General features: G+C 45.2%; 1 protein-coding gene and 1 long non-coding RNA gene across 2 annotated transcripts; one reads left to right on the plus strand and one right to left on the minus strand.

Moving 5' to 3' along the window:
* Nucleotides 1-2480: 2480 nt before the first annotated feature.
* On the minus strand, nt 2481-6019 carry cdkn2aipnl (CDKN2A interacting protein N-terminal like). The gene is made up of 3 exons (XM_056285132.1): nt 5576-6019; nt 4985-5087; nt 2481-3534 (listed from the first exon to the last, which is right to left on the minus strand). Exons 1-3 carry the CDS (start codon nt 5785-5787, stop codon nt 3526-3528), a joined length of 324 nt encoding a protein of 107 aa, XP_056141107.1. The 5' UTR covers nt 5788-6019; the 3' UTR covers nt 2481-3525.
* Nucleotides 6020-34930: 28911 nt separating this feature from the next.
* On the plus strand, nt 34931-81273 carry LOC130116862 (uncharacterized). The gene is made up of 3 exons (XR_008810607.1): nt 34931-35462; nt 72565-72628; nt 81186-81273. It is a non-coding gene; the product is annotated as an uncharacterized LOC130116862 (long non-coding RNA).
* The last annotated feature ends 22821 nt before the right edge of the window (nt 81274-104094 follow it).

A 104094-nucleotide genomic window follows, 5' to 3' on the forward strand; every position in this document is an offset into this window, starting at 1 on the left:
TCTGTGTGGGTTTCCTCCGGGGGCTCCAGTTTCCTCCCACAGTCCAAAGACATGTAGGTCAAGTGAATCAGCCGTACTAAATTGTTCCTAGGTGTATATGTGTGTGTGTGTGTGTGTGGGCCCTGTGATGGTCTGGCAGTCTGTCCAGGGTGTCTCCCCGCCTGCTGACCAGTGACTGCTGGGATAGGCTCCAGCATCCCGACGACCCTGAGAGCAGGATAAGCGGTTTGGATAATGGATGGATGGACACTTGATGGTGGTCACATCTACATCAGCTGCTCCACATCACTGAAAGTCACCTTAAATGTTTTTTTACCTGAATAAGAAAATTGTATATTTAGGAATGATCAAAAACACTATGCTTGATGGAGATTTGTATTTTTTTTTTTTTTAGTGATGGACATTTACAGCCAAAAGCTGTGGCCCGGTGGGTAGCGCTGTTGCCTCACATTAAGAAGGTCCTGGGGTTCGAACCCCGAGGTCCTCCATTCTTGGAGGTCATCCCAGGTCATCCTCTGAGTGGAGTTTGCATGTTCTCCCTGTGTCTGCGGTGGGTTTTCTCCGGGTGCTCCAGTTTCTCCCACCATCAAAAAGACATGCATGTTAGGGTTAATACTCCCGTCTGTGCCCCTGACCGAGGCACGGCAAGACGAAGTGGAGTTGGTCCCCGGGCGCTGCACAGCAGCTGCCCACTGCTCCTAGCTACACAGCTAGGATGGGTTAAATGCAGAGAGAAATTTCCCCCACGGGGATTAATAAAGTAGTAAAAAACAAAACGACCAGAAAAGGAAAGAGTGATGCTTACATGTTGCGTTACTGAAATAATATTTGACAAGGAAAACCAAATATCCACTGGGGACTGGTATTAAAATACAAATTAACTGGTATAAATAATAAATTGTGTAATAACTCCAACAAAGCTGTGTGTACTGCTGAGGCCAATGTGCCGCTTGCTTTGCTTAGGAACCCTGTCATCTGCCCATCCCAAACATTCATGCAGCAAATATACTGACAGCGTAAAGCCAGCACAAGGAGTTTGGGGCTTTTGTTAACTTTGCATGCTCTTCTGGATTTGAATGGCATTGTTTTGTGGAAAAACAGCTTAATTTTTATGCAAGCATTGCCTCTTGTTGCAACAATCTACATCCACCCTCTGGTAGCTGGTGCATTTCTTTTGAAGAGACGAGATTTGGCTTGTTTGGACTACTACCCTGTTACTTGCTCTTAGCACTTATTGCGTTCACTCATTTAAAAAAAAATCTCTTTCTTGCGCTTTTACTTTAGCACTGGTTTTGCTCTTAGATGCTTGTTTAGAGAGAAGATGCACTTATGACCTCTGATGACTAGTAGTTCTCCTGATTTCCTACATTCAATGCACTTATTGTAAGTCGCTTTGGATAAAAGTGTCGTCTAAATGACTGTAATGTAATGTAATGTTTTATTTGGAGTTGTGTTTTGGAAAAACAGCTTTTTGCAAGATACACAGCCATGAGGTAATGTGTCTCTAATGGTGGCTACGCATCCCGTGTGTGTGCTGTACAACATCATTCTGTGGGCAATCCAACCTGGAGACAAATATTTGAAGTCTCTTAGAGCGATATCTAATTTTTTCACTTTAAGCGTCTCATTTCCTTATGTCAGTCAAAAAGACGCATCAGCTATGAACTGATGATCAGTGGAAAACTCATCATAGCAGATTTAAGGACAGAAATTAAAAACAACAGTAGGCTTGAACATGGCCCGAGGAGTAGAGGTGACGAAGGTGTACGAGTTTAAATACTTGGGAGTGCGGAAGAGAGGTGAAGATGAGAGTGCAGGTAGGGTGGAGAAGAGAGTCCGGAGTGATTTGCGACAGAAGGGTGCCAGCAAGAGTTAAAGGGAAGGTTTACAAGATGGCTGTGAGACCAGCTATGTTATATGGTTTGAAGACAGTGGCACTGACAAAAAGACAGGAGGCGGAGCTGGAGGTGGCAGAGTGGAAGATGCTAAGATTTCCATTGGGAGTGACGAAGAAGGACAGGATTAGGAACAATTATATTAGAGGGACAGCTCAGGTTGGATGGTTTGGAGACAAAGCAAGAGAGGCAAGATTGAGATGGCTTGGACATGTGTGGAGGAGAGATGCTGGGTATATTGGGAGAAGGATGCTGAATATGGAGCTGCCAGGGAAGAGGAAAAGAGGAAGGCCAAAGAGGAGGTTTATGGATGTGGTGAGGGAAGACATGCAGTTGGCTGGTGTGACAGAGGAGGATGCAGAGGAAGGGAAGAAATGGAAAAGGATGATCTGCTGTGGCGCCCCCTAACGGGAGCAGCCAAAAGTAGCAGTAGTAGTAGGCTTGAACAGCAATTTAGCAGCGGGTGTTTTGGGTCAATATAGCCAACTTGTTGTAACATGCTTCAGTAATATAACGCATCAAGGAACCTGTGCTTCATCTAAGCGTTAAAATTGTATGGAAAACCACGCAACACATAACTCGTTCTAGGCCGAGTGTAATTTGAAATCATGCACTATACAAATGACTTGATATTTGTGTGGCAACCTAATTAACAGCAAATGGCAAATTGACAGACAAAATGACAACTCTAAAATGCTTCACCTAAGTAACAAGATGTATATCTAGAGGTAAGCAAGGAGGCAAGCACCTGCATAAGCAGAACAAAAAGAAACAGGATATGCACCCCATTCTAACCTGATGCAGCTTCAGTCTTTGGACATTTAAAACAGTTATGAATAAAAAAAGTCTTACTGTACAAAAATATCTTGAAAAAAAATCTGCATCAACAACCAAGAAATATGCACCGGTAGACTTCAATCAATCAATTTATTGAACGCGTTAAAAAAACATAAGCAGGTAAGGTATGTGTCCTGATCACTGCACTAGTGCCTCCTCTGGTCAGTCGGGGCACCTGTTTTTGGGGCGGAGGGTGAACTGGGGGCAATAGTGTGATCCTTCCACGTGCTATGTCCCCCTGGCAAAACTCCTCACCGTCAGGTGAAAAGAAGCAGCTGGCGACTTCACATGTATCGGAGGAGGCATGTGGTAGTCTGCAGCCCTCCCCGGATCAGCAGAGGCGGTGAAACAGTGATCGGGACGGCTTGGATGAGTGGGGTAATTGGCCAAGTACAATAAGGGAGAAAAGGGGGAAAAATTCCAAAAAAAATAACAAGCAATAGAAACAAATAAATTCATCAGCAACATTTAAGGGGCAAATAAAAAACCCAAATAATACCGATCATGTTCAAAAAGGGTAAGAAGTTGAGAACTTTTATACTGTTAGTGCACTGATAATAGAAAATCAAAGTTCAATTTACAGCTATCAGTGTCCATGATATCTAGCTCAGTCAACTCAAAACAAATCAACCCATTTGGACAACAAAACAAAAAAAAAGACTCATACATCGCAAGTTTAGCCATGGTACACAAGTTGATAAAATCCCCTGTCCTCAGTCTCCACCAACTTAAGTCATCAACACAAAAGAACCAGCGGAAAATCCAGACAGTTGATCCATTTGGCCTGGTCTCATCATCGACCCTGTAAACCAACAAAGGGAGACAGCAGAAATGCAATTACGTTCATGTTGATGTGCATGCATAAAGGCCTTTACACACCAGGGACGTGATGAAAAAACGAATCAAAAATGCCAAATACTTGCCTTAGTCCTACTGACAGAGATACGAATTTGCGACAGAAACCCAGCTTTCTGTCGCAAATTTGCGAGAGACGAGGGGGACTCAACCCAACTGGTTCAGGTACATCAGTGCAATGCGTGGGGGGATCTCCTCCTTTTCCCTTTCCCTTTGGGACCCCGGGGTGACCCCCACCCATAGCCAGTCCAACCCCCGCTGGGTGCACTTCCTCTGTTGCAGTGCACCGCGACCGGCTCTGGGTCAGCAAGGAAGGGTTACTTCTACCAACTCTACTACATCCAAAAGTAAAGTAAATAAGCTACTCACTATTCTGATAGTCTAGTTGTTCGGCAATGCTACTCCACACGTTGTCCTTGAGTTCATTGTCTTTATAATTTTTGTGTCCTTTTGTCATACAATACAAGGTGATGAGAAACACAAACAATCAACAGGTTCACCACTGTCATTAGATGTGATGTGACGTCCGTTCCGCACAATGTGATTGGTTGTGTTGATGCATGCTCAATAATCCACATAAGAAAATCAAAGAAGGTTGAATCAGTTCATCTGGATGCAATGTTTTTATTGACAGATATGTTTCATCACTCATCTAAGTGACCTCTAATAAACAATACAGTTGCATAACGATCGAAACCAACGACCAGTTTCATATGCAAATATGGGTGTGACCATTAACTGGAGTTTGAATGGCCATGTGTACTGTTCACAGAGAATTCGGGAATGTTTGCAATCACAGCATTGTTAGATGGCGACAGATGTACTCTTAGCTCCCCCCCCCCCCCCCGTTCAGGGATGGTCGTTCCCTCTTAACATAGATGGCAATCGATGGGAGTCAAAGAGGCCATCTATGGAACGACCATCCCTGAACCGAGGGGGGCTAAGAGTAAATCTGTCACCATTTTACAATCCTGTGATTGCAAATATTCCAAAATCCTCTGTGAACAGCACACATGGCCACTGAAACTGTAGTTAATGGTCACGCCCCCCAATTTGCATATGAAACTGATTGTTGGTTTCGGTCGTTATGCATCTGTATTGTTTATAAGGGCGAGGATACCTGCAGTCAGTTTAGACTGAAGATGTCACTTTAGATGAGTGATGAAACCTGTCAATAAACGTTGAGTCCAGATGAACTGATTCAACCTCCTTTGAACGTGATTGGTTGATTGTCGCTTTTTTAGCTTCATAATATTTGCGTCCTGTGTGAAAGTACTCATGGCAAAAACAACCGGTCTGTGCGAATTAACTACACGAAGAAAAAAGCCCCTGGTGGGTAAAGGCCATAAGAGGGGGGGGGGGGGAGTGAGAGAAAGTCTACAAGCCCAAAACATTACCTGTTGCTTTTTGACAATTTCGTCCCTGGTCATAAATACTGGTGCATCCACCTCGATCCCCTCGGCCATTTCCTTCACTTTCTCCAGCAGCTCGGCGCTGTACCTGAAAGGGCACGGAGTGAAAAGGCACGACACCAGCCAGCGTCCGTGATTTAATGACGTGAACTGCTCTCTATCATTACGGGATGTTAAAACATATAAACTGTGAAATGATTCAAAACATCTACCCCCACAAGTCTAATCTTATCCATCCATCCCTGCATTCTTGTGTTCATGCACCCTTGAACCCCTTATGTTCTGTTCAGGTCAAAACAGACACCGAACCCGTATTCGTAACTGATATGGAGATAAGATATATTGGGCGTTTGTCGATTAATCTGTTGTGTCGTTATGAAATCCAAAGGTGGCGTGGGAAGGCTTTAACCGGGGTAGTACATCCCCCATGCTAACAAGGGAACACAACACGAGGGTTACCCACAGCGTTGTAGGGATTTTTACATCCATTATGTTACATCAATTTTACTTATTATGTGCATGTTTTCCGTCCACTTGGGATTAAATGGATTTGATTGCCGAACACTGTTTGCTTACCGACAGCCCAGGAAGACGTTATTCGCCCAGACCATGGACAGAGCCAGCAGATGGTCCACGTCTGCCTCTTCGTAATCGTTCATGTTCCGCAGTAAGAACTCTCTCCGGCCCTCCCAGTGTTTGTCACTTTCTGAAACGCCGCGAAACCTTTCTACCTGGTCGGCCAACGCTCTGTTTTGCTGAATAAACTCCTGAACGTCCAGGGAAGCCATTTTCCCCCCCCCGCCGTTGTCGCGGTGCTCCAGTGATGTGCGATTCGTGGACGAGTCGTTCAAAACGAACGACTCCTTTTTCGCTGAGTCCGGAGTCACAACTCCTCGTCCCCATTTAACTCGTTCACTTTCTCGCCCCTCCCGCTAGCTGGTGCGTGAACTGCGAAGACGAGGCAAGACAATGTGTCACGACTGTATAACTCTTATCCATCCATCCATTATCCAAACCGCTTATTCTGCTCAGGGTCGCGGGGATGCTGGAGCCTGGCCCAGCAGTCATTGGGCGGCAGGCGGGGAGACACCCTGGACAGGCCGCGCACTGTACCTGCAGCGCTTATATTAACGGCATGTGTGGCATAGTATCAAGTTAGCTACTGTGTAAAGCTAGCCCTGTGAGAACAGCAGCCGCTCGGCGCTTGTTTCAACCCAGCACTCGCTCTCCCAGCCCGGAGCTGAAGGTCTAACCCAGGCTGCACGTACCACTCACCCACCCACAAGTTCCATGCCAGTCAGTAACCGTCCATATGACTTTTAATTTGTCCCTTTTTTTAGCAGTTCACTCGATTATGATTTGTTATTCAACGGTGTAATTTCAGATTAGCCGACTGTGTTGCTATAGATGCCGTGCTGAGATGGGACTGAAATGCGTTCGCGTCTTTTAAGCGCAATGAGGGACGTTTTTAATAAGCGGATAAACGGATATGGCGTTGTTCTTTTCTAGTCTACCGACCACCCCGAGCCTTTTACAGCGTACGCCGCACATTCACCTTCATACACTGATGGCGGAAGCTGCAATGCAAGGTGCCAACCTGCTCATCAGGATTAGTTCAATGTCTTGCTCAAGGACACTTCAACACGCTTCTCCACAGGACCCGGGGATCGAACCAGCGACCTTCCGATTACTATACGAGCACAATCGTTGGGCAAGGAGCGGCTGTAAAGCGCTGAATACCTTCTTTTTTTTAGCGTCACAACTCCAACGACATGACTCGTTTCACCATCAGTATTTGATCCGATAACATTTGGAAAGACTAGAAGAGCCGCACGATTAAATCATTTTATCCCATTCAAGTAAGGGTATGAGGACTAAAAAGGTAGTTGGACGTCTGACGCTGGTGAGCATGCTCCACAGGGCTCTGTGCGACTGACGAGTAGCCCGAACGAACACCCGACTCTCTTTAGTGAGTGACTCATACAAACTCGAGTCAGTAAAAACAGTCAAGTCTCCCATCACGACAGCCCTCCCGCTTGCCGACACAGGAAGTAAATCTACCCACCCCATCTAATCCGGAAGTGTACCTTCTTCCGCCGCTAGCCCTACCCAACAGCGCCGCGCCGCGATTGACTTGTGAACGACACAACGGCGCGCTGCTGTGGCGCCGCGGTGGATGCGTTACTGAGTGGACGAGTTGGTGGGTGTCTGAATGGTCTTGTTGACAGCTCCAGGGTGTAGTTTATTTTACTTTCGAGTTTGTCAGCATGCGAAGTGCTGTATTTTCAGGGTATTTTCTCCCCACCAAAGTGTACCTTTTTACTCTGAGCACAGGCCAGCCGTTGACTTCCTTGGGGCTATGAATATACTTCACAAGATACTGAAACTTATTATTTAGTGGAAGGATCACCAAAATGATGGTTATTTCTGGCTTAAAAAATCACATTGCTGTGACTATAAGCTTGTGCTGTTCTAAAGGTAATTGCTGTTTGGTTTCATTGAACACATTTCTGGTTGACTTTATGGACTTTTCTTTTTTTGGCGTTGGTTGAAGGACCCATCCGACCCCTTCTTGGCCGCACCCATAATGCAGATTCAGTGCAATGGGATGCATTTAAAGTTTACTGTATGTCATCATGTTATCACTGTGCAAATCCCATAGGCTGCATGACTTAAAGCCATATAAAAATGCCACGGGCAGCTCTTGGAGTGGAAGCTGCTTGTTTATCGCTGAAAACATATAACATTTGCCAAGAGAGGGTCAAATAGAGCTATCGCCGCAACTATTTGAGAGTGCACATAAGACAACTGTGTTTATCTACTGTGCGATTTGCCTCATCATCATCATCATCGGCAGTCAAGCGGGGTCGAGTATGACTGTCCTCCTTCTTGGTCCTTGTGGGTCTTTAGGTGGGCGAAGAGGCCGATCCTGGAGCCGCATATTTTGGTGCAGTGTGGGCAGGGGTGGGCGGTGGTAGTCGTGGGATTGGTTTGGGCCTTTTTGGTGGAAACTTCCTCCTTTCTGAGTCTGTGCTTGTCTTCTGCAGCCCGGTGGAGATCATTATTATATAGTGCAGCTCCTTCCCGGACAAGTTTTCTCCAGGTCGCCCTGTTGGTTGCTGTGTCCTCCCAGGTCTTAGGGTCTATGGGACATTTTTTGATGTTTGCTTGGATGTTATCCTTATACCTTTTCTTTTGACCACCCAGGGCACATTGTCCTGTGAGAAGCTGGGAGTATAGGACTTGTTTTGGAAGGTGCGAGTCAGGCATACGGATGACATGGCCAGTCCATCTGAGCTGGTGTTGGGCGATGGTGGCAGTGATAGCGGGAATGTTAGCCTCCTCCAGGACGCTGGTGTTGGTGCGTCTATCTTCCCAGGTGATCTTGAGGATTTTTCGGAGGCACCTCTGATGATGTGCCTCTAGTGCCTTCAAGTGCCTGCTGTGTGTGGTCCGGGATTCTGATCCATACAGTAGGGTGGGCAACACTACCGCTCTGTAGACCAGAATTTGCTATTTGCCTACATATAGGTACACATTTACCTACAGATGTTTCCATCTGTAGGTAAATAACTTTTCGATATAGGTAATGATCAGATCCTATAATTGATCAAACTGAAACAAATGGATAGTAACAAATAAATCATTACACACCGAGAACATTTAACTTAACTTAACATTGCTATTTTAGTGCCGAACTTAAAGGCATCTCAGGGCATCTGAGATGTAGTGCCTGGTGAGTCGTGCCACCTTGATTTCCCCCTTGCCAGTCCATGGATCCCACCCAACATCCAAAATATCCTTTTTCTTTTGCCAGAAGAAATAAAAGCTTGCTTCAGAGAGCAGGTAGTTTTGAAACGCTTCCAGAGCGCTCCCACACCTTGTCAGCTTCTCCTGTCATTTGAGCACAGGTTTTGATTGCTTTACAGATCTGCCAGGGAGAGAAACAGAGAGAAACCCTTTACTTCTAAACTTCAGTGAATGTGAGGAGCCTGATGCACACAGGCACACTTGCGGGCACATGCATACAAACGCAAACATGGTCGTGCACGCGTACACACACACACACACACACGCACAAAAACCTCTCCCCACTCACTCTCTCACCAATACATGTATACATACATGCAAATTTCTCCTGCTTCTCCCTCCCCAACTCACATCACATGCACACTCATGCAAGTCACTACTGCCTCTTTCACTCTCATCTACTCTTCTCTCTCTCTCTGGCATACACACATACACACATCTCATACACATGAGATAAGTCAGAAAAATGAACGGCTGGACAAACAGTTCTGCCGTCCTCTCTCTTGCTTTGCCTTGCCTGCACCGTAAAGGTTGTCAGGACTGCTACAGGCGAATGTCACACAGTTTGTGTCCACAGGGACGTTCACCAGAAACACATCCAGGGAGTTGAGCTTGCTAGATGGTGCTCAGTTAGCCTGGGATCATTTCCACTTTCCATTTATGTCATCTAATCAAATGAATTTTCCTTAAAAATAAATTTGCTTACTCAAGCTTGAAATTAATAATTGATATTGCAAGCCCCAGCTATCTGAAATGAGCTGCATTTTATATTCACATCCGAAAACTTACTGAACTTAGAGTAAACTGGCCGCAGTTCTTGAGGACTATCACATAGAATAGCATAATATATAGAGATACATATATCTCTCAATACCTTCCTATGTATGGATGCATGGATGCATCAATGCGTGTGTATGCATATGTGAGTTTGTGTATGTGTGTGTGTGTATGCATATGTCTGTCTGTCTTTCTGCTACCCTGTCTGACTGTATGTCTGCCATTCTGTCTGTCTGTCCGCCTGCCTGTCTGTCTGTCTATCTGCCTGCCTGCCTGTCTACCTGCCTGCCTGCCTGCCTGTCTACCTGCCTGCCTGCCTGTCTGTCTGCCTGCCTGCCAGCCTGTCTGCCTGCCTGTCTGTCTGCCAGCCTGCCAGCCTGTCTGTCTGTTTGTCTGTCTGTCTGTCTATCTATCTGTCTATCTGTATGCCTGCCTGTCTGTCTGTCTGTCTATCTATGCACACACAAACACACGCATATATATATATATATATATATATATATATATATTGATACATGTGTGCGTGTGTGTGTGAGTGTATCTGTGTGTGTGTGTGTGTGTGTGTGTGTGTGTGTGTGTGTGTGTGTGTGTGTGTGTGTGTGTGTGTGTGTGTGCGTGCGTGTAGTTAAGTCAAGTTCATTTGTGTAGACCTAAATCAAAGTTACTGACAAAGAGGGCTTTACATTCACATCACACCCACATTACACTCTGCAGAACAGACAAATAAAATAAACAACAATGTACGGGGTCCCCTATTCTTACACCCTCGATTCAGGTGAAGAAGAAGCTCCGCAGAAAAACGTTTTCAGAAGAAAAAAAACAACAACCAAGAGAGAAATGTCAGGAGGAGTATCGGAGGAGCATCAGAGGAGCATCAGAGGAGGCATCGCTCCTCCAGGACACGCAGACATACAAGAGGTACCGAGCAGGCAGAGAAGACGATGCAGTAACAGATTTACAAATGGAGAGCCGAAGAGAGCGTTATAACTGAGAAAGCTCTCATCCACTCAGAAGGACGTCAAGCGACCCCTTGAGACCCCGCCACAGAATGCCACAGCCCCCACGCCACCAACCGAGCGCCATGGAGATCCTGGAAGAAAGGAAAGTCTGCACGGATGAGTGCAACAACACATGAACCCTGAGAAAAGTAGCATAGGTAACCTCCTCCTTCCTCCCGGCGAGGGGGAGAACCTGCAGGTTGCGGATCGTACGCATGATTTTATTTGTTGTGATTAATTTATGCAGCCAAAGGGATATAAAATTCATAAATACCGACAATGAATAAGCACCTGGGCAGGATCTGGGATATGCATACATTTACATTTTTTATATTTCAGGCATTTTCAGCTAACGCTCTCATCCGGCGCTGATCTACAATTGAGCAATATGGAAATTATTTGCCACTCCCCGGTTATCAATGGAGCAAGCAGCCAGCTGCAGGGAATACTTCAGCAACAGCCCCCTTTTTGCCCCAAAGACAGGCCTTGTGACCATGCACTGATAACGTGTGGGGGGGAGAGGTGCCTGGATGGGAGGTGAAACGGAAACATGAAGGGGAACATAAACACATAAAACCTTCCTTGCTATAAATCCGAGCATATATATCAAGGAAGCATTGTTTGTACAGCGAGCGAGCAATCTGCAGGATCCCCCCCCCATCCCCCCCATCCCCCCCACCCTGCTGACTTTAGCTTCAAACCAGAAACGCACAAACAAACCTCTGTTTCCAGTCTCTGCACAGCCATAAAACACTGAGAGGTGGTGGTTGTTGGCTTTTTTTTTTGTTTTCTGGATAGAAAAGTAAAGAAGCATCATCTGATGGATGAATCAGAAATCTTGCATGCTGAAGCATCCTCTCAAGGTCCGTGTAGGAGAATTTATCCATGAACGCCAGTCACGGAAAGTCACGGAAATCACACACGTGGACCCCCCCCCCCCCCCGTGATCAGATAAGATGGACCTCGACGCTCGACCACCCGGTTCCGGTGTGCCCCTATTCTGCACGCGCCTCTGAGGCGCGAACCCGAGCGTTTCTGTCGGTTTAATCCTTGAAAGTTGGGCCGTCGTAAAATAAACCGCGGGGCGCAACGGCCTCTACTGTTTAAACATCTGAGATGGGTCAATTTCAAGGTGTCCACGTAGCCAAGAGCGTTGTGGTTATGTTTGTGCAAAACATCAGTGAGCGATTTCCAAAAATAATCCTTCAAAAGGAAAGGGAGAAGAAGAAAAAAAGAGAGCCTGGTCTCCTCTGTGAGTCTTAGCCTTCAAATTCTAGTGTTTTCCATAAGCTGAAGGCATAAAGGCAATGACTCATCCTGTGTGAAACTACCTAATTAAGAACCCAAGAACACTGTGTCCTCTGCTTTGGTTTGTGTGGGTGTCTGTGTGTTGGATATAGGGAAATCCTGGTGGCAGACAGATGTGTGTGTGTGTGTGCGTGTGTGTGTGTGTACGCGTGACCAGGCAAAGATGCACAAATGCATGGACTCGCACTCAGTGTCTGCATGTGTGCAGAAGCAAAGCACGCTCCCCTTCTCCGTACTCACATGCATACACACATGCAGGCAGGCAAGCATGCACACACAAACACTTGCATGAACACGCATTGACAGACACACACGGCATATGCACCCGTGTACACATTCCCACACATGAATATGCAGTAGGCATGCTAACACCTGCACAAGCATTACACAACAAACTTGTGCAGTGCCCACTTACATAAATACACACAGACGCACATGCACGCACACACACACACGACAACTATCACACCCAGACGCACACACTTGAACCTCCTCAAACTGTCCCAGAAGAAACACCAACAGAGCTCTTAAGTACTCTATACATTGGGCCGCTTCCAAGCCATACAAGTCGCCTCTTTATTGAGTGAACTAACGCATTAAGTTTATAGCCTTCCTCTCTCTCCCCCTCTCTCTCTCTTGCTCTCTCTCTTTCTCTCTCTCTTACTCTCTCTCACTCTCTTGCTCTCTCTCTTTCTCTCTCTCTTGCTCTCTCTCACTCTCTTGCTCTCTCTCTCTCTTCCTCTCTCTCGCTCTCCCCCTCTCTCTCTTGCTCTCTCGCTCTCTCTTGCTCTCTCTCACTCTCTCTCGCTCTCTTGCTCTCTCTCACTCTCTCTCGCTCTCTCGCTCTCCCTCTCTCTCTCGCTCTCTCTCTCTCTCATGCTCTCTCTCTCTCTCTCTCCCACTCACACAACCTGAAATACACACTGATGCTGAAATAATACACTGTGTCCCAGCGAGCCTTGGCAGACAGTCGCATTTTGATGAGTCACCGTAATGTATGCTGAGTCAGGAGAAAACTGTAATTGGTAGACCGAGACAACAGGTAGTGCTTTAAGCCAGGGTCTTGAGGAAGGTTAGGGTTGGGTGGGTGGGGGTGGGGGCAAAGGAATTGACCTCCACTGTCTCCAATGCCACCATCACCCTCTTTCGATGACAAGGTCAAAAACGAGGACAGACCTGCCACGGGCGGGATAAACGAAAACCAAAGATATCAGGTTGCTGACAAACCCGTAGAGAATTGTGGGAGGAGATGACAGCGGCTATTTGAAACACTTGGAATTAGCTCGAAAGCCCACGCACACAAACAAAATGACATAGCAAATATCATTTTTATGCAGCAAGGTGTGACCAGTGCTGTGGCCCGCCCATCATCTGCGTGACGTACTTTGAGCTCACCCACAGAGAAGTAAAGCTTGTTATGCGCAAACAGTCGCAGGTGTCACGTGGAAATGACAGCAGCAGCAGGTAAGTGGCCCCCTGGTGGATCAGCCAGTTATGCCAACAGAGTTGTGGACGCCTCCGACGTCTCCCACTAAGATCCCTGAACTGAGTTTGTTGGAGGCAACTTTGCAGATACCTCAAAACTCCTGGTTTGTTCGGAGTGGTTAAGGTCAAGCTGGTGATGCGAGAGGGCAGTCATTCCTTTGAACGGGAGGAAATGGAGGTGTCCACTAGTCCTCCGCCGCACCCCTCTCAGTGCGTGCGTGCCATCTCGATTTGGGCCTGATCGCAGCATCCTGGGTTCGAATCCTGGTCAAAGGACCACAGGTGCATATATTCTCCTGCTCTCTTCATCCTGCACATCCTGTGTTGCAAAAATAATAATAGCTGATAGGCAAAATAGTAAATCCCTGACTTTGTGCACATTATATGAAGTACACGTTGAGAGACACTTTCCTTGTGCAAGCACAAGCGCCTCACCTAAAGCCCTGCACACAAACGCTGTATGTGCCCTTTTCAGGGGTGTTTCAGTATCTCTCGGGTATCTATCCACTTGGCGGGACTAGAAACAACAGTTCACAGTATCTCCTGGTTTTACCAGTAGTGGGCTGTCAGGGCCATCAGCGACTTCTCTGCTTGCCCCCGTCAAAATAAAAATCATAAATTTGTTTTTCATAGTTAAACTGAAGTGGGCCTGAAACGTGTCTGAATTCCATTACTTGTTTTGTCCTGGAGTGGAGCAGGGATCTCCTATGTCATCTAAACGCATCACAACCCCTTGGACCTGCACTAGTGGTGTGGCTTGCCTTGAAGCCTGAAGCTGCAAACTGATTAAAACTTTGTGCGACCGTATCATTAGCCAATCAGATTTGGATTTGTAGTGCCAGAACGCCCCAAAGGGTCCTGCGATGAGTTGGCGCTAGCCCCCAGTGTCCTTATCAACTTTGAGCTTGAGCCTTTGGTGGATTGTGAGCAACCTAAGCGCAATGGCCACCGCATTCACAGCTACTGACAATCCTGTTGCCGATCTACTTCGTGCTTTTTGCAAATCTGGTGGGATTGTCGGAAACTTATTACATGTTCTCCCAAGCGGACTAAATTACTGGATGGATTTTGTGAGAGAAGGCTGCCACGAGTCTTTCATGTGAGGTAGGGTTGCCAACTTGAGATGGAAATAAGGAACAGGGGACATGGACGGGGCAGCGCGGGCATAACAAATACAATGTGCCTTACACTATACACACACACACACACACACACACACACACACACACACACACACACACACACACACGCATATATATATTTCATATATAATAAGGAACGATTCCTTATTTTAAGGAACAGTTGGCAACCCTACACGGTGAGGTGGAACTTCAACTGCAGGTTGGTGTGCACATTTTTCATACTGAGCTAAAGGCAGTGCACTGTTAATATTGTGGCTATACTTTATTGAAGTTGTGCAACAGTTTGGGGTTCTATTGACGGTGGCATCTCAGGAGGGGATCTGAAGGACTGAACCATGGTATGGACCGAGTTTCCCAACAACATAGGCCCCTTTTCTTTTTCTTTTTTTCTCTTTTCTTTTTTTTAAACTTAGTTTTTATTTCAATTCCAACAACTTATACAACCAGATTCACAATTTTGCCTGCTGTTTTTGTCTTTTCTTTAATTTTCCCCAATTTTTTCAGCTGTACCTATATGGTTTACAGATAATTTAACAAAAGCAAATTAAAGAACATAATAAAAAAGGGAGAAAAACCCTTTACTTAAGCTTGAAGTGTTAGTTGTTATGGCGGTATATTTAAAGACATGAATAATTAAAAGGAACAGAGGGGTTGGGGTCAGGGGTCAGGGAGGGTAGTTGTGTATGAATGTGTGTAGTGGTATGGGTGCGTGTATATGCATGAACAGATAAGGTGAATTGAGAAGATAGAGATGATACAGAATGTATACAAGGGTCTAGAACATGTCAGTGTCTCAGTATAGCCATGGCCGGGCTCCACCTTTTAATAAATATATCTTTCTGAAGTCTCAAAGAGTATGTTATTTGTTCCATCTGATATATTTCCCATACTTTCTCAGTCCATAAGTTGTATGTTGGGGGGTCAGATTTTAACCACTAATTGTGATGTATTCAATTGCTGCTGTTAGTAATATTTGTAAAAGATATTTTTTTGCTCTTCTGTCAATCCCTTGCGGCATTAATCCCAGTAACGCCTTCTTTGGATTTTTTGTGAAGTTTTGGTGAAATACTTCTTTAAGTTCCTCAAACACCTCGTCCCAAAATGTTCTTAATTTAGGGCATGTCCAAAATATGTGGGTATGGTGCCAATTTGTGTTCCACAGTTTCTCCAGCGTTTGTTTGAGTGTGTTGGGCCCATTTTAGCCACTATTTCTGGCATCTGAAAGAATCTCATAATTACCCTTCAGTTGAATTCCCTCCATGTGTTTGAATTGGTTACTAGATTTGCTTCAGTGCGTATTTCTTCCCACATGTCCTGTGGTATATCTGTGTTCATTCCAGTTTCCCATCTTCTTTTTATCTGCAGTGTATTATTCATAGTCAAGCCTAAAATATTTGGTAAACATAACATGTGACTTTCTTATCCCCGATCCCTGTTTGTCATTTTATCAAGAACTCTTCAACTGGAGTGGGCACCGATAGCCTAGCCCACTCTTTATGTTTTGTTAAAAAGCCCCTTAATTGTAAATCAAGGGACTTTAAGGGAGGGTACAAAATCCTTTATAAATCCGATACTAGTTAGTGCAGAAATTACTTTCGGCAGTCCAAATGACAGTTTTATTTTCCTCCAGGTTTTTAGTGTAACTCTAGTCCATTCACCCATTTAAGTTTCTTTTAAGGGGACATCTAGGAAAGGCAAGGTCAAATATTCTTTAATCCATTTTAATTTGAAGGTATAGTTCATATCCATAAAGTCCAATATCTCCATGCAACCATCACCTCTCGGGCCTGCTAAAATCTCAGTTTTTAAGTAATGGCACTTGTTTTTCCAAACAAAATTGATTAAAGTGTTATTTATTTCTTTATGGAGGGATTGTTGGATAAATAGAGAGAGGGTAGGGTAAACAAATCTAGAAATACCATCGGCTTTACTCAACAGAACCCTGCCTAACAAGGACAAATCTCTGTGAAGCCACACATTGAGTATGGTTTTTTGTTTTTTGTATTTTGGGTTTAAAGTTATTTTCCTGTCATTCATTAAGATTTTTAGAAATATGGATTCCAAGGTATTTAATACTTTTTTAATTGGTATATCACACATTAAAGTTTCCTCAGTGTTATGCAGACTTAAGATTTTACATTTTGATCTGCAGTGGTTAGTGCGGTCGTCTCACAACAAGAAGGTCCTCAGTTCCAACCCCAGTGTTGTCCAACCTTGGGGGTCGTCCCGGGTTGTCGTCCTCTGTGTGGAGTTTGCATGTTCTCCCCGTGTCTGGGTGGGTTTCCTCTGGGTGCTCCAGTTTCCTCCCACAGTCCAAAGACGTGTAGGTCAGGTGAGTCGGCCGTACTAAATTGTCCCTAGGTGTGTGTATGTGTGTGTGTGTGTGTGTGTGTGTGTGTGTGTGTGTGTGTGTGTGTGTGTGTGTGTGTGTGTGTGTGTGTGTGTGTGTGTGTGTGTGTGTGTGTGTGTTGGCCCTGTGATGGCCTGGTGGCCTGTCCAGGGTGTCTCCCCGCCTGCCGCCCAATGACTGCTGGGATAGGCTTCAGCATCCTCAGACCCTGAGAGCAGGCAGGATAAGTGGTTTTGATAATGGAATAGATGGATGGAGTTTTAAGCCTGATGCCAGAGAGAAGGGATTGCTTTCTCAATTGGATGTTTGCTTTTGTTTTGTTTTTGTTTTGTTCAAAGGACAGTGTCATCAGCTAGCTGAGTTATTCTGATATCTCTCTCAAAAATCCTTAAACCTTGAAAATCATGAGTGTAGAATATGCATTGAGAGCAATTCCCCAACCAGTGTTGGAAGTAACGCGTAACGCGTTGTAATGCGTTACTGAGTAACGCGTTACTGCAAGTCCGTTAATTTTGCGGTAACTAGTAGTGTAACTGATAACTTTTCAAATTCAATAACGCCGTTACAAGTACTGAAATTTAAATGGCTCGTTACTCCGTTACTTTATGTGAAAATAGCTGACAACTTCAGAGGATTATGGTTTATTATCATTCGACTTGGTGGGCGAGACCTTAATGTCAACACAGTAGCATTCTGGGAGGAAAATATCGCACGCAGTGAGCCCACACATTGCACACAATGGCTGATGATCGTTCAGGCGTGAGCTTTCTATCATGGAAATACCAGCATTAGTTTTCCCTCCTCGGGACAAAGGACAGAATATAGTGGTGATCTGTAATCTGTGTGCGGGAAGGAAAACTTTGTCCACAGCCAAGAATGGCAATTCTAATCTGCTGAAGAAACAAACACCCTTCTACCAGGCTAGTTGCCAAAGACCTCGGCGCAGCTAACACCAGTGACCCATGTGCAGCCCACGTTAGCTCGGCTGACCAAGGAGGAACCACCCCATCCGAACAGCCAAGGCTTGATTCTAAATCGCCCACTGCTCCACAGTCTGTAAGCCAGGCAGAACTAAACAGACTGGTTGCAAGGTATGTTGCTGAAGACATGCTTCCCTTATCAACAGTTGAGTCTGTTGCCTTCAGAGAACTAATTAGCAAAACACAGATGAGAAGAGTGGGGGGCGCCACCATGCAGAAAGACATTTAACAAATACCTGGACAACAAATATGCTAAAATGGAGGTCGAGCTCAAAAAGACATTTGAGGAATTAAAACATGTCTCTACCACAGCAGACATCTGGACTGCGCATAATAAAAGTTTTCTTGGCGTAACCACACATTGGATAAATCCACACAACATGCGACGAGGGACAGCAGCGCTGGCATGCAGAAGATTTAAGGGTGTATGTGTGGTTGATATGTGGCCTACAGGTATATGCTGTATGAGACACTTCTATGACAATCAACCTGCAATGCCTTTTAGCCATAAATAAATGCAACATATAGGCTAGACCGGGCGGTTAGCGCGGTTGCCTCAGAGCGAGAAGGTCCTGGGTTCGAGCCCCGGGGTAGTCCAACCTTGGTGGGTCGTCCCGGGTCGTCCTCTGTGTGGAGTTTGCATGTTCTCCCCGTGTCTGCATGGGTTCCCTCTGGGGGCTCCGGTTTCCTCCCACAGTCCAAAGACATGTAGGTCAGGTGAATCAGCCATACTAAATTGTCCCTAGGTCTGTGTGTGTGTGTGTGTGTGTGTGTGTGTGTGTGTGTGTGTGTGTGTGTGTGTGTGTGTGTGAGAGATGGCCTGGCAGCCTGTCCAGTGCGTCTCCCTGCCTGCTGCCAATGACTGCTGGAATAGGCTCCAGGATCCCCGTGGCCCTGAGAGCAGGATAAGCAGTTCAGATAATGGATGGATGGATGGATATAGGCTAGGCCTGCACTTCTTTTTTGTTGCATTGAATTAAAATACATTATGAAGTTATGTATCTACTACTTCCAGCTGCTCTTGTTAGGGGTCGCCACAGCGGATCATCCGTTTCCATCTCTTCCGGTCCTCTGCATCTTCCTCTGTCACACCCGCCACCTGCATGTCCTCTCTCACCACATCCATAAACCTCTTCTTTGGCCTTCCTCTTTTCCTCTTCCCTGGCAGCTCCATGTTCAGCAGCCTTCTCCCAATATACCCAGGATCTGTTCTCCACACATGTCCAAGCCATCTCAATCTTGCCTCTCTTGCTTTGTCTCCAAACCATCCAACCTGAGCTGTCCCTCTAATGTAATTGTTCCTAATCCTGTCCCTCTTCATCACTCCCAATGGAAATCTTAGCATCTTCAACTCTGCCACCTCCAACTCCGCCTCCTGTCTTTTCGTCAGTGCCACTGTAAGAATCAGAATACTTTATTCATCCCTGAGGGAAAAATGGGTTCTATTATAGACACTTACGCTCTAACAACTAAAAACTAACAAGATACAAGATAAGAAAATAGAAACAAGAAAAATAGAAACAAATAGAAGTAAAAGATAAAATAAGAAATAGAAATAAGAACAAAATATATCAACAAGCATGGTGCACATAACACCCTATCTATACTGCACTACCGCAGCACAAAACAAGCAGCACAAACAAAACCCAACAGGGCCAGTCCAATGACCATTAACTCCGAGTGTCTGATAGTCTGAGTCTGAGGGAGGAGTTTTAAAGTTTGGTGGCTGTGTGCTCTGTGGTGCTTTTTGGCAGAAGGAGTCTATTACTAAAAGTACCCCTGTGCCCAACCAGCACATCATGGAGTGGGTGGGAGACATTGTCCATGATGGCACATAATTTCAACAGCGTCTTCCCCTCAGAAATCGCCGCCAGAGAATCCAGTTCCACCCCCACAATGTCACCAGCCTTGCGGATCAGTTTCTTGAGCCTGTTTCCATCTGCTACCCTCAACCTGCTGCTCCAACACACCGCAGCTCTAGTTAAGGTCACTAATGATCTACTGCTGAGTGCAGACAGAGGTGACTGCTTGATTTTAGTTCTTTTGGACTTAAGTGCTGCCTTTGACATGGTTGATCACAACATCCTCCTACATTGCTTAGAGACTTGGGTTGTCATCAAGGCCTCGGCTCCTAATTTATTATGCTCTTACCTCACCAACAGAACGTATTCTGTTGTTCTGGGTAACTCTACCTCCTCGGTGGCTCAGTTGAGTTGTGGTGTCCCTCAAGGCTCAGTTCTTGGCCCCCTTCTCTTTTCTATATAGATGCTGCCCCTTGGCCAGGTCATTCAAAATCACGATGTGCTGTACCATTTTTATGCTGATGACACTCAGTTATATATGCCACTAAAACCCACAGATCCCAGAGCCTTATTAAATCTCACAACTTGTGTGTCTGACATTCTTGTGTAAGAAGCTGGTTGTTGTGAAGTGTCTAGTGTGTCGGTGTAGTGTTCTGTGCCTGTCACGTCTCACTCTCAACCTTCACCGCTGGCTATACTCCTTCCATCTTCTCAACACACTCTCCACATTTCCATCTCTATCTTTGATCGCCCTTACCTGCTGCACATCCTTCCCAGCTTGGTCCCTCTGTCTAGTCAATTGGTACAAGTCCGTTTCTCCTTCCTTAGTGTCTGACCTCTCATACACCTGACCATGCGCCTTTTCCTTTGCCGCCGCTCTCTTCGCTTTACGCAGCATCTCTTTGTACTCCTGTCTACTTTCTTCATCTCTCTCCCTATCCCACTTTTCTTTGCCAATCTCTTCCTCCGTACACATTGCTGTACTTCCTCGTTCCACCACGAAGTCTCCTTGTCTTCCTTCCTCTGTCCTGATGGCACACCAAATACCTTCCTAGCTGTCTCCCTCACTATTTCTGTAGTGCTTGCCGAGCCATCTGGTAACTCTTCACTACCACCCAATGCCTGTTTTAACTCCTCCCTATACTCCTCACAACAGTCTTAATTCGCTCTGCCGTCACTCTCTTCCTCTTCTTGGTCTCCAAAGTCATCCTAGATTTCACCATTCAATGCTGCCTTAGCTACGTTCTCCCCTGTCACCCACCACCTTGCAGTCTCCACTCCCTTTCAGATCTCGCCTTCTACAAAAGATATAGTCCACCTGTGTGCACTTTCCTCCACTCTTGTACGTATGTCACCCTGTGTTCCTCTCTGTTCTTGAAATATGTATTCACCACAGCCATTTTCATCCTTTTTGCAAAATTCACCACCATCTGTCCTTCCACATTTCATTTCTCTCCTTGACAGCATACCTACCCATCACCTCCTCATCACCTCTGTTTCCTTCACCAACATGCCCATGGAAGCCTGCTGCAATCACCATTCTCTCCCCCTTGGGTATACCCGCCACAGCTTCATCTAACTCACTCCAGAATTCTTCTTTCTCTTCCATCTCACACCCAACTTGCGGGGCATATTCACTGATAACATTAATCAGTACATCTCCAATTTCCAGCTTCATACTCATCACTCTGTCCGACACTGTCTTTACCTCCAGCACACTTTTGACATACTCTTCCTTCTGAATTACCCCTACCCCTACCCCCGTGCTTCTAAAATTGCATATATTTGTATTAAAATGAGTTTTAGATCAATTGCACAAAAAGTTATGTTAAGATCTACCTAAAATGACCACGAGCGGTCAAAATTATCACACGTGGTTTGCACGTCATGTCACTATTTATGACGTGTGTTGTTCCTGTCATTTCCTTCGCAACGTTCAGTTCTTTTTTTACATTTCATATTTTATAGGCCTTGTTACATTTGTTTGATTAGCAATATGTGTTTTCCATTTTGTTTTTGCATTATTTCCAACATGTCTGGGTACAGCCGCTGTTTCAGACACACTATGACTACCACCGAGGCGTTGCAGTATTTACAGGCATTGGACAGTGGCGATTTTAAATTGTTTGAAAAAAAGTATTGTGCTGATCACGGATATGTAGACTCACTAGCCCATTGGCTAACGGGTCAGACCCTTTAGTCAACTGCTTAATGTAGTCGCCCGTGGTGCGGAAGACCCAGGTTTGCGTCCCGGCTATGGTGGTTCCCGGCTGCCCCCTGAATTCGCTACAGTATTAAAGTTGTTAAAATGTTAATTTTGAGAGATGAGAGATACTTTATTGATCCCCATAGGAAAATTACACTCTGCATTTAACCCTACCTAGCTGTGTAGCTGGGAGCAGTGGGCAGCTGCTGTGCAGCACCCGGAGACTAACTCCAGTTCGTCTTGCCATGCCTCGGTCAAGGTCACAGAGAGGAGTACTAACCCTTTGCATAGCTAAATGTAAAAAAAAATGTATCTTTTTTAATATGATGTTTAATGATTGCTTTAAGGTGATTAAAAAACAATCAAAATTTAAAAACAATATTTGAAGATTGTCTGAGTCCATTTTCCCATATCAACAACGGAGCTGTTTGGTGGATGGCAGGCCACCCTCTGTCTGGCTGGCAGGTTTCTTCATTACCCTTCTAGCAGTGGCTGTTGGACAAACCAGTGTTTTCTCTGGTTTTGCGCACTGCTGCTTTCTCTCTTTGAGAACAGGGCGGATGTTTCTGACCCACTTGGGCACAGATCCGCCCATAAACACGCCCCTCATGGTACGCTGCCGAGGGTTTGTGTGAGCCACTCTCTGGGGAGGTTTCCCAACAGGCTGGTGTGGAGTCCTGGCAGCCTGGTTGGGTTTTGCCTCAGGATGGGTTTGTGGGTTGGGAGTGGAGCATGAAGCTTCACGTCTCCTCAACAGTATCCTCAGGCTGGTGGGGTTTCCTGATGTGTCAGAGGAATTGATTCCCAGGCGGCATTGTCCTCATGCTCTGGTTGTTCAAGTTTGTTTGGGTGAGGTGAGTTTTGTGTGTCGACTCTCACCAGTGTCAGCCATAAGGATGCATGGCTGTTTGAATACACTTCCACACAGGGGACGTTTTCTCTGCTCCAATCTGTCAGGCAAAACATACGGTGACTGGAGACACGTCTACCCAACAATGCAATGCGTTTGCTTTGAATATCTTTATGTGGTAAGTTTGACTTGAGTGAATATTTTCTTCGTATGACATCATATTTTTTTAAAACACGTGCTCTTGTAAAAATGTTTTTGTTTCTGTTTTTTTCTTTTTCAAAGTGCAGACAAATACTATGAACCAATGTTGGTCTCTACAGCAAATGAGTGACCAGCAAAATATTGACAACCAACAACATCTTACACCTTTTCTGCTTAAAAGTATTTCCCTTTTCCATTTTCTCTCTTGACTTTTAGTAGACGTAGTTTCTCTGGTGTACAAGTTTTCTTCAACAACTCTGACAAGCGTGCTGTACTTTTGACTGCTAGACAAGTGTGGTTTGCCTTGGAGTATCTGGTGTTTATTTGTACAAGGTGGTGTATGTGATGTCATAATGGTTTTGGGTTCTACTGACAGCGGCATCTCAGGAAGGGCTCTGAAGCACTGAACCATGGTGTTGACCCAGTTTCTCGACAACATGGCCCGTTGTTCTTTTAACATGTTGGGCACCTGCTGTTGATTTATTAAATTTCAGATAAAATGGTTTAAAATAGTCAAAGGTTAGACTGCTTGGCATCCTCCTCATCATATTCTTCATATGTCTTATAATTCCGTTATAATTCTGTTATCCTCTTTCAATGTTGTATTCTGTAAATTGTGTTTTATTCTGTACACACAACACACATTGCAAGTCTGTCCGTCTTGGGAGAGAGATCCCTCCTCTGTTGCTCTCCCTGAGGTTTCTTCCTATTTTTTCTCCCTGTTAAAGGTTTTTTTTAGGGGGAGCTGTTTCTTATCCGATGCGAGTGTCTAAGGACAGGATGTGTGTGTTGCTGTAAAGCCCCCTGAGGCAAATTTGTAATTTGTGATAATAGGCTATACAAATAAAATTGACTTGACTATCAGTTCAGAAGTACTTAGGTCCATAACTGAAGAATAATTGAGGAACTACGGCATTTAACACACACAGTACAGTTCAACATTCATAGCAAAGTTCAGCCGTACAAGTACTTTACAAGATGACTTTAAGCAGCAGTCATTTTTAGTATGCAGTTAAAATTCAATGACGGTCTCCAACTCATGAATTATTTGCCTTGTTTGTGGGTACTTCCAAGGGCAAACAAAACGATACAGCTGTACTAATTTATGAAGAGGTATGATTTGAGTTACTATCTGTGTTAAATCACTAAGGTGAAAACTAGAATGCACAGGAAGACAAAACAGGTAAATAAACACCTGTTGTTTTGAGCCACCTTGAAGTCATTAGTCATTTGCTAAGGGCCTCCATCCATCCGTGGAGCTATCGTGTGTGTGTGCGTGTGAGAAGTCCTTGCTCATACAGTCATAACTGCACGAACATTATCAGGCTGACAGGCCCAGTAGTATGACAGATTAGCAGCGGACAGATACACACACACACACACACACACACACACACACACACACACACACACACACACACACACACACGGACAGAAAACCAGTATTTTTCCTGCAATTATGAGACGTTTGCTCAGTGCGCAAGTCGATGAACGGGAAATATGGGGAGAAAAAAGTTAATATGCAGCGCTCAAGCTAAAATATCTACCTACTAAAAACGTTTTGCCTGTCAGTCTGTGGATGCACAGCCTCCAAGGCGGACCCTCACACGAATGCGACCAATTTGCTGACCTTACACACACACACACACACACACACACACACACACACACACACACACACACACACACACACACACACACACACACACACACACAGAGTGACACATGTCAAGTGATTTCTCTGCCTGCCTGCTCAGACACATCCAAATGAAGATTTACACCTCACTAAACAAATTCATCTAACTAATGTGTTGATTCCAGCGTAAATCAAATGCGATGGGCTCCTTCTGTGTCTGACGGTCATATATTCTGCATTCCCCGTCAGAAAAATATGCAGTTTTACATTCTCTGAAGTTGGAATTTCAAGTGGGAAAATCCATCCAGACTACAAAATGAAACCATGAGATAAATGTGAGGAGAGTAATCTGACATCGGGCGACATGACAGCATACGGGGTGAACAGTAAAGAGTGGTAGTTTTGAATTCCAAGTTTTTCAGTTTTACTCTCAACCTTGCAACTTCAGTGTGCTAAAACATGCAGAAAAGGGCTTAAAATAAACTTGCAATCTGACATACAGTGACCGTGTTGACATTTTATTCTGACTAAATAGCTGATGTCGACATAAATGTGTGTTTAATGGTGGTTGTTGTGTAGGGAAGAGCATTTTAATGTACTCCTCAGCATCTTATCAGTGTCCATGTCTCTCCCATTAATTGCTGACCTCTGACTTTGAATGGCGTTCAGCATGACCCGCTCAAGTGCTACCAGCCTCTCTTTGTGCCCATTAGGATTACAGAAGTGACCGTTCTTACTGTTAAACAGTTTGTCTACTTATATTTTGAAAGAAAAAAGCACAAAAAAAGGACTTCTGATTTAGTGCACTCACCAATAAGGGTGCTCCCCCAGAGAAATTATGCTGTCACACCTAAGTAACTGATGCCACTGAACTAAAAAAGGAAATATGAAGACATTTTATTTTTGCTGAATTCAAAACTAGGCCACATTAGTTACCATTTAAACTAACAACTGTTTGTTGTTGTTTTTTTGGGGTCCCCCCCCCCTTTTCTCCCAATTGTATCCGGCCAATTACCCCACTCTTCTGAGCCGTCCCAGTCGCTGCTCCACCTCCTCTGCCGATCCAGGGAGGGCTGCAGACTACCACATGCTTCCTCCGATACATGTGGGAGGATCCTCCTGCGTGAGAGGATCACGCTATTCCCCCCCCCCCAGTTCCCCCTTCCCCCTTAACAGGCGTCCCGACCAACCAGAGGAGGCGCTAGTGCAGCGACCAGGAGCCATACCCACATCTGGCGCCCCACCCACAGACATGGCAAATTGTGTCTGTAGGGACGCCTAACCAAGCCGGAGCTAACATGGGGATTCGAACTGCCGATTCCCGTGTTGGTAGGCAACGGAATAGACTGCTACGCTACCCGGATGCCCCAAACCAACTATCTGTGTCCGTCCTCCATGGTTAGGTAATACTGAATGCTTGCAAAACGTTCATCAGCTAAGTTGAAGACTTGTCAAACTCATGGATAATGTACAGTCTGGCTATTTGTTTTCCATCATACCTCAGTGTGAACTCCAGATTGAGATCCAGATTGAGAAAAAAAAGCCAGGGGGTGATATTAAAAACATGTTTGTGATAATGTGAGGCTGTTATAACAAAACAAAGGGAGCAGTAGACCCATCTGAATATGAAGCAGAGGTTGCAGATGCATATCTTTAGTAAATACAATGTGCATTGGGTCATGCAGGCAGTGAAACTGTTAGGTTGCCAGTTCATAGCTGTGAGATCTCAGCCATTGCTAAGGTTAAAAAAGAGAGTGAGACAAGTAGCAGGCATGCTGTGGACCTAAGCTCCCATCAGAGCAGGGATTTTTTTAAACATTTTAGGCATGGGACTCAAATGATAAATGTAGTCTCGTCACCCTGGGACCCAGACTAATTAAAATGAGTGCTCTTGACATGTAGGGTTCCACCAGCAATGGGTCTGCTAGCTATTTCAGCTACTAAATCCTCATCTATTGTAAAAGAAACTAGGGTACATACCCATCTATTAGCCTAATTGTAGCTGACATGGGTATTGGGGTCACTGTACTTTTTCCTCTTCAGATAGTAGTATCCCTATTCCCACCGATGGGGCTTCTCCATGGGCTCTGCAGGACTTCTCCATATTTACATATTGATCATTTTCCTGCGAGGCGGTAGATGGCCAGTCACTTACCTACATCAGTCAATGGTGTTCACAACTCCACTGAACAGCACACCAAAGTGTTTCTCACGGCCACTTAAAAGGAAAATAGGAAAGGTGTGAAGTAGGCTACTGCAGTTTGTAACTTTTCATTATATTAGGTATTTTAATGCTCTGGCTCTGTCAACTTGAAGTAACTTTCTTGATTTACATGCAAGCCAATGTCCTTTTTTGATACTTAACTATTGCTGGCATAGTTAAAACAGGTGATCCATGAATACGCTCTAGTGTTCGCCCATTTAAATGGTTAGGACTTTGTGAAAGACCACACCAAGGACACACAGATGCAGGCGGAGTGAACAAAATGAAAGGCTTTATTTCCCCTCCCAAAAAACACATGAAAACAGGGTTAATAAACCCAGTTCAGTGCAAAATCATGGCCATGTCAAGTTTGGAAAAGGACCCAACAATCACTCAGATCAAAATAAAGTACATCTTAAGACCATGCTGCACAGAAACAAAATGACCTCTTCACAGCAGGGGGACATGTATATATAGGGACTGGCAAAACCAAAAACACATACGGGGAAGGTAAAAGACAAATGCAACAAACCAAACAAATTAACTTTCAAACTTAATACAAATATTCACTGATATCTAAACACCAAATCTATCTAAATAAGAATTGAATTATAGAATCAAAACAACATTCACACACCTCTCACAGAAAGTTGAATCAGTTCATCTGGACACAACATTTATTTATTGAGAGAATAGGTGAGTGATGAAACCTATCAATAAATGATATGACCAGATGAACTGATTCAACATTGTGATTTTCTTACCTGGGTTATTGAGCATGCATTAAGACATTTTCACAGCCCTCTGCTGCCCAGAGGAATGGGTGCTTCCATTTTGCCCCTCCCTGCTTCCAGGTGCTGTGTTAATGGGGCTGAAGCCCGGTGGAAGCAGACATAATGGCAAGATAGGTGCCTCATGGGGAAAGAAAATGCATATGCAAAACATAGAATTAAGAATACTGTGGCGAGCTGGTGTGGAAGAAGGAGTTGAGAGGCAGAGGTCTCTTTTTAATGGCAACTCCCATGTCCCATACACCAAACAACCCTGGGGGTGCTCTTTTATGTGCACAAAAAATGGCTACCAAACAATGATTCAGTCAGTCAGTAAAATGGTCGTCTACTTCGTCCGAGTCAAACCCCAAAATAAACCACAATAACCAAAACATGAACAACAATTTGAACGTTAACGTTATCAGTCCCAGAATCCTTTGCTCTCCCCCAGTGCAGAACTGCCAACAGTCAGAGTGACCGCCCTCTCCAGTTGCTACATAGCCTGCACCTGAGGGGTCAGTTGTCCTCGACCCCATCCCCCAAATACATAGTCCCTCAAATATCCAGGGTACCATTGTCAGTGTGTGTCATAGGTCCTCCTCTGCTGTGCTCTGGAATTGGCCTGGGCCCGGCGGGTGCAGTCATGGACCACCTGCAGGCAGTCCCTCAGTCCTCAGAAGTAGTTCATCTCTTTTCTGCTGGCAATCCCAGGCGGGGCCCCGAACACCAAGTACTGCTGCAGTGGTAGCAGTACTTGGTGTGGGAGCGCTGGGTTGGTCCCCTCTGGGCAGTGCAGGAGTCACAGCAGTGCATGTCTAACTCCACATCTTGTTGAGAGCCAGGCCAGTAGAACCACCTCCTGAGGCAGTGGAGGGTCTTGGCGGTCCCATCGTCCCCTGCCCCCACCAAGCCATAGACCATCTGGAGAACCTGGGGATGGAACACACAGGGTATCAATAGCTGCATGAGGTCGATCCCTTGTCTGGGAGCTTTCCATCTCTGGTACGCCAACCCACCGTGGAGCTCGAAGCTGCCTAATTGAGAGTGGTAGGCCTTTACCTCAGGCCCTTGCACTGACACCTTTGTTCACTCGGGGTGCTGCCCTGTCTCCAGCCTGCCCCTCATCAGTGCCAGGGTCATGTCTGCCTCCTGCCTCAGTTGCTGCATGGTCAACGGGAACCAACTCTCCTTGTTGTTGGAGGTCTGGATGGCTGCCACCATCAGCATCATCTGGCCCCATTCCTCTTGCTGCTGGCAGTAGTGGCACTCCAACGCCGCACCGGGGATCTGTGCCTGCTGGTGGTTGCTTGGCAACTGGCTCATTGGTCTTTTGAACCTGTTCTTCCCCTGGCCGGACTGGAGTGCCACGGTCTTCGTGCCGAGGGTGATGATTGACCCCGACACGTTAACACGGGTTTCCCAGCAGGTAACCAGGTCCAGGCCGATGATGCACGGGTCTTGGATGTTGGCGAGCCAGAACTTGTGCGCCAGCTCCTGGTCTCCAGCCCGGACTTGCTGTGACGTCTTCTCTTCCATGCCAGCCTTTTCTCCTGTCACCGTCATAAGCTGGGTGTTGGTTGGTGACCATGCCATAGAGTGGGTCAGTGGTGCCCTGGAGGATGCCAGGGAAATGGTAGACCCCGTATCTACCAGGGCCCGGCAGGGTCGACCGTCGAGTTGGCAGTTCAGATACAGCCCTTTGGTGTGAACTAGGTGGCCAACCAGCATGCATCGGCCTTGAAGGGGGGCTGGAGGCTGGTCCCCTCACTAGGCCACTGTGCCGTCATTTCTCTGCCAGCCAGGTGACTCTGGCTTTCAGAACCAGTGCTGGGCAGTCACGGGCTATGTGACCAGGCTCATCACATCGGTAACAGTGGTAAGTCGGCTGGGGTGGATGTTGCCTAGATGTTGGAGGCCATCGCTGAGATTGCTGTGGTGGAAGCCGAATTTGGTAGACCTCTTCTACCTCCTCTTCATCATAGCTGGCCAACCAGATGTGCAGTCAGAGAGCAGGGGCCTTCTGCTGTGTAAGCCACGTGGAGAGTACCACCCGATAAACCGCAGAGAGCCTCGCTGAGGGATTGGGGCATGGCAAGGCGGACATGCTGGCGCAACCGCTCCGGCATGAGCCCCTGCAGGAAAGCGTGGAGGACGAGCTCCTCTTGGACAGCTGCGTTAAACTGCCAGTAACCATGTCAGGGATGCAGCTGCACACCTGCGGTGAAGGTGTGCAGGCTCTCTCCCTCTTGGTGGCAGCGGCTGGCTAGCTGCTCCCTGCTCTGGTCAGTTAAGGGTCACTGCCCGAATTGCCTCTCCAGTGCCATGATCAGGGCCTGGAGGTCCTCTTGCTCTGCTGGGGCTAGGTCGAGGAGCACCTGCAAAGCCTTTCCCTTCAATGCCAGAACCCGGTGTATGGTAGCCTCTTCGTTGCTCCATCCGCTGTGCCATGCTGCCAGTTGGAATTGCGAGAGGTATGGCTTCAGCTGCATCATACCATTGTACTTGGGCGGCTTGGCCGGTGTTCTATGCGCAGCCGCCCTCCCGGTCGCTAGGGGGTGGTCAGTGGCGACTAACAGCAGATGTTCCCCTGTATTGGCCTACCTGGCCTTTAGGGAGCAGTGGGTCTGCGGTGCACTGGAGCCATCAGGGTGGGCTGGAAAACTTCCATCTCTGGTGGGCTCCATCTTCTGCCACACCAAGTTTTCCAAGCGCCAATGGGTCTGCTCAATGTCATACTCCAATCTCTAGATCTCCCTCTCCATTCTTCAGCTCAATCCCACTTCTGACACTAATGCGACAAGCTGGCATAGAAGGAGTCGAAAAGCAGACATCTCTTTTTTTGGCAGCCCCTGTGTCTCATACACCACACGACCCCGGGTGTGCTCTTTTATTTACACACCAAAAATGGCTACTGAACAATGGTCTCCACCCCCCATGTCACTTCTGGAAACGTTACTCTCTTTTGAAATGGTCGTCTACTTAGTCGAACCCCCAAAAAAACAACACAACCACAATAACCAAAAAAATGAACACAACATTACAAAAACATAAATTTGAACATGAACGTTAACAGTCCCACAATCCTTTGCGCTCCCTCAGCACAGAACTGCCAACAGTCAGAGTGACCACCCTCTCCGATCGCTACAATACATTGTTTACTAAATGTGTTCCCTCCATATCACAAAACAATGTACTACACTACTGAAATTCTACCAATCAATAGTGCTGCAAAAAAACAAAAAAAAACAAAAAACAAACAAACCATGTTGTTATTATGAGTCAAATTTGAATGCTGACTGTGATATTATATTGAACTAAGAAAAATGAATGATGGTTTGGTGTGATACCTCACAGACTTCTTCAGGGATAGATGGTGAAGTGCATTGTGTTTTACTCCAGTGATGTGGCCAAACGTGGGAAAATAAGGCAGCTGAAATTGGTGTGGCCAGCAAACAGATATGGCAGGGCGAGCTCACTCGCCCTGCCATATCTGTTTGATCCTCTATGAGTCATAGAGTATTTACCAGCAGCATCAATACATGAAACCCAGGTTCAATTATATCTTTAATTAGCATGGCTGTGGGGTTTGAGCTGACGTAAGAACATTGGTACCTGTTTCATTTTGAGCACATCTCTGGGATTTATATTGCTCAGAGAAAATAAATAAATAAATAAAAATACATGAAAGCTGCCGTTACCACACATCGCCACAGGTGTTTGATAGTAAGTTAAGCAAATGCATGGAGCTACAGGATTGTAAGGGGAAACGGGCGTAACATTTCAGCTTTCCTGAGGCGTAATATAACTAGCCAAAATACCAGCAGGGGTCACTGAGTGGTACATCATGTTGGGAACACAAAACAGATCTAGATCTATGCACCAAATTCTATCAATTGAAGGCGTTACAAAATGACATGTGGGTAAATGTGTTGCATTTCTGCTACCTTTTTTAATGATAGAGGTCAGGATTAATCAAATTAACACAAAGCAGTTTTAAAAGAACATGTAGAATATATTGAACACGCAGTCCGTTCTTTGTATGAGGGACATCAAGTGAAATCCCTTTGCCTTGTCTTTTTTTTTGTTTTACTAAACTTTGCTGGTGGACTCATTGTTAATGGTAATACATTCATCTCTCCTGTGTGATGCGGCACGGTGGCTCAGTGGTTAGCGCTGTCGCCTCACAGAAAGAAAGTCCTGGGTTTGAACCCCAGGGTTGTCCAACCTTGGGGGTCATTCCAGGTCGTCCTCAGTGTAGAGTTTGCATGTTCTCCCCGTGTCTGAGGTGGGTTTCCTCCGGGTGCTCCGGTTTCCCCCACCATCAAAAAGACATGCATGTTAGGGTTAATACTCCTGTCTGTGCCCCTGACTGAGGCATGGCAAGATGAACTGGAGTTGGTCCCCGGGTGGCGCTGCACGGCGGCTGCCAACTGCTCTTAGCTACACAGCTAAGAGCAGGGTTAAATGCAAAGGAAGAATTGCCCCACAGGGATTAATAAATTAGCAAAAAAATAAAAAAAAGATGCTGGTCAAACTCTTTGCCAGCAGTTGTTTACATGAGGAATTCAATCACCTGCATTTCTAATTGAAGATGCTGCACGAGTTACTCGGTCTTACATGGTATGTAAAACACCTACTGATAAGTTGTTTTAGCCTTCCTGGGCAGTAGATGAGGGCAGGTTACTACAGAGAACAACACAACGACTATTAAACAATAATAGAATCCAAGCAAAGTACAGAGGGTCAGGTATTACCGCACAGGATCTGAACTGCCCTGATGTGGCAAACCCCAGTCGTCTTGAGATTCCCGACAGTTTGAAACGACCTGTAAGATTTATTGTTTGTTTGGAATCTGTTTTCCATAAATTCAAGATGGTCACCTCAGTGAGAAAACTGCATTAGCGCCAATTAAAGCAATGACAGTGAGGGTCACAGACGGTTTTTGTTTTCAACGTGGGTGTGTAAATTGGAGGTAGTGGGGGAGGGGAGGGGCTCAAAGATGGGGGTAGCAGGGGACACTTGTAAAAATGCTGCTGTTACACTTGAACAAGTGCCAGACAAATTCCCCCTCTATGTCCTTCACTGCCTCGTTTCACCTAGCCTCCTCTCTCTCTCTCTCTCTCTCTCTCTCTCTCTCTCTCTCTCTCTCTCTCTCTCTCTCTCTCTCTCTCTCTCTCTCTCTCTCTCTCTCTCTCTCTCTCTCTCTCTCTCTCTCTCTCTCTCTCTCTCTCTCGCTCTCTCTTTCGCCCACCACTTTCAGCGACTGACTGACACCTGATATAGCTGAAGGGAGCATTTGTGCCCCTTACACTGTGTGTATGCACATTTGTGCGCGTGTGTATGTGCATGGATGGTTGGGTGGAGGAGGCTAAAGAGAGTTACCTCATACCTGCATGTGTGTGAATAAGTGTGCCTGCGTATGAGGCTAGAAGTCCTTCCGTGCAGACTTGTGCATGTGCATGCATGCATGTTTGGTTGTCACTGCAAGCATCACTCCATTTATGTATTTATCTGAATCCACACCAAGCCTCCTGATTGAATGGTGAATTTGGGTTCTGCATTGTCCAGACATTTTCCAATAGTTAGAGTGGATTAATGTAAAAAAGAAAAAAAGAAAAAATGTTTTCAGTAGTACTCTGTAGTACTAAGTAAGCAAGTCCAGCATTCAGGATGATGCTGCGCTCCAGGAGGGGTGGGGATAGGGGATGTGGCAAGAAGATTGCTGGTTTGAACCCTAGGCCAGATAGATAAATGTGTGTGTGTGTGTGTGTGTGTGTGTGTGTGTGTGTGTGTGTGTGTGTGTGTGTGTGTGTTGGTCACATTCACCGTAAAGGTGCCTTTGAGCAAGGCACTAATTTCAGAGCCGGCAATAATTTCAGGGGAGCGTTGCCACAAATGACCTATTACTATTCACCGTTTATTGAATGAAAACTAAGGTTTGGGGCGGTTGCAGATGGGGCAGTGTACCTTAGTGGTCCTACTGAACTTCAGCCAGAGGCTTAAGAAAAGGGGGAAAGGGGATTTTGATGTATTATTAAACAATGAATGAGAAGAGCAGTTAAAAATACATTTTAGTGCACAAATGAGCAGGGACAGTTTACATTTTACACACTCCTCTTAATAAGAGTGAATCAATAATCATTCAAAAAAGAATGTTATAACTAATATTAATATGATAATAATCCATATAACCCTACATTTTGAGGATATATATATGTGTGTGTGTGTGTGTGTGTGTGTGTGTGTGTGATGGGAGGTGCACAAATGGACGGAAAGGAACTTATACGTGATGACAGAATACAGAATAATCATTGGTCATGTTTGCTGGGATAGACTCCAGCATCCCGCGACCCTGATCAGGATAAGCGGCTTGGATGATGGATGGATGGATGGATGGATGTGTATGTAAATAGTACCCATCTAATTTGTTCTTCACAGTTGCTCATGCATCAGGATCCTCGGTACTAAGTCGAGCTGCAGACCGAATCAAACTGTAAGCAAACATGGGGCAAAGTGTTTGGAGGTGCGAGATATCGAGACGGTCTGTTAGTTAATACCAACGGCTGATGTGCCCTTGAGCAAGGCACTTAACTCCCCCAACTGCTCCAGTGGGGCCACTCAGCGGCCACCAGTGCAGGCTGGGTATACTGGGCGGCTCCCAGGTGTGTGAGTGTGTAGCATGGGGGCGGTGGTGAAATAGAGCACACGTGCTCAGCGTACTACCCTGGGTTAATAAAGGTTAAAAAAAAGAAGAAAAAAAAGTGTCGCGTTAGATCATCTTCGAAGCGTCAATGCATACTGAAGGTTAAACTGGCAAATTAAATCAAAAGTCATACAACCTCAACGACCAAAGAAATCCGATTTTCAACAAGTACATTTCTTCTTCGACAAGTGACAGGTGGACGTTTCACTCCCGCCTCCCCGCCCTCCGTCCGCATCTCCCCTCCGAGGCGTAGTGATCTTGTATAAGCGCGACTCTCGGTAACAGGGAAATTGAAAGTACGCCATAAATATGGCGCCAAGAGTTTTCAAGCTAATGATATGAGAGGATTTTTTTTTGTCTTTTTTTTTTTTTTGCGAGGCTGCTCAGTCAGACCCGCCTGCCTGCTTGCTTGCCTGCCTGCCTGCCTGCGCGTTTTGTGCAGAGCAGATGTACACACGGTCCGGCAAAGGGGGGAGCAAGACAGCAAGTGAAGAGGGAGAGCTGTACCGTATGTGTTGTTTTGTTTTTTTTTTTGTTTTTTTGTTTGTTGTTTTGTTTTTTTGCGAGAGGGACGTTGCGAAACTAGCTTGCGATCTTTTATGACTCATCCTTTTTTTTAAATTTATTTAAATTAAGCATCCCCCCCTCCTCCTCCTCCTCCTGCCGGGAAAGGAAACAGCAGGTCGGAGATGGAGACCCGGCGATAGTGGACGGTCATCTGAAATACGACATGGTTTGTGGACATGAGCTCATACGCACCTCGCATCCTGCTCCGCTGTAACCGCCGCCGCTGGTAGCTTGCCGTCTGCACACACACACACACACACACGCACGCACGCACGCACGCACACACACACCACTTCTCCGACCATCGCTACTTTTGTAAAAGAAGCAAAAAAAACCAAAAACAACTATTGCACTCGTACGTCTTATTGCATATCTGACGCGCTTCTTAGCCCACACACACACACACACACACACACACACGCACACAACAACACACACTCGGAGGGAAGAGACAAGTCCTGTCACCAGCGTGGATAGAGGCAGGCAGGGTGGAGGGGGGGGGCTCGCCTGCTTTAGCAGTGCTAGTAGCAGCCGGGGGACTGTGGAAATTTGACTACTGCTAAAAACCCAACTGTAAATACATGTGGCTGGCTTCGAACGATGCCCTAATCGACCGGAGTCGCCAGCCGTCCAGCAACGAGGACGTTTCGCCACCCGAAGCGGACTGCGATTAAGGTAAATATAGGTGGGACGGGTTTGGGATTCTTGCATGCAAGAAGTACAGTTTGCGGCTAGCTATCGTTGCTAGCTAGCAGGGGAGTAGCTTGCACGCACTTTTGAAGCGGCTTGTCAGTCAGCCAGTGTGCTCCCCTAAGCCGGCGGAGGTGCCCTAGGTTAGGGCTGACTCGCTCCATGCGGGTCAGGGATCAAGAGATGAACCTTGTTCGGGTCCAGTCCTGTGGCTCTCGGTTGTACTGTATAACATATCGCGTTACTGTATGGGTTAAAACTTGTCGTTTTGTCGCACAAAACGCAAAGTGCAATGTGTTTTCCTGGAACGGTGTGTCGGTAGTGGAAGGCAACCGAAGCGCCCGTTGATATTTCTGTTACAGTAGGATTCATTTGCTCGGGGGTGGTTCACAAGTTTGCAAGTCGTATCGGCGCAGCCGAGAGGCAAAAGCGAGCAAAATGTTGCATACGCTCGTGAAAACACACGCGCACATACATACACACGCCGGCGCGCACGCACGCACATGCGCATGCATACTGTATGTTAACGGGATTTCATACGTTGGCGATGGCTGCGAAGTTGTACGTTAACAAGTTAGGCTTGTGCATTGGTCATGATCGCAATTCGGTCTGCCCCCCCCCTCCGCTTCTGTACGGTTGCTGGTGCGATATCACGCTGCCCAGAAACGGTTCTGCAGGGCTTTTTTTTTTTTTTAAGGCGCACGTGTATTCTGATTTCTCTCCCCGGTAAGGGGACGTAGTATGGGGGGAGGGACTGTTTTTTGGGAAAGCTGAGCACGAACACGCATCAAGGAATTGAAGCAAGTCTTCTTTGCCTCTCTCTCTCTCTCTCTCTCTCTCTCTCCTCTCTCTCTCTCTCTCTCTCTCTCTCCTCTCTCTCTCTCTCTCTCCTCTCTCTCTCTCTCCTCTCTCTCTCTCTCTCTCTCTCTCTCTCTCTCTCTCTCTCTCTCTCTCTCTCCTCTCTCTCTCTCTCTCTCTCTCTCTTCTCTCTCTCTTCTCTCTCTCTCTCTCTCTCTCTCTCTCTCTCTCTCTCTCTCTCTCTCTCTCTCTCTCTCTCTCTTCCTCTTCCTCTCTCTCGCTCTCTCTCGGTGTGGGAGGGGGCGTTGTTTACCTCCTGAAAGTGCTGCTCTCGGGGCGGGACTGTCTTATTCGGTGATGCGCATGGCTGCTGCATCTTCACCATAGCGTTACATCAAACGGGGGAAGAGGGGGGGAGAAAAAAACCCCCAAAACAAAAACTTGGCTTTCATGTACGGATGCTTTATATTTGGACAGATTTGTGTCGTTTCAGTGAGAGGGGTATTAATTGTGCTTAATTTGGGCAAACAGCCCCACGCTTTGCCTCTCATTTCATTTTTATCCATGTGCTACGGGCAGATCTTCTCCTTATAATTGCCTCAAGAAAGGGAATATTATTTCAGCAGATTACTGTTAATCATTAGCGGACTTGGCAATCAATCCTGATTTCTTGATAGTGCATATGCAACTGAACTGGCTCTGGTCTTGAATCAATTAAACCGGAATCGTCAGGGGACTTGTTAAATGTTCCCAGTTGTGACAGCTTCCCGCACTACTCCCTGGCAGGATCTCTCTCTCTTTACTTCTCCCCAACGGACACACACACACACATACATAAACTCCACCACATACTCCCTCACTCTCTCACTTGCCAGTCCCATCTCGCTCACTCAAACTCTTCCACGAGCACCCACACACATACACACACACACATGCACACACAGACACACCCACACAACCCTCCTCCCGCTGGGTATGAAACCGGAGATGAGTCATGGTGTGTGGGGGCATAACAGCTCTCTCTCCTTTTCTCCCTCTCTCTGTCTCTATCTCTCTGTACTTCCTTGTGTAGCGCTATCTTTTTTCACTCATTTTATTTTTCTCTCTTATGCTCCCTCCCCTCTCCTGTCTTAGCATTTCTCTCCCTCTTGCTGCAGGGTAGCCTCTCTCACCTGGAGACAGTTGTTTATGAAGCAAGCTGACAGTATTGAGACACATTTGACATCCATCCATCCATCCACATTCCCTACTCTGCATCCATCCTTCCATCTCATCTCTGTCTCACCTTCAGCTTGGCTGTCTGGTAATATCTTCTTCACTCTCTCCATTCTTGCCTTCTATCTTCTTCATCAAACCTCTTGCAGTTTTATTTATCTGTCCATCTAATCACCATCCCCTTCCTCCATCAGAGGTCTCCACTCTTCTCTACAGTCTTGAAAGTCATCGGTGGCTGCTACTGCGAGAAGCGTGTGATTTCTCTGTCACCTACTTAGGGACATGGCTCCGAGGAATACTACATTTCTGTGTTTTGTGCATGTTTTTTTTTTCTTTTTGTGCGTCTGCACCCATGAGTGTGATTTACCCTGTGTGGCAACATCATGTCCACGCAGTCATGTGAAACTGGCATGCAAACCGGAGACAGGTTTCGAGAGCACATGTGTACGTATGCACGTGTGCTTGTGTAGTTTATGTGAGCAAGTGGGTGGCGGTGTAGCATGCGCATGCATGATGTTTAGCGCTCGGGTCCTATTGGCTGGAAAAGGGGGTAAGGAGCCCACGTGGTGTGTAGTATTGCATTAGCAGCTCTATGGGGGGGGGGTTACTCATGAATGAACTGCTGCTATCGGCTGTACGTCACTCCATCCTCAGTTCCGATATATTAGGAACTGACACAAACACACACACAGCCGCACACACACATATACACGCGCACTCATCCAGGCACTTGCTAACTGCTGTGCACATGCATGCATAGTTAAATGGGGTTACAGGGCAAGTGTGTGTTTGTATATTATGTGTGTCGGAAGAGATGAATGGCCTCAAGCTGTGTGCGTGTGTGTGTGTATGTGTCTGTGTGCGCAGGCATGTATGTAGCCTAAATCTCGCTGCCTGGAGGCGTGTTGGCTGGCTGTCATGTTACCAGCCTCTGCTGCTCTTTGCCTTGCTTGCTAACTAACTAACCAGTATGCGAACCGCAAGGGCATTACTACTTCGGTTTCTGATTTTGTGTGTGGGTTTTTCTTTTCAAGTGCTTACTTCTTGTGTGTAATTCTGTATATGTTTACAAGTTTGTGTGTGTATCTATGTGCAGGCTTGAGTATATGCATTGGTTTTTTTTGTTGTTTTGTTTGATTGTGTTGGCTTATTTTTGTCTTTTTGTGTCACTGTGGTCACTCGTGGCCTGTTTGCAAGCACCTCGTTTTTCATATTAGTGCACGTTTTGTGATAAAGCCAGGTGGCATTGTGCACTAAGTGCGTGTTGGAAAACACTGGCACTGGTATGCTGCTGTAACTGCAGGCATGACATATAAGCTTGTGTGTGTCTGTGTGTGTGCATGTGTGCTCAGGCATGATTATGCATGTCCGTTTGCTGTGAGAGATTGACCCTGTAATGGCCTGAGATCCAAAGCGTATTAGTGGGGTTTGATAGACATGTTTGTGTGTGTGTGTGTGTGTGTGTGTGAATTCATGCTGTTCAGGGGGCAGCAAATGACGTCAGTCAAGTGAAGAGGGAATGTTTTTTTAGACGTTTATTTTTTTTGCTCAACGCCCTCATGGCTAACCCCTTGTTAGCGAAGCAATAATTGCAAAGAAAAACACACACGCACATGTGCGTGCACACACACAAAAACACACAACCCGCAAACATACACCTAAAAGGAGGAGGAAAAAAAAGATCTTGAACAGGAATGTGCTTCATTACTGCTCTGCAGCAACCGTCCCTCATGGAACAGCTAACAGCAATTGGCTTTCTGGTGCAGTAGATGGTTAGACATTTAAAATTAATGACCTGTCATGTTTTTATTTATTCTTTTTAAGCCATGGAGTAAACCTAAGTCGAAGTTGTTATTAGCAGTCGAATGTGAAATTGTTTTGGGCAATTCCCTCACAGCCTTTGTTTTTATTTGCTGTAACTTCGAGTCAAATTACTAGCCACGACAAATGTTGATGGACAATTTACATTTCGCCGTGAGACGGGAATATTGCGCGGTGTGACGCACGGCTTTGGAAAGTTTGAAGTTGGAAAGTTAACAGTAGCCTTGGTATGATGACAAAGCGGAGTAAAGGAAGCGAGACAGGCAAAAATTTCGACGACATTCCACACGGGCCGTAGACGGTATACCTACACTTCGCCGCCACCCACTAACAGAGGTTTCTTGGGTACACACTGCAAATGTACCATTGTCTGCTCCAAACTGAAACGTCAAAGAGCATCTGTGTGTCTGTGCACACAGTAAGTTTGCAACACACACACACTGCAAACTCATGAACAAGTTATACACAATATTCCTTTTGTGACTCATTTAAAACAATTGCAGCCATTGGAAGTGTCATTCACAGAAGTGGCTTGAAAGTTTTGTGTAGGTGGATCATTGCAGGGGTGTAAAAACCAGGTCCAGAAAGTCTATGTCCAAATCGTGTATTTGTTCCACCCATGTACAACACCAGCAGATCCTAGTCAACACCACTCGTCAACTAAGTAGGGGAAATTAGTTATTTGAAATCAACTGGTTTAGTAACATGGTGGAGCAAATACACGCTTCGGACGTTTACTTTCTGGACCTGGATTTTACATCTCTGGCATTGTCAAGCTGACCAGAGGCAGTGTGGTGCTTAGCCTTCAGAATAAAGGCATGTAAGTATGTAATTATTTGTAGACGTGTATTTTACCTAATCGCTCTAAATTCAATTATTTACACCAATAAGGTAATACACAAATAAAATGAAATACTTTGCCCCAATATTTGAGTGATATAAGATTTATACTTAGTGATAAAGAAAGGTGGTGCAGTGGTTAGCGCGGTCGCCTCACAGCAGGAAGGTTCTCTGTTCAAGCCCCGGGGTAGTCCAACCTTGGGGGTCATCCCGGGTTCTGTGTGGAGTTTGCATGTTCTCCCCGTGTCTGTGTGGTTTTCCTCAGGGGGCTCCAGTTTCCTCCCACAGTCCAAAGACATGTAGGTCAGGTGAGTCTGCTGTACTAAATTGTCCCTAGGTGTGAGTGTGTGTGTGTGTGTGTGTGTGTGTGTGTGTGTGTGTGTGTGTGTGTGTGTGTGTCTGTGTCGGCCCTGTGATGGCCTGGCGGCCTATCCAGAGTGTCTCCCTGCCTACCGCCCAATGACTGCTGGGATAGGCTCCAGCATCCCCGCGACCCCGAGAGCAGGATAAGTGGTTTGGATAATGGATGGATGGATGGATGGATGGAGTGATTAAGAACATTGAAGTCTGTCCTGTACTGCATTAGTACCACCAAATCAAGGTGTTGGAGAGCAGTCAATGTAGCCTGGGAACCAGACAAATTTGCAAATGCTAATTAGCCTGGTTCCTCTCAGTTAACTTTTTATTTCCAAGGGGCGTTATCAATGGGCACAGACCAAAATGCCTCTGGATGCTATTGGATAGACCTACAACCAGTCAGAGAAACGAAACAAGTGACGTAGCGCTTACACTTTTACGAAATTCTGCCAGAAGTACTGCAATCACATCTTTCTTATCAACAAAAGACTTAAGTGCAGTTGTTTATTCTTTTAGATAAAATATACTGTCCAATTTGTTTAATACTGCTGCGATAACGGATTCAACGGACTGTTCCACATTAGCGGCAGCCAACGATGCTCCTCTTTAGTTCAGCGTTATTTTTCCCCCCACCCGTGTTCCGGGAAGACCCGCCCCTACCCTGCCTCTGATTGGCTAACCCTATCCCTAATCCCACCCTAACTTTGACCAATCTAACCAATGGAGGCAACGAGTACTAGTCAATCAGAGGCCGAGTTCCTTGAATGTGGGTGAGAAAAAAAAAACTAGGTTGTACGTCTTCGTATCAAACCTGCCCCATATTAGATAAACGGCTGTGATTGGTCCGACCTGGGCCAGGTCAGCTGGACAGGAGGGTGGCCAGACATAAATGCCAGAGCAAATGTAAAACATGAGCTCGCAGATTCGTCTGGTTCCCAGGCTACAGTCAATATAAAATGACTAAAGGGAAAATGCCCAATTTGATATATGGAGAAGATGAATTCTGTAATACTTTCATGGTTACAGGGCAAGGGCATTTACTGCTGTGGGTCATTTTTTTCCCTCTAGTGAGTCATAATTCAAGATAGACTATCAGTTATAGCTCACGTTGTTTTGTACAGTAGCAGGTAACTGTTTTAAACAGGCACGGGCATGGACAGTTGGTGTCATACAGTTTGCAAGTCAAGTTACAACCTCACGCACCCTATAATACAAGTACGCATCTTATTATCCATGTACAACTACTTTATAATGCAAGTATGCACATTACACAGGTACAGCTAATGTGTAGAAATTGATTAAAGTGCTTTTATTTGAAACATCTGAATGTTAGTTTTCGACTGTTCTGTAGATTTTAATCGATAAACCAATAACCATGAAGGGGTTGTGTCAACAGTGTTTTTATATCAGTCTGTCTTTCTGTATACAGGGACAGGTCTGACCTGTCCCTCCTTCTGGCAGCAAAAACTACAAACAAGGTGTAACAGTCATTGTCACTTGTGTGCCATCAGCTCACTATTAAACAATTCCCATCCTTGTAAAAATGGCATCCTCAGATTAAGGCTAACACTTCAAACTAGATAGGAACACTGTTTGGACCGATGGTGGAATTGGTAGATTGCCTGTCCAACAGACACATCACCACATCGTCAGTTGTCTGTCCAACAGACACATCCCCACATCGTCATCACATTTCAATACTTTTTTCTTGTTTGAGAAAGATCGTGTTTGCTTCTGCACCAGTGTTCATCCTACTCAGTCAAAAATGTCAGCAGCGGTATATGGAGAGTGTCTCCAGCCGTGGTTGAGATGCCAGTTTGTATTATGTAACCCGACTCCATGGTCCAGATGGATGAAATAAGTATTCATTAATGGAGAAAAATCTTGGGTAAATCCATCATAATAGTGTTGTTTGAAAATGATTCTGGCTTTTGGTTCACCTCTCTGTATTGGCTCTAACTTCAGCTCAGGTTTCACCACTGAAGTTTCTGTTATTCGGTTATTTACCAAGACAAACTTTGGCACAAACCAGAAAGGAATTGGGAAAGAGATTGGCAGGCTGACAGATGCTCCCTGATCCCTTGTGGGAAAGTGTTACAAGGAAACGTGGGAGGATAGGAAGAGAAGGGTATGAAGGTTGGCAGACCTAGAGAGGACGGAGGGGTGTGTGTGTGTGCGTGCGTGTGTGGGTTTGTGTGTTAGGGATTGACTGTTTATCGGCCTAGCCGATTATCGGATCCGATATTTAGCATTTTTGCAATTATCGGAATCTTTTTTTTTTATCCGATTGCCAATAACTGAATTAATTTAAAAATGCGCTGCTTTGGCTCTGAAGCAGCCGCCTCTCTCTGTCTGTAGTCACCACTCAGTGGTGTCGAGCAGTGTTCCGCCAACAGCACTATCTGATTGGTTACACGTCATGAGTAATAGCCTACCAACACTGAAGGCTACTGTGCCACAGACGAACACATTTGCAGACTGGAGCAGCTCCGGTGAATGAGCGGAGCTGTGTTTCGAAGGTATTGCCGAAGTTGCAATAAACATCACAACCCTCTATGCTGAAGTTGTAAAAACCCCACAATCTTATGATCTGTTTCTATGATAACAGTCATGCCCAGTTTCCCAGTTAAACCACTGAAAATGCCCGAATAATGCACCTTGTTGCAGTGACATACAGTTAGCTATAATGAGATAATAGAGTTAATTTATGTAGTGATAGCTATATCTTGAGTAATGTTGGTGCCAGTTCAACTGGAACTTATTTTGGCTACCATTATTGTGAACATAACACTATTCGCCCATATGAGTTGGTGTTTTTAAATGTTAAAGGTAGTGGTCATAATAGTGTAAGCCAGTGTTGAGTCTCATAGAGCTAACTTGAATGCGATAGCGAAGTCGACAAGTTAATTTATTGTAAACGTAAGATAAGGGAGATGTGAAGTCTGAAGATATCGCAGATGCTTTGCTTCTTTTCCACAGTTGTTGGACAAGGCAACCCCGTTAAGGTTAGGTCTCTCTTTCAAGAGAGACTTGGTTTAAAAAGGAAACTATTCTGAGTACATTAACTGAGATGAGGTAACAAAGACAACAAGACTACTTCAAAACCTAGTTTAAGGCTGGATCGGGTTTGGTCAGTGTTCGAAATTGTGGCCAGTTTGTTACAGGGATAGTCAGTGGTAGTGTCTGTAATGTGAGTTCCTGGCAGAGGTGGAAAAAGTACAAAAATATTGTACTCAAGTAAAAGTACCAATACTTTGATGAAATATTACTCAAGTAGAAGTAAAAGTACTCATCTGAAAATGTACTCAAGTAAAAGTAAAAAGTAGTTCATTTGAAATGTACTTTAAGTAAAAGTTACTTAGTTACTTTCTTTGTGTGGGGTGTGAGGGTAGTAAAAATAGGACAAGGGGTCAGAAATCCATAACTATTTTGTTTTTAATTAAAGAACAAGTGTAACAAATGTAAGCGCAATAACAACAACTTCACAACAACTGAACTTCTTGTTCAGTTTAAGTAGCATCTTAAAGTTAGTTGAGCTCATCCATTTAGTGGTACAACATTAAACATGCTTACTCTCACGTTTTCTCTCTCTCACTCTCTCTCTCACACGCACACGCTCTCCCTCTCTCTCCCTCTCACCCTCTCTCTCTCTCACACACACAGGTAAAAAGTACCAAGTAATGCCCACATGATGACGCTCATAAGTGTTGCTACAAAGTCAAACTGACATAAAGGAGCAGCAATATTCCAGAGGAGACATGCTTGTGTGTGTGTGTGTGTGTGTGTGTGTGTGTGTGTGTGTGTGTGTGTGTGTGTGTGTGTGTGTGTGTGTGTGTGTGTGTGTGTGTGTGTGTGTTTGTTAACCGTCAGAGAATGAGAATGTGTTAATGCCATCTCCACAGCTGCAAGAGCGCTATAGAGGGCATGTGTGTGTAAGTGCGATAACAACAAAGAATACCTACACAAATGTAAGTGTAATTACAACAACATACATGTCAACACCAACAGCAACAGCTGTTATACTGCAAATCAAGGCTGCTAGTTTTGTGACACCCTGAATTACCTGTAACCTAGTCTACAAACTTCTTGTTCAGTTTAAGCAGCTGCTGATTTTCAAAGTTAATTGAGCTCATCCATTTAGTGGTAAAAAACATTAAACAGGCTTGTGCACGCCTACTTTCTCTCTGTCTCTCTCTCTCTCTCAGAGAGGTACAAACTACAAAGTAATGTCCACATGATGACGCGCACAAGTGTTACAAAATTAAAGGAACTAACATAAAAGAGCAGCAATATTCCAGAGAGGAATATTGCAAATCAAGGCCACTAGTTTTGTGACACCCTAAATCACCTATAACCTAGTCTACAAACTTCTTGTTCAGTTTAAGCAGCAGCTGATTTTCAAAGTTAGTTGAGCTCATCCTTGCTCGCTTTGCAGTGAACAGTAATCCAGCACAACTGAAAAGCCGTTCGCAGGCAGCTGAAGCAGGCAGGCCAGTGTTGAGTTTCAGAGAGAGTTTTTTTTAATTTGGAAAGGAGTTTAGCAGATCCATATCGTTTGGGATACAGGCTAGGTACCCTTCCAACTCCCCTGTACCTTCTGACCTTCTGGACTTCATTGAGGTGAAGAAATCATCTTCATCTGAGGAATGTTGTCCAACTTGCTCAACTTCCACCTCTGCCATCTGGTCAAGGTGTTCGTCTGACATGAGCCAGACCTGTCGAGTGACAAACAACACATTTCTGACAATTAAGACTTGATTAATTTACCAAGCGTGCACCATAATGCATAATGCCTTATAGCACTGACCACATTGTATTGAGTATAAAACAAAGTAGATCTCCAATACACTGTTGAAAAGCAGTTTATTATAAGATGCAATCATACCTGTTTCTATGACATCCGGCCTCTCTGTCCAGGTGGTCTTGAACTTCGGTAGAAGTATTGCTGCCGCAATCAGTTCTGGGTCCATCATCATCTCACCAAAACGCTTTTGGACACCATCCTGAATGGCTTTGATGAGTGGTAGACACATCTTGGATGAGGTCTCCTGCCTTTTGAGTTTTGCTTGTAGCTGACATATCACTGGAAGAAGCCACCCTAAGTGTGTGTTGGTCTCTGACTGAAGTATGTTCAAGGCCTTTACCAGAGGTTTCATCACCGAGCAGTAATCAGTCAGGAAAGCAATTTCTGCTTGAGTCAGCCTGGCATAAATAGAATACAAAGAATTGTCAGGAAATCAAGCAGGAAAAGTTAAGTTTCAAGTATGTAAACACACATTCACACTTTCATACTGTTGAAATGCAAATTAAAACTTACGTTTTCAATTTGAATTCTTCACAAATATTCCTGATTGCCTCCTCCCCTTTCTCTTGTATGATCCGTATGATTCTCTCCACAGCCATGAATGTTGAATTCCACCGCGTTTGATTTGGTCGGATGAGCTGGAGTCGGCAATGATCTTCCACAACTTCTGCTGCCATGTATGAACGACCCGTATTGTTCCACATGGCTTGACATTTCCCAAAGGCTGCACGCGATAGTCTCTTGTATGTGTCCATCTTCTTTTCTGCTATCTCAGCATCTGTTGTGGCAACTAAGTTGAGAAGATGGCATGCACACCTTTGGTGTGTAGGAAGTTGGTACTCCAGGCCATTATCTTGCTCCAGGATGCTGAATGTGTCCAGGTAGTTGGCTGTGGGCTCATCATCAATTGAATCTCTGTCCGACTCAGCATCTGATTCTGCATCCTCAGACTGGCTCTGTTCTCCGAAGACACTAAAAGCTTTAACGAAGTTTGAGCCACTATCTGTTGTGGTTCTCACCACTTTGCCCCTAATTCTATACTGACAGTGTATGTCGTCAAGTGCCCCTGCAAGGACATCAAAGGTGTGGGACCCTCTTAACCTCTTACATGCAAGCGCAGCTGATCTCCTCTCAAAGGTTTCTTCATCCACCCAATGACCCGTCACCCCAATAAAACTTTGCTGGTGTGCAGTCCAACAATCTGTAGTGGTGGCAACGTAGCTCACTTTACTGAGATGGGACATGACATTCTTCTTCATCTGAATGGCAGATGCCTCTAATCTAGGCCGGACAGTGGGCCTGGAAATGACCTTGCATTGTGGATTTAGCATTGTCAAAAGTTCTTTGAACGCAGGTTGTTCAACCAAACTAAATGTATGAAGGCCCTCACATATTAGCCTAATGATGATCTTGTCGATCTTGCCTTGTGGCACACGGCGGTTGCCTCCCACTGTCATGGCATCTTTTATATTTGTTTGTTTGCTTGGACTTGGTGGATTTGCTTGGTGGGTTTGCTTCCCTGGCTTTGCTCGGCTAAAAGCCAACTGTTTCGATGGATGTTTCCTCTGTGAAAAAACAGAAAAGGGTATTATCAGTAGAGGAATCAATGTGGTGCTTATTAAACACACTGAAATTAAAACTTTGATAAATAAAAGTTTTCTATTTCTTTAGTCATCACATTTTGTCTATTACATTGTATTAAGCACAATATGCCACAATCCAGAGGGCATTACAATGCTGCACCCTTCCCAACAAAATCAATGATTTGGATTTGAATGCTAAAATTGAGATTTCAAATCAACATCAAAAGCCAATGTGTTTCTATAGCCTACCAGTATTATGATACAGAGGAAGGAGACATATCAATGCACGTGTAATCATCATAGCTGCTTGCATGCACACAGAGCAACAATCGCCTACTAGTGATCTAATCCCTTGTCGTCGATATGAAGGAGTCAAAACAATCTTTTCTGGGTCTGCCTAGTAGGCGGGGAGCTACGAGGCCTTACCGTGCAGTCGTGCACCCTCCTTACAATCGAACGAAACCAACTTTTTTTGAAAGGTCTGACCATGCTGAACATGTTAACAAATGTTAACATTGAAAATTTTGGGTTGCACGTCATGTTTCAGGTACTCAATGCATTTCAATGTATTTCCCTCCATTGGCTCTCCACGAGCAAGGGGAAGGTGTGACATCTGTCTCTGCATGTTTAATCACATCTAGAGGACACAAGCTTTGGAAAATGTATGGTTTCAGTGGTATTATTGGCTTTCCATAATAGTAGAGACCAAAATTTAAAGTCTTTCTACTTGATTTGCCTTGTAAATCGAGTAGAAAGACTTTACATTTTGGCCTTTATTATTAAGAGAAAGCCAATAATACCACTAAAACCATACATTTATCACTAGATGTGATTAAACTTGCAAAGACAGATGTCACACTTTCCCCTTGCTCATGGAGAGTCATGTTCCTGTAATTGTAACGCATTTCCAATGGAGGGAAATACATTGAAATGCATTGAGTACCTGAAACATGAAATGCAACCCAACATTTTCAATGTTAACATTTGTTAACATGTTCAGCATGGTCAGACGGTAAGGCCCCTTAGCTCCCCGCCTATTGTGGAGGAGCGCTGAGTGCCCTGTAATGTTGGTTAGGCAAAGTGCCTCACACTACAACCCTCTCTGTTAACACAGTTGATACATTTGATTTGACTGTAAATTCAAAGACACAATCAAATTGAAACCCGTGGCAATTTCGACGGGGTAACACCGACTATTCATAGCAGCTAAATTTAACCAAGGCTAATTTCCCCGAGTCCACTCAAGACTACTAGCAACTAACAGCTAGCCTTTACACATTCAAGTACCAGGGGCTAGCTGTTATGCAAATTTAGCCAATGTCCTAAAGACTTAAACAGACTGCAAATATACATTACGCGTTTTGTATCTGTTTGAAGTACGATAAACATGCGGATTGTCGGCTGGAGCGAGTTCATTTGGTACTTAATGATGTGTCACGTTTGATTATGTTAGCATAGCAGCTAATTAGAATGTGCTGGCTAGCTGTGGGTTTCTTCTACTGTCAATGGTTGCAGGTGCTAGCATAAAAATGCCCACGAAATGGGGTGAGCCTGGGTTGGCTATTATTGTATTTTTAAATCACGTCAGGACACAGCGCTGTCGCTCGACACAACCTCTCCGTGGCATTCTTTATTTAGACTGACACAGCATCAAAGGCAGACCCGATCAAACAACCCAGAGCCTGCAGGCATCACCAATCGATCCCAGCACAATAGAACAGCACCAAATCAAATGCAGCACTGTCGATGTGTGCAGACATAACAGCTATATTAAATAAAACTACTAATGAGACAGCAGAAATACTTACCAAAACATGCTTCTGCAGATTTGAAGTGGAGTTGTTGAAAGCAGACAGGTACTTCACTGCTGGGAGGCACATCTTGCACTGCATGATGATGCTGTTGCCTTTCCTACGCTTGAACAAAAAGAAATCTTCCAAATGTGGCCAAGGATTTTTTTTCTGCATCTAGTTCTACAGACTTCGATGTTTCAGCTTGAGCTTCATCTATTATTTCTAGGTCCGGGTCTTCTGGACCGCGACCGCTGGCCGTGCCTGCTTTGTCGACCCCCATTCTAGCACTAGAAACTAAAAACTTCGCGCCCACTAACCTAGCTTGTCCGCGCGCGCCCTCTATGTTCACGCGCCAGTGCTAATCACATCATCATTTGTCACTGTTGGTTCTGGCCATTGGTTTACTGTCTATGGTTCTGGCGCGTATTTTTCCCCTGTAGGTTGAATTGTTATTTTTACTCAGTAACGGATAGGTTTTAAAAAGTAACTAAGTACAATACTTGAGTCAAAACGTACTCAAGTAAAATACAAAATACCGATTTTAAATTGTACTTAAAAAATACAAAATACACAAAAAAAGTATTCAATACAGTAACGTGAGTAAATGTATTTCGTTACTTTCCACCTCTGGTTCCTGGATATTGAATGTTCATCTGCCATGTTCTGCAGTGGTCCCAGTGATATTTGTTGTTAAAGTGTACTGAACTAGCACATCATATGACATGGTTAATCTATGTTCGGGTAAAAAGAAACGGTTTTAAATGCAGATGCAAAAACAATACACTCATATCAAGTCTTAGTCATGATATCGATATAAAATCGATATATTGACCAGCCCTACTGGCAACCTGTATCTGCAAATGATTTCGGTCTCAGATCAAAAAGTGATCTTGTGCTGTAAAATATCTGCTCACGAGCATGTCTGGCATGACGATGCCTTCGCCTGGCTACAGTCACTGCTGCCATGATCACTGGAAAGTCTGGACGTCAGTCACCACCAACTCTCTGAATATGCTAATAATTTTCACTCTAACTACGTGTGGCTATTAACGCTGGTGTTTGTGAATTGGACCTTTCTTTTGCAATGAGGCTCATTTGTATAAATACGTGCAAATGGCACCGAAGCGCCGAGACGCTATTTGCTTGGCAGTTAGGGGTACATTTCACCCTTTGTGGATCCTTTTGAAAATTACCCGGTTTCTTTTTGTCTTATTTGTGCAGGTGTAGCAGCTGCAAAAGCCGTGCAGTCCTTTTGTGAATTTGCCAGTGAGTGTTTTGTCAGAGCGATTGTTATTTGGGGTGCTTTAACCTGCACCGTCCATCATACCTCTCGGCGCTCGGCCGACCAATCATGTAACTTCAGTGACGTTGTTGGTCACCTGATCCAGCAGCCCAGTCGAGTCACACTGATCACTCAGTCACTCAGTCAGTCAGTCAGTCAGTCAGTCAGTCAGTCAGTCAGCCAGGGACAGTTGCATGTGAATGTCCAGCCAAAAAAATCACATGACTGCTAAGTGCATTGCCAGATTCTTATTTTTCTAAGGACCCAAAAGGCAGTAGCCCAATGAGAATCCAACAGGATCAACAGCCAAGTCTGTTTGGTTCTGGGAAAAGCATTGACACTTTAAAAAAAAAAAGAATCTTTACAAATGCAGTGTGAGATGGAGGGAAGAAAAATGGATTGATGGAGTGACAGGGAAGGAGGACAAGAAGAAGAGGGGGAGGAGGGAATGGAGGGAAAGAGAGAGGGAAGGACAGTAGAATGGAGAGAGGGGAGAGGCTGAGAGAGGGGTGCAGAAGACAGTATAGGAGAGGTGGAATGAAGAATGAAAGAAGACAGGAGGTGAAGGAGGGAGGGTAGGTGAGTAAACAGTGAAAGAAGCAGGGGTCAGTGGGAGTGACAGGCTCTCCCTCTTCCTCTCGATCTTCTCATCCATCCCCCCCCCCCTCACTCTCTCTCTCTCTCTCTCTCTCGCTTAGGGCCTAATGAACCCCTGATGGGAGAAGAGGCGAGAAGAGTGGATCAATCTTCCATCTATCTCTCTCTCTCTCTCGCTCTATATATTTCTCTGTTCCCCTGTCTACGTTCTTTCTTAATCCATCTTGCTCTTGCTCTCTCTCTTCCACCTGTTCTGCCTATCTTGCCTCCTTTTTCTTATTATCCCCCCCCCCCTCCTCTGGGTGTTTGGCACGGCCTCAGACTCCTTGGCTCTGGCTCACCTTCCTCATTGTTTGTCAGCAGATTTCGAGAGACGGAGCGAGAGGCTTAGCTAGAAAATTATTTGGACCTCAGCCTCATCTTTTTTTTTCATTCTTAATTTCTTCCCTCTCTCTCTCTCTCTCTCTCTCTCTCTCTCTCTCTCTCTGTCTCTCTCTCTCTCTCATCTCTCCTCTGTCGCTCCTTTTCATATAATGCAGCGACAGCAGCAGCATCAATAAATATTGTGTTAATGTCTTGCTGGCTGGAGCCAGCAAGGTGATAAAGGAAATCTATTTGATATCTGTGGCTCGTTTGTATGGCCTGACGCTTCTCTGGTTCTCTGGTCTGTGTATGTGTGTGGGGAGAGAGAGAAAGAGAGAGAGAGAGAGCACAGGTAGGCAGGCAATGCTGAGATCATGGACTTTCTTCCATACTCCCTGCTTTTATTCATTCTTTCTTTCTTATTTTCTTTCTACTGTCACTGTTACCTTCATTTCCTCCAATTTCGATGCATTCATTAATTGTCTAGGCTATGCGTCTTTATGCATGTTTAATAATCCAGGTAAGAAAGTCGAAGAAAGTTGAATCAGTTCATCTGGATACATCGTTTATTGACAGATACGTTAGATCGTTTATTCGTTAGATCCGTTAGATCCGTTTATTGACAGATATGGACGTGAGCATTAACTAGAGTCACAATGGCCATGTGTACTATTCACAGAGGATTTGGGAATGTTTGCAATCACAGCATTGTAAGATGGTGACAGATGTACTCTTAGCCCCCCCCCCCCCGGTTCAGGGATGGTCGTTTCCTCTCTTTTTTGAGCCATCTCAGGAAATATGACATTTCACCGACCACATTAACTCTTGTGGACAACCACATCAAGTTCACCAGGGAGGATGTGAAAAATGATAGGTTCGCCTTCTTAGACTGTGAAATTGCAATTGGTGATGGGGGACATGTGATTGTTGATGTTTACTGTAAACCTACACATACTAATCAGCACTTAAGGTTTGACTCTCATCACTTAGCCATTTTCCAGTCTTCTCAGAAATCTTCTCAGAAAACACAGCTGGTATGCAACCACATGCAACAGACCAGTTGGTATAGCAGGTAAAAAAAACCCTCCGCCTCGCCTATGTGACGCACCGCATCCATGCCTGGTTAATGGTTCTTATCGCGTGCACATAATTAAAGCGTCATCTTACCGGCCTGTCATGTCGGCATTTCGGACCGATGCCGATATTTCATTTTTCAGCTTTTGTCTGTCGATATCGATGACGTGCCGATATCGCCGTGCATCCCTGAACAACCTAACTTGAACCATTATTTCCCAATTAAGGTATTTCAGTATTATAGACATATGGACAATACGATGGGTGTATCCTAGAGCATATATCAACATATAGCTGAGACTCAAAGAAAGTTGAATCAGTTCATCTGGACTCAACATTTATTGACAGATATGTTTCATCACTCATCCGAGTGACCTCTTCAGTCTAAACTGACTGCAGGTATCCCCACCCTTATAAACAGTACAGTGGCATAACAACCGAAACCAACGATCAGTTTCATATGCAAATAGGCGTGACCATTGAAACTCTCGTTTTCAAAGCCCTTATTTGATCATTTCCTCTGTGCATTATGAGGAAGCAACCTCACTCTGGTAAAACACTGCTAGTGCTGTCTTTTCTCCAAACCCAGTTTGCACAGATCGTCTCGATTCGAAAACATTTTAAGTAGACCCCTGCAAAATCGTCTCTGTTCCCACTGACATCCAACACCTAACTGAGAGCAATGCAGAGCAGTTTTTGACGGATAATGCTTAACTGGTAAAAATATAAAGGGGAATTGGTGTCGTTTGGGGAAACTAAAACAGATCCGCATGTCCTGAGTGAATGGATGGCAATGTATTTTTTTTTATTACTGTTTTCTCCATACCGAGTTGCTTTTTAAGTTTACCATGATGATGTGACATGGAAGCTATAATAGACTTATTGGACTGCACTGGAAGTAAGGCTTGGAGAAAATAATAGCCACTTGTTGATTTGTTACCCGGTTCACAGCGAGGTGGGTGTGTATGTTTACAGTTAGAACAGCGTTTTTACCATTTTGTCCTTAAATCTTCCTCGTGATCATTAGTGTTACCTATTGAAACCATGCTGTTGCCCAGTTGACTGTGAACCTGCACTCAAAGAAAGCTAATTGCTCTGCAGAGTGCGTGACATGGAAGCCAATTAAAATGACTGAGACACAGGCTTTTGTGTGTGACAGGAAATGCAGGGTAGAGTTCTTCCATCAGGTCCCCCTGCGACGTCTTCAACGACCACCGCAGGGGGAGCGTGGGCTGATGGGAATGTTGATGGTGATTCACCATCAGTGAGTGACTCATCACTTTAAATCTAGATGAGTGTCTTCTGTGTCTATACCAGCCATATATATGCTGACATCCGTTGGGTCCTGCTAGGTCTGCGTCATGGTGGCACTGCCCACAGTTTCCGTTACGATGGCAAATAATTTTTTCACGATCATTGGTCCTCGTGACTTGACGAGTAAAATCATTTGACTCTGTTGTGTCTTCTGCCTATTGACCATTGTCAACTCAAATGGACACTACGGATTAAATGTTTTTATTATCTCTGGTATTCTGCAATAATGGAAGCCCTAATCCCATTCTTTTTATATTATAAGTTACTAACACCCGCGGGGAAACGTGTGTTCGCTGCAGCGGTGAGGGCTCCAAATTAGAGAATCCAAAAAAAAATTTTTTTTTCGGGGGGGCGGGGGGGGGTTGGGTTTCCCCCCTTTTCTCCTCAATTGTATCTGGCCAATTACCCCACTCTTCCGAGCTGTCCCGGTCGCTGCTCTACCCCCTCTGCCGATCCGGGGAGGGCTGCAGACTACCACATTCCTCCTCCGATACATGTGACGTCGCCAGCCACTTCCTTCCTCCTGACAGTGATGAGTTTCGCCAGGGGGACATAGCGTGGAAGGATCACACTATTCCCCTCAGGGCCCCCCCAAACAGGCGCCCCGACCAACCAGAGGAAGCGCTAGTGCAGCAACCGGGACACATACCCACATCCGGCTTCCCACCCGCAGACACAGCCAATTGTGTCTGTAGGTATGCCCGACCAAGCCGGAGAACCCCGTGTTGGTAGGCAACGGAATAGACCGCCACACCACCCGGACGCCTCGGAGAATCAAAACGAACACATTCAAAATGAAACAGAAGTTGCCAGCACTGTTACATCAGCACTTCCTTCACAATGACGATGGAACATAACAAAACCTAAGAGTTGAACCTGAGTCTTAAAATTACGGGCGATATCGTTTCATTTTGTGATATGTGGTTTTTGGCCACTCTGAACCCTACCTGCTTTCCCTACCGCTAAACAAACACCCCCCAAAAAAAAACAACCTTAAAAAACAAGGTTGAAAGCATGGTTGAATTTAAGATGGTGATGTTGTAATATCTGTTGGGGTTCTCTACACTCTCACTTAACTCTTCCATATCTGCTTGTTAGTCACAAGGGCTTCACTTCTTTTAATGCGGCGCTACCTGCCTTCTTTTATTAGCTGCAGCTGTGTTTGTCCTGCTCTGCTTACATCGCTTGGTCCGAAGGTCAGCCCAGCACTTACAGATGGTTTATCACCTTGTGGTAGCAAACGTACACAAGTGAGATAGGGTTAAGTTGCTCTTTGATAACCATTAATGGACCCACTTCCACCTGCGTGGAGATAAATTAGCTATGCTCTTGCTGTTGTTTTGATGGGACATCCATCCATCCATCCATTATCTGAACCACTTATCCTGCTCTCAGGGTTGCGGGGATGCTGGAGTCTATCCCAGCAGTCACTGGGTGGCAGGAAGGGAGACACCCTGGACAGGCCGCCAGGCCATCACAGGGCCAACACACACACACACACACACACACACACACACACACACACACACACACACACACACACACACACACACACACACACACATTCATACCAAGGGACAATTTAGTACGGACACTTCACCTGACCTACATGTCTTTGGACCGTGGGAGGAAACCCACGCAGACACGGGGAGAACATGCAAACTCCACACAGAGGACGACCCGGGATGACCCACCAAGGTTAGACTACCCCAGGGCTTGAACCCAGGACCTTCTTGCTGTGAGGCGACCGCACTAACCACTGCGCCACCGTGCTGCTTTTGATGTGACAACGTAGTCGTAATAGCAAAGCTCATCCTAAAGGACCATCGCAGCAGCAAATAAGAGAGGGAGGGAATTTGAGGAATTTTGCAAACGGTCACTGGTCTTTTTTGACTTCACTGGCGTAATTCACATTTTACAGAAACATGCCCCTCTCGTGGCAAGCGAACAAATAAAGACGCAAAAGCGTTTGTCTCCTATACTTAGCGGTTGTTAGTGTATTTTATCGAAACGTCCCAAGATGTGTGGCGCATTTGTGTACCTGTGCACGTGTGTGTGTGTGTGTGTGTGTGTGTGTGTGTGTGTGTGTGTGTTTCCATGTGAGAACTGATGTGCATGTTTGACTTTGCGGTTAGGTTTATGCCCCCCTACCCCCCCGCACTCACCTGTTAGTGTGACTATGATGAACTTGTGTGACGTGCCTGACGTGTGTTAAATGTTTTCACTTGCTGTGGGTACTTGTGTTTGCATGGATTTGAAGCGGAGGGAAAAATCTCTGTGTTCGGTAACATCACACACAATCAGAAAGACTCACACGCACACACACACACACACACACACACACACACACACACACACACACACACACACACACACACACACACACACACACACACACACACACACACACACACACCCGCTGACATTTAGATTCTTTCAGCTCATTCATAATAGTTGCAGTGTTTCTCTTTTGTGGCCTCCTTTCTCTCTCTCGCCCCCTCCCCCCCACTATGTCACTTTATGGGATTTTTTCCCCTCTTTTGCTTCACCTCCCCATCACCTGTGAGACTCTTTCATCTGCACTTCCATTACTCTTCCTCCTCCTCGTTTCTCCTCGTCTTTCTTCAACTCCGTTTTTAGAATAGGTGTGTGTGTGTGTGTGTGTGTGTGTGTGTGTGTGTGTGTGTGTGTGTGTGTCATGCATTGCATTGAAAAAGTGGCATGCATGTAGGAGACAATGACACACACAAACACACGCACACAGCCCTTCTTCCCTCTTTGTTATGGTATTCCCTGATAAAGCCTCCTATCTTCTTTCCTGCGTGTTTCTTTGCTCCTCTTAATCCTTCTTTCTACCCATCCATCCGTCCAGCCTTCCCAACCTCCACCTCCTTCACCCTTGTCTCGTCTCATTCTCTTCCCCTCATGCGGAGAGGAAGGAAAGGAGACAAACGAGTGTCAGTGAAATGGGAGAGAGAGACCAGGGGCTGTGGGGAAGGAGAGTGGAAAGGATGGTTATGGAAATGAAGAGATGAAGATAGCATTATTAAAAAGAGAAGGAAAATGAGAGAGAGAGAGAGAGAGAGAGAGAGAGAGAGAGAGAGAGAGAGGTTCATGGAGAGAAGGGATGAGGAGTGACCCGGGGAGATAGACGGCAAGATTGAGAGAGGAGAGTTGAAGATTGACAGACAGATGGAGGTGATGGTGAGAGGTGAGAACCATAGAGAGTGAAGCACCAGTTTGTCTGTTCAGGTTGTCGCTAGTGGCTTCTTCTATACCTTAAACTCGTGTTCTGGCAGTTCTTGCAAAAACCTATCTTGTTCAAACCATGGTCACAAACGCACAAACTGAAAACTCAAATGGACACAACACACCTTCACAAAGAGTACGCGGATTGATAGGTGGGCACAATGAGCATACACAAAGGCACAAAAACACAAACACACATGCACACACATACACACACACAGGCTGAGCGCCTCAGAGCGATGGGCTGTTATGAAGCAATTTATATGCAAGGAAGTCTATCAAGCTGACATGGCTCCTCAAGGAGCTCTCAGCTCTGCAACTGTGTTTGTGCGTGTGTATTTGTGTGTATTTGTGTGTGTGTGTGTGTGTGTGTGTGTGTGTGTGTGTGTGTGTGTGTGTGTGTGTGTGTGTGTGTATAGATTGACACAAAATAAGCCTGTTTACATCATTCTTGCACGCTTTATACTAGTACAGTATATAAAGAAACTGTGTGTGTGCGTGTGTGTGTGCGTGTGTGTGCGTGTGTGTGCGTGCGTGCGTGCGTGCACACTTCCAGATGCTTTAGCTTTCATCAGATGTCTGCTCATTCATGATGGATCTGTCTGGCCTGCTGGACCACAAGCTCGCATAGACGTTGTGTGTGTATGTGTATGTTTTGGTATGTGTGTGCATGTGATTTTTTTTTGTCAGTGTGCACGCACATGTGTATGTGTGTGTGTGTGTGTGTGTGTGTGTGTGTTTCATGTGCCAAGGAGCTATTTCAGCGGGGTCTTAATAATTGATGTCATCATGATAACCGTTGATGCATTGAGGTCTTAAGTGGCTTCAGTACACAGTCATCTAAGTGACTGGTCTGTGGAGAAACAGACAGACAGGCAGATAGGCAGACAGACAGATGGCAGACAAGCATATGGGTAGACTGAAAAACAGATGACAGGCATATAGGAATGCAGACAGATGGGCAGGTAGGTAGCTGAAAGCATCACAGACTCGTGGAGGACAGTCACATAGACAGTCACACTGTTAGACAGACAGACAGAGATGGCAAAAGCATGTAGTAGCCTGGTTGTACAACATACTATGGTGAAACACACAAACGTAGACAGATGGCAAGCAAATGGGCTAGACAGGCTGATGGACAGAGTAACAAATGGTAGGGAACCATGCATGCATGCATGCAGACAGTCTTGCAGGCAGGCGTACACTGTGTTTTGATCGCTTGCCTGAAAAATAAACAAGCCAATTTCGTGCCAAGTCCCAGCAAGCATTTTTGATTACACCAGCGCTGCTAGCAAGTTTGCTAGACACAATAGAAGACAGCTAACGTTAAATGTTTTTCTCTTTAACAAAACACTTACCAGACTCTCCAACCAGACTCTCCAGCTGTCTCGCTGACCTTCCGCTATACCGTCTCCCTGTTCAGTTTGTCCTGGTAGGCTGTTGATGTGGTGTCATACAATTTGGGCAAAGAGCACTTCGCCACGATTAGCTTGGCCTCCATCTTAACTGAAGAGATTTCTGTAAAGGGGGCGTGGCTTCTAGCCCCACTTGGAGGTGATTGGCTTTTGTCAGGCGAGTTGGAACATTTTTGAGCTCAAGCGAATGCTCATTTCACACATTTCGCATCTCTCGTAATTTCACCGCAATTAACTCCGCCCTTTCGTTGCCTGCCGTCGACATTTCATGTATTCACGTCGCTCATAAATTTTGCTTTGTGTTCGGGTAAAACGCACCTTTTAGAAGGTAGATGATTCAGAGAGGGAAAGGGAGATAGAAGGAGAGAAAATAGATGTCAGACTTGCTGACAGTCTGCCCTTTCCTCAGAGTTGGTCTGAGGAAAAATTGGTGTCATCATCATCAATGGTACCACCAGGGGTTAACTGCCTTGCTAGCTTTGAAATCCTCCAGAGTTCAACAGCCGACTCAGCATTTTGAACAAATAGCCCCCTCCTCCATCATAACAAGACTTGTTTCAACCCCCAGTAGCCGAGGGAAAATTGGTCCCAAACGCAGGTCTTTTCCTCTGCTTTATTGTATATTTTTAGACCTGTGCTTTTCAGGGAAAGTTGATAGAGCATGGAGGATATTTCCCAGAAACTCTGGGCCAGCAACCTGCAAGATAGCCACCACCGGTGTTAAGGGCCGTCCACACCAAGAACAATAACAATAAATATAACGATAGCTATATTGATGAATATAACGATAACTATAATGATAACTCTAATGATAACTATGTGAGCATCGCTACACGATGTGATGTTATGATAACGATCTGTAAATAATGGTGCCAAGCACACGCCGCACACTCCCGCTGTGTTGACAGCTTAGGAAAATGGATATTGTGGAATATTGATGGATAAACTGGACATGGATGAGCTGTTGTTACTGCTGTACGTTGCGTAGAGAAAGAAAACCAGAAGGGTATGGCTTCACGAAATTCCTCAAAGACGAGAGGCGTTAGGAGAATCCAACACTGTTACGAGAGTTGTCGTCTTTTGAAGACAAATTTTATTCGCACTTTCTTATGAGTCAACATCAGTTTGATGGTATTGCGGTGGTCGTCAGAGAGGATGTCATCAGTAAGGACCAGACGAACTTCAACAACACCGAAGACCGTTTGGCAGTATGTCTAAACACTTCCTTTTATCAAACAGGGGTGTGTTTTTTTTTTAAACTCAATGATGAGTCTCTCCACCATGTTGAATGTGACGCCATGTAAATTCGGATGGATTTTGATTGGCTGTCAGTCTTTTTATTGCTCATCAAATCACTCTGAAAGTGATCCCAATGATATTGTTCCTCGGTGTTGTCATTATAGTTATGGTGTGGAATGGTGATTTTTTTTTTCTTTGGCTTTTTGTTCTCATTTTTCTACCCAATTGTATCCACTCAATTACCCCACTCTTCCAAGCCTTCGCGGTCACTGCTCCACCCCCTCTGCCGATCCGGGGAGGGCTGCAGACTACCACATGCCTCCTCCAATACATGTGGAGTTGCCAGCCACTTCTTTTCACCTGAAAGTGAGGAGTTTCACCAGGGGGACATAGCACAGAGGAGGCTCACGCTATCCCCCCCAGTTTCCCCTCCCCCCCAAATGGGTGCCCTGACCGACCCGAGGAGTCACTAGTGCAGCGACCAGGACACATACCCACATCCAGCTTCCCACCCGCAGACATGACCAATTGTGTCTGTAGGCATGTCTGACCAAGCCGGAGGTAACACAGGGATTCGAACCGGCGATTCCCCGTGTTGGTAGGCAACAGAATAGACCGCCATGCTACCTGGACACCCTCGTGTGGAATATATTATTATGTAATATATTGTATTATCTCTGCATGCAGGAATAACACCTAGGTTGACGGTGTGTTGATGGGCAATGCCGCTTTACAATTTGATTGATTTGATAATATAATAATTTCATGCGTGTGTGTGTGTGTGTGTGTGTGTGTGTGTGTGTGTGTGTGTGTGTGTGTGTGGTTCCTGTGATGGCCTGGCAGCTTGTCCAGGGTGTCTCCCTGCCTGCTGCCCAATGACTGCTGGGATAGGCTGCAGCATCCCCGCGACCCTGACAGCAGGATAAGCAGATTGGATAATGGATGTATGGATGGATATTATATTAGCTATCATTTTTGTTGGTTATCCTATTCGGAAAAGTTAAAAAGTGAGTACAACAGGAGAGCAAGTGACGCTTCTTAAATTGCTAAGACATCATCGCTGATGCTGATTTGGTCAATGGATGGGCTGCTTTTGTGCTGCATCTGCTAAAACTTAGACGGCCTGAAACACTTTAGTGCTGTTTGCTGCATGGCATTTCCTGGGTTCCTTTGCAATTGGAAGCATCACCTTGACAACCTGTGACATTACCTTAAGGGCTTTATAATCATGGTTAAAGTAATCATTGTGATAACACAGTCTTGATTATAGTTATCAGTCATCAAGGTTCGAGGGGCAATGTTAAATCATGTTAAATTATTGACTAATTTCAACCATAGCACGCAGTCTTAAGTAATACAGTGATTCACTATTTGGGAAAAGCCAGTTTTCTACTGCTGATGAGCTCGGATTAACAGACTCTTGCTTCTTGTATTATTTCTGCAATGTTTTGTGTCGTTTGTACTTTTATGATTGTGTTGATGTATTCATCAATTTTGTCTCTGCAGTCAGAGCTCACACACTGTGTGTGCTGGGGGAGCGAAGCTCGACTGAATAATGTCATCTTCCAAGACTCTTAAAAATCTCCATTACAGACTTGTGAACTGTCCAGAGATTTGCCACCGTTCAACAAACTCTCTTGCCCCTTTCTTTCTTTTGTGTGTGTGGATGTTTTGCCCCCTTTTTCTCCCCAGTTGTACCCGTCCAATTACCCCACTCTTCCCAAGCCGTCCCAGTCACGGCTGCACCCCCTCTGCCGATCCGGGGAGGGCTGCAGACTACCACATGCCTCCTCCGATACATGTGGAGTCGCCAGCCGCTTCTTTTCACCTGACAGTGAGGAGTTTTGCCAGGGGGACGTAGTGTGTGGGAGGATCACGCTATTCCCCCCCAGTTCCTCGAACAGGCACCCCGACCGACTGGGGGAGGCGCTAGTGCAGCGACCAGGACACATACCCACATCCGGCTTACCCCTCGCAGACATGGCCAATTGTGTCTGTAGCCATGTCTGACCAAGCCAGAGGTAAAACGGGATTCGAACCGGGATCCCCTGTTGGTAGGCAACAGAATAGACCGCTACGCTGCCTGGACACCCCTGCCCCTTTCTTTTTAAATTCACAGTGCAGTGGCACATCCAGTCTATACTCGAATACATTCACTCTTAGGTTAGCTAAGACCTGTAGAGAACATTTGCTCATCATTAAGCCCTGGAAAGCACAAAGTTCGCTGCCAATCTTAATGTAATGCTGCACAGATGGTCATGTTTGTAACCTCGTGGACTAATTTATATTGATATGAGGCAACATTGCTGAAATATGTTTTCTTAGGGGTTTGATTGTAATTATAGTCCACTTCCTGTACTGCGTTCGCTGACTTCTGATTTCTTATCTTTATAAAATTTAACTTGCAATAAATGTCATTTTTAGATCGTATTCCGCAATAGGTAGATTAACATATTTTAAGCGGGGAGCGTGTGTGTCAAATGGATAACAACCGAGACTGAGCGAGGCCAAAATAATTCCCAACTGCTTTGCAGAAAGCCAGTCAAAAACGGCCCGTTTAGTGTCGCCTACAGCTAATAGTATTTCATTTTGCCAGAACTGAGTGCATGCTGCATTCAGAGCTGCAGAAATGGTGTTGGTGCTTTACGATGTGCGGCTGCCCGCCATTCATTTCCATTCATTTCCCAGGCCAGTGGGATCCACGAAGGGTATAGGAGGTGACAGCCCAGTCACATAGCTCTGTAATGTAATCCAGTTTGACTGCACAACTTCACACACCATGCCAACTTATCCTGTGTTACTGTGAGTGTGTGTGTGTGTGTGTGTGTGTGTGTGTGTGTGTGTGTGTGTGTGTGTGTGATCTCAGTTTTCTGTGTGTATGTTTGTGCATCTTTTTAATTCAGTAACTCAGTGTGTCCTTCTCTCTCTCTCTCTCTCTCTCTCTCTCTCTCTCTCTCTCTCTCTCTCTCTCTCTCTCTCTCTCTCTCTCTCTCTCTCTCTCTCTCTCTCTCTCTCTCTCTCTCTCTCCTCTCTCTCTCTCTCTCTCTCTCTCTCTCTCTCTCCTAGCCCCTGTTTTACCCAGGCTCTGGCTGTTTTTCCTTCAAATTCTCGACTCTGTCCGCCAGTCGTTTGGAACGTCACCTGATTTCCTTTGATTGATGAACCCCTCCCCCCCCGTTATCGATCTCTGTATCTCATTAATCCTCGCTTCTCTTCACTCCTTTAACTTCCTTCCTACCTCCTCTCTCCCTTCTTCACTTCCTCCCTCCCTCCTCCCTTTCTTTTTTCCAGTCCTCTCTCTTCCATTCTGCAGACTGCCTTTCCTAAATGTCAGAAAAGTCGAACAGTACCAAAACATATATTGTATATTACAACTTTTTTTAACATTTTGTAATATTATTGATATAATATTTCTATTATATTAGAATTAGTCTGCTTCGTTTAGGTTGACACTTTATTTGATTCATTTTTTTTTTCTTCATCTGGTTGCAGGTTTATTTATTTAGTTTGACAGCTGGCTGCCTCCAGCTTAAATGCTGCCGCACCATTAGTCGTGTGTGTGTGTGTGTGTGTGTGTGTGTGTGTGTGTGCGTGTGTGCGTGCGTGCGTGCGTGTGTTTGCGTGCGTGTGCGTGTGTGTGCGTGCACCATAGTGGAAGCTGATGGAGTGATAAACCATATTACTCACTGCAATACTGAATATAACAACATGTTCCATATATTTCATTTTTGATATACCAATGCAGTACTGTCAGCAAAATATAATTAATCAAAATGATATACCGTGGCATCATAAGTATACGCCAGTAGCAAATGAAATGAGACGATGTGATGCAACATGATATAGCATGATAGTACAACTACACAATACAACGCTATGTGGCCGGACAATAGAAAATGATGTAATCCGATACTATAGTAAGACAAATTGCAACCCAATACAATCCAGAAAGACAGTGATTGATGAGGATTTTGACAAGGTGTGTTAATTGGGCGTGGGCGTGCACCGCACATGCACGCACACAAATAAACGAGATGGGCACCGTTACTCTCTGTTTCTAGTTCTGAACGTTATTTGTATACGCCTAAGAGAGACCCAACACACACCTCATTAATGACTGGCCGTTTCAATTAAAGAAAAGAGTAAAATGAAAATTGAAGTTGAGGTAAAAACAAAAGGCAGTTTATGTGTTGGTATCCTGGTCTGCTGTTTTCTCTCTTCTCAAATGGGAACAGAATTCCTTCTCCATCTGGTAAAGCCATTTGCAAAAAGACCCTGCAGACAGACAGATCGTCACAGACTCTCTCTCTCTCTCTCTCTCTCTCTCTCTCTCTCTCTCTCTCTCTCTCTCTCTCTCTCTCTCTCTCTCTCTCTCTCTCTCTCTCTCTCTCTCACTCACTTTCAGGAAGTATCTCTATTCGGACTTGGGCTCGGGTTCAAGGGGCTGATTGAGACAGAGTTGAGCATGTGCATGTGTGTGTATGAGAGACACAAAGAGTGAGTGTTTCCATCCAAATGTATCACAAATCTTAAGCAAAATTGTGCAAAGTCGATCACAAGAATATGGGAATTACTATGTGTTTCCCTCAACTAGTGTTTTTCAAAAAGCGACCCGACAAGACATCAAAACAGCGGCGATAATGGTTGCTTAGCAACAACATCTCGACAACTTCCGGTAAACACTAAACTCAGAGGAGAGAATGCATCACTTTGAACTTGTGCCGGTAACTTGCCATTGGAGGAGCTGTCACAGGTTACCCGGCCAGATTCCCCCTGCCCGACTTAAGACGTAAAAGAAGCGCTGGCTGAGTCCATTGCACTCTGAGCTACTGTTTTTTTAATTTCAATTAACTCAAGGACAATTTAATTTTATTCTTTCCAATTGTATCGTCGTGTTTTCACTGTCCACCGTAACTGTGTCTGGTCGAGCATGTCATCACTTACCATTTGTCTTTAGCGAAACTTCAGCCTTTTTCAAGTGAGTGTAAAAAAAGTTTTGCGATATTCAGGCATGTTTTCAAAGTTCTGGTATTTCCATTCATGCTTTCTCTTGTGCAACTTCATATGTCGCATGAAAACACGTTGATGGAAGCACGCCTAGTGAGCAGAGGAGAGAGGCAGAGAGACTGAGAAAGTCACTCGGTGTGAAAATGGGGGGTGGAGGTAGTAAAGGACGGAGAGAGAGAGCGGTGCACCCGTTGAGTGTTTCTGGCCATTGCAGAGTTGACATATTGACACCTCTGCCTAGAGTGATGCTGTTGAGATAAAAAATCCTGCGATGTTTGGGAGATGCTGTGACATTTCCAATTACTGTCTTTCCATTCCTTTCAACAGGCCAGTGGCTCTTGCTAACATTTTTCAGAGGTTCGCCTAGCAATGTGATGTGTCAGTCCTGTAACTGTATCTTCATACATTTAATTCCCCCAGTATTTATATTATTATTCATTTTTTTCTCCCCAATTGTACCTGGCCAATCACCCTGCCTCTCCGAGCTGTCCCAGTCGCTACTGCACCTCCCCGCCGATCCGGGGAGGGCTGCAGACTACCACATGCCTCCTTCGATACATGTGGAGTCACCAGCCACTTCTTTTCACCTGACAGTGAGGAGTTTCGCCAGGGGGACGTAGTGCATGGGAGGATCACGTTATTCCCCCAGTTCCCCCTCCCCCCCTAAACAGGTGCCCGACCGACCAGAGGAGGGGCTAGTGCAGCGACCAGGACACATACCCCCAGCTGGCTTCCCACCCGCAGACACGGCCAATTGTGTCTGTAGGGACACCCAACCAAGCTGGAGGTAAAACGGGGATTCGAACCGGGATCCCCCTGTTGGTAGGCAACAGAATAGACCGCTATGCTACCCAGACGCCCCCCCCCCCCCCCTGTTGAAGTGTCATTGAGCCAGACGTTGGACCGCTTATCTTCTCATTCATTCTTACTCACTCCTGGACCATTTTCAGCTAAACACTTAAAATGTAATTAAACAAATTTTACATTGTGCACCACCGCAGGGGGATACTAGATTACAAAAAAAAAATCATCAGCCACCTCCCATTGTTCTACCAGCCAACAGTAATTCAAATGACACAGGACCTCTGAATGACTGAAAGTTATCAGCCACAGTGGCTTGTAGAGGAAACAAACCATCACTTGGCCACAAACCAACATGTCTGACAGCTGCACCACTTGGGATTGCTATAAAGAAATTTGCGGTTTATTGCAAGAGAAAAATCTGCAATGCAAAGTCAGACCCATTATATTTAGGCTGAGTTTGCTGGAAGTGCACAATCAAAACAAGTATAACCAGCATTTAGAAATAACATGGTTGCATTGTAATGAACATTATAATGAATGTAACATAATCACAGATCTAAAATGACAGCAAGATGACAACACTGTGTTACCTTCAGTTTCAGTTTCAGCATGTCAACTAAAACTTGGTGGAACCAAGATCTAAATGACTCTCAACCGCCACTGTAGCAAAAACAGTGGTGGGTGAAGACGGGGGGGGGGGGGGGACACTGACGGCTGCTGTCACACAGTGGGGAAATAAGTTTCTTGAGTTTCCCAGTAAACCACGCAACAGCTTGTTATATCGTCATCATTTAAATGGCAACCAAATGTAAGCCGCTAGCCACAAGCTAACCAGTTACTGCTATACCAGTATGACTGAGCTGAGGCCTAAATGTAAACCCCCCCACCCCCCCATAAAAATAAAATGCCAGATGGCTTAACAATGAAAGGAATTGAGACTTAGAAACATGAATTCATGGATCTTTCTAAAGCTGAGCTAGTGTTATTCCCCTGGTGAGACAATGCGAACTTTTTTTCTGACTGGCTCTTCCAGACTTATATCATAAAGTTAGTAAATGACAAGCTTAATCTCCCCCAATTAACTCCATATAGTGTTCTGGAAATGATCGTATCTCTTTCATAATGGGCTTGTACACTTTTTCCGAGCCTGTATTTCTCAAAAACGGGTTTTTCAGCCTGTATCTAAAGCTTGGACATTTGCAATAGAAATGAGATGCACTCCTGTCCACAATGTTATTACATCACATGTCTCATTCAACCTGTCTTAAATTAGACAAAGCAAGATGTGTAACTCGGTGTTATGAGATGCTATAACCAAATGTCAGCATCTTTTGGTAAGTAAGCGTTAGCAGTGTGAGTGTGGGAGGACTGGGCTGAAAATGTCTTTGCAAAACCATTTTTATTATAAGATTAAGGGATCTGTGCAATTAAAGATGTTTATAAAAACAGGTTTTAAATGCATTTGGGATTTACACCCATGGAGTGGCATAGTAAACTACCGCCAACTATCTATTATGTTAAAAAGCAGGGCAGTTGTGGTTTACAATCTTCTTTATGGACTAAGAGGAGTCCAAAACAAACGATATGAGCTTCTTAATACTCTAAACAATAATGGGAGAAGAGACTCTTATCCTCCGCCGCAAATCACAGTCCATACATGAAGAGCCCCTGAGTTAATGAAGTCTGCAGAAAAGACCCCAACTCTCCAAGGTGTGGACTAAATGTAAACCTGACGCTGTATTTCTGCCCGAAGCCTTTTAAAAAGTCTTGTTTCACTCATTCTGTAGACCGGTCGGTCAAAGTTTCTGAGCGTTTCTCCAAACATTTTAATTTGTCCTGCACTTAAGTGGCATATTTGGTTAACCCCTCCGCAAATCCCTTGTTGAAAAGGCTTGAAAAGACAACAGCACCGCTTGTTCAGACGTCTTACATAAAGAACACAGCCTTAAAACATGTTTTTTACATGACACATCTAAAGGAAAATGTGGATACAATTTTTTTTTCTGTCCACATTTTCCTTTAGGTGGCCAGGAAAAAATATTTTACTGGGCTGTACATAATATATATTAAACAAAAAAGGAAGGAAGAAAGAAAGAAAATCATGGTCAGACTAAGTGAAGCTTAAGTGGGTCGCCTGAGAGTTTAATAGGCGAGGGAAGCCCCAAGATGGATATAGACATGCGGAGTAAAAGACAGACTTTAAGATTTGCAGACAGACTCGCTCAGCAAGGGGAAGTCAATGATTTAGATAACTCCTCCTCCTCAAGGAAGGGAGAGAGAGAAAGAGACGGAGAGAAAGAGAGAGAGGAAGCCAGGTTTTAAAAAAAAGTAGAAATATGGAGCGACAGAGGAGTAAAAACAACAGAAAGAAAAGGAGGGAGTATAAGAAAGCAAAAGAGATGCGGAGAGAGTAAAAGGCGGAAAGATGGATGCGGGGGAGGTCAATGGCGTACTTAACCCTACCCCGTGGCCCCCTGCATCCCCCGTTATCATGAGACTGGAGAAATGAGAACGCGACACTGAGACAGTGTGGAAGTGAGAGAGGCAGAGTGAGCAAAGGAAGGGGGAAGGAGCAAAGTAGAGGGGAGGAGGAGGGGTGGGGGGCGAGAGATGGAAAGAGAACGGGTGAGAATGAGGAGACTGGTTAGAGAGGACGGGAGAGGAATGACCAGAGGGAGAAAAGTTGAGAATGTGAACGAGAGAATGAATCAGACACATGAATAGAGAGAGAGAATGTATGGTTACATAGTTACTTTTTAATAATATGGACCTATGTGACTGAATAAAGTAAGATTTGATTACCAAAACACACTTGAGTTTTTTAGTGAGCATAAAAGAGAGAGAGAGATAGAGCAAGAGGGAGGAAAGTATATCGTCGTCAGTGTAAATATCAATGTAGTTTAGTGTGTGCCGGGCAGGCGGCGAGGTCGGGGCTACAGGAAAAGCCCCGTATAAGAGCAAGCAGCCTGGTTTTATGGCCACATAAATCTCTGCTCCCCACGCTGAAGGCTCTAACAGGCTCAGTCCTCTGGCCGCTCGGCTCTCGGCCCCGGCTGGCAGGATGCTCCGTCTTAACTGCTTCTTGACCAACTGACTCTCTTAAGTCGCTCTTTCTGGTGGTGTCTTTTCTTTCCATCATTTTCTCTCTCCCACAATCTGAGAGTTACTTATTTTCCCCTCTCATTCCCTGGCTCTGTTAAACCAGGCTGTCCTCTCTGGCATATTTTCTTGTCTCGATCCGTCTCTCCCAAGAGAGATGATCGTTTTTTTTTTTTTTTGGTATTTGCTGACTGTCACCGCTCCATCTTCTCCTTCACCCTCTATTTGTCTCCGACCCCCTCTTTCTTGGACCCCTGCCCTGCGCATGTCTATGTCTGTCTGTCTGTCTGTCTGTCTGTCTGTCTGTCTGTCTGTCTGTCTGTCTCTCTCACTCACTCACTCACCGGTAGAAAATGGAGCAAGACCTCCGTATCTGTCTACCAAATCGACATCACATAAACAGTCCCCCGTTATCTCTCCTATTCCCTACTCTTTTCCAATTTCCCCTCTCTCCGCCTTATCTCTCGGCCGGAGATTCATACACCATGGTAAATTCATTTGTCAGAAGTAAAACAAAATGTATGTTTTGCTCTTTTCTGCTGTAAATTCTAATTTCTGTTTCAGTGGGGTAGATTTATGATCAGTTTTCAAAGATTTTTTTTTCTTTTCAAATTAAGCCATGCCACATTTGTCACACCGTGAAAAATGTTGCATTCTGGGTTATGCCTGCATTGTGATGGGGTCTTGTATGGATATGAATCATACATTTGAAGTAACCAGTCACCAAAAACACTTAATACTGTGTTAACAAATGACCATGAGTACATGCAAAAAGGGTGACTTAAATTGAAAGACACTTATTTTGCTGCCCGAAAAGAGACTTCAAACTTGGCTATTATTATTTTCAAGACATAAGACGGGTTTCCATTGCAGTTTTGTGTAAAATAGAAGCGATTTTGGACAAAACACAATTGCAAATGGTCTGTGGTTCTGTTGAGGGATGTGATGCGATTAAAGCTGGGTCTTCTCCTCTCGCAATATGGCGACGGATCTCCAAGACCTGATAAGTGTTTGCGCGGCGGTTTCGATTGCATGCGCCGCAATAGCCGTGATAGTGTTTAATCGAAGGCGACGAGGGCATGTTATGCGCACAATGACTGAAAGGCAAACCCTCTTATACCTGGCAGCAGCCGCATATCAGCGATTTATGGGAGGCCATTGTCTGCAATGATTTTACAGATGTTCTGTGGATCCAAAACTTCAGAATGACCTACTTAACATTTGATGAGTTATGCAACAAAGTAGGACCCCTCATGGTGGCTGCCATATCATGCCCGAGGGGATCGGTTCCAACCGAGAAGTGCATAGCCATCGCTCTTTATAAGGTGCCATGCCATATCCGACGGCCAATTATTCTGAAACCCCGATAGTTCAAAAAAATGTCCTGTTGGACCGAAGGCCCATTTGTCTGACAGCCCGCTATCCCGAAAGCGAAAGCCCACTGCTCTGAAAATACACACTGTCCTTTGCGAATCATTGATCTGAACTGGTCAGAGATAAATACTAGAAAGTAGACATTTCTGGTGAAGTAGAGATGAAATTCTCACAAGTCCTGTTAACGTTACTTCTCCTGTTCATGTGAATTAGTAGTAAATGGTATCTTCATATTTGCACATCAAAATACACTAAGATATTTAAGGGCAAAAAAAACTCCAGGGAGAGTGTGTTTTTCCGGAACAACGGACCCTCGGATCAGTGGTAATTAGTTTTGAACTACGGGCTGTCGGACAATTGGGCTTTTGGCCCAATGGGACATTTTCCAGGCTATTGGGATTTCGGAACAATGGGCAGTCCCCCTTTAGGTGTGGCCCTTGACTTAAATGCGAAAAACGTGTCTTCATTTCAATTTTGTGAAATATTGCTTTGTCAAGACGTCTGAAAAACCACCTCAACTCTTTTGTGATATTTTGAGTTTTTTCGAAATTCATTTGTTTCCATTACTTGTTTTTTAGTGGGCAATTTCATATTGCACATTAAGTAGGTTAATGGAAACCGGCCTGTAGTCCAGTGGAATAACAAAGGAAGACCCCAGAATTTCAAAAGTATTCGAGATGCAGAAAAAGAGGATTCATTTGCACAGTGCTGAGGTGCTATGGATGGCTGGAGGGCTGAAATGTTCATTTTTTTGTCAACACATTTCATTTTTCCGCTGTATAAATATATATAAATATAAAGTATACCCTTTTCTGCATCTCAAGAGCCTCTTGAGTATTTTTACCAGTGTGCAGGCGTCCTTTATAATTTACTTCTCATTTTTTTTAAACCAGCTATATCACCTCTTAATGGTGTACGTTGCTCGCTTTCATTTTTACCCTTCAGTCTTGCCTCAGTCCAATGGAAGGCCATTCATTTCAAATGGGAGAATACTCTACTGCAGCGTTATTGTGCTGCAGATTCTTGGAGTCACTATTCAAGCGCCACATGATTTGCTTTTATTTCACTCATGCATTGTTAATGCACCTGGGAACCATAGCAAATATTGTTTTGACATATTTTTTTACAAGCCCTCCATTTGTCAGGAAAACATTTCTTTAGCGAACCGAAACCACACTGAGTAGAGTACTGGTGGAATAAATGTACATGTTCAGTTTTTTGTTGCATGCAAAATCTGTAAAGGAATGCTGCTTGAAAAAGTTTTGAAAGGAAAGTGTGGCTGTCTTTGCAGCTGTGGTCCTATAACCAAGTGCCGAAGAACAATTTATGTAGTGATAAGGCAGGATTAATGCACTGCCAAAGCTCAAAAGGGGTAGTAGCACTGTAGTAGCACTGTGGCAAGGGAAGGCTCAAACAGTCAGAAGGAATAACACGTGGTGAGGGAAGCTTTCTGGTGAACCACGTTGGAATGATTATACAAACAGCTACTTTATTATACAGCCAATTTATTGTACAACCAAACAAGCCAGCTTGGCGCTCAACCAATAAGGGATAAGATAAGATGAGATAATTTACAATTACAATTTACAATTTCATTTAGCAGATGCTTTTATCCAAAGTGACGTACATCTGAGAGGTAATAGTCAGAATCTGAATACTTTATTGATCCCCGAGGGGAGATTGGGTACAATTTACTGCAACAATAACACAACACACGCAAGGATCTAGTCAGGCGGCGACAACGTAAGTAAGTGTAAAAAAACAAAAAAAACAAAAAACTAGGTTCAAGTCCGACAGGACATAGGTGTCAACAGGCAGTGCAAGATAAGATATACTTTTATTAATCCCCTTGGGGAAATTCATCCTCTGCATTTAACCAATCCTATTCGTGTGGCTAGGAGCAGTTGGCAGCTGCCGTGCAACGCCCGGGGGCTGCCGACTCCAGTCCTTCTTGCCATACCGGGGTCAGGGACACAGACAGGAAGGAGTATTAAAACCTAACATGCATGTCTTCGATGGTGGGGGGGAAACTGAACCACCCAGCAGAAACCCACGCAGACACAGGGAGAACATACAAACTCCACACAGAAAGGACCTGGAACGGTCCAGGGTTCAAACCCAGGACCTTCTTGGCACCAGTGCTAACCACTGGGCCACCGTGCTGCTCAAGGGCGGTCAACTGTCGTCGATAGATTTCCCTGCAGGTGCTGGAAAAAAAAGCAAGCACAAGCAACAATATAAACGCAGTCCCAACAGTCGGCAGGTCCATATATATTTGGGACCTCAAGTTACACCTGATTTATGGGTCTGTATCGAGGTGACCACGGGGCTCTGCTGTAGGCTACAGCAGGTAAGGGTCTCAGCTACAGCCCACAACATCGCCATCTAGTTTGCAGCGGTGCTATAACAGTCCCAAGAGTTGCGTCAACGTATTAGTATAGGCAAATTGCTATGCTGTAGGCACCTACAGCAGGGGGACCCCGGTTACCTTGACGTCTAACCATGAATCTGGCCTTATTCCGATATTTTGGATAATCATAGTGCTCTAAAATGGAAACAGCGATAGCGTGTAAAAATCCAGACGTGATAGTATTGCAAACAATAAATAACACAAAGGCAGAGCAGCTGGTGAACAAAAATGTTGGGCCAAGCTTCCCTGAAATTTTTCCCTCTCTTCCTCAGTTTCTATTCCTCCTATTCACTCACTCACACACACACACACACACACACACACACACACACACACACACACGGAATGAGAGCTGGAGGCTGGAAATCTTCCACAAAATCTTGGTGACTGATTGCGTTTCATGCCATGGCAACCTTCCACTGGAAATTTCGCATTCAAAGTTACCATTGAGGACATTTGTTTAGAATGTAAATCTCAAGGTAATAATTGTAATAAACCAACCACTTGACTTAAATATGCGCGCTTGCTGTTTTGCACTGTTGCACGGTGTCGCTCTTTTTGCCAACGGAGCACGTTCTCGTCTTATCTTCGTAACTGCTAACATCTTTCACGGTCATCTCATTGTGCGTTTCCTCCCTTCCCCCAACAGATGGAGAGCCAGAAAAAGAGGAGGAAATACTCCACGAGCAGCAACGACTCAGACACCACTGACAGTAAGTGTGACAGATGGAAGGATGGACAGAATGAGAGCAAAAGAGTGTGTGTAAGAGAAAGAGATGGCGGAAGATGGAGAGAAAGAGCAGGATGGGCACAGAGACGGGCAGACATTTAGGCTGGTAGACAGACTGAAAGCTCGACCTGCAGACAGAGAGGCAGAGGTACAGACAGGCAGTGAGACAGATATGCAGGCAGGTGGAAAGAGACTGGAAGAGTGGCATGTACCAGATGTTCAAAGCTGCATGAGTTTTGACTCTTCATGCCTAACTCATTACTGGTACTGCCAGTCGCTGCCTGCCACAGGGATGGTATCTAATAATAAACACCTCCCAGAGCCATGTCACAGCGTTATGCACGCAGTGTCGGTGTGCTGGCAAGCTAAAACGAATAATTCTTGGCCATGTGCCGTATAACAGCCAAGTGCAGGAATAACAAGTTTGTGCATCTCAACACTCCATTGTTTCCTATAATGATTACACTGGCCCTAGCTTTGTGAGCCAAGCATATCCAGAGAGTTGATCTCATGGGGTTGTGGTCTCTCTGTGATGTGGACCCAGACCTGGTGACATCAAAAAAGGTGAGCCTGGGGGATCACTTGTTCGAATTCCCATGTTACCTGTGGTTTGATCGGGTGTCCCTATAGACACAATTGGCCGTGTCTGCGGGTGGGAAACCGGATGTGGGTATGTGTCCTGGTCGCTGCACAAGCGCCTCTGGTTAGTCGGGGCGCCTGTTCAGAGGGGGAGGGGGAACTGGGGGGGAATAGCATGGTCCTCCCATGCGCTACGTCCCCCTGGCGAAACTCCTCACTGTCAGGTGAAAAGAAGCGGCTGGTGATTCCACATGTATCGGGAGAGGCATGTGGTAGTCTGCAGCCCTCACCGGATCGGTGGAGTAGTGACCAGGATGGCTCGGAAAAGCAGGGTAATGGGCTTGATACAATTGGGGGGAAAAGGGGGGGTAGACATGTCTCAACTACGTATCGTCCTGCATGGCTAAAGCTGGAAACGCACTAGAAGACTTTTAAAGTCCCGAGCCAGCTTTGTAAGGGCCTGACATCAAACATTGAGGATTACACTCATAACCAAGCACACCGGTCACAACTGCAGCAGTAGAGGTGCACACTTGCCCGTGAGCACACAGTTGTTCACATTCCAGCCATGAAAAATCAAACATGTTTGATGTAATCGTGACAGCTCCCACTGGTCGAAGGTTCGATCGTGCGGCGAGCGAGTTGAATCTTAAAACCCCCGTCTACATGATAACCTTTGCTGACTGTCTGTGGTGACCTACCCTATTTTGTGCAGACAGGTGCCGACTCTCCACGATCTTGGAAATCAGTTGTCACATCTAAATCAGGGTTATATTCTGCCTATAAATAATCTAGAATGTTCCTGGCTTAAAACTGGGTTGAAGCTAACGTCAAGTCAAGTCAATTTTATTTGTATAGCCCAATATCACAAATTACAAATTTGCCTCAAGGGGCTTTGCAGCAGCACAACATTCCGTCCTTAGACCCTCGCATCGGATAAGGAACCAGCCCCCTAAAAAAAAAAAAAAAAAAAACCTTTAACAGGGGTTTGTGTCTGCTACATGTACATAGAATGATCCAGGAGTCACTGAGAGTGAGTGAGCGAATTACATCGATCATCAGGAATCAGGAACAATTCTTTGTCATCTCATTCATGTACTTGCATACACAAAAGAGACGAAATTTCATTTCCCCCAGCCCACAGCAGTGCAACACAGAAGACAAAAACCACCAAAAACATACAAAAACAGAGAGAATAAAGCAAAAAACCCTCAGTCCATTCAGTAAATTTGCAACACAGTCCAAAAATTTCACTGTCTAGAGAACAACCGCCAGCCAGGATGACTGTTGGAACTGCCGGTCTGCATGGGCTAGCAGTTAGCTTAGCCTGCCCCACTTCCGCATCCTGTCAGATCACCCTTGGTGTTTCCTCTTAGGGTGCAGCGCCGAGCAGGGCCGTGGTCGCTGTGCCCACAGAACGCAGCAGACCAAGCTCTCCCAACCATCATAATTTATGGCACCCATGACAATAGTTAAATGGTTTGTGTTTCCAATGTGTGATTGGCGTTGGTGGCAGCAGAGAAACTGAATAGAGACTTAGTTGTTTGTTTGTTGGTATTTGTCGTGTGTCCCCTTACCTTGAATATTCCCCCTCAGTCTGTTACTCAGAGCCTAGCGCCGTTTGTGAATAAAAGTCCCATTAATGCATTTAGTTTGTATGCATTTCTAACACCTAAAGGGATATTACTTTATGTCTAACAGAGAAACAGGGATTATATACTTAATTTTAATTGAGTCGCTTACAGTCGAGTGACCCCCAAGCCAATTGGTCCTGTTCTGCTTTTGCCTGCATTGTAACTCACTCTGTGCATTTATGGATTCTGGGCATTTATTTGACTCTTATCCAAGCTATGTGTGTGTTTGCTTCTGCAAGCCTGACTTCATCTCCTGCAGGAGTCTGCCCTCTCAGCCTTCTCCTGTTTCACTAGCATCATTAAAATTACTAAAAGATTAGTAGACTGCCAACTATAAAAACAACAACCCTGATCACCCCTTGTTGACCACTTTTCATATTTCCTCAGCTGCACGTTAAGTTAAAAATACATTTGTTTTTTTTTTTTTTTTTTTTTTAATTTACTTCGTAAACTGTACTCTTTTCTGTTAAAGTTGTTTGGAAAGTTCTCAGATTTTTTGGGAAATTAAAAAAAAAATCCCAAACATCTACCAAGTAAAACCAAGTTTTTATATTTAGTTACAAGCAATGACTCAGACTTCTACTTGCAGTGACATTAAAAGTTTAATATTCGGTATCGGTAAAAAAAGAAAAAAGAAAAGTGGATCAGTGTTTCATTTCTACTTTGCCGGGAGCCTTTACCAGCCAACTCTGGCTTCCCCCTGCCCAGCATCTGTTCACTGGAGGCTATTGGGTTTCTAATTGAAGGATACCCATGATAATTTTGGCTGTGCTGGGCTTTTAATTAACACGTAACCACGATGCCAACCTCCAACTGTGGCGTGGTCCATTTGGTAAGCTGGCCCCTGCGGTGAGGCATAGCAGCTGTCTTATGTGGTGCATGTGCGTGCAACCTAAGCACACCTGCATGCACTCACACACACATTAACACACAACCACAAACGGGCGATGATTTGTCAGCACACACACAGACAGATGCATAGACACAAGTGAGCTGAAGAACATGAATGTAATTGCATATATGATTGTGCACACAGATGTACTGCACTCACAGGTATACAGCATAAACAGTCTTATAAATGAATTATGTATTCAGTCTTGTAGATACATATAACACAACACATATTACACACAAACCTGTACGTAGTCCAATTCCCTTTTGCGTGTCTTAGGCAAGGTACACATGCGCTCACACACACACACACACACACACACACACACACACACACACAGAGAGATTAGTACAGATACACACTCATTAACACACTCTGGCTTTCTCTCACTTACCATGGCCACCCTGCAGTGTGTGAGTTTGGGGACTTTCGACTAGCATTAAGAACAGCTTGGTGGAGGATTTATCTGAAGTCTTTTCACAAAACTCACTGACGGGTGTCAGTTCAGTCCAGATTTTATGGTGTTTGAATTTGAGTGTGTCTCCAGTTCCAAAGCCTGACATCAGTTCAGCCCCCAGGAAGTTATAGTTGCTCTTGCGTCATCAGCGAAATTAGCATAGTGGCAGTACTATTGTGGGTGCATTAGCAACATTTTGAGTGGGAGGTAAATGTCTCTCTCTCTCTCTCTCTCTTTTCTCTCTCTCTCTCTCTCTCTCTCTCTCTCTCTCTCTCTCTCTCTCTCTCTCTCTCTCTCTCTCTCTTTTCTCTCTCTCTCTCTCTCTCTCTCTCTCTCTCTTTTCTCTCTCTCTCTCTCTCTCTCTCTCTCTCTCTCTCTCTCTCTCTCTCTCTCTCTCTCTCTCTCTCTCTGTCTCACTCTACTCTCTCTCACGCCGCTCTCTCTCCCCACTGTCTCGCTCTCAATCCACTCTCTCTCTCACTCCTCTCTCCACTCTGTCTCACCCAACTCTGTCTCACTCCTCTCTCTCGCTCTCTCTCTCCGCTCTCACTCTTACCACTCTCTCTCTCTCTCTCTCTCTCTCTCTCTCTCTCTCTCTCTCTCTCTCTCTCTCTCTCTCTCTCGCACTCCACTCTCACTCCACTCTGTCTCTGTCTCTCCCTCACTCCAACACACTCACACTCTTACACTGTCTAACTCACTCACTTATTCAGTGTAAAATCCCCTCCTGCTGCCCGGTGACTGCTGGCATTGACTCCAGTGTAAAACATATAGTATTTCATTATTTTGATAACATTGTACTTTCAAGTACGCCGGTGAAATGTAATTTAACCGCAAATGTGACGTGGCGTTAATGACAGGTCCATCTGGGGCTCGGGGTATATAGGTAAAAATGAGCTTTCAGCTTTATCTGTTCTACGAGTTTTTTGGTGACAACAAAAACAACAAACAGACAGCATGGAATCATAACATTTACACAAAGACACGCACATACATACACACTCTTCACATCTTCATAGACCTACCTCATTAGTTTTGTGCACAATTACACACACACACACACACACACACACACACACAACCACAGACGCACACAAAATACTCACAGACACAGACTCACACAGAGCTACTGATTGAAGCAGTAGGTGGGGTATTGGCTGCAGTGTCTGCCTAATTGCCATTAAGTTGTGTACTAATGAGGTAGTAAAGGACCACAGTGGACTAAGTGCTTAACAAGATGATATTTATACTGTCATTACTTATTAAAGGCCTTTATAGATCATCATCAAGCCTAACCTCTATTGAAAGACCTGATCCTACTCTCAGCTCAGCATCTGTTACCAGAAAAATCTTTAAGCGGAGGTTTTTTTTTGGACACCATTTTAATTTTATGTCTTCTTAATAGGGCCCTACCAAATTCACGGCCGTGAAAATCGCGTCACGGACCGTGAAATCAGCCTCTTCCCGTGTAATTGACCATTTGCCGTGAAATGCAGTGAAATGCAGAATTTAAGTGCGCAACCAGTTTGAGAAAATACTGTGCTGACATGATTGACATTTTGGATGCGCGAATAAAAGCATTCACGTGTCTAAGACATTGATTGGTTAAATGAGCATCCGGGGTGGTCGCAATGATCATAGTTGTTACTAGCATAGTTTGAGTTAGCTGTCGCCAGCATGTTAGCTTAGGCCCTAACGTGCTGAAGATGTCGAAATCTAAAGCCTCAAAAAACACGACTGCAGACGACAGAGTAATTGAATTTGGAAAACATATTTTACACGCTGATGGCGGGAAATTATTTTGTACGAGTTGTAATATCTCCTTAGATCACAGTCGACGAGCAACGATTCAGCGTCACTTGGAAAGTGAAACTCATCTCCACAAAAAGAGGGCTGCCGAAAAAGAACCACAAGGTGGTTCGGAGACGAGTCAAACGAGAACATTACGCAAAGTAGATTTAAACAACCAGCGGCCGAATTCCTGAAAGCAGTGCGCATTTTTGACCCTGCACAAACACTTATTTTGACGGTGGATTTAAACTCACTCCGCACGGACATTCCTGGATTTGACAAAAACTGTAGGCTGGAATTGCCGAACTACAAACACATCGCACAAGAGGTGGACACAACTTTACTAGCGCTAGCTTTTTGGAAATCCTCCGAATCTAGGCTACCACACCTTGCTAAAGTAGCGTGGCGCTGTCTGTCAATCCCGACGAACTCTTTGGACGCGGAGAGGGCCGTGTCAAAACATGGACAAGTATTTTCATCGCAGAGACAGAGCATGAAGCCAAGCACCATCGCAGGATGCTCAATGCTTACATTAAACCACCAGTACGGTTATGCTGTGTACAGTAGGCTGGGCTATTCAGGCCCTGTGTGAATAAAAAGTGTAATTTAATAATTGCCGTGAAATGTCGCATTTTTCTTATAGATTCCGTGAAATCTGTGATTTTCGAGAAACTAGGTCCGTGAAATTGAGCGAAATGTACCGTGAATTTGGTAGGGCCCTACTTCTTAATGACCTAAAGGGTAATGCTATACTCGGTTTCAGCTTGTTTCTCCACTGTGCAATGGAAAAATGCCTGTTGGGTGGGTGGTTTTGGTGGGGGACTGGAGACAGGATTGCCATGAGACCAAATTTTGAGCTTTGATACAGTATTATTAAAAATGTAGATATTTGATACTGGCGGCACGGTGGCGAAGTGGTTAGCGCGGTGGCCTCCCAGCAAGAAGGTCCTGGGTTCGAGTCCCGGGTTAGTCCAACCTTGGGGGTTGCCCCGGGTCATCCTCTGTGTGGAGTTTGCATGTTCTTCCCGGGTGCTCCGCTTTCCTCCCTCAGTCCAAAGACGTAGGTCAGTTGAATCAGCCATACTAAATTGTGTGTATGCGTGTGTGCGTGTGTGTGCCCTTTGATGGACTGGCGGTCTGTCCAGGGTGTCTCCCCGCCTGCCACCCAGTGACTGCCGGGATAGGCTCCAGAATCCTGTGACCCCGATTGGGATAAGCTGCTTAGATAATGGATGGATATTTGAACCACTTTTGATACCATGGCAAAAAAAAGAACGCACCACAAAATTCCACAAGATATAAAAAACACTGAACAAGTTCCAATTATCTTGTCTCCAAAAAAAAAAGAAGAAAAAAAATAGTTCTATCCAATGGATAATCAAATAATGAAGCAGCAGCAGTAAGGGCAAACATGTAGTACCATTTATCAGTGAGAGAGACAGAGAGAGAGGGAGAGATCTTTGTCTCTTCTCATTTTGTCTGCTTATGCCTGTGTGTGTGTGTTTGTGTGAGAGAGAGAGAGAGCACACTCTGACCTTTGTCTTTCTATGTGATTTTGACAAACCAACTTTGTCTCTTGCTTGTAAACTGCAGAATAGTGGGGCTGGTGCCGTCTTAGCCAGTCCAATCTCAGGGTAGTGAAATTTTTACCAAGCAGTCAATTTAATGGCAGCCAGACTGAAGACTCACTGGATGCAGCAAAACCACCTTCCACTATCTGCCGTCTGTGGGCTTGTTATCTTGCCGATAGATACATGTGTGTATCAAAGGGAAATTTCACCGATGGTTTTGTGTACATGTAATCAGTACTGATAAGTAATGGAGTTGATTGAAGCAATTAAGTCCTCACCGTGTAGCATATTGACAGAGAAGTTGGTGTACACATACCAGAATGCATTGCATGTGAGCTTCGGTATCGTCCTTAAAATCCTCTGCACTAGTGTTGTGGGACGTCATCTCCACCATCGAGAGGATGAGGATGTGTTTTTAAATAACGTGTTGAGAGTAGATTAGAGTATTAGAAGCCGTGCTGGGTTGTAGTTTTTCCAGCCGCCAAGTGACATAATGATACGTCACTTGGCAGGCGGGGGAAAAAAATCCTTTTCACTGCCGCCCTAGAGAGACAGAGGTCAGGTTGGAAGTCTGTGAATTTTTCCCTCAAATACATACATGACAGGGCGGCACGATGGCACAGTGGTTAGCATGGTCGCCTCACAGCAAGAAGGTCCTGGGTTCGAGCCCCAGGGTTGTCCAAACTTGGGGGTCATCCTGGTTCGTCCTCTGTTTGGAGTTTGCATGTTCTCCCTGTGTCTGTGTGGGTTTCCTTCGGGTGCTCTGGTTTCCTCCCACAGTCCAAAGACATGCAGGTCAGGTGAATCGGCGGTACTAAATTGTCGCTATAAGTGTGAATGTGTGTGTGGACCCTGTGATGGCCTGGCGGCCTGTCTAGGGTGTCTCTCCGCCTGCCGCCCAGTGACTGCTAGAATAGGCTCCAGCATCCCCACCACCCTGAGAGCAGAATAAGCGGTTTGGATAATGGATGGATGGACATACATGACATGAACATTAGTCACTTTCAAAATAAGTGATCAAACCTTTGCCAGCTTTAAAGGTGAGGAAACAACCTTACCCAGCCCAGGTTATCAAAAGGTGTTGATAGCACTGAAAAAGGTTTTCTTCTATTATCCATCCAGCCATCCATTATCTGAACCGCTTATCCTGCTCTCAGGGTTGTGGGGATTCTGGAGCCTATTCCAGCAGTCACTGGCCGGCAGGCAGGGAGACACCCTGGACAGGCCGCCAGGCTATCTTATGTGGAACTTTTTTCAAGTTTAAAGATAATGCTGACAGTCAAAAGCAAATATTATGCAAGTTTTGTGGTGTTGGTGGTGGCAGCACCACAAAAATAACTTGCGCATAATACATGCGATGCATGCATAATAGCGATCGGTGAATTGTTTTATGCAAGTCAACTGCTCAGAAGATGTATTAAGGGTGTTCCGGCCCCACAGTGGAAAGTAAAAAAAAAAAGAAAAGAAAAAAAAGGACATTTGCTTTAATAAGATAACCTGAAATTAGTATTTTTTTTTCTTATGTTCTTTTTGCATCATCATTGCACATTACTGTTTACCGTAATTTTATTGTGTTGCCCTGATGATGATCATCTTTGGCGCATTGTTTCCTGCAGGTCAGGTGACGTCGTGGTCCAGATCGGCCAACAACACAGGGACCAGCAGCACCTGGGTCCTACACCAACACAAGAAACCATCGGAGGTAAGTTGCCATAGCAACTGGGAAGATCGGTTCAAACAAGTCTAACAGAACAGGCGGGGTTTTTTTTCTCCTCCCTTTAACCCAGTTTCTTTCAAAACTGCTATCGCTTATGAAAGTTAAAAAAAAAATCCCATGAATGGTTGGCTTCCAACTGATTCTTCAGGGGTACGTTTGTTGAAATTTTGCGTCGTCTACAATTTTGAGACATTATGTATAAAGAATATTAGAAGAAGAATTTTGATCCAAGACTTCTTAAGACATTAAACAATGATTTCTCAGATACTAAAGAGGCTTAGTTGGTGACGTGACCAATAAGATCATTTTTTTTGGTACTGTCCTTTGACGTTGGGGCTTCTCAGAGCGCACAACAATTATTGTGGGTTAATATAAAACTGTTTTGACCTTCCCTAAACCTGCAAGGGAGGACAAAGACACGGTGGAAGCTGTTTTTTTTGGGGGCGGGTACAACAAATTACTAACAAAGCATTTTGAAAGATGGTGGGGTTAGTGTGGCGCCACCAACACCTATGGTTATTGTGGTTTCATGCAGCATGTTACATTACTGCACCTCTTGGTCAGAGATGTAAATAACATAATCAAATAATGTTGCTGTCAAATGCTTTTGTGTGTATCAATACAGTGTTTCTGATACAATAATAGTATCAGAATGCTCGTGTGTGTTGATATTTTCTTACACCCTTAAAAGATAGCATGCAAGATTTTATTTGGTTTGGCTATTTATGGCTTATGATGAAGGAAAAAAGAGAAATTAGGGACCGTTGTAGTTTCACGGGACCCAGATACGTTGACTGAGTAACACATTATAGTCAACATAACCTATGTGTTTTTGGTAGACGCTTTTATCTGAAGACCCTTACTGTTCTGTGAGGGTAAACATTTTTCCCGGTGCTCTGCGTGGCATGGTGCCGTGGGCGAAACTGGGAAATTCATGTTATTTACATGCTCACTCACTCTTTCACTCTCAGTCACTCAGTCACTAACTCACTCACTCGTTCACTGACTTGCTCACTCACTGACTTGCTCACTGACTCACTCAATCACTGACTTTCTCACTCATTGACTTGCTCATTCACACTCACTCGCTCACTCACTCACTCACTCAGGAGATACTGTATATCGGTGGTGGGAAGACCCCACCAGTGTGCCATTGGACTTTATCGGTCTGCGCTTGTTATTATTGCTCAGGGCCTCAGTGATGAGAACAGCTCACCCGGGTTATGTTAATGCTCTGTGCATTGAACTACAAAGGGAGTGAAACTCATAACCCTGGGACTCTTAACCATTGAGTTTAAGCACAAGGAATGGGACCTTTAACGTTGGCAGTGATGGTGCCCTGCTCTACCCATTAAGCTAAACAGATTTGAAGGACCTACAGCATATGTGAGTCTTGGAACATTTCAAGCTCAGATCTGACAACGGTAGCTATAAATCAGCAGTTGAATGCTGCAAACCCTGGAGTCAGATGCAGCCTTGTAAGTCGCCACAGCTAAATCAATCCAACCCGGAGAGGGCACATATAGGCAGGCTTAAATACCAGGTTGGAGCAGCATGAGGCCTTGAGGACAGATCCCATGCGATGTGGAATGACTGCCTTTATGAATGACACCAGTACACAAACTGGTTGCAAAATGGTGGGATCTGTTAGTTGTGGCAGTGCGGTGTGGTCGTGACAGCTGCCTGCTAGTTACACATGAATCCCACTGCATCACTATCGTGGATTCACTTGGTGGGGCGGAGTGTCGACAGGTTTGTTGACATATATTAAACATTACATGACAATAAAAAGTGATGCTGTGGTTTTGTGGGAGTCACATGTTTAACAATAGATGTTTTCAGTTTTTGTACACTTACGTATGTAGAGGTATGTCTATCAGTAAGCTCCATCCATATCTTAATTTTGTTAGTTTGAACTTGAGTACATTAATTTAATTTTTTCCTCCTCGGGCGTCTGGGTGGTGTGGCGGTCTATTCCGTTGACTACCAACACAAGGATCGCCGGATCGAATCCTCGTGTTACCTCTGGCTTGGTTGGGCGTCCCTACAGACACAATTGGCCGTGTCTGCGGGTGGGAAGCCGGATGTGGGTATGTGTCCTGGTCGTTGCACTAGCGCCTACTCTGGTCAGTCGGGGCGCCTGTCTAGGGGGGAGGGGGAACTGGGGGGAATAGCACGATTCTCCCATGCACTACATCCCTCTGGCGAAACGCCTCACTATCAGGTGAAAAGAAGCGGCTGGCAATTCCACATGTATCGAAGGAGGCATGTGGTAGTCTGCAGCCCTCCCCGGGTCGGCAGAAGGGGTGGAGCAGCGACCGGGACAACTCGGAGGAGTGGGGTAATTGGCCAAGTATAATTGGGGAGAAAAAAGGAGAAAAAATCCAAAAAAAGAAAAAACAAAACTCCTCCTCGTTCCACAAAATGTGAATATTATATCCAAATTAAAGTCTTTCTTTTATCTGCTGTGATCTAATAATACCCTTTCACTCATTACTCTGCTCCAAGCAGTGCCAAAACTGAGACTATCAGAGAAAATACACAAAGTGATTGGCATACTCCAAACTTTTTTTTTTTTTTTTAATTTGAGGAGAGATGGTGTGCATACCTCTGAAGCACCCCCAAAGCACAAGTGCACAAGAGCATCAGTCAAGCCTCTCAAAATGAAGCTTCCTCTCTCTCAGTTCTGCCCAGTAAGCCACAGGCTGAAGGCAGGACCTGTCGGCAGTCATTCAGTAATTACCAACACTATGCCGCCGCCTGCACTGACCCGGGCCTCTGCTGAAAGCCCCGGGCCACCGTTTCCTTTCATCAATGGCTCCTCGTCGCTTCCTCTCTCACCGGTTTCACTCTTCTCTGTTAAAGGATTATTTTTCAAGTGTTTATACTCCTCAGTGGCCTACCACAATGAGTAAAAAGGGAAGATGGGCGAGAGAGAGCGAGAGTGAAAGGAGGTGGATGGTATCCAGCAAATGGTCTCACATGCAGTGCACATGTACAGTGTTGTTCCCCTGGCCCCCTGCGGAGCTCTTGTTAAGAAGCCGACCGATTCAAACCGAAACATAAAAGGTTTCGTCAGAGCATCCGCGCTGCACATCATTCAGTTTATTTTTTCATCGGGGAGGAAAACTGTTTGTGCACGTTACACAGGGAAGGGCAGTAAACAATGGCAGGGGCAGACCACTTCTGGGAATGAAACTCCTTAGCAGGGGGGACTTTTGGGAAACAGTAAAGTCATAGGATCACCTGGTATAGAGGCCTCAAAATACCATACTGGTAGGTTTTTTTTTTAACCCCCTTGCTACAGATTGCACAAATTTTACATTTCTACCGACCTTTTCCAAAGAATATTCCGAGGAATATTGTTTTAGATATATTTTCTATGCGTTTTTCCAACCTTCTGGGAGGCCATTGGTTCACATTCCTTTCAGTACAGACTGAAAATAAGATAACGTAGGGTGCAAAGTTACTTGAGGTTGGTAATCCATCACAGTGAAAACTGTCACCATTATTTGTTTGTCAGAGTTACATTATTGTTGCAGGATAATAGTCTTGATTGATTTGAGTAGTTGTCCCAACACGTTTAAAGACACCCGCACAACAAAAATGTGTGTCTCTGCCAGAAAATAGTCCCAGGAGAGGAAACTATTCGATGGGCAAAATTCAAACTGCTGGAGATTCAGAGTTCAATTTTAAGGTGGGGCAGCATGGTGGCTCAGTGGTTAGCGTGGTCACCCCACAGCAAGAAGGTCCTGGGTTTGAACGCTGGGGTTGTCCAACCTTGGGGGTCGCCCTCTGTGTGGAGTTTGCATGTTCTCGCCGTGTCTGCGTGGGTTTCCTCCGGGTGCTCCGGTTTCCTCCCACAGTCCAAAGACATGTAGGTCAGGTGAATCAGCCATACTAAATTGTCCCTAGTTGTGAATGTGTGTGTGTGAGTGTGTGTGTGTGGGCCCTGTGATGGACTGGCGGCCTGTCCAGGGTGCCCCCCCCCTGCCACCCAATGACTGCTGCGATTGGCTCCAGCATCCCGCGACCCTGAGTAGGATAAGCGGCTAGGATAATGGATGGATTTAAAGGTGGGTTTTATCACCTGACTGTCGGAATCGAATAACATAGTGAAATCAGACAATTGTTTATGTCCAAAATCTATGGTACGCCGTGGAAGATGGACAGGAGTAGTGTGCACTATACAGGAGTTATAGTGTTGTTGCTTTTCATTTCCGTTTTGCCGAAGTGAGAGATTGAGTACCCGGCTGATTGTGTTGTCAAGTGGCAGCAAACAAAAATTTACTGTTACATTAAAGTCTTGGTGTGTTTTTATGTGTGTCTGTATTCATCTTTCTGAGAGGACGGAAAAAGAGAGGAGGGAGAGAGCGAGAGAGAGAGAGAGAGAGAGAGAGGCAGCGAGGCCTCTTCCCCAGTTACGTCAATCCAGAAAAACAATGACAGAGGCGAGAGAGAGAAAGAAACAAAGGACGAGAGACAAATGGAAGATTCAGTGGAGACAAGAAGGGAAGAATGAAAAGGATGGTGGCATTGTCTGTGTGCTCTTCGGTGTTTTTATTTAGCTTTTACAGAAACATGGGCAAAGCGGAAGGCAACAAGAATTCAAAAAGTAGGAAGAATTATCTGTTTTGTTGCAAGAGTGGAAAGGAACAGTGGATTTAGTTAAAAAAAGAGACTGAGCTGTGTGCAGTTTCATTAAATGCAGTGTGATATGTTTGGTAGAAGTGAATCAATAATCAAGGGTTCAGGATATTCCCATAAGGGTCTGCTGGCTCAAGTTGCTTTGACATAACCAGAACTCCTCCGCTTCACAGAAACTCCCCTTTCCCCTCCAGGGAAATGTGTGACACTTCTCAAAACACGGAGAACAAGGCCTCAAGGACACACGTGCACACCTGCACTTGTGTTCGCAGATGCATAAATACACGACACGTGCTCAGTCAAACACAGGCATTGTCAGACGGCAGGTAAAGACACGAGCCATGCACGTGCACTTGTGCACGCTCGTGCATATTCGTAAGATCACACACATTGGTCACATTGGTCTATCTGCAGGATCACGGTATTGCATTTTAAAAAAAAAAAAATTTTTTTTTTGCAGCATAGACCCTAACCCTGCAGAGACCGTGCAGCATAGACCCTGCAGCATAGACCCTAACAGAGAACTGCTTTTGGTTCAAATTATTCGAATTTATTTGAAATCTTATTTCTGGGTTAAAAAAGAAATGACAGGAGATGAGAGGATGAAACGGTTGCACTAACAGTTTTGCATAAATTTCAGCGACGTGTGTAATGCAATTGCCCTGCCAACAGAGCAGTAAGTGAGAGCCGTAAGTCTTCTAAAATACGTGCCCACAGCAGCTGGCTGATGAAAAGGGGCTGCTCACTTGACTGCAATCTTCTGTATCCTAATTATTCCCCAACAACCGATGTCGCCTTGTGTTGTATTTCTACATCCGTCCCACTGACCTCTTTCTCACTCTCCATACTCATTTTCTCAACTTGTCTTTTCCAAAACAGTCTTTTCATGGAAGCTGATCTCAGTGTGTCTGGCATTAGCCGCTCAGCAAAGAACGCGTTGGCCATTGGCTCTGTGCATGCAGAGTGGTGCATGGTCAGCGGCAAGCATTGCTGCACTTACACCGCAACCTCTGGCAATAGAGTACTGCAAATGCTTATAACTTAATAACAATATCTGTATAATAGATCGATCACCCTTCCTCTTTGGTGGTTATACCCGTGTAACCCAGTTCAGTGTTGTGAGAAGCTGGGGACGATCCCTGCATGCATTGTGCCGAAAGTCGGGGGACAACCTGGACAGGTTGGCAGTTCATCATGGGGCCCACATCACAATTGCTCACGCTGTATTTACACCTATGGATATTTCAGAGTCGCCAATCCACCTAATATAGCTGCATGTGTGGAGACCATCGGAGGAAAGCGAGAGTACCTGGAGGAAAGCCACACAGACTGTGGGGAGAACATAAACACCCCACATAGAAGGGCTGGGATTTAACCCAGTAACCGCTTGCTTTGAGGCAACAATGTTCATCAAGCCACTTTGCCGCTCCCCTGAATGTGCTCATGGGTGGATTTCCACAAGTGAATGTACAAATAAGTGATACGCCCCTCAGCCTGCCGATCCACGCGGAAGCCTCCACATTTTCAACTACCTGATTAAGATTCAGTTCAGTGAGCTTCTAATTAAATTTTGATGAGCTTATAGTCACAGCTAATGCAATTTGGGTCATGTATTGCACCCTGTTGTGTTTGCACTCTTTGTTCGTGCTTTGAGAGACATTTTCAAGTTATCAATAATTTGGTAGATTATCGGGGGGTTTGCCAGACTTTTCCGCATATAACCGAAAAGATAAGGGGGCATATTTAGAAAAGCTTTACAAGCAGGAAGTCCAAGCCAACGTTGTGTTTTATGGAAAAATATTGCAAAGAGGAGTGTGCAACCATCTGTATGTGTACAGAACACCACCCATATGTGTGAGAGACAGCAGGAGACGGTTCTGACTACTTAGGCTTTTATTTACCTCTCGATAGCCTTCATATATGTATAATGCACTAGTTTATCGACGAATTGAAAACTTCATCACAGTCTTCCAAATGTACTAGTTTATGATCTTTTTTTTCTTCTTTTTTTTTTAGACATCCTCTTTAGAAACTGTAGAAGGTCTATTAAAAGTATTTGGGGAAATAAAAGGCGGTGTTTCACAACTGTAAATGCGAGCCAGGTGACCTTACAAACAACAGCATTAACAGAATGGAATTCAAGTAACAAAATGCAGATTGCTAGTCCTAGCCAAACACTGAAGGCACCAGACCGAAGCGATTTTAAAGTCTCTAGCATTTGCGTTAATGTTACTTACCATAAGCTAATCGATGATGCTTACTTGTTTGGTGAGGCTGAGCAGAATACGTCCCCCCCCCTTTCCCCCCCAATTGTACTTGGCCAATTACCCCACTCTTCCGAGTCATCCCGGTTGCTGCTCCACCCTCTCCGCCGATCCGGGGAGGGCTGCAGACTACCACATGCCTCCTCCGATACATGTGGCATCCCAGCCGCTTCTTTTCACCTGACGGGGACGTAGCGCGTGAGAGGATCAGGCGCCCCGACTGACCAGAGGAGGCGTTAGTGCAGAGACCAGGACACATACCCACATCCGGCTTCCCACCCGTAGGCAGGGCCAATTCTGTCTGTAGGGACGCCCGACCAATCCGGAAGGTAACACGGGGATTCGAACTGGAGATCCCCAGCAGAATACGTTATCTGCTCTAGAAGCAGCAACTTTCTTTGCCGTCTTAGTTGCTGGGGGTGGCGTTGGTGACGGCACAGGATTTGGGTTGCTTGCTTTTGGTAACAGCTGGAGCTTTTTTAATGAGGTACCCGTCCGTCGTAGCAGCCAACTTCTCTGCAGGTGCAGGATTGCCAGGCCTCTGCCAGGTATCGTAACAGTAGCTTAGTGTGAACAACAGCGCCATTTGTGTGAGTCTGTGTTAGAGATTGTGGCAAGACGGTCGCCAGCGGAGAGGGTTTAGGATGGAGGACGGACACAATTGCAGCTGAACACAGGGTTTGTATTTACAGCGTCTGTTCACAATGTCTCTGAGCGTCTTTGGCCGGTATGCTCTGGTGCTGGAGCCTGACGCCTCGAGCTCTCTTTGGCGATCGTGTCTGGCTTGCTTTCTGTTCAGGTGAGTTGAGTCCCTGTGTTCAAGTCCATCAGTGTCAGTCAGTCTCCAGGACCCAGCTTCACTGCAGAATATAAGGAGCAGTTTGTTAGTTGGCACACCTGAGGCTGGTCACTAATCCGCCTCCCTATTGCGTGTCTGCTTGCAGCCGAGGATAAACAGTACCCCACTACCACAGAGACTGAAATGGAAACTTTATAAATAGAAATAAACGACGCCTTACCGTAGGATTAGGATATTGGCCTGAACTGGTAAATATAAAAATATATTTTTTTGAAATCTTGGGGGCAATTTGTGCCCCCTTGGATCATGGTATTTTTTGGGGGGGGGGGTTCCCCCCCTTTTCTTCTCAGTTGTACTTAGCCAGTTACCCCGTTTTCAGAGCCATCCTGGTCGCTGTTCTACCTCCTCTGCCGATCGGGGAGGGCTGTAGACTACCACATGCCTCCTCCGATACATGTGGCTTCACCAGCCGCTTCTTTTCATCTGACAGTGAGGAGTTTCGTCAGGGGGACGTAGCGTGTGGGAGGATTACGCTATCCCTCCAGTTCCTCCTCCCCCCCAGACAGGCGCTCCGACCGACCAGAGGAGGGGCTAGTGCAGCAACCAGGACACATACCCACATCTGGCTTCCCACCCGCAGACACAGCCAGTTGTGTCTAGGGACGCCCTACAAAGCCGGAGGTAACACGGGGCTTCGAACAGGTGATCCCTGTGTTGGCAGGCAACGGAATAGACCACCATGCTACCCACACGCCCCCTCGATCGTGGTTTTAGGGGAATTCTGAGTTTTCTCGGGGTATTTTTGGCCCTCTGCCCCCGTTAATTTCCGATGCCTACACTAAATAGCTGCAAAATACAAAGATCTGAATCAAGCATGCTTTAAAACCCTCTACTTGCAATTCCCTTCAGCCATGATGTTGAGTTTTTTTATATTGACTGATGGTATCAAGCATGAAGTCGAGAATATTGTTTTGTTATAAGCGGTATTGAATATGATTTTGAATATGAAAGCCAGCACAGATTCCAGTGTGCATCACAAAAGGCATAACCTTACATGAATGTACTGCACAGTGTGGTAATCTACAACCCAGAAGACTTGGATAAACAAAATGATGTGAGGAGAGTAGCTCGCACTGTGTGCCATGGTAGGAAGGAAGTGGAAAGTAAACTCAAATGGGTAGAGCATTTCTCCGTCTATCACCAGTTACATTTCTGAGTAAATTTGAAGTCTAGATTTGAAGTGTTGCAAAACGCAGAATGCAACTGAAGCTCGTCTCCATTAACCTGGTTTACATAATTAAGTAGTCCTCCTGAATAAAAAACTAGACCAGAAAATAGTCGTTCAAAAGTTAATTTGTATTGGGGGGGGGGTCTTTTGTGTTGGCTGGTGCCATGGAAATATTTCATACCACATGAAAACGCAAAACCTCGATATGTCCTTGACAGTGCACTAGTGCAGTGTCAAGTCAGCTTCGCTAAACTGATATCTTACGCGAGGTTTGAAAACACGCGAATGGAAGCGCAGATTCGGACTCCCGCCTCGTCTTTTGACTACACCAGAGGGGAACGGGATACCATCAGGGACAAGACCAGACCAGTGTGTAGAGTGAGCGTCTGTGTTTGTTATATTGTATGCATTTGCAAAGTACGCAGTGGTGATGTGCGTCCTAACAGTCCAACAGCTGCTGTTTGCTCGTTAGAATCTGGTGGAAGCAGCTGTGAATTTCCAAGGCATCCAGATGCAAACACCAGCAGAAACGCACGGAGTTTATGTCTCAATGTCTCACCTTTATCTCTGTCTCTCACTCCCACACACACACACACACACACACACACACACACACACACACACACACACACAGACACACACACACAGAAGAAACAACAGCCGCCAGCCGTTGTAGCTAACTGTCCATGTTGCTCCACTTGATCACCTGCCAGGTGCTTTGATCTAGATTACTACTAAGAAACCAACCCACTAACTAGAAAATCAAGGTGGATATGAAAGATTGGGGAGGGTGGAGATGAGAGAGAGAAATAGAGAGAGAGAGTGATGGAGACTACATCAGTGTTTTACAACAATTGCGCTTTCGTCCTCATTTATCACTACGATAACTTTAAAGTGATACTGACATCAGAATCTGAAAATTCCTATTGATGGGCGACGTTCCGAGTTGGAATGTGACCACGGAGAAATTCAGTGGCCAAAACCGCGCGTCTGCGGCCACTCGAGAGAGATCTGTGATTGACTGTAGATGGTGTGCAATGTCAAATTGTGCAAATTGTGCTGGTGGAGACGTAGACACCAGTCAGTTTGCATATAAGGTGTGTCCTTAGCAAGATGCTATAAAACCACGGAGAAGCCTTCTTTCGCTCCCTCCTGCTAGCTACTTGGCTCGAGTTTGTGCTACTTTGCTGAGACTTTATTATCAATCTAGCTATGACATATTGGTATCTATCTGTCTATCTATCTATCTATCTATCTATCTATCTATCTATCTATCTATCTATCTATCTATCTATCTATCTATCTATCTATCTATCTATCTATCTATCTATTTATCTAAATATCTATCATTTATCTATCTATCACTTATTTGTATCATCGAACATATTATTCGCCAAGTTGTATTGCACTGCCGTGCCGCACGCCTACCACCATTTTTTTCTACGGCAAGTGATGAGCGGTACCGAGCCCCACCCACGCGAACACCCAGGAAGACGGTAGCCAACAGCTTTTAATTCATAAAACCACGTCTATTTTCGGTTATGATTCAAACTCTCAATGTTAAAAAATGTGTTCAGAAAGGGCATTTCAGTCTGTCTTTAACTCATCCATCCCAAGCAAGCTTAAATGCTGTTATGTGAAGTAGTGATGGAGAAAAGAGGCTGGCTGTGGCCCACTGGCATTAAAATGGTCTATTAGTGAAACTAAACAACTCTACTGTCTGAAAAATAGTCTAACCCTAGCTAACCAAGTTAGTCTTTCTTATTGTGGCGGCCCAAAGACAAAACAGGGCGCCCCATGCTAATGCGCATACCAGTTGCTCTAACTATATGAGTCTTTTATAGAATTTGAAGTGACCAAAAAAGTCAGAAAATAACACAATAAGCAGGAGGTGTTGCATAAACAAGATCTGTGCTGGCATCTCTTTTCTTACCTAGAAGGCATGCAGTTGCTCTCTGTCCGGGTTAGGGATGGGACGATAGAGGATTTTATCGCGGATTGCGATAAATAAAAACACTCTTGAAAAGTTGATCGTGGTGAATATCCATTACCGGGATAACCGTAAATGAGGATAATCTTGATGATCCTCACAAGTGACTTGAAAAAGCTGTCTAGCGCGCTCTCTCTCTCTCTCTCTGCACCGTGTAAAGCATTTATGCTTGCGCATGCACGACTGGCATCTGCCGCTGACAGATCGGGCGTTTGGCGCGGAGTTTGGATTGTACTCCGTTTCTAACTCTAGAGAATTTTTTACTCCTTTTTTCCATGTCTTTTCTGCATGATCAGGTAAGTTTTTCTTCTGTTTGTAGGCTGATTGGTGACTGTCCTGCCTTTTTTTTTCTTTTTTTCGTTATTTTACAAAGGAACGGTGTCCTCAGAGACGCTACCTCCTTCCATCCATCATGGGATCCGGATAGTCCCGCCGGAACCCAGTGTGACGGTGGAGGAGGTGTTATTGGCCATAGGAGAGCAAGTTGTCATTGTGATTACCTGCTGGGTGTTGTCGACAGTGTTTTGTCCTTGTCTGTTTTTCACTAAAAAGGATGTTCACCAAAACTAGGTTAAAACCTAGTATATGGTAGCTGGACCACGACTACATTTACAAAGTGGCGGTTTTTGCATGACTGTGTTTAAAAGGCGGCTGTTTTGACATCGGTTCTGTGAACAGCGGCTGTACTGGACAGCAGTTTTCAAACCCTGATACAGTTAAATAGCGGCAATTTTTTTTTTAATATTAAATAATTACCTGGCCATTGTTCCTCCTGAATCCAAGGTTCGACAATCGGTCGGAGTCTCCATTCGAGCACCCTAAAGTAGACTTTCCCCAGGGAGGCTGAGCAATGTGATGCCCCGATAATTGGATCACACCCCCTGGTCCATCCATCCATTCATTTTCCGAACTGCTTATCCTGCTCTCAGGGTCGCTGGAGCCTATCCCAGCAGTCACTGGGTGGCAGGCAGGGAGACACCCTGGACAGGCCGCCAGACTGTCAACACAGTGCCTACACACACACACACACACACACATTCATACCTAGGGACAATTTAGTATGGACGATTCACCTGACCTACATGTCTTCGGACTGTGGGAGGAAACCAGAGCCCCTGGAGGAAACCCTCGCAGACACGAGGAGAACATGCAAACTCCACACAGGACGACCTGGGACGACCCCCAAAGTTGGGCTACCCCGGGGCTCGAACCCAGGACCTTCTTACTGTGAGGCGACCGCGCTAACCACTGCACCACCGTGCCGCCCACCCTCTAGTCCCCCTTTTTGAATATGGGAACCACCACCCCAGTCTGCCACTCCACAGGTACTGTCCCCGACCTCCACGCGACACTGAAGAGGTGTGTCAACCAAGACAGCCCAACAATGTCCGGAGCCTTCAGCATCTCAGGGCGAATCTCATCCACACCCGGTGCCTTGCCACCGAGGAGCTTTTTAACTACCTACCTGGCAACAATCACTGCTGTCATGATCACTGGGAAGTCTGGGCGTGACACCCCTTATAAATGCGCTTCGGTTACCACCAACTGTCTGAAGATGCTAATCATTTTCACTCCAACTGCGTGTGGCTGTTAGTGCTGCTGTTTGTGAATTGGACTTTTCTTGCAACAAGGCGTCTCAGTAGTATCCACAAGCAGCAAATATATATTACGTTACCTTACGTAGTGTGTGAACCAATGCGCTGATTCATGGCCAATAGGGAAACTCCCACTTCCATGTTTATCGGCGATGTTGTTGGTCGGCCGACCAATCATGTAACTTCAGTGATGTTGTTGGTTGCCGCTAGCTGGGATCGTCATTGGTCACCTGATCCAGTGGCCCAATTGTGTCAAACTGATCACTCATTCAATCAGTAAAGGCATTTGCGTTTGTAGGGTTGTCCCTGCTGGCTGGTCCAGCCAAAAAGATGAGTCCTAAAGATTTTTTTTTTTCCGTAACAAAATGTAGAGTGATTCCAGTATGCTTTAGGGCCATTTTAAGAGTTTTTTTAAAAAAAATTTCCCCCCCTTTTCTCCCCAATTATACCTGGCCAATTACCCCACTCTTCCAAGCCGTCACAGTCACTGCTCCACCCCCTCTGCCAATCTGGGGAGGGCTGCAGACTACCGTATGCCTCCTCCGATACATGTGGAGTCACCAGCCAGTTCTTTTCACCTGACAGTGAGAAGTTTCTCCAGGAGGACCTAGCACGTGGGAGGATCACGCTATTCCCCCCAGTTCACCCTCCCCCCTCAACAAGTGCCCTGACCGACCAGAGGAGACACTAGTGCAGCGACCGGGACACATATCCACATCCAGCTTCCCAGCCGAAGACACGGGCCAATTGTGTCTGTAGGGATGCCCGACCAAGCTGGAGGTAACATGGAGATTCGAACTGACGATCCCCGTGTTGGTAGGCAATGGAATACACTGCCATGCCACCCGGACACCCCCGTTTTAAGACTTTTAAGCATATTTTGATAATTATCGGGATTCTGTCGTAAATCACAATTATTTTGCCCAGGATAATCGTGACGTGAAATTTTCATGTTGTCCCACCCCAAGTCCAGGGGAAACCTTCAGAGTTGTAACTCTTAAGTATTTAGATTTTCTTTTATAGAGTGTTAGATACTATGGGTTTATGTTGACTCGAGCATCCCACCAGGATGAATTCCTGTACGTGCCAAGTCTTCAAACTTAATGTAAAATCACTACAGAGTCCTAGTTCATATTGAGTAAGAACAGGAACTAAAACATATTGTTGGCGGCTTGTAAATTTGGTAATCTCAGATCTGAAATGTACTCTGCCACTGAGTTTATGATGTGTCACCATGGGAAAGTCACTGAGTGTAGATGTCATGTTACATGACATGAATAGATAGCTGGATGATGGGAGAGAGGGATGATGTAGGTGTGATCCACCACAGGAGAAACCAACAGCCTGCATTCAGACTACACCTTAAATTCAACCCAATTCTGATTTATTTTTGTGTTTGAACTCAAAACATCTCGTGAAAACAGCATCTTTTCAAGCCTTGATTTGGGCGACTGTCACATGTGGTTCTGGATCAGATACATGTATAATATGTGATCTGTATGGTTAATGTTTAAGTGCATTTTATGTCACCTTCTACGGCACAGATCGGTGGGACTGGATGGCTCTTACCGGCACCACAGCTTGACTTTGACTGATTAATCATTGTTGTCAGCTCAGTGAAATTATGGTCCATTGAAACTGTGGAAAATGTGTATGACACACACAGTACTCGCGGGGGTGTGGTTTTTGCAACAACAAAAAAAATTGGTTGGAGGAAAAACAGAAACTGGTAGAAGTCAGTGGAAAGAAAATAGTCACTGATTTCATATCTATTCGGGCTTTGGTCTATTGAAGCTGCACTTCCAAAATGCCACTTGTTTGTTTGAGCATGCAAGTCCTGATGGAAGTTTGTCATCACTCATATCAGATTATGGGTCTCTTTCAAAGACGACAGCAAAGTGAGACAGTTAAAACTGCAAAAATCTGAATTTACTAGTAAGGACTAAGGGCGTCACGATCCAGTGATCTTGACTGATGTATCCATTAAATGATCAACGATCCAGTATCATCGATGCAAAGTGAAAACATCAGTGGATATCATCATCTTTAAGATACATCTAGGATGTGAAAATTAATATATAGTATCTCCAAACCACCGAGCACACAGACCGAGTCTAGTAAAGCCAAGGTGATGAAGCATAGATGTGCATGGTTTATGCTCATCATTGAAAGGTCATAAAGGACTCTTTATGTTAACTGAGAAAAAACATTTGCACTTAAACATAAGAAATGTGGCCCTTTATAGTGAACAACAGGAGGTCTATTTTTATTCTTTTTATTAAAAAGAATAGATTGTTCTTCATTTAAATAAAAAGAAAAATTGTCATCATATTTTAGTAGCTTTTTCTGAGTTGATATAAACGTAACAGATTGTCTTAAACGGGCATATGATATCGTCTCCTATCGATCACAGGCCCCTGAATCGAATCGAAATTGTATCGCGGCAGACTTCGCGACATATCGGCAAATATCGTATCGGTACGCAAAGAATCGATATAATATCGTATCATGATGGAAGTTGTGATTTACATTGCGCGAAGGCCTGCTGTGTGACCTCCCTGAAGAATGAAAAAAGCGAAAGTTGACCCTCAATAAAAAAAAATCATTATTGTTTTTCTTTTGGGATGTGCATCCTCATCCAGTGCCTCTGGTCAGGGCTGCTGTTGTTGACGGTGTAAAACCTCTTCAAGGCCAGTTCTTTTTGGTTCAAAGCTGAAATATTTTTAACCTCAGATATTTGGCTCTCTTGAATGCTAAACACCAGCTAAGCTCTTGGCGCTGTCTTTTCTATTGAGAACGAGAAGAAAAGCAGAGAGCCCATGAAGAAAGGTCCGTGGCTGACCCGTAGCCTGAGAGCACCTATCAGATAAGGAATGAATGAATCGCACTTTACTGGAGTCTTGTCAGCGGCAGACACAAGTGACAACAACGTCTCTTCTTGGAAACCAAAACGATCCTCTCAGAGTGTACAGTGTGTACGTGCATGCCAGTCCATGCAGTTTATGTCGATCTTTTTGTAAAGTGGTTGCTTGTGTTTGTGATGTGTCTTGTAGTATTTTCTTGTGTGTGATTTTTTTTTTTTTTTTGCGTGTTTGCATGTTGATCTGTGACGGTGGACTTTTTTGGGTTTTGTAATTTTGCGCATCTTTGTGCATGCAAGAATTGTGTGTGTGTGTGTGTTTTACTGATTTACCTGCCATTGTGATTGGTCCATGGCAACACATCAGATGCACAAGTACCCGATATGCAGAGAGAGAGAGAGAGAGAGAGAGAGAGAGAGAAGACTGAAATATGGAGACATACAGTGAGACCATGAGGTAGAGAGAGACAGAAAGAAGGAGACAGAGGGAAACAGAAATAGTAGGAGTTTAAAAGAAAAAATACATGGCCAAAAAAAAGGGAGATTAGGTACAGGAGAAGAGAGTGAGAGGAGATATAGAAGGAGTGAGTGAGAAGAGGGGTGAGAGATGCGAGAAGGAACAGTAGAGGCATGAAAAACTGAGGCGGGTGAGTGAAGTAGGATAGAGGGAGGAGTACATTTTCCTAGTCAAGTGTTTGCTGCTCGGTCTCCCCCCCACCTGTCTGGGCTGTTGGACAACGTTTGTCACTCATTTACACATTTTGGGCAAAACTGGTTTTTGCACTACACACTTAGAAGCTGCCCAGTACGATCACAACCTGCTGCTGTCAGCTCTGCAGCTGCAGCTCCTGGGAGCATCTCGGAGAAGGGAGTAGTTTGCTTGTGAGCACCTCAGCAGTGGTTGTTTTTGTGTATTAGAAGTGCTGTCACGATAGTCCTGAAATTCACACCCGCACTGGAAAGCAATGACTAGAGAGAGAGAGAGGAGAATAATAGGGCGGTATGGAGGATATAGAGAGGGAGATAGCAGAGAGAGAGGGAAATGGGGACAAATGGAAGGTCAATAAGGAAAAGTGAAAGGAAAAAAAGCTGGATAGGGAGAGAAGCTAGGGGAAAAGATGCATAGCAAAACCCATTCGGCATAATAATCATCACACACACACGAAAGCCCCCCCCCCCCCACTGCACCGCACTTCAAAGAGAACGTTTTTGAAGTCTGACCCATCCGGGCTGTGGTATTGGCGGCACCCGTAATGTTTGCGCGTCGTCATTATCATTCCCCCACCGTCAGCTCCGCATACCTAATTGATACCAGGGAGGCTCATCTCCATGTTACTCCAAAGATAAGTGATAACAGGGCTCCTGCAGCCAGCTCGGCATTATCTCAGCTACTGCACCTCCCAACAACCCCCCCACCCCACAACACCTACCCAACACACCTTCTCAAGGACACCGGGAGGTATAGCAGCAGCACCCAAAATCTCACATTAATGAAAGTTCAGACTAATGTTTTTCACTCATTATGAACTACGCATGGCATTTTATTTTAAACACGGCATTTTTCAACGTTCCCGCCAACTATTTCTGCATTACCTCAAACATTGTTTTCAAGGGGCGTCCGGGTAGCATAGCGGTCTATTCCAATGCCTACCAACACGGGGATCGCCAGTTCGAATCCCCGTGTTACTCCGACTTGGTCGGGCATCCCTACAGACACAATTGGCCATCTCTGCAGGTGGGAAGCCGGATGTGGGTTATGTCGCTGCACTGGCGCCTCCTCTGGTCGGTCAGGGCGCCTGTCCGGGGTGGGGGGACTGGGGGGGGGTAGTGTGATCCTCGCACACACTACGTCCCCCTGGTGAAACTCCTCACTGTCAGGTGAAAAGAAGCGGCTGGTGACTCCATATATATCAGAGGAGACGTGGTAGTCTGCAGCCCTCCCCGGATCAGCAGAGGGGGTGGAGCAGCAACTGGGATGGCTCGGAAGAGTGGGGTAATTGGCCAGACAATATTAGGGAGGGAAAAAAGAGGGGGAGAAAGGCCGTGGTCATGTTACTGGGTGTTTACCTGGGTATTTGCTCCGGCTGGGAGTACCAGACGTGATTTGGTCGTAACACTGGAACAATGCAAATATTGTCATGTTGAGTTGCAGCTGCATTTCTCACTCTTTTTGGCTGATGACCCTTATCAGTGCTGTGATGATGACCCCCTGACACCGGATTCCACACATGGATGGTTAACTTTGACACCATGTAATGTTCCTTATCTCTCATTTACATGCTACAGTAGGGAACTTTTAGGATGAAAAATACCGTTTTGAGCGGCGAAATGGTGGTGCAGTGGTTAGCGCAATCGCCTCACAGCAAGAGGGTCCTGGGTCCGAGCCCCGGAGTACTCCGACCTCGGGGGTTGTCCTGAGTTGTCCTCTGTGTGGAGTTTGCATGTTCTCCCCGTGTCTGCGTGGGTTTCCTCCGGGTGCTCCGGTTTCCTGCCACAGTCCAAAGACATGTAGGTCAGGTGAATCGACCATACTAAATTGTCCCTAGGTGTGAATGTGTGTGTGTGTGTGTGTGTGTGTGTGTGTGTGTGTGTGTGTGTGTGTGTGTGTGTGTGTGTGTGTGTGTGTGTTGGCCCTGTGATGGACTGGCTGCCTGTCCAGGGTGTCTCCCCGCCTGCCGCCCAATGACTGCTGGGATAGGCTCCAGCATCCCCGCGACCCTGAGCAGGATAAGCGGTTTGGATAATGAATGGATGAATGAATGAATATCATTTTGAGATAAAAGCATTTATCACAAGGATTAGAGACATAATCATTGGTTTCTATATGAGAAATGTTGTTTTTCTCATCCCATATGTAATCTAATGACCCACTTATAATCGTGCTACAACAGAACCCCAGGTTGACATCCACCGATTTTCTACCATGCTGCTTTTGTTGTCTTAATCATCTAACACATGTATTTGCAGACTGTTAGAATCCTCACCCATCTATTAGTCCTTAATTGGACTAATAGATGGGTGAAAACACTGGAAAACAAACACTGGAATATATTTTGCTACTATTGTTTTACCCAGGTCTGCCTGAGTGTTTTGGGACGTCGTGTCTTGTTTTTACGAGGGCTGTACTCTAAGTAGACTTGGTGCGCTTTCTAAGCAGACTGCCATCATCCAGGCTCCATTTGATGAACTTAATTCTCCCCCAGTTGGGAAATTTCTCTTGCCGGTGACGGTATGACATCCAACATGAGACGCGTGAGACACAGATATGCGACGCAGCATTAATCATGTGGTTGCTGTGGTTTTTCAGCCAGGCATCTCCAAAACTAGGTCACTCGCCTCCAACTCCCACCCTTCAGCCCCCAGTGTGCCATCTAACCAGATCCACATCCAAAGTGTGCCATAAGAAGAAAGATATTTGCATTGCATTCTGCAAGTAGTGGGGGTGGATTGGCTTATGTTTCCTGCTTCTGTGTCTCCGCCACTTTCTCATGTGTGCGACCCAGTTTTTTTCTCTCTTTACCATTATTTACCCGGGCAAGATTTGCTGAGTGTGCACACTTTCCAGCGATGCTCTGCGTTGTGTTCATGCAGTTGCACACCTTCTTACCTGGCAGCTGTCTGTCATACAGCTACCCATTTCTACTGGCCTCTGCATGAGGAGTAGGCTGGTGAGATTGGTGGGGGGGGGGTTCCTTGGCCAGTGGGATTGTTGAAACAGTGGTTTTAATTTTTTGGATTTTCAATTAATCATTTCTTAGCTAGCTTGAGGAATTGATCCGGCGATCTTCGACTCTCAAGTCGGTTTCTCTAAACTCCTACCATCTTCCCTTATGGTGATATTAGTCCGAGGCTTGGCGAGTTGGGCGGGGGAAGCTTATTACTCCTGACTCTCAGCCTGACTCGTGCGCTTCTTTCATCTTTGACCCATTTTTGCAAATACTTGAACATGAATGCAGGGGAAGGATGGAGGCCAAAAATCACATCTGTATGAACTGGAGTTCAGTCAGTCAGTCAGTCAGTCAGTCAAAGCCTTATTGAAGCATGAACAAAGCTTAAGAACGTGACCTTTTAAAGAGTCCAATCATCCTACTTTTGATGGGGGGAGGCGCGGCTTTGCACATCATTTAGACGGGGGCGCTGTAAGTGTGAACAAACGTTCGGAAAACTCTCTAAAGGACCCGTTCGCTGTCTTGTTTGACGCTAATGAGGCCCATCAATTACGAGAGGTTAGTCTAAATAGCGGCGGATGTGACATTTTACAATGGAGGGGAGGAAATGTAATGACGATACAAAAAGGGAAAGGAAACCCTGCTCGCATTCATACCAAATCCCTTCTGCCTTCTGCAAAAAGTGTAAAATGTGTAAGGGCTCAATCCAGTTTGATTCATTCAGAGGGAGGTGTTGTTTTTGCATAACAATCGTGACTTCCTCCTGGCTTATAACCCATCCATCCAGCCGAAAGGCGGGGGGATAGGGAGTGTTTTGAAGGTTACAGCAGGCGTCGTCTCTGTGCCCAGCATGGCAGCGTTTCTGTGAACCCCCATGTAAATAAGGAAGGCTCAGACTATCCTTGTAAACAGAGATTAAATCCCTAGGTGGGCTATCAGATGGGTTGTAATTACGGTTTATGCCGTGAAAAGCTCATTAATCTAATGCGTTTCTATTGTCACACATCAAGTGCTGGTGAAGTTTCTTAACCCTCATGTCAAATGGAACCTTTTCAAACCCCTCAAAATGACATTCACACATACCTGCAGATCTTCTTTTGTTTGTATGTGTGCACGTACCCGCACAATTTCTCACTTCCTCAGTCGACCGGTGAGTAATTCTCTCTCTCTCGCTCTCTCTCTCTCTCTCTCTCTCGCGCGCGCGCGCGCACACACACACACACACACACACTTGCGCGGGGGAAACATGGTGGTCTTACAGGTGGACTGTAGCAGCAGATGTGTTAAAACCGCTGGCTTATCTGTGGGCTTTGTGCTGCATCAATTCTCTTCTGTGGGCAAATCCAGGAAACCTAAGCAAAAAGCCTGTGGTTTGTTATCTCAAACCATGGCTCCTGACTGAAAGCAGACTACAGGTCTAACCTTGCCGGGTCCTCGTGTAATCAGGGATAGTATATTATAATAGAAATGTGTTCTGGAGTTTGTAGTAATCTTTGTCCTCTGCAAGTCCTGCCTCCTTTAGTTACTATTACGATGTCATACACATTTTTAAGCTGAGCTCTGTTACTATTATTGGTTAATCAATATGTGAATTACACCAAGTCATGGGGGGGGGGCTCTTTTTGCCATGGAAACTGTCTCCAACACAGTTATCAAAATTCGTACATCCATCCATTATCCAATCCGCTTATCCTGCTCTCAGGGTCGTGGGGATGCTGGAGCCTATCAAAGCAGTCATTGGGTGGCAGGTGGGGAGACACCCTGGACAGGCCGCCAGTCTATCACAGGACCCACACACACACACACACACACACACACACACACACACACCTAGGGACAATTTAGTATGGCTGATTCACCTGACCTGCATGTCTTTGGACTGTGGGAGGAAACTGGAGCCCCCAGAGGAAACCCATGCAGACACAGACACAGACACAGGGAGAACATGCAAACTCCACACAGAGGACGACCCGGGACGACCCACAAGGTTAGACTACTCCGGAGCTCAAACCCAGCACCTTCTTGTGTAAGGTGACCACGCTAACCACTGTGCTACCATGTCGCCTCGCACAGTAAATTAGTTAAAAATTTTCCAATGCCCTTGAATATTATAAAAATAATCCTTAACAGGGAAAAAAAATCTCCAGAGGTAAAATCATCCAACTGCACCATTTATGGTGCTGATAATAGGAGTGAATGAGAAATACATAATAGGAAATGTGTAATAAGGAGAAAAAGTATTTTTTTCTGTCACTGATATTTATTATTAGTGACAGAAAAAAAAAGCGGGAAGATGGGCGCGAACTCGCGTTTGCGGCGGCCTCACCCAGTGCCGACCATGCAGTGTCTTTGCCGGCGTCCGCGTCTAAGTTTGTGTCTTCGTGTGAAGTTTTTTTTTTATTTTGTTAGACGATTTTTGAGAGCTGGCGTTGGATCGGCTGAGAGAGCTTACAGCCCTTTCCGGAGCTGTATGGCCTTGCCTGGAGCTGTGCTCGAGAGAAAACACCGAAGTGGTCTGGCGGTGGCCTCGCCTTGCGTCGATTGTGCAGTATTTTTGTCTGCGTTGTCGTGTGGCATGCGGGGGACGTGTGTCGAGGGTGTCTGGCTGGGAGAGCTGGCGTTGGAGCTTGGTCTGCTTCGTCCGATGGGCCCAGGGACCACGGTCCCTGCCTGGAGCTGTGCCCAGGGAGGAAGCGCCAAGGGCGGTCTGGCAGGGCGCGGAGGCGGGGCGAGCTAAGCTAACTGCTAGCTCATGCAGACCGGCACTTCCGACAGTCATCCTGGCTGGCGTTCGCAGGAATTTTTTTGGACTGCATTGCAGGGTGGACTGTGTTGTTAACTGTTTTTTTTTTTTTTGCTTTCTTTTCTCTGTTTTATATGTTTTTGGTGGTGTCGTTTTTGGGAAATTTTGGATGCGTGTTTTTTGTGTTACACTGCTGTGGGCTGGGGAAAGGAAATTTCATTTCTTTGTGCATGCAAGCGCGTCCAAGAAATGACAATAAATTGTTCCTGATTCCCGATTATCACATGGTACAGCACAACTAACCATTGTACTGAGACAACCGAGTACATGCAAGTCAGAATCAAATCAAAATCCTAAATGCCAGTATATGCTTTGATCAGTTTTACCCCCCCCCCCTTTTGAGAATTATGTTCTTTAAGGGTGCTCAGAGGTTATGCAGGGATGCTTAGGCCCCAATCCCCCCATACTCCACACCCAGGGGTTCATTTAAACTTCATTGCATGTCAACATCGTAAATAGGGAATCCGTAGAAGGCACTTCCGTATGTTGCGTTTGGGTTTGGAGAAGGGAATAACGTTGCTCTCCAGTTGCTTGGGAAAGTACAAGTCTGTTTTACATTTTACCCAGTAACATCTCACCACCATCTCCTTTGTGTTAGCGATGTCTTTTTGCTAATCCGGCATTGCACTTAGCAACATGGTGAGATGTCAGTTCATAGGTTTCACTCTCTCCTTTGCTCTCTCTCTCTCTCTCTCTCCCTCTCTCTCTCTCTCTCACGTGCTCTCTCTAGATCCTCATCTACTGTCTGAAAGCAGACTCAGCTCTTACAGACAGATGAAAAAGATCCATAATAAAAAGCTAATACCTGGAAAAAACACCAGGGAGGAGAGCTGTCTAGTTGGACCGGTGCTTTGTTCTCTGTCTCTGCTCCTGTCCGTCTCTATCTCTGTCTCTGTCTCTCGCTCCCCTATTTCTTCTTCTGCTCTTTACCCGTCTCTTTTCTGAAGACCAGGG

Source organism: Lampris incognitus, chromosome 8 (genome assembly GCF_029633865.1).
Source record: "Lampris incognitus isolate fLamInc1 chromosome 8, fLamInc1.hap2, whole genome shotgun sequence".
Lineage (NCBI taxonomy): Eukaryota > Metazoa > Chordata > Actinopteri > Lampriformes > Lampridae > Lampris > Lampris incognitus.

What these genes read in the sequence shown, in the direction of transcription:
- cdkn2aipnl (XM_056285132.1), bottom strand. Translation starts at nt 5,787, where the DNA reads ATGGCTTCCCTGGACGTTCAGGAGTTTATTCAGCAAAACAGAGCGTTG. An exon ending in AACGTCTTCCTGGGCTGTCG is followed by an intron (nt 5,088 to 5,575) that starts GTAAGCAAACAG and finishes GTGCCCTTTCAG; the next exon opens with GTACAGCGCCGAGCTGCTGG.